This window comes from Onychostoma macrolepis, chromosome 06 (assembly GCF_012432095.1).
Source record: "Onychostoma macrolepis isolate SWU-2019 chromosome 06, ASM1243209v1, whole genome shotgun sequence".
Taxonomy (NCBI): Eukaryota; Metazoa; Chordata; class Actinopteri; order Cypriniformes; family Cyprinidae; genus Onychostoma; species Onychostoma macrolepis.
This window is the reverse complement of record NC_081160.1, coordinates 11,858,480-12,002,658: the sequence shown is the minus strand read 5'-3', so window position 1 is coordinate 12,002,658 and position 144,179 is coordinate 11,858,480. Positions and strand designations below refer to the sequence as shown.

Sequence of the window (144,179 nt, the reverse complement as noted above, 5' to 3'; positions counted from 1 at the left end):
CAAAAAACAAACAAACAAAAAATATATATATAAATTCAGTTAACAAAGGTTATTCAAGAACACCACAGTATTTAAATTTTCACTCCAAAGTCACAGATAATCACAGGTATTTTTATTTTTCCTTTTCACAAAGGTTCAGTTACTCATCTATTCCCTCAAGAGTTTCACAATCTCAAAACGATTTCAGACATAAAACTTAATGGAGTCAAATATTCACATTCCGCACATTTTCCAAAATTCACAGTCACAAAATTTCAAATAGTCATAACCAGTTTATTTAGTTCATGTCCCTGTTCGGGCACCATTTCTGTAACGGAGGTTGTCTTGCCACAAAAAAAAATAAAAAAAGGTTAAACACAACAAAAAAAAACACTATCTGGATCAGGAACCAAACTCGGGTCACCCATGTGATGACGCAGAGTCCTAACCGCAAGACCACGTTTTGCTGATAATGATGGATGCACTCAGGCTTTATTCGACTCTCACACCGAAAGCCTCAAAAGAGAAAAAAAACAATTAGTTATTGTTGTTCGGGCGCCAGACAAGAATATCCCTGCCACATTTTTACACTAATTTAATTCATCCCGGATAGCAATAGACAAACACCACCATCCGATACATACAAATAAAATGAAGACGGAACAAATACTACAAGAAGAGTTATAAGCACTTTCTTTATTTTTACTGAGGTAACATTATAATAATCTATACAAGTTTTTATTCTCGTTAATCCCCAAGCACCACAATTCCACTATAGAAAGAATCAAACAAAATCAAACCAAAAACAAAAACAAAACAGCACTTTTAAAGATGCAGAAATGAGTGCAATGAGTGTAGGTGTATCTGTGATTTGAGGAAACACTGACCAAGCTGGCAGTACGGGTGACTAGAGTGACTCGGGAACATCAGCAGCGGAAGCCAGTCTCGGCTCCTTCCTTTCCGACAACTCCCAATCACCGATTTTAGGAGTATGGTGCAAAACTCCAGCTCAAATCCCACATTAACAGACAGGCATTCACTGGCCAAGAGAAATGCCCGTTAGCAACAGGCTAAACAGGAAGCACCGAAGCACCATCTCCTCTCCACGATCCACACACTCCGGATCGAAAGATCCACCCGCAAGGACTGCCTCCAAAAGGTACGTAACTGGTCAGACCCCCCTCCAGTCTATGAACCTTGCACTATATAAACATTGACTCCTCCTCTTAATTAGTGCTTGCCTCCAAACGGATTACATTTCATTAGGAAGGAGGCGATAGAGGAAAATGAAAATAAACAAAGGGGTAGTACAGAAAATATCTGTAATGCCACACACCCCTGATGCCCCCCTGGGATCTCTCTATTGTCCTGGTTGGGCTTCAGAGGGGTCCCTTTGAGCCGCTGGACTCAGTTGAGCTTAAGTTCCTGTCTGCTAAGACAGCGCTCCTGACCGCGCTCACTTCCATCAAGAGGGTCGGGGACCTCCAAGCATTTTCGGTGAGCGAAGAGTGCCTTGTGTTCGGGCCGGTCTACTCTCACGTTGTCCTGAGACCCCGGCCTGGATACGTGCCTAAGGTTCCCACCACGCCCTTCCGCAATCAGGTGGTGAACCTGCAAGCACTGCCCTCGGAGGAGGCAGATCCAGCCTTGGCGTTGCTGTGTCCCGTAAGAGCGTTGCGCATATACGTGGACCGCACCCAGAGCTTTAGAAGCTCTGAGCAGCTCTTTGTCTGCCATGGAGGTCAGCAGAAAGGGAAGGCTGTCTCCAAGCAGAGGTTGGCCCACTGGATAGTGGATGCCATCGCCTTGGCATACCAATCCCAAAGCTCACTCAAGGCTGCCATCTGTGGCGAAGTCAAGGCCGCCGTTCGTGGGGAAATCCAAGCTGCCGTCCGCGGCTCTCTCAAGTCCGCCGTCCGCGGCTCACCCAAGCCCGTCATCCACGTGGAGATCCAGGCCGCCGTTCGCAGCTCACTCAAGCCCGCTGTCCGCGGGGAAGTCAAGCCTGCCGACGGACGCACATGTGCCCCTGGTATTACTGGTGGCATATGAGGGTATGAGTTGGAGCCGAGCTCCAGAGCTCACTCCTCGACAGCGCCCGCTTCTCGACAGTGCCCGCTTCTCGACAGCGCTCTCCAGAGCCCGCTCCATGACAGAACCCTCCAGTACTCGCTTCTCCAGGGCCCCTTCCAGTGCCTGCTCCTCCAGTGCCCGTTCCTCCGGGGCCCGTTTCTCAAGTGCCTGCTCCTCCAGAGCGCCCTTAAGTGCCCGTGCCTCCAGAGCGCCGTTCAGAATCCCGCTCCTCCAGAGCACCTCCCAGACTTCAGAATTTTCCCCAAGAAAATGGGGCGGGCATATGTCCATGGCCAAGATGGCTGAGGCCACAGAGGATCCGCCATGGCCTCCCTGCGTCACCCTGGAGGCCTCCCCTGTCTCCATCTTGGACCAGCCTCCAGGGCGCCCACCCCCCCTCCCTGGTGGATATGTTACGGCGCGGGACGCTCCTATTGGGAGGGGGGGATAATGTCAGGGTTCTGGACTCTTTGTACTTTGTTTTTCCCCTGTCCTTCCTGAGTTTCCTTATTTGGTTATTTTCCTGTTCTTGTTAAGTTGATTGATTATTCCTAGTACCTGTTTTAGTTCTCCTTGATTACGTTCTATGTGTTTATAAGTCCTGAGTTCTCCCTGAGTATTTGTCCGTTCACTCGTCAATTTACGTTGTGTTCTCCTGTTTGATGTTTTTTATTTGATTTATTAAAACGAGGAAAAAAGTATTTACCCCAAGTCTCCTGCATCCTTCCCGCCACACAACCTGTGACAGATGGCAATGATTCCTGTCATATAAACAATATCATAGCTATTAAACTAACTTGTTATGGTTTTAAATGTGTATTTAATCTCAGAACAATCTCAAAGTAAGTCTGATTTTGTGGTGGCTGTGCTTTAAAATTAAATTATTATAATCCTAATTCAAGTGATGAAGGATTTTGAAAGTCTGACAGTAATTAGTTGTTGAGTCCTACTGTAATGTTAAACCTGCCTGGTTTACATGTTTCAAAAAGATTAACAGTTGAAAACATTACATATTTAGAAAATTAATTTAAAAAAAAGTAATCAAATGTAATCAGTTACATTACTTTTTTAAAGTAATTGAAATAGTTACACTACTTATTTTAAATAGGTTAACTTGTAATCTATAACCTATTACATTTCCAGAAGTAACCTTCCCAACACTGTGTGTAAAATAATTCCATTAGGGTCTCAGCTACAGGTAAATGATAAAACAAACTTAAGGATGTTGTTGGGAGTTTGTGGGTGTCTGTGAAAGCTATGTGCGTGCGTGAGAGAGTTTGAAAGAAAAATGTTTTAGGTTAAAGATGTGATTTTACTACGAACTATAAGCATTCTATCTTAGAAACAAAACACTGTTTTTTTAATTCCAACAAACCGATTGTTGGACACATTTAAAAAGTCAAAACTCTTTATTTGCACTGAACAATTTACTTACACAAGCCTGTTTACATTTTCGCATGACATGGTAGCTCACTTCTTCTGAGCAAGGGTTAGGGTTAGGGTTAGGGTTAGGTACATTTATTATTTATTACATTTGTTTGCCTCTCTGTGCCCACATGTATTTAGATGCAGCTAAATTCTCAATAAAACTGTTTTCATTCATATATTTTACTATTTCTGTTGTCAGACAACGGAATGAAAATTAAATAGTGCCTGAAACGCGACTCATTAACACTAACCTGCTCTCCCTTATTCTGTACAAAAATCCTGATTTATAATCTAGCCGTCGTCTGAAATCAAGTAGGCTACACATAAGATAAAGACAATAGATGTGCTGTGATTTCGGCTATACTTGAAAGACAATAGATGTGCTGTGATTTCGGCTATACTTGCATGTAAAATTAGAGAAGCAACATAATATATGTTTTAACTGAAAGCGCTGCTCCTCTGCCGCTTGCTGAAGAGAGCAGATGCAGAGAGAGAGGTGCTTGCGGGGAAAGAGAGACCTCGCGCTCATGCGGCAGTACCGGTGAGTCTCAGAAACTAAATAAGGTTTGGGCAAACCCTAAGGATTTGTCACTAGGCGCTTTTTTGAAGAAAAAAAAAAAAAAAGAAGAAGAAAAAGTTGCTTAAGTGGTCTGAAAAGTCGCTAAATCTAGCAACAAAGTCACTATAGTTGGCGCCACCATAGTAACAACACTGGGCATCTCCATTTCTCCAACTACGTGTTCGGGTTCAAACAGAAAATGCATGCTGCGTTTATCCTGCATTAATAAAATGAGTGCTGTTAAAATGAATTTGCGTTAACGAATTATTAACGCCTTAATTTTGACAACCCTAATTTATACAATAATGTTTCATGTACTCACTGGTTACTGTATACATATACTGTATACTGTATACAAGAGAAATGCATAACCTCAGCTGTTTTAATCAATCTAAAGTTTTTAGTCTGTAATTACAAATATCTTAAAAGAAAGATATTTCATACATTCTATTTTCATTTGTCTCAGGACTCACAATCTACACAAAAATCAACTGAGCATGGTCGTGAATCCTATATGAAAGCTTAAAATATTACTTTTTCAGTTGTTTTTATTTTAATAAAATAAAACATTATAGCGTGAAAAATAAATATGTTGCATTTAAACAGCATGGTTAATGATATCATTTGTAAAGTGAGAAAGTCGGTTGTAAAGATTCTGAGACATTTGTTGCACCTTGTATAAGAAGTACTTTTGTTGCAAACAACCTTATAGCAACTAATTTTCAGTCTAATACAGGTCTAATTCATAAAGAAAAAATCTCTGTAAGTGTCTTGCATTCATCAGAGGATCATTTACCTGCTTCTAATCCTCATCATGGTTTTAGGTTTGAAAGATCTAAAAATCTACAAAACTTAACTTATTTGTTAAAATGAAAGTTACATAATTTTTTACCATACTCCTTTCCATCTGAGTATCATCAGCATAACAGTGAAAGCTAACACCATGTCTCCTGATAATATCTCCTAAGGGTAACATGTAAAGCGTGAAAAGTAACGGCCCTAGTACTGAGCCTTGAGGTACTCCATACTGCACTTGTGATCGATATGATACCTCTTCATTCACTGCTACGAACTGATGGCGGTCAGATATGTACGATTTGAACCATGCTAAGGCGCTTCCACTAATGCCAACAAAGTTTTGTAGTCTATTCAAAAGAATGTTGTGGTCGATAGTGTAGAATGCAGCGCTAAGATCCAGTAGAACTAATAAAGAGATACAACCACGATCAGATGATAGAAGCAGGTCATTTGTAACTCTAATGAGAGCAGTCTCAGTACTATGATACGATCTAAATCCTGACTGGAATTCCTTACAGATATCATTTTTCTCTAAGAAGGAATATAATTGTGAGAATACTACCTTTTTTAGTATCTTTGACAGAAAAGGGAGATTTGAGATCGGTCTGTAATTAACTAGATCTTTGGGGTCAAGTTGTGGTTTTTTAATGAGAGGCTTAAATACAGCCAATTTGAAGGTTTTGGGGACATATCCTAATGACAATGATGAATTAATAATAGCCAAAAGAGGATCTATGACTTCTGGAAGCAGCTCTTTTAGTAGTTTAGATGGAATCGGGTCTAACATACATGTTGTTGGTTTAGATGATTTAACAGGTTTATACAATTCTTCCTCTCCTACAGTAGAGAATGAATGGAATTGTTCCTCAGGGGATCTATAGTGCACTATCTGATGTGATACTGTAGCTGACGGCTGCAAGTATACAATTTTATCTCTGATAGTATCGATCTTGGAAGTGAAGTAGTTCATAAAGTCATTACTGCTATGCTCTTGGGAAATGCCAACACCTGTTGATGCTTTATTTTTCGTTAATTTAGTCACTGTATTGAATAAATACCGAGGGTTATGTTTGTTTTCTTCTAGAAGAGATGAAAAGTAATCAGATCTAGCAGTTTTTAATGCTTTTCTGTAGGATAGGGTACTTTCCCGCCAAGCTAAACGAAATACCTCTAATTTAGTTTTCCTCCAGCTGCGCTCCATTTTCCGGGCTGCTCTCTTTAGGGCGCGAGTGTGCTCATTATACCACGGTGTTGGACTCTTATCCTTAATCTTCCTTAAGCGTAAAGGAGCAACCGTATCTAAAGTGCTAGAAAAGAGAGAGTCCATAGTTCCTGTTACATCATCAAGTTGTTCTGAGCTATTAGACATGCTGAGGAACTGAGATAAATCAGGAAGATTATTTATAAAGCAGTCTTTTGTGGTAGAGGTAATGGTTCTACCATATTTGTAACAAGGAGTTGGCTTTACAGCTGTAGCTATATGGAATATACGGGAGACTAGATAATGATCTGAGATATCATCGCTCTGCTGCCAAATTTCAATGTCACTGACATCAATTCCATGTGACAGTATTAAATCTAGAGTATGATTTCGACAATGAGTAGGTCCTGACACATGTTGTTTAACACCAATTGAGTTTAGAATGTCTATAAGTGCTGATCCCAACGAATCTCTGTCATTATCAACATGGATATTAAAATCACCAACGTTTAGTACTTTATCTGCAGTCAGCACTAACTCCGATAGAAGATCAGAAAATTCTTTAATAAAGTCTGTATGGTGCCCTGGTGGCCTGTATACAGTAGCCAGTACAAACATCACAGGGGATTTATCATTAATACTTGTTTCTTTGGATAACGTTATATGAAGCACCATTACTTCGAACGAATTATACTTGAAACCCGACCTCTGAGAGATACTGAAAATATTGCTATAAATTGTAGCAACACCTCCCCTTTTACCTTTTGGACGCGGTTCATGTTTGTAACAGTAATCTTGTGGTGTAGACTCGTTTAAAGTAATGTAATCGTCTTGTTTTAGCCAGGTTTCTGTCAGACAAAGCACATCTAGTTTATGGTCAGTGAACATATCATTTACAAAAAGTGCTTTTGAAGAAAGGGATCTAATATTCAATAAGCCAAGCTTTATCATGCGTTTATCTGTATTATATCGTTTTTTTTATTTGTTGAACATCAATTAAATTGTTACTATTACTTTGGTTTGGATGTTTTCTGTATTTTCTAGTTCGGGGAACAGACACAGTCTCTATAGTGTGATATCTAGGTGAAAAGGTTTCTATGTGCTGAGAGTTAACTGACTTCTGTGACATGAGGCGGCTAGCAGACGATCGGTTTAGCCAGTCTGTCTGCTTCCTGACCTGGGCCCCAGTTAGTCAAGTACGAACTCTAAGACTATGTGCCATATTTCTAGAGAGAAGAGTGGCACCACCCCAGGAGGGATGAACACCATCTCTTTTCAACAGGTCAGGTCTGCCCCAAAAATTCTTCCAATTGTCTATAAAGCCTATGTTATTTATGTCAAAGCCCTCAACAGTGTCGCCGAACAGCCCAGCCTGGGAGATGGGGGTGTCGAGAAAGCGTACTTTATCGACATCCTTCATCTCTGTCAGGTTGAGCCAGAGATGGCGTTCTTGGACCACCATGGCGGACATCGCTTCCTGAGGGACCGCACCACGACTTTTGTTGCCCGTAGAGCGAAGTCAGTAGCCGTGCGCAGCTCCTGCATCAACCTTGGGTCGGTACTACCCTCGTGCATTTGTTTAAGTGCCTTGGCTTGGTGTACCTGCAGCATAGCAATGGCATGCAGGGCAGAGGCTGCCTGGCCTGCCGCACTATAAGCTTTGGCCGCGAGCACGGCCGTCAGCTTACAGGCTTTGGACGGGAGACGCGGACGATTCCTCCAAGTGGCAGCGTTTCGTGGGCACAAGTGCACCGCGACCGCTCTCTCCACCTGGGGAATGCCCACGTACCCCCTGGCAGCCCCGCCATCGAGAGTAGTAAGGACGGAGGAGACGGACGAGCGGCTTCTGGCCGTAAAAGGGGCCATCCACGACTTCGTCAGCTCCTCATGCACCTCCGGGAAAAAAGGAAACGGAGTAGGCGACCACACCCGAGGGGGGCAGCCCCGCCGCACCTTCATCCTCAGAGGACGTAAGCCCATCTCCCGATGCTGCGATCGACATCGTATCTTCAGGCGGCGCACCGAATGAAATGCTGGGAGCCCCATGGGACGAACCAGTGAAATCACCCGGGAGCCGGATGGGACATTCGCTGGGGACGTACCCGGCGGAGAAGCTCTTACTGTGACCCTCAGATCTCCCAGATCGCCAGCCGGCGATCCTCTGCTCGAGCTAGCGAGATCGGGACGGGTGGCGGCAGAGGGTGCCAATCTTTTCAAAAAAGAAAGGCGAGTTGGCAGCGACGTCATGCTCATACAACAGGCGCATGAGTCATCCACGAACGCATCTTCAGCGTGCTGGAGGCCCAGACACTGAAGACAACGATCATGTCCATCATCCGCAGACAGGTAACGACCGTAACCAAGAAGACACGAACGGAACGCCATCTTGAAAAAGACGCGACCGTTTGTGATTTGCTGTTTTAGAATTTGCTCTTTCAGTTGAAGTGCCCAGGGGATTCGCTGCTGAGAGGGACTCCGCTGACTGCACCGTGACACCAACCAGGAACAAATAAAAGATGAAAGGCTTTTGTGGAGATCAGCACTCTTCTCATCCACTCGGCTCCGAAGCAAAAAGCTAATGAGTGGATGCACCTGCCGCCTATTTATACCCGTGTGCACGGGGAGTGGCGCAGGTATGCAAAATCCACTAGCCAATATTCATTGGAGTTTTCTCTTAAGTCAGAGATGATTGGGGCTCCCAAGTAAATCCCCTATGTCGTCACGACATAACTCGTAGTGACCGACAGATAGGGAACTATTTTTGCAGAATTCCATGTCTGAAATAAGCTTTTAATAAAATGTAGACATCAAAGTAGTCAAATCGCATTATAATGATAATATAATTCCAATTTTATAGCTGATATTAAACCAAGGTTAAGCATAGTCTGAAAAGCATACTATAAACACTGGGTGTGTTTGTATGTTTCTTTACAGCGCGCCTCCAATCTGCACGCACTTTTCTTCTGTGTTCCATATAATGCCGCACACTTAAAAATTAACAGTCATTTTGTTTTACTGATGTAACAGAGACGCTGGAGCTTGATTAGGATCCATGAGCGGAAGTTTATTAGAGGTCAAGGCTTTAAACAGAAGTCGGTAACACAGGCAAAGGGTCAAACCAGAGAAGCAAGCAGATCGTTCTTCATATACAGGGGCAAAATCAGAGAGAGTGGTGACGAGGCAGGCAGAGGTTCCAAACACAAACATCAGGCGTCAGAACAAAGGGGCAGAGTACAATTACCGTGAGTCAGGATATCAGGCAGGATCAATAAACGGGAAGGCAATCAGGAATAGTAGTCAGAATAACGCTTGGTAAGGCAGATTAACTGGCAATACTTCGCAACTAGCATGTGAACAGGTCTCAGCTTATATATGGGTCAAACAGGAAGTGACAGTAGAGGGAGTGGGCCAAGTTCAGTATTCGAGTGAGGGCTCCCTATGCTGGTTTGGCGTTACAACTGAATGACTAACACTCGTTTATTGATCTCTTTATTGAATAATTACTTATAATTAATAAATATTCGAGAGTAAATACTGTGATTTCAGAGAGATTTGACAAGTAATTGAAGAGAACATGATATTAACCGAGAAGTTTTTGTTTACGGACCAAAAGAGAGAAGCACATCATCGTTAATTCAGTGGTAAGAAATTAATGTAATATTAAAGTCAAATAAATGTTATTAATTTTTAATGTCTGTAAAAATAAAATTTGCATTCTTAAAACCCAATATTTTGTTGAAGTCATTGTTATTTGGTGCTTAAGAAACGTAATATCTGGGTTATTATATGGTACAGTTATAATAAATAATGGTAGTTATAATAAAGAAATCTTTATATTAACGGATAATTCAATCTCATTCAATGCTCCTTATGATGGTTAAATGTACTCTGATTATGTTTAATGATTAAACAAAAGTTTGAAACAAGACATGGTTTGTAGTACTGATTATTGAGGTCCATATCTGTCAGTCTTCCATGACGCTTATACTCTACTCGGGACGGGAGTGCTGGATGATTACTGACAGCAGCGGTATCAGAGTAAAGAGGTTAGGAGAACGTTCTGGGAACCTTCAAAGAAAGTTCTGGGAACCTTCTAGGAACGTAAATAGAACATTAAGGTTAGGAGAATGTTCTGGGAACTTTAACTATTTCCCCGCCAGCGTTTAAAAAAAAAAGTTGCCAGCCACCGCCAGCATTTTTGATGATTTTCACCTAAATTTGACGGCCCTCAGAATATTTTCATATTCAGAACATATTATATATCAAAATAAAGAACCAACTCTCTGCTTTTAAGCAAAAAAAAAAAACTATTTTATTCTATCTTCATGTGTTCATGTTTTATCACCATTTGAATGCAGGTGGGTACCATCAAAAATACAACATTTTGGACAAAAAACTGAGAAAAATGCATTTTTATCAAAGTAGTGCATTTTCATGCAAAATACATTCAGATGTCATATTCTTTCACCTGTAAATAATTATATGAATAATTTAAATTGCATTCAATAAACAGAACAAACAGACACACACACACACACACACACACACAAACATATACATACATATGATTATACACACACACACAGGCTACATACATACATATGCATACATATACTGTACATGCACACACACACACACACACACGTGCACACACACACGCACACACATACACCCCTATTCAGATCAACGGATCGGTTACAACTACAGATGTTTCTGTGTCAGTAAATGCATCTAGAACACGGATTGCCGTAAAAACTCGTCAATGGCGGGGAAGCATTGTCTCTTAATTGACGAGATATCTCGTCAATGGCGTTGAAAGAGTTAAGAGAACTTACTTTCTGGAAACTTTCTAGGAACATAAATAGTATGTTCCCTTTAGGTTAGGGGAACGTTCCGGGAACCTGCCGAGAACGTTGCCGGAAGGTTCTGGGAAAGCCCCAGCCCTCCGATGACCTGGAAACAGAGAAGGAGGAGCAAGAACGGTCCCGCCTTATCAGCCGCCTCTACTGAAGAGGCCGCAGGGCCCCCAGTGGATTCCGGAGAGGCTGCAACACCCCCAGATGCGGCTGAAGACGCTGCAGCACCCAGAGAGGTGGCCAAAGACATTGCAGCACCCCCAGAGGCTGAAATGCTACCGCCTTGCTCTCACTGGAGGAGGAGGAAGAGGAAGGCTGCCTCTGTCCCACAAGGCCTAGAGGCCATCCAGGAGCTTGCTGCCGACCTAGAGGCCATCCTAGAGCCTCTCGGGCTTCCTGTACTGCCAGCGTGACCCAAGCTCCTTGTCCTGCCAGCGCTGCCCAAGTGCCTTGCCCTACCGGCTCCCTACTTGATGCAGGCTCCGCCCATGCTGCCTGTCAAGCTCCTGTCTCCATTCTGGTCCCCTGCCGAGACTCCAGAAGCGCTAAAGCCAGCCTGGTCTGTCCCTCCGGCCCCACTCTGGCTGTCTTGCTGGGGTTCCTATTCGGCTGGAGTCTCCCTGGTCCATCCCTCCAGCCCTGTCCTGGCCGTTCGTTGGGGTTCCTGTTAAGCCGGAGCCTCCCTGGTCTGTCCCTCTGGCTCTGCCCTGGTGGTCTGCCGGGGTTCCTGTTAAGCCAGAGCCTCCCTGGTCTGTCCCTCCAGCTCCGCCCTGGTGGTCTGCCGGGGTTCCTGTTAGGCCTGAGCCTCCCTGGCTCAACCCTCCTGCTCCTCCCTGTTGTCTGTTGTTGTGTGTGTCTTATGTTGTCATGTTTGTGCTGGTCTTGTGTTGTCATGCCATGTTCCTGTCTTGTTTTTGGTGTTCCTTATTAGGAATTACTGGTAGCGTCCCTTTTGAGGGGGGTAGTGTCATGGTTCTGTCACTTCAGTCTAGTTTTCTTGTGGTTTTGTGACAGAGCCCTGATGCTCCCATCATGTCTTGTTTTCATGTTGTCTGCGTGCCTTGTTTCTTGTTGGAGTGTGGTGTTTGAATCCCGGCACTCATGTCTTATTGAGTTTCTGTTTCATATCAGTGTTCGGACACTCGCGCTCCATGTTCTGTCTTGTTGTGGGAGCGTGCGGTCTCGAGTTCGCTTGGGCCATGCGCTCTTCTGTCTGCGTTTGTTGTGGTGTTTTGTGTTGCACGTGGTTCGTGTTTGGCCGCATGCTTTCTTGTAATCTTGTGTCGTTGCACGCAGTTTGTGTTTTTATCGGCTGCGTGCATTCATGTTATGTTTTGTGCTGTGTAGCATGCAGCTTCTGTTTTTCATTGGCTGTGTGCTTTCATGTTGTGATATCCTGTGTGAACACGCGGCTTATGAGTATTCTCATTAGCTGCGTGTCCGTGTCTTGTTTTGCACATGGCTGGTGATTTATTTTGCTGGACATTTGCTTGTGTTTTCGTTTTGTGTGAGCGCATGGCTTTTGTCGTGTTTGTTTCCATGTTGCCATGTGCTCTCAGGTCTATTGTCTTGACCCCGCTCATCTTGTTACCTGATTATTGGTTCATTTGCCCAACCTGTCTTCCCTTGTTACCCTCCTTGTTTGGTCCCTATTTATTCTCCTTGTGTTTGCAGTCCTGTGCCAGTTCGTCGTATCAACCCTGGTTGTGTCCTGCCCTGCCCTGCCTTGTCCTGTCCAGCCTTGCCAAGCCTTGTTGCCTGCTTGTTTTTCCCCCATGGGGTAGTTTTGGTTTGTCTTGTTTAATTTTATCATTAATAAAAGCCCATTCTCTCTGCACTATTGAGTCCTCACTCCAATTCTCTGAATTAATTGGTTATAATGTGCAGTGCTTTAAAACGTGTGTCTCTGGCTCAGTGCCAGCCAGCGAACGCAGATTTGAATTTAACAGCAGTTTTTCTTTTTATATAGTTTACAGGACAAACTGCGCATTTCACCCAAAATTGTTTGGTGTGATATGATTCCAAATGTAGGGGGGCCAAAGGGGGGGCCAAGCTTGTTGACAGGGGCGCACTGGCCCCCCATGCCCCCCCTCCAGAACCGCCCCTGGGTAAGTTATCGCATGGCACTGGAGTGGTGGTGGGGTTCCTATCGGAAGCTGATTTCTTACAAAACACACTCACAAAACAATTCACTACACAGACAAAACCTCTATGATATTTATTGCATTTATTAATATTGCATTTTCATACTACTACTATTACTACTGCTGATAACATTTATGAAAGGGTCACAACTCAATGTAATTGTGTATGACTGTTCGTTAGTTACTTTATAGTTATTTTTCTTGAAACTTAACTAGTAGATAATTAATAGTAGTTCTTCAGGAGGAATGACATAATACATTAGTTATTGATTAGCGAACTGTTACTTAACACAATCATAAAATTGTATTACATACTGACTAGTGGGGGGGGGGGGATAAAAATCTTTAAATGTTATTCACGATTACGTATTGCTGCCAAGGTAAGCTATCTAGTCTTTACAGTGATTTGCTTCATGGAGCTGTTTGGTAGATCGCGATCTATCTAATTTGTTTGTCTACACCGCAATTTAAATGCGGCAGACTTTACTGGACAGTTAAAAAAAAAAAGGCAGAACACCATATAACTCCAAGCTGGCACTGTAACTTCATTTTGACGTGCAGTTAAACAAAGTCAGAACGCTGTAACTCAATTTGAGCGTTCCAAACAAAGTGAAAGAGCCGTAACTGGTGTTATATGGTGTTCTGCCTTGGTTTCTCAGGGGCTTTTCGAAGTTACGGTTGAGACCACCCATTATTTTCTCAGAAAAACAACGAGGCTGAAACAACTTTCAGCCTGTGTGTTTATTGGCAAGACAGTTTGGCCATAATAGTTTTAAGTTATTCGTCAGTGGGTGAAAAACATGAGCAAATTAAACAAAATCTTAAATTTGTTCTTAAACAAGTTACTCAATATTAAGCTTTTCAAAAGAATTTGGTTTAACTGTATAAGCTGTGTATGGAGTTGCTTTGTTTTCTGAACTGGTGTAATAAATTTTTTAAAACTTTTATTATCTGTTGCCTGTGTTGTTACTGTTGTCATATTGTGTGTGATTTTAATTTACAAACCTATTTTAGGTTCATTTAACCCAGCAGCAGGCCTATAGTAAATTTCGAACAATATTTGAATTAAATAAAACAGCTCACCATGTTTGTTATATTACCTTGTATACAATGTATGTATGACCTACTGTATAAACAACAATCGTTTTAGAGCAATTTTTTGTAGCCACTTACACTGTATCTACATTAGGGGTGTCGAAATTAATCGTTTCTATGATGCATCGCGATGCAGACGAGGACGATTCAGTATCGGTTCAGTAATAGTAAACGTACTGCTTTTCTGACATCATTTGTTGCATACGTGCTTTGTTGCGGTAACATACAATGGTGGAGGGAGGCGAGACGCGAGTGCAAATGTTGTACTTACTCTGTATCTACATGGAACAAGTTAGACAAATACAGAACAAGTGTATATTTGAACAGTTATTACAGAGAAAAAATATTGCACTAGTTTTAATTTAATTGTTTGATGACCAAATTAAACCTTCTACTTTTTTTTTTTTTTTTGCTATAAAAACATCACAGTATACATCCACCGAAACACAAGTGTTGTATCATGTTGTATTTTTTCTGCAAACAGCTGGAAAGAGGTAAGCATTGGACTGCATTAAGCTGCATTGAACCTTGATGGTACAGTATATCATGCAAAGTTATTTGGTGATAGTGGTGTTGGGAAGTTGCTGGTGTGACTCAGCTGAGATCGATGAATACATTTTCATAAGGTAAGTAGACTGGTGAATTATAATTATGAATTATAATTATATCATGATATCTAAATGATATTCATATACTGTATATATATATATATATATATATATACATACACACACACACACACACACACACACAGACACAGACACATATACCTACATATGTACATAGTTATTTTGCTATATAAAAATAAAGAAGCAAATAACAAACCATAAGACAAATATGATATACAAGTTAAATATTAAATTAAAAAAAATTCTCTAATACTGTAGGTTTATTTAACATATATACATTTATTTAACATATTTTGTTGTTTGATTAACATTAATAGACATTCAGGTATTTAATTAGGCTGCTGTCCCTTTAAGACCGAATAAATGTAATATACTGACACATATCTGGTATTCACCCACCTGTTTACATTATTCATAAGCCATAACAGACACTGTATTTACGTGAGATACTCCACACAATGGACATTTTGACAGCAATGTGTGTATTTGACAATAGTGCAAGGAGAACTGATCGCAGAACTGGGATTGCGCAGGTGCGCATCTGAGAGAGCACTTCTGGTGTCTGTCATTCAGTGTGATTCCGCCTGTCTATCCCACCTTCACTTACTGAAAGTTAAGTGATTATGAATTGTGACTGTATTGTGATCGAATTGTGATCACGATTGTGATTGGATGGTAATTTTGTTCTACGACAAACATAGTTACCTTTGATTAGGCTGTTCTCGCATGACAGAACACTACTACTACTTGCTCAGATCACCCAGACGTAAAGAAGTGTTGAAATACTGGACAAAACATGATTTTTTCAAATTGAGTCGGGACACTAAAAATAGAGCTGAAATACGGAACTGTCCCGGGAAAAATGGGATGTCTGGTCACCCTATGTAAATTGCAAGCTGTAATTATTATGCGTTACCCAATAATCACTTTAGAATCCATACAACTGTAACAGTGGATGACTATTATGTTGTTGCGCAGAACTGAGAAAGAACTTATGATGGCACAGGTTTTTCTAACCTAAATGTAAAAAATGAAAAATCAAGCCGAATTCTTGTTTTATTTTTTGTTTATTTATTCAATAATTGAAAAAGGCATTGTTTTATTATTTTTCTGCTTTCAGTATTAAAAAACAAACAAACAAATTAACACAACATGGACCCCAATAGCATACGTAAGACATAAGTTTAGTAGTTTACTTGCTGTTGCTTCTTGTCTCAGATGAATCACTGATCATTTTGCAACCTTTTCACAACCCTAAGAGTACATGATAATACAGGGCTTCATGTTTTCATCTCATCACAAGTAGTCTGGACACTTCATGCTACATTAATGAAGTACCAATTACTCAAAGTACTGACCTGGGCTGCCCTTCCTAGAACATGATGTTCCTAGGTGCCAGAGCTAATCTGTGCAACATAATTAGCATTCTCAATAAACAACTCATTCTTTAAAAGCTGAATTGCTCAGGCCCTTTTTCAGAAAGAGAAAACACAACACTTTCATTCTTTCACCTCTTTGACACCTCTGGAATTGTTGGGCTCACTCTGATTTTGTGAGGCTGTGCAATTATCCTGGGGTCACTGTTCCTGTTTTCCCCCTGTGGAGGCTGAGTGGTCTTGGGTTTAGCTCTGCCCTGTGATTCTGCATCAGCAGAGCTTTTAATTACCTGATTACTTTTACAGGGATTAAACACTGACACTGAATTATTTATGTCCTTAATCCTTCTGTGTGTAAGAGAGAAAGATGGGGACAACTGCCAGTGTTATCTATCTATCTATCTATCTATCTATCTATTTGCCATAAGAACCTTTTTTCTCATTATTAATTACCTCCTGGGTGCAGAGTCCTGTTGAAAGCAGAAACAGGCCTGTTAATGACCAAGGAAAATAACAACAAGGACAACAAAAATTGGATAGTTAATTTATCTAATCAGCTTTGCTCTTTGCACACCAAAACAAACCTTTTATTTTATCCAGTCCTGTAAAAAAAGAGAGATGCTTGAGACATTTCGGCCCTTTATCTGTCTAATTACAGGAGAACACAGGACTCACACTTGGCTCCAGCAATTCCATAGCCCAGGTTTTACATTCATTACTGTTCACTGTACTATCAAACATTATGGTGATATAATGTTTAGTACGGTGGCAGCCTGGACTGCAAGATAGCATCCCTAGTAATTGTCCCTCTTTGTAACTGAGTGCGCTTCATGTTTACCAGATTCTCAACATGGCAATAGAGCTTCATTTCCACAGTAACAACTGGTGCAGTCCTCAAATGGAGACAAACATATGCGGCCTCATCACCATGACAATACTGGGAAAATAACAACAAGGACAACAAAAATTGGATAGTTAATTTATCTAATCAGGGAGGAAGCCTCCAGCAGGATCTCATTTGTGCAGTGCTGAAATTGTTCAGAGCAGAATGATAAACTCCCGGGCTTAGCTAAACAACAGCATTAGTGAGGAAACCATGGCTCCCTTTACATAAGTTTGTGTGGATTCATTTTAGAATTTTAAGTCTTTTTTTGTGATATAACCCTGTATTTGTGTTGCTATAAATTGACCTGGTGATGCTGTATATTATTGTTTCTGTGTTCATCTCTCACCAAGTAATGAAAGTGACGAAGCATCAGTTTGCACAAACCACTCATAATTTTCAGGCATCTCCAACTTGATTTAACAAGATGACTCAGTAATACACTTACTGACAAGCAACAGTGTTCCATTGTAAACTTATTTGTCAGGATTTTCTCAAGAGATTTTAGCATCCCATCTCTGCTGGTATCGCCTAGTTTACCATATTATGAAAGCAGGAACCCATTAGCAGACTAAAAGTCACATTTGATTATCACTAAATGCTCTACAGCCTTTGGTCTCCCATAAGAGATTGTGACAGATGGGAATGTTAAAGCCAGATTCGAAGACAGTCTGGTTTTGGTCAGTGAAGAAGATTTAGGTGAGTCATCCCACTTTTGCCTGAAGTTTATCTCCAGAGACACACTCTGCAAATTACATAAAATAAATTAATGGATTATGGAAGCAAACTATATTTAAAAGTCATGCTTAGAGAATTTTTAAGCATACTAATTCATGTTTCATAGAGGGGAATAGCACATGCCAATTTAAATAAATGCAACTGAAAAGGGACTTTCCAGTGTCTACAAATTAGAGGAGGGACAAATAATTTAATGACCCAATAGATCCTTAAATGTGATTTAAATGTGAAACACAGTTACTGTCTCTAATCTGATGAAATGAGTGTATACATTTTCTAAGAAATCTCCAAAACAAACAAATTAATTACCAGCTATCTGGCCACTGAATTCAGGACACCGTTTGTATCTAAAACCGAGAGAGAGAGAGAGAGAGAGAGAGATGGAAACAGAGCTGCACTTCCTAACAGAATGCTCCAAATATACAGACAGTGTTCTATGATAAAATACAGCAGATCCATCCGACATTTAAAACTCTTTCAGACCAGGAGAAACTGCCGTATCTGTTAGGAGAACACAAGAACTGCTGTGTGTTTGCTGCTCAATATGTGTCTGCCTGTCACCATAGAAGAGAAAACACTCAGTCTGCCCTGATCTGATGTTTCCAGCACATCTAGATTTATATTACACCATTTTACTCTGCTATATTACTTAGATGTACATTTTGCTTCTGTAAATCTGTCTAATCCCTGATCTTATTTTTATTTATTTATTTTTTCTAGTTTATATGCTTACTTACATTAGAAATTCATTTTGCACTACATGCTTAATACTTTTTATATATTATTATTACTATTATTCTTTTTCTTTCTTTCTTTGTTAATACATATATGCACTATTTGCCCAGCTGCAATTGCTTTGGCAATACAAATGTATAGTTTTTGTCATGCCAATAAAGCACCCTTGAATTGAATTGAACTGAATTGAGAGAGAGAGAGAGAGAGAGAGAGAGAGAGAGTAGCAGTGTGTTGAGCATGTTAGTGATTCAAGGAGAGACACATGGGCATAAATTATACAGGGCAGGGGTGCAAAACACTTCCTGGAAGGCCACAGCCCTCAAATAAGCCTGAAGGATTTGATTAGCTGCATCAAGTGTGTTTGATTACAGTTGAATCTAAACTCTTCAGGCCTGTGGCCCTCCAGGAACATAGTTTTTCACCCTTTATTTAGGGTGAAACGGAAAAGGCAAGAGTGTTTCTTTCCTACTAAATCAAATTTCTAAAACCATAAAATGTTAAACATGCTATTATTTCTCAGTTGATTCATTTGATAATAATAATAATTAAAAAAAATGCTGCATATAGCCTCCATATCAAAATTATTCAAAAAGTGACTTTAGAAGTCTGTAACTCGTCACTTAGTAAAACGTTACTATAACATTGTATCATATTTCCCATGACAAAGATACAACACTCATGCTAAAAAGCAAACATTTAAGCTAAAACCACTAAGCAGAACAGGGAAGCATCCATATACATACATACTGTTAGGATCCTGTCACTGGGGTCTGTCGTGTTTGGTGACAGGATCATGACACCCGTGTTCCATGTTTGTTTGTTTGTTTGTTTTTGTTTCTGGCTGTTCACACAGCTTCAGGGTTTTTCTCCTTGGCAGTGCACTTTCTACCTATTGTGCTTGGAGCATGGGGTCTGGATCCTGTCGCTTCTGTCTAGTTTATTTTTGGTTCAATGTTTGTATCTCGATACTCATGCTCCATGTCATGTCTTTCATTGTGAGCAAATCATGGGGCTTATTTGTTCCTGTGCCATGCTTCTTGTCTTCTGTCGAGCACATGGACTATTGTTGTGTTTGTTTGCCATGTGCTCTTGCTGTGTTATGTTTATTTTTAGCATAGGCATAGCTTCTGTCATATTTGTGTGTGCCATGTGCTCTCATGTGTAATGTCTTGAATCTGCCCCATTGTTTTCTCATTATTGTTTCACTCACCCCATATGCTCTCCCTTGTAACATCTTCATTTCCTTCCCTAATTATTCTCTCTGTGCTCTATACTGTCAGAATTTCACCAATGAGGCATGAGTATAGAGTTATATGTGTTTGGACTCAAAAATGAGACGCTCTGCTGTCACCACACCTGGTCCTGACACCTAGTTACAGATTCCAAAGCTCACAAATCACCATGGAAACACAACAGATAATGGGAGAGGCATCAATGCCTCAGCCTGTGAATATATTCATTGGCAAGTGTGAGATGTGTGTGTCCAGGATGATGGGAACCTATAATGGTACACGCCACTGAGACTATAATAAGTATATTTGTATATTTAGATTTGAGCTGTAATAAGTATATTTGTAATTGACATATGACAGAGCATTACATTTTTAAAACACACAGAAAACATTTATATTGTTTAACACGTTTTAAGGAAATATGATCCACAATACCTTATTTATTTGGCTGTAGATGCTATGGATTATTCTGTTCCTTCTGTGTTTGTGTGTGTGTGTGCGTGCCATCTCGCTGAGCTCATCTGGATGACTGGTTGAGGGGGGATGAATGTTGATGGGCAGAGACAGAGAGACAGACAGAACAAAGAGAGAAGGGTGTCATCACAGATTAGTGTACTGATGGTAAATGAGCCGCAGGAATCTAATGACTCTTTTTCTCTGCATTGCAAATCAGGGCGATTCTGACATGACTCAAGATGGAGGGCCTCCCTGACACCCCTGAGGGATAATGACTCTTATGGTTCCAGGATATCTGATTCTGCACTAGATTATATAACCACAAGACATGCGGAAATTAAGGAAACTTCAGTTATTTTCACACATTAGATGTACTTCTTAAATGAAATACTAAAATGACTTTAATGTTTAATGTTTTAACCTGTACAGTATTTTACCTGTATTTTTTGTATTGTTTTGTTTTGTTTTGTTTAGGCAGCTACAATTTTAGTGGTTTCACATTTCCGGCAAACACCATTATTGGCTAATTTATGAGTCCATTGGAAGAGCGATATTTCAGCTCAGAGTGGCAAACGTCAAGAGAGAAAATTTAATTACCTTTTTTTAAAATGACTTTAAATTGTAATGCATATACACATCCACAAAGAGGAGAAATTGCAGTTTATTTTTAATTATTTAATTATGCTTTATTTATTTGTTTATTTATTTTAAGGATATATGTAAGGACTGCATAATTACCCAATCCCATACCACCATGTGTGGAACCACTGTGTGTCTAATCCTCAGAGCTCAAGGGTGACAAAATGTCTCTCTATTTTTGAGTATTGATTTAAGTGAATCTTCCGAGTTTAAGTGATTTTGATGTCAACTGCTGAGAAGAAGTTTTAACAGCTTTGTGAGTGTTTGAGTGCAGCTTTATTAAACGAGCCATTGACAAGGAGGAACCTCTCTTGTGGTTAATATGCTTATTTTTTATTTTTTAAATGTAGAATTTTATATATTTTTTTAAATGTATTTTATTTATTATTTTATTACCACATAAACAAAGGTAGTGTGAGTTCTCTGGCCGGTGTTTAGTTGAAATGCTCTGAAATGCAAACTGGTATCTCCACATACAAAAAAGGCTTTTGATGTTAATCTGTTAGAGGGCTGGCTGCACATTCCCAGAATTTCATCAAAAATGCAAGAGACATGCTGAGAGGCTGCTCCCTGTCTGTCAGTAATAAGAATTTCATCCCAGCTGGGAGAACTCTGGATGTGGAGATGACAGCTTTTGAACATAATCTTGATTTGTGCTTATAATGTGGCCTCTCTGGCTGTGAGTATGAATATTCACCAACCCTTTTGTTTCTTCCTGCCCTGAGATGGGTTAACACTACAGTTAGCAACTGCACCTATTGTATAACTGTGACAGCAATTCATGGGAATCTTATTCATGTGCGATTTTATTAGAATCAACAACAACAACAAAACAACCTCATGCTTCTTTCAGGATGACACTAATGTTCAATAGTTATGCGGTCATTTTTAATGTTTTGAATTGAAGCTCCTTATGCTCACCAATGCTGCATTTAATTGATTAAACACACTATAAGAACAGTAATAGTGTGAATTATTACAATTCAAAATTGCTTTTCTATTATAATAATCTAATTTAATCTATGTGTGTGATGGCAAAGCTGAATCTAGCCATTACTTCGGTCTTCAGTGTTGCAAAATCTTTCAGAAATAATTCTAATATGCTGATTTGTTGCTCAAGGAACATCTCTTATTATTATCAACTTTGAAATCAGTTCAAAGTGGAAAATCTGTTTGAAATATATTCTGTTTTTCCCCCTTTTTTCGTAAAAATGTAAAAGTCTTTACTTTCACTATTGATCAATTTAATGCACCCTTGCTGAATAATGTATTCATGTCTTAACAACAACAACAACAACAACAACAATAATAATAATAATAATAAAATCATACTGAACCCAAACTTTTTAATGGTAGTGTACATGAAAGACAATTTGTAATCCCAATTAATTTTATTTATTTATTTAGTTAGTTAGTTAGTTAAGTTAGGTTAGTTTAGTTTAGTTTGTGCTATCATATGTACCCCATGATTAAAAATACCTTCAGTAGGCCTATAATATAATACTAATATAATAAATATTATTATAATATAATATAATTATTATAAAAAGTGTATCTTCTTACTAAATCACTCCCAAACATAAGTTTGTTGTTTAGCATAGGTCATTAATATTAGAATAGTATCAAAATACTTTTACAAGATAAATGATTTGTAATTTCTTTTCAGGTTGTTACCCCTTTATTCCCCAAACTTTGCATATTATTACCAGCTGAACAGGTACACTATAATTACAAAAAAGTTATGCTGTAAATTCTGTTTACATAAGCATGGGTTTTGAAAAGCTATAACTTAGGGTTAAGAACCATGTGAAAAATTGAAAAGAGTTGGCAGAACTTGGCAAATATAGTTCCTGCCCCATGACCAACTAAAAAGTTTTAGCATAACAAACCATCACTGTACCACTGTACCATCTATGTACCAGGATACAAATCCTGGTACATAGATGACCTGGGGCCTGTTGGTAGATGAACAAATTCAGAGTTACAGGATAAGTTTTGAGTTGACAAAACCAAACCACTCCAATCTGGCTTTGTTGGTACCATGAAGCTGATCATCAACTTTCTCTGTCAACTCAGGCTTGATCCTGAGTTAATTTTTTTTAATTAATTTTTTTTATTAATGCTTGAACAGACAGTACAAGAAGAACATAGCCAAGGGATCACATACAAATCCAAAAAATAATGACCAACAGTTATAAATTAAACATAAGTGACAAACACACACATACACATACACATTAATAATAAAATAAAAATTGTTACAAAAAAAAAAAAAAAAACCCAAAAAAAACTATCAGAAGTGAATGACATTACAATGACATTGCAAAGATATACAAACAATCGTACATAAGGAAAGCATCTAAATACAAGGATTTTCTTTAAATACCTCTGTATAATATTTCAGGAATCTTAGGTTTTTTTTATTCTTTATAAGATGAAGAGATTTTAGAAGTGAGTTTACTTCAATTTTAAAAGGGGATAGGATGGGTAACTATTTGCAATTTTTTGTTTGTGAATGAAAAATTAACCATATAAAAGGAAAAAATTAATAGTATGTTCCAGGGATTTATTTTTAGTATTATCATAATAAAAAATAATGTCTTTTAAACTAAAAGAATGTACAGCATTGGCAGAATCAAATATATGAGAACCTAGGTCAGACCAAAATTGCTTGGATATAGGGCATTCAAAAAACAGATGTACTAATGTCTCCTCTGCTTGTTTGCAAAAAGAACATGAGCTGTCAATGTCCAGATACTTAGAAATATTAAAATTAACAGGATATATTTTATGTAAAATTTTAAAACGTGTTTCCTTTGCCTTATTAGAAATACAATATTTCCCAGGTAAAAGCCAGGATCTTTTCCAGTCTATATCATCAACCAAAGACCTCCAGTAGAACTTTCCTCTTGAAGAGATTTTCCTATTAAACTGAAAAATTTGGCGCACATGCCTATTATTACATTTCTTATCTAACAGATCAACACCTTCCAACAGCAAAGTAGATTGAGTAACAACTGAAATCCTTGGATTAAATAAAGAGTGACTTTTAACAAGGTGAAGTAATCCAGGTGAAATTGCTTTAACCACTTTATTAAATTCTTTTGGAGGAGTCGGGAAACTATGGTATCTCATAAATCGCTCATAGGAGAGAATATTTCCCGAGTCATCAAATAAGCAAAGGATACAATTAATATTATTTTTAAACCACCTGGGGAAAAATAATGATTTATTTCTTATAGTAATATCCCTGTTATTCCATAAACATTTCCTATGGGGTGAAAAACAGTGAACATAGCAAAGCTTCCAAGCAAGGAGACACTGCTGATGAAATTTGGACAAAGCTATAGGTAGCTTAGAAGGTCAAGTCAAGTCAAGTCACCTTTATTTATATAGCGCTTTTACAATACAGATTGTGTCAAAGCACTTAACAGTATCAAATTGGAGGATAGAGTGTCAGTAATGTATAATGATAAAATTAAACACTCAATTTTCAATTTTCAGTTAAAGGCATTTAATTATTGAATTCAGAGATGTCATTGTCTAGCTCAGTTTAGTTTAAATAGTATCTGTGCAATCAAATCGGCGATAATCGCTAGAAATTAAGTGTCCCCAACTGAGCAAGCCAGAGGCGACAGCGGCAAGGAACCAAAACTCCCTCTGTGACAGAATGGAAAAAAAAAACCTTGGGAGAATCCAGGCTCAGTCGGGGGGCCAGTTCTCCTCTGACCAGACGAAACCCGCAGTTCAAAAGTTTATATTTCTATTTTAATTTTGTTGCAATTTCTAATAATAGTAGTATTATGTAGTTAGGTGTTTTATTATATTTTAGTTATTTTGTTATTTTTGGTTGATATATCTGGGGATATATCTCTGGGGGTCATCTGGGTGTCCTGGTCTCCGCTGACGGTCAGAGCTGTAGACATCATCTCTTGGTGCTGATCCACCATCTGATCGGATACGGACTGAGAAACAGACTAGGAAAGAAACAGACAAATATTAGCGTAGATGCCATTCAACTTACGATGTAACGAGTACATCGTGTGTTATGGGGAGTGTTCCCGGTTCCGGTTAATCTAATTAATGCAGCCTAACAATCCTTTAACGGATTTGAATAATAGAAGCGTATTAATGTGTTATGTGTAAGCCAGGCTAAAGAGATGGGTCTTTAATCTAGATTTAAACTGACAGAGTGTGTCTGCCTCCCGAACAGTGTTAGGTAGACTGTTCCAGAGTTTGGGTGCTAAATAGGAATAGGATCTGCCGCCCGCAGTCGATTTTGATATTCTAGGTATTATCAAACAGCCAGAGTTTTGAGAACGCAGCGGACGTGGAGGACTATAATGCGATAAGAGCTCGCTCAAGTACTGAGGAGCAAAACCATTCAGGGCTTTATAAGTAATTAACAAGATTTTAAAATCTATCCAATGCTTGATAGGGAGCCAGTGCAGCGTTGACAGAACCGGGCTAATATGGTCATATTTCCTGGTTCTAGTAAGGACTCTAGCTGCTGCATTTTGGACTAACTGTAGTTTGTTGATCAAGCGTGCAGAACAACCACCCAATAAAGCATTACAATAGTCTAACCTTGGGGTCATAAACGCATGAATTAACATTTCTGCATTTGACGTTGAGAGCATTGGTCGCAATTTAGATATGCTTTTGAGATGAAAAAATGCAGTTTTACAGATGCTAGAAACATGGCTTTCAAATGACAGATTGCTATCGAACAGCACACCTAGGTTCCTGACTGATGAAGAAGAATTGACAGAGCAACTGTCAAGTGTTAGATAATGTTCTAGATTATTACATGTGGGGTTTTTAGGTCCGATAATTAACACCTCTGTTTTTTCAGAATTTAGCAGTAAAAAATTACTCGTCATCCAGTTTTTTATATCGACTATGCATTCCGTTAGTTTCTCAATTTGGTGTGTTTCACCGGGCCGCGAAGAAATATAGAACTGAGTATCATCAGCATAACAGTGAAAGCTAACACCATGTCTCCTGATAATATCTCCCAAGGGTAACATATAGAGCGTGAAAAGTAACGGCCCTAGTACTGAGCCTTGAGGTACTCCATACTGCACTTGTGATACTGCTACGAACTGATGGTGGTCAGATAAGTATGATTTGAACTATGCTAAGGCACTTCCACTAATGCCAACAAAGTTTTGTAGTCTATTCAAAAGAATGTTGTGGTCGATAGTGTCAAACGCAGCGCTAAGATCCAGTAGAACTAATAAAGAGATACAACCACGATCAGATGATAGAAGCAGGTCATTTGTAACTCTAATGAGAGCAGTTTCAGTACTATGATATGATCTAAATCCTGACTGGAATTCCTCACATATATCATTTTTCTCTAGGAAGGAATATAATTGTGAGGATACTAAAGGGGGATTTGAATTATCTATTAATTAGTAATTAACTAGATCTTTGGGGTCAAGTTGTGGTTTTTTAATGAGAGGCTTAATAACAGCCAATTTGAAGGTTTTGGGGACATATCCTAATGACAATGATGAATTAATAATAGCCAAAAGAGGATCTATGACTTCTGGAAGCAGCTCTTTTAGTAGTTTAGATGGAATCGGGTCTAACATACATGTTGTTGGTTTAGATGATTTAACAAGTTTATACAATTCTTCCTCTCCCACAGTAGAGAATGAGTGGAATTGTTCCTCAGGGGGTCTATAGTGCGCTATCTGATGCGATACTGTAGCTGACGGCTGCAGGGATACAATTTTATCTCTGATAGTATCGATCTTGGAAGTGAAGTAGTTCATAAAGTCATTACTGCTATGCTCTTGGGAAATGCCAACACCTGTTGATGCTTGATTTTTCGTTAATTTAGTTACTGTATTGAATAAATACCGGGGTTATGTTTGTTTTCTTCTAGAAGAGACGAAAAGTAATCAGATCTAGCAGTTTTAATGCTTTTCTGTAGGATAGGGTACTTTCCGCCAAGCTAAACGAAATACCTCTAATTTAGTTTTCCTCCAGCTGCGCTCCATTTTCCGGGCTGCTCTCTTTAGGGCGCGAGTGTGCTCATTATACCACGGTGTTGGACTCTTATCCTTAATCTTCCTTAAGCGTAAAAGAGCAACCGCATCTAAAGTGCTAGAAAAGAGAGAGTCCATAGTTCCTGTTACATCATCAAGTTGTTCTGAGCTATTAGACATGCTGAGGAACTGAGATAAATCAGGAAGATTATTTATAAAGCAGTCTTTTGTGGTAGAGGTAATGGTTCTACCATATTTGTAACAAGAAGTTGGCTTTACAGCTTTAGCTATATGGAATATACAGGAGACTAGATAATGATCTCAGATATCATCGCTCTGCTGCAAAATTTCAACGCCACTGACATCAATTCCATGTGACAGTATTAAATCTAGAGTATGATTTCGACAATGAGTAGGTCCTGACACGTGTTGTTTAACACCAATTGAGTTTAGAATGTCTATAAATGCTGATCCCAACGAATCTCTGTCATTATCAACATGGATATTAAAATCACCAACGATTAGGACTTTATCTGCAGTCAGCACTAACTCCGATAGAAGATCAGAAAATTCTTTAATAAAGTCTGTATGGTGCCCTGGTGGCCTGTATACAGTAGCCAGTACAAACATCACAGGGATTTATCATTAACACTTGTTTCTTTGGATAACGTTATATGAAGCACCATTACTTGAACGAATTATACTTGAAACCCAACCTCTGAGAGATACTGAAAATATTTCTATAAATTGTAGCAACACCTCCCCCTTTACCTTTTGGACGCGGTTCATGTTTGTAACAGTAATCTTGGGATGTAGACTCGTTTAAAGTAATGTAATCATCTTGTTTTAGCCAGGTTTCTGTCAGACAAAGCACATCTAGTTTATGGTCAGTGAACATATCATTTACAAAAAGTGCTTTTGAAGAAAGGGATCTAATATTTAATAAGCCAAGCTTTATCATGTGTTTATCTGTATTATATCGTTTTTTTTATTTGTTGAACATCAATTAAATTGTTACTATTACTTTGGTTTGGATGTTTTCTGTATTTTCTAGTTCGGGGAACAGACACAGTCTCTATAGAGTGATATCTAGGTGAAAAAGTTTCTATGTGCTGAGAGTTAACTGACTTCTGTGACGTGAGGTGGCTAGCAGACGATCGGTTTAGCCAGTCTGTCTGCTTCCTGACCTGGGCCCCAGTTAGTCAAGTACAAACTCTAAGACTATGTGCCATATTTCTAGAGAGAAGAGCGGCACCACCCCAGGAGGGATGAACACCATCTCTTTTCAACAGGTCAGGTCTGCCCCAAACATTCTTCCAATTGTCTATAAAGCCTATGTTATTTTGCGGGCACCACTTAGACACTTAAGGTAGATAGTTACATTTCAAAATGAAGGAAAGGCTACCAATTTTATCAAAAATATGGTTGGGGATAAAATACCAAATGGATTTAGGATTAGCTAGACATCTTTTAAGACAATTAATTTTAAAAATATTTACTGTGTCAGAAAAATCAAAAAAATCAATACCCCCATCTGCTCTACTATTGGAAAGCAAGTCAAGTCAAGTCAAGTCACCTTTATTTATATAGCGCTTTTACAATACAGATTGTGTCAAAGCACTTAACAGTATCAAATTGGAGGATAGAGTGTCAGTAATGTATAATGATAAGATTAAACACTCAATTTTCAGTTAAAGGCATTTCATTATTGAATTCAGAGATGTCATTGTCTAGCTCAGTTTAGTTTAAATAGTATCTGTGCAATCAAATCGGCGATAATCGCTAGAAATTAAGTGTCCCCAACTGAGCAAGCCAGAGGCGACAGCGGCAAGGAACCAAAACTCCTCTGAGACATAATGGAGAAAAACCTTGGGAGAAACCAGGCTCAGTCGGGGGCCAGTTCTCCTCTGACCAGACGAAACCCGCAGTTCAAAAGTTTCTATTTCTATTTTAATTTTGTTGCAATTTCTAACAATAGTAGTATTATGTAGTTAGGTATTTTATCATATTTTAGTTATTTTGTTATTTTTGGTTGATATATCTGGGGATATATCTCTGGGGGTCATCCGGGCGTCCTGGTCTCCGCCCGACGATCAGGGCCGCAGAGCGTCACCTCCGGCGCCGACCCACCATCTGATCGGACACGGACCGAGAAACAGACTAGGAAAAAACAGACAAACATTAGCGCAGATGCCATTCAACTTACGATGTAACGAGTACATCGTGTGTTATGGGGAGTGTTCCCGGTTCCGGTTGATCTAATTAATGCAGCCTAACAATCCTTTAACGGATTTGAATAATAGAAGCGTATTAATGTGTTATGTGTAAGCCAGGCTAAAGAGATGGGTCTTTAATCTAGATTTAAACTGACAGAGTGTGTCTGCCTCCCGAACAGTGTTAGGTAGACTGTTCCAGAGTTTGGGTGCTAAATAGGAAAAGGATCTGCCGCCCGCAGTCGATTTTGATATTCTAGGTATTATCAAACGGCCAGAGTTTTGAGAACGCAGCGGACGTGGAGGACTATAATGCGATAAGAGCTCGCTCAAGTACTGAGGAGCTAAACCATTCAGGGCTTTATAAGTAATTAACAAGATTTTAAAATCTATCCGATGCTTGATAGGGAGCCAGTGCAGTGTTGACAGAACCGGGCTAATATGGTCATATTTCCTGGTTCTAGTAAGGACTCTAGCTGCTGCATTTTGGACCAACTGTAGTTTGTTGATCAAGCGTGCAGAACAACCACCCAATAAAGCATTACAATAGTCTAACCTTGAGGTCATAAACGCATGAATTAACATTTCTGCATTTGACGTTGAGAGCATTGGTCGCAATTTAGATATGCTTTTGAGATGAAAAATGCAGTTTTACAGATGCTAGAAACATGGCTTTCAAATGACAGATTGCTATCGAACAGCACACCTAGGTTCCTGACTGATGAAGAAGAATTGACAGAGCAGCCGTCAAGTGTTAGATAATGTTCTAGGTTACATGTGGGGTTTTAGGTCCGATAATTAACACCTCTGTTTTTCAGAATTTAGCAGTAAAAATTACTCGTCATCCAGTTTTTATATCGACTATGCATTCCGTTAGTTTCTCAATTTGGTGTGTTTCACCGGGCCGCGAAGAAATATAGAGCTGAGTATCATCAGCATAACAGTGAAAGCTAACACCATGTCTCCTGATAATATCTCCCAAGGGTAACATATAGAGCGTGAAAAGTAACGGCCCTAGTACTGAGCCTTGAGGTACTCCATACTGCACTTGTGATCGATATGATACCTCTTCATTCACTGCTACGAACTGATGGCGGTCAGATAAGTACGATTTGAACCATGCTAAGGCACTTCCACTAATGCCAACAAAGTTTTGTAGTCTATTCAAAAGAATGTCGTGGTCGATAGTGTCGAAAGCACTTCCTTTTTTAATTTATGAGGTTTATTTTTCCAAAGAAATTTTAAGAAGATATTGTTAATTTCTTTGGCCACTTTATTCTCAACAAATAAAGATAGAGATGGATATACAAAATGAGAAATACCCTCAGCCTTGGACAATAGCACTCTTCCATATAAAGATAGGTCCCGTTGTAGCCAGGAATTAAGAATGTTTTTAGACTTGACGATCCTGGACGAAAAGTCCAAGTGCTGTCTTGCCAGAATATTTTTGGTGATATAAATGCCTAAATATTTAACCGTGGATTTAATAGGAATATTTTCTATGGAGTTATTATTCAAATCATGAATAGGCAATATCTCACATTTTGAGATATTCAATTTTAGACCAGAAGCACAAGAAAAATTGTATATTAAGTCTAGAGCCTTTGACACTTGCGATTCATCCTTTAGAAACAATGTGGTGTCGTCCGCCAATTGCGAAATCTTAATTTCCCTCCCTAAAACAGAAATTCCTTTTAATTCTTGATTTTGAACAATACTTAGGGATAATAGCTCTGTAACTAAGAAAAATAAAAAAGGAGAAATTGGGCAGCCCTGCCTAACACCACACAGTATATCAAATCTATTAGAGGAATTAAAATTTATGACAACAGAACTATTGATTCCATTATAAAACATAGCAATAGTGTCAACAAAGGCATCCCCAAATCCGAACAATTTAAGAGATTTTAAAAGAAACTGGTGCTCAATAGTATCAAAGGCTTTGTAAAAATCGAGAAAAAGAATAAGACTATTTGAGTGCATAGAATCAGCATAATCAAGCAAATCCAAAACTAATCTTATATTATTGGATATATGGCGGCCCTTTAAAAAAGCAGATTGAGTTTCAGAAATAATAGAATCAAGATTCGTTTTTAATCTATTGGCATACACCAAAGCCAGGACTTTATAATCTACAGTTAAGAGCGTAATGGGGCACCAATTATCAATTGAAAGAATATCTTTGTTAGCTTTAGGGATAAGAGAAATTATCCCTTGTTTCATGGTCACTGTCATCTCTCCTTGAATGATGCATTCTTTATACATTGTTACTAAAGGGCTTTTTAAAGTATCCCAAAAGTGAGTGTAAAATTCAACAGAAAGGCCGTCGATGCCCGGAGATTTTCCTTTTTTCATCAATTGAAGTGCCTTCCATACTTCCATACCAACTCCGACTCACAATATGATTTATAATCCTCATCAATAGCAGGGATACAACCCTGTATTTTATCAAGAAAGCTATCACAACTATTAATATCAAATTTAGAAGAGTAAAGGTTACTATAAAAATTTGTAACGAAATTAGAAATCTGAACTAGATCTTTACAAACTGCTCCATCAATATTAAGAGCTGAGAAAGATTTTCTCTTTCCATTTCTCTTTTCAAGCGCAAAGAAATAGCTAGAGTTTGATCCTGAGTTAATGGGGCGCGTACACATGAATGTGTGACATCAGCGGCGAACAGCCAGTCACAACCAGTGATGGGAATAACGGCGTTATAAATAAACGGCGTTACTAACAGCGTTGTTTTTTTTTCCAGTAACGAGTAATCAAACGAATTACTGTTTCCCCCGTTACAACGCCGTTACCGTTACTGACAATAAAATGTGGCGTTACTATATTATATTATTAGAATTAAAATTTTCAGTTCATCTGAATGGATGCGCAGTGTAGCTGTATTTGACGTACCATAAACTCTAGTGTGAAGGCGCACGGCTCGCCGTTGCTTTCTCTCACATACACGCACGCAAAGAAAGATACAGAGCAAGAGAGTATTTCATAACATGCAGAATTGACGCGCTACATATAAACGATGTTCTTTGTTGTATTTTCCTGTCAAAATAACGGCGTTCCTGTGGAATTCTTCAGCTTTTAAGAACTGCCGGGTTCTGGTAGTAGGCGGGGCTAATGCGCAAACCACAATCTCATTGGCTGGCAAATTTGGCTTTCAGCAAATCAATTCGAGGAACGCAGACAACGTGATTAATATTCATGAACCCAGCAGCTCATTAATCCTTAGTGCGTTTTATATTGATGACAAATATGCATTCAAGTGTGATTCACTTCTCGCGAGAGAGCCAGCGAGATTCAAAACTCTTTTGTTGAAGGTTAAGAGATTAAAGAATATGAGGAATTTAAGCGCATTTCCACTGACATACTTGTCCATGAAAGAGGACAAATAAAGGAAATTATCTTGCTCTATCAGTGCAGTCACAAGTGAAACTTGTGAAGTTAGTTTATATAGTTGATAATATATAGCGATACAGACTCGAACATGTAAGGTCACATGTAGCCATTTTAAAAGTGTTATCCATTGATTCTACCACTTATTTATATTACATATGATCTGTATATATTAATATTCATTTAAAATAAATGCTTTATAATAATTGTTAAACTAAAAGTGCTTGTGTGTAATGGAGTAATAATAATATAAATCAAATTATAATTATAAAAATCACATGTAAATTGTAATTATCATTAAAGCCAGACAATATTGTTGTATATATTTTTTTTTTGTGACCTTTTTGTGTGACGTGTCACTTTGCTCACATCTGATTTCAGTTTGAGATCTCTAACCCAGAACATAACCTGCCCTGGAATAGGTTAGCTGTGGATTGTAAGTTACTATGGCAATGAATCCAGCTAAAAGCCAAGCTACTTTCATGGTACCTAAAACCCAGGATAGGTGCAAACTAAACTGTAACTTACCTGGCTAGCCAGCTAAACTGGCTTCATGGTACAGGCCCCAGCTATCTTCTTATGAATATTGTCTTCGTTTATCTCGTTTATCTCATTCATCTCAGTACTTTAGACTCTTCATTTCATGGCTGGACTGCTGCTACTCACTGTTTGACAGCTTTTTGTATCTTCCACACATCTCTTCAAGCATATCAAAAATATTCAGATACTCCCATGTTACATATAGGGTTCTCACTCAGCTCCACAAATGTAACCGTCTTTGCCCATCCACATTTCTTCAAGATTCAATAGCTTACCTCCACAATTCCCTTGTGAAATCTACAATGTTAGTATTTACTAGAATTGGGCAAAGGCCAGCTTAAGACATTAGTTTCTTATTATTTAATTTATTCGAAAATCAAGTATGTGTGTTTGTTACTTAACACCTTTGTTTTGTAAACACAAGAATGCATATTCTCTTCAGATAAAATGTTTGGAATATTTTCGTGAAACAAATTCTGAAGATCCCCTTGCAGTCTTTTCAGTGTCCGAGTAAAAATAATATTTTTGTATGAAAAGGTTACACAACAGTCAGTTAATCCTAATAAGAAGTGCCTCTCATTGTTTAAATTCTCTAAAACCTGAGGGGTAAGCAAAATGTCTGCTGTAGGTTTCCATATTCCGTGATTTGTTTGTGTCAGTTCTCAGCAGATGATTTCCCTTGCTGGTCTAAAAACACTTTATATAGCAGGGGTCCTTTTCCTGTTCCTGGAGATTTACCTTCCAACAAAGTTCAGCTCCAACCCTGATCAAACACACCTGAACCATCTACCTCTTCAGAAGCACTTGATAATTACACACAAGTGTGCTGGAGCAGGGCTGAAACTGAACTCTGCAGATAGGTAGAATTCAGAATCAGAATAAGAATTGGTTTTATTGCCAGGTATGTTTACACATACGAGGAATTTGTTTTAGTGACAGAAGCTCCACAGTACGACAGAATGACAGTGACAAGACAAGACACAGATAATAAAGATAATAATATACAATATACAAAATAGACAATTTAGTATGTACAGGTATGTTAGGTGCAAATTTGAAATGTAATAAGTACGTGTGTTAAATAAATAAATAAATGTACGATAGTGTTGTGTGTTTCATGTTTATTGTTACAGTTTTTCTCGATTGCTAACACATTATAACTGATTTCATTTGGCCCAATTTCCCAAACCATTCATACAGTTCTCGAAACAAAGACACGTTTCTCAAAACTTTTAACACATTTCACCTGTTTTCACACATGCTCCAATTTGCTCAATGTTTTCTGCAAAACTCTACACAAGAACATAATTTTGCACAGGTTTAACCATGTTCTCATTTAGAAAACACAAATACACAATATAACTACCTCAAGAATCACAAAATGAACACAAATAGCACCTATGCACACAAAAAAATCACCTAATGTCCGTGTTTGAACATTTAGTAGCAAAACTGATGACACGGCAGTCAGAATCTCAGAATGATATGAACAAGAGCACAGGTGATTATGTGTTTTGGAAAATGAATCTTGGTAGTGGGAGACAAAGAGGAATAGGAGGAGAAAATAAAAATTATGAAATATAAAGCACTATAGTTGACCATCTTCTTTTGCATGGAATGAGCATAAGGAAAGCTGGCCTGCAGGATCATCTACAGGGTTTTACATTACTTACACATTACAGTTACAGTACATAGTAGCAGTACTTCAGATGAGATAACTTTCACTGTTCTTTGTACTGTAAATACTGTAGCACATACCCTAAAACTCGTAACTGTTGAATTGATTTGTAGCCAAGTACTTTTTACATACTTTGTGCAGAACTGAGAGTCGACTGTCTAGGGGAGGCAGAGAAAGTCTTTTCTCAGAAGACTACAGTTTTCTGGATTGCTAACATGCAATTCATGAAACAATTCACCATTTTCTCACAAGTATAAACCCAATCTCAAAACTACACACCAATTTGTTCAAACTTCAGACTTTCAGGTCAAAGTCAAACATTTTAATCAAAAACATATTCTCTTTTGTCAGAATCTAATCTTTGGCCTCAGATGACACACAAAGCTGTCAAATACACAGACTATTTTCCTGACTAGAGAACACTAGTGAGATCAATTCACAAAAGGTTACAAAAACCTCCTTTTAGGAAACAGGAATCCTGCAATGACTGTTACTGTATGCAGCATAAACAGAGCGGTGCAGATACAGTGAAATTCAGCAATAAACTGTAAGAAAATTTTACTTTCATTACACTATTGTAAAGTGATCCTACAGTAGATGAAAAGCACTAGAAGAGAAAAGTTCAAAGACCAAACAACTGAATATACAGTAAACACACATTGGAATGTACTGTCAGTTACTGTACATAAATAAATAAATAAATTCAGCATCCTCTGCCAAGTTGCATTACAATATTGGTAATATCCTTATTTGTTATACTATAACAGTTTCTTCTGAGAAAAGACTTTTATTCAATTAGACCAATTAGTCAAGCTGATGCTGTTCTAAAGCCATATTAAGCTACCTTATTTTTTTCGAATAACAAAAGAAGACATATTTTAAAAAATGCTTGCACTTGTCCATTTAATGAATTGTAAACTTCTTCAATCCTTTTCCAAAAAGGATTAAAATGTCATAAAAATTATCCCATGCAACTCGTTCCGTTTTCCAAGTGTTCTTAAGGAATACTATAGGGTTTGCCAAGAAAATGTAATCTATTAAGCGAAAATCTCCAGTCATTGCATTTGTGCATTTATATGCGTTTTTAGTTTACTGTATAGTTCATTTGCATTTATCGTTCGCTAGCGCGCCCAGGAAGAGCACACAAGAGAGTCATTTTGAGGATGGATTCAATGATGGTGGAGTAGAACTGTTTCAGCAGCTCCTAAGGCAGGTTGAACTTCCTCAGCTGGCGAAGGAAATACAACCTTTGTTATGCCTTTTTGACAATAGAGTCTATGTGAATGTTCCACTTCAGGTCCTGAGAGATGGTGCTGCACAGTAATCTGAATGACTCCACTGCAGCCACAGTGCTGTTCATGATGGTGAGTGAGGGGAGTGCAGGGGGTTTTCTCCTGAAGTCCACGATCATCTCCACTGTTTTGAGTGTGTTCAGCTCCAGGTTGTTAAGACTGCACCAGACAGCCAGCTCTTTAACCTTCTGTCTGTGAGCAGACTCGTCACCGTCCTGAATGAGGCCGATGACTATGGTGTCATCTGCAAACTTCAAGAGCTTCCAGAAACAGGATTGGGCACCCCTGCTATAAAGTGTTTTTAGACCAGCAAGGGAAGTTTTGCATAACTGAGATTTTGAGTAAGTTACAAATGTTTACACAAACACAATTGTAAGCATTATTGTCTCTGTGTAAACCACAAAAACGCAAGTTAATAAAAAATTTGTGGCGACGTCACATGCTTGCGTTCAGTCTATGGAACGTGCACAAGCGCATTGGGTTTCTTTACAAAATTACTTTGCCAACTACAATAATACTATAATAGTATATATCCAGGGCTTGACATTAACACCCGCCAACCCGTCAAATGCAGGTGGATTTTAGTTGTAGCGGGTAACACAGTCACTCCCACTAGCCACTTTGGCAGGTTGAATATTATATGCAGTAACAGAGCTCAACATTATTGCTTGTCTGGGACAAGCAGATTTTTTGAAGGGGCAAGTGAAAGAGAATTTTACTTGCCCAACCTGATAACAAATGTGATTAAAACATCTATTTAGGGAATCACCAAAATTTAAGTGAGAATGATTCTGATTTTATTACATTTGGTGCAAATGGCAATTTATTGTGGATAATGTACTGACAGTGACAGGGTGGCACGATGGCTCAGTGGGAATGTACTGACAAGTGACAAGGTCGTGCAAAGCTGTGTGTGAAAGGATCTTGTGAAGAAATAAAAAAAAATGAACAACTGCACACTGAAACGTACTGTGGTAAAAATGTAGTTTTTATATTTATAACAATAATAGCCTAGGTGTCATGAATCTCGTTGCGAAATGGCTGACATATGCTTTATGCTATGACATATGGATTATGCTTTGTTGACTATTGGCTCTTTGTTTACTGAAATGGCGGCTGCCCCGGAGCACGTTCACAAAATGTTGGCCATTACAACACCCAGTCAAGTTACAGCTGATCTTCGTGAGTCCAGTCGAGTCACAGCTGATCTTCGTGAGTCCAGTCAAGTCACAGCTGATTTTTGTGAGTCCAGTCAAGTCCCAGCTGATCTTCGTACATCTAGTCAAGTCACAGCTGATCGTCGTGAGTCAAGTCACAGCTGACCTCCCAGAGTCTCGTCATGTCTCAGCTGACCTCCCGGAGTCTTGTCACGTCTCAGCTGACCTCCCAGAGGCTCGTCACATCTCTGCTGATCTCCCAGAGTCTCGTCATGTCCTAGTTGACCTTCCTGGGTCTCGCCTCGTCACTGTTGATCGTCCAGAGTCTGGTTACTTCCTGTCTGCTACACCCAGATCTTCAAGGTCAGTCTTTTGGTATCTCAGTCTGGTATCTAGTGTGAGGGACGCTCCGCTGGTGTCTGCACACACAGCTGGTATCCCCAAATCCACTTACTCTAACTCACCTGTTCCTGAACTAACTCCCTTGTCTGAAGCACTTCCCTTGATGGGGATTGTTTTATGTTGCGTTTGGGCTGTGTACACCACCGCAGAACTGCTTGAGTTGGCAGCGTCCAATGTGATGTATCCAGAGGTGGTGGCGCCCAGCAACAATTTCTCTCTGTTACCCTATAAGACTGCTGTAGAACCTCCAGAGGTGACGGCATCTGCTGCAGAACCTCCAGAGGTGTCAGTGGTGCTCAATTATGAACTCCCAGTGTGTCCTGTCACAGTCAAGGAGACTGTCGCCTGTCCTGTCACAGCCAGAAGGGCTGTCCCTTAACTCTAGTCTAGTCCAGAACCGGCCATGGAGGCTGATTGTGAACTATTGTCCTGTCTCGATCTAGCCAAAGAGGTTGTCTTTGAATTAGCAGTCTTGTCTGTCATTGCCAAAAAGGCCACTAATGAACTGTCTGTTTGTACAGTCACAACCAATCAGACTGAGAATCAGCAGTCTGCCAACCCAGTTTAAGCCAAGGAGTTTCCCTTTGAACTATCTGTCTGTCTTGTTCCCACTGAATCTGACTGTGAATTATCTGTGTAATATAACCCTCTGAAATGTTTTTCAGTCCAGCCTCAGTCAGTGCTCCTGGTTTTGATCTGTCAGCCGGTCCCCTGCTCCCAAGTGTGTCTAATACTGAACCATTTGTCTTACCAGTCTCAGTCTGTGAACTTAATCATGAATTCACTGTATGTTCTGTTCCAGTCCATGAGTCTAATATTGAACTGCCTGTTTTGAGCCCGGAAACTATAAATGCACCCCATGTCTGTCCCGTTAACCTTGTCACTACAATAGAGGCCATTTATGAACTGTCTACCTATCTGGTTTCAGTTAACAAACCTGATTTTGAGCCTTGTGTCAGTCCTGATTCAGTCAGTAGGTCGAATGTTAAACCTTTTGTCTGTCCAGTTTCTGTTAGTGGGTCTGAATATGAACCGTCTATCTACCTAGCTTCGATCACTGAACTGTCTACCAATCCAGTGTCAGTCAATGCATCAAATTGTGAACTGTCTGTTGGTTTATACTCTGCAGCTAAATCTGATTCAGAACTGTCTTCCTGTCCAATTCCTGTCAAGGAGTTAAATTTTGAACTGTTTTCCTGTACAGTTTTAATCAGTGAGCTTGCTCATGAACTGTCTGCCCGCTCAGTTGACACCAGGGAAAATATTGATGGACTTGTGTTCTCTGCCCCGGTCCTTGAGACCGTATATGCTCTCTCTGTTTTTTGTATTTCAGTTTCTCCTAGGCTCCAATCTTTGCTGTGGATTTCTGATCAGCCTGTTCAGTCGTGGTGCTCTCCTGATCCGTCGTGGTGCTCTTCTGTTCTGCCCTGATGGGCTCCTGCTCTGTCTGCTCTGCCGTGGAGGTCTTCTGCCCTGTCTGCTCCGCACTGGTGGGCTCCTGCTCCATCTGCTCCGCTGTGGGGGTCTTCTGCTCTGTCTGCTCCGCCCTGGTGTGCTCCTGCTCTGTCTGCTCCGCCCTGGTGGGCTCCTGCTCCGTCTTCTCCGCCCTGGAGGGCTTCTGCTCTGTCTGCTCCGCCGTGGTGGTCTGCTGCTCCGTCTGCTCTGTTGTGGTGGTCTTCAGTTCCACCTATACTGCCAGATCTGTCCTGGGATCCTGCTCTGCTGGCTTTGCCTCAGTCCCCTGTCCCTCCACTTGCACATGGACCTGGCCCTCCGTCCCTCCCCCTGTTCCGCCTCCGCTCCACCACCCTCCAGTACTGTACTATCTGGTACGCTACATAGACTGTTACCTATCACACGGGACTACATTTCCCAGCAGCCATTTCACTAATCACAGGCACACACCTGAGACTTATCACACAATCACACACCCTACATAAACCATGGACTTCCTTGTTCAGATCGCCAAGTATTGTTCTGCGCATAGCACTCTTCAAGTGTTAGCTGCCTTACCGAGCCATTCTGTGTTCCTGTTTAGCTCCGAGTATTGTGCTGCATTTATCACTCTCCTAGTGGTGGCTGCTTTACCGAGCCATTCTGTGTTTGTTTAGTCTCTAGTATTGTTCTGCGTTTATCACTCTCCTTGTGATAGCTGCTTTACTGTGTCTAGTTTCCAGTTCTAGTTAGTCTAGTCTTTTCGTGTTGCCTTGTTTCCTGTTTCCTGATTCCTGCCTGTGTATCTCGGATTAAACCTTGTCTCGCCGTTCGGACTCTGTTTGTAACTCGTTTGGACTATTGCTCATGTTATTGCACTACCCCTCTGGATATTGTTTGCCGATCAAAGACCCACGCTTGCCTGAAGATTACTCTTTGTCTTGCCTGTGTTATACCTGTTTGCTGATGTTTTGACCCTGCCTGTGTTTTTGACCACGTCTTGGAATAAAGCTTGCAAATGGATCCGCACGTCTCATGTCTCGTTCGCCCCGTTACACTAGGTAAGCAACATGACACGACCAAAAGAGTGCAGTTTACCTTGAAAACCAGTATGACTGCAAATTTGACATTGATGCAAGAGTTCAAACAAGTAGTTAATATTAAGTGATTTACATTTTAGACACAGTCAATGCTTACTGTTTGTGCTCGATTTAACGAAAATAGTTCCAAACAAAGATCACAGCATTAGTCACACATATCTGAGCAACACAGGAAGGGTTTCCTTACCAAATGATTCAGTGTATCGAACGAATCAATGATTCAATAACCCATTAATAAATACAGGCACTTGGTTCATTCTTGAATGAATCAGCAGTCCGAACGAATCGTTTGAATGAATGACTGTCAACAAGCCACCTGCTGGTGGTTTACTTTCATATTTAAAAGTATTTCATATTTGTATATTAAAAAAAATGTTTAATTTAAAATTGTAATTTAAAAATATAACATTATTTATGCAGTTATAATTTTGCACCGTAAATGCATCCATGGCATTCATGGCATGCTACATTGGAGCATCATTTCATTTGTCTATGTAAAAATGCGTCTAATGGCTCATTTCCACCGATCTGTACGGGTCAGTACAGTACAGTAGGGTACGATTTGGGACCGAACACCCTGATCCAGCTTGCGTTTCCACCACCAACATTACCCTTACTTTATAGGCGTGCCGGAAAGTAGCGATCGATGATAAAGCGCGACAATAAGCATAACTCTGCCTCTTTTTGTTAAATATCAGTTTTAATGAACAATAATAGCCATTATAAAAGTATAAGTATAAGAGGCTTATATAAGAGGAAATAAAGACAAAAGCAAACAATTCAGTCAAACGTATGCTACAAAGTCAGCGCTGTATTATGGTAAAGTTCAAAATAAATTTATAAAGATAAAACATAACTTTGTGTGCTCAGTCAAAACGATATGACCAGGAACAAATAATAGATTCATGAGACCAAGAATGCCTGTTAAATATACCCAAAACGAATTGTATCTCATGTTTAATCACTACAGACAGAGACATCAGAGCCCGCGGCAAATGTCGGAAGGACTAGCCGAGCTAAGGCTGCTCTAGGCGGATACATGGAGCTCCGAAATCGGCAGAGCAAATTTTCAAATAGGCATCTTTATGAATAAACAACAGATTTGAGTTTTAAACAACTATATTATCGCCTGAAAAACTCTTAAAACTACATTTCATGACACAATAACAGTAATGTTTCGAAAATTATGCGGGTTTTTGGGAAATGACGTTTCACAAGTCCACAAGAACAGAAAATAACGCATATTGAGAAACGGCTATTGTCTGTGTGAAAATATAAAATTATAAAATACACTATTATATTTTTTGGGGTTTGCACACTCATAGACAGCAGAGCGGAACGAGTGAAGTAGAAGCTTTATCCCCTTGTATCACGCAAAAGTGACGATTCTAGTCAACCAATCAATGTACTGCAGTGAGTTTAGCTCCACCTTTTTGGTACCCGTTGCTGTGCTAGGTACCCCAACAAAAGGGTACCAAAAAAGTGGTACGGTACAGTTCGCAATTTTGGTACTATTCACAACTTCTGACAATGGAAACGGACATAATACCGTACCATACTGTACTGAACCGTACCGCTCAGTGGAAACGAGCCATAAATGCCAATTCAGCTGCTTAACTTTATTCTGCAGTGGGAAGATCTGTTTTGTTGATTCTGATTTCATTTGATTGGTAACAGTCCTATAGTGTCTCATTATATTAACTGTAATTATTAGTAAAATGTAAGTATTTGATATGAAAAATTATTAGTAAATGGACTGCCTTTTAGGCAAAAATTACCTGGAAATCAATTTAAGTAAATTTAGTATGCAGTTGTGAACTTTAATCATATAAAATGTTTTTTTCCCAGCAACAAAATTATGGCCGGTGAAAATGCTGAGTTGCTAGTAATTATGGAAAACCACTAGCCACAGTGGCTGGTGAGCAAAAAAGTTAATGTCATGCCCTGTATATAACACTAAGTGTTTTTAGTCATTTTCATGTATCCATGTAAATTGGGGTCATTTTGACAAAATTGTCATATGTACACACAACTTTTCAAAAATACAAAGGAAATACAGGCGCAAACAAATAAAGAAACGTGCTGCAAATGCTCACAACACAACCAAATAAACAAATTTATTTGCAGCGTGTTTCTTTGTTTGGCTGTGTTGTGAGCATTTGCAGTGCATTTCTTTATTTGGTTGTGTTGTGAGCATTTGCAGCACGTGTGTTGTCAAATTGATGAAGTTGTTTTCTTAATATGCTGGTGTTTTTTTCTATTTGCAGTGCGTTTCTTCATTTGATTGTGTTGTGAGCATTTGCAACGCGTGTTGTCAAATTGATGAAGTTGTTTTCTTAATTTGCAGGTGTTTTTTCTATTTGCAGTGCGTTGAACTCTCTCGGCCACCGTATAATAGAGCTAGTTTTAATCTCTAAAGTATATAAACTCTATGAAAATGTTGTGTCAGCAAAGATATGGGACTATACCTGTAAGTAAAGACCACAAGACAGGTAACTCATAACGTGGCAGTGGTCAACGAAAAAGAAAGACTTTAGTATTTATTATATTCATATTCATATCTTAATTTTATTTTATATTCATTAAGTAGCATGACCCTTCCAAGATTAGCATCATGAACCAAAAGAAAAACAAAAATAATAATCATACAGTCTTTTGATATTGATACACCATAATAAACTCAGATACAGAAATTGTAATATTTAGAAAAATAAAAGTTTACCACAGAATATCCATGTTCATGTTTGTTGGTTGTTACTTTAATTAGCATTTTGGGAAATAATGTCAGTACTATGTTGAGCACAAACCCAGAAAAACTGGTTTTGAGACAGTCTGCAGTCAAGTCTTAGTAAATCGTAAAACATTTGTCAGAAAAATACAGCTGGACCATTGTTTGTGTGTATGTGTGGATGTGTGTGATTCAAGGGAAACCTGGCACAGGCCATTGCACAGACAAAGGCTCACTGCCAGCAGGTGGAATTAGATAGATAATGGAAAAATATGTCATGGAAATACAGAAAGAGAGGAAAAAGACAAAGAGTGAAGGCAAAGAAGAGGAAGAGGAAAGTGATGGAAAATCTGGTAAAGAGAAGGAGCCCATTTTAGAAAGAAAAAGCTGATTGTTTTGCTGGAGATGGAGTGAAGTATGCAGGGAATGATATATACGTGGAAGGATTGATGCTAGATAAATCTAATCAAAATAATAATAAAAAATAAATCCACAATTACACAACGTATAATAAAACATATTGTGTAGTTAAAGGACATATAATGCATGACTTTGGTGGAATAGACCACAATCAGTTATGTTTTTATGTATGTGTATTATTGCACCACTATTTGGAATGGTGTGTTTCTGAGTGTCTGAGAGCTCATTAGAATTTTTATCCTATTTGATCAGCAACAAATTCCTGATCATAATGAATTTTTTTTTTTTTTTTATTAACGAGTTACTTTAGTCATTGTGCTCTCTGGGATCTGATATACAGCATTAAACTGCAAATCTGAGAATAATGGGTCACCTCTTGAATATGCAATTTTATTAATTTATACCTCTCATTTATGAGAAGCAACAATAAGTTTATATTCAATACATATGATTAAAGTACTGAACAATCAAGACTTTTGTGTCGTTTTTATTTTGGAGAACATTATTGTCTTGATAAAACTGACAAATGAACAGCAGGTTTACGATATTCATTTTCATTGGTCTAGTAGGCATTGTAATTCAGGTGTAACATTATCATATACACATATATATATTATATATATATATATATATATATATATATATATATATATATATTGAAACACAAGCCTAAAAGATACACAAACACATTACACTACACAGCACAGACAGTATCTTAGAGGATGGTCAAAAGTTTATACACACCTTGCAGAATCTACAAAATGTTAATTATTTTACCAAAATAACAGGGATCATACAAAATGCTTGATGTTTTATTTAGTATGTTTACATATAGTCCACAACAGAAAATCATAGTTGAATTTATAAAATGATTCAAAAATTTACATACGCTTAGATTCATAGATTCTTAATACTGTGTTGTTACCTGAATAATCCACAGCTGTTTGAAAACTTTTTGAATTTGAAGATCAGGGTAAATTTAACTTATTGTGTCTTCTGGGAAACATGTAAGTATCTTCTGTAGCTTCTGAAGGGCAGTACTAAATAAAAAAAAATAAAAAAAATAAAATAATAAAAAAAAAGACATTTAATAAGAAAAATGTGACCCGTGTTGGCAAAATGAGTTGGAATGTGCACAGTCTAATTTTGACCTCTGGACGACTGCTGCTGCTTCTCACCACATGTTGTAGGTCTATTGTTGCAAAGTGCAGAATTCCAGCTTTGTGAATATTTATGTTGAATTCTCAATGGCATGTGTCCAAACCAGTGAAATATGATTTTTAAACCCATGTTGATGTAAGCAAAACGATCGTGCTGACTGACATTTGCAAAGCACGTGCATAAGAAGCGCTTCTCAGAGAGCGTGCAATCTCCCTAAAGTATATTATTGCAAAATATACCTTGGTGAGATTCACACAGACATAATCTTATGATAATGTCTTACATGAACGTTTAGTTAATGGTTGGGGAAAAATCTGATGTGTAACATTATATTAGATTTACGCATTACAATAGCTTTTAATAAAGATCTGTATTTTAATCAAACATTAAAAGAAAAGGCGGAATCACTTGCTCCTCTTGATTAAACTACTGTTTATTTGCATCTTTGTTATTTTTAATAACAAAGATAAAATAATAAAAAAAAGCTATATTGTGATTAATAACAGAAATTATTATTAAGAAAAAAAAATTGGAGGAAAATATGGAATGTTGCTTGGTGATTTTGCTTTGGAATCTTCAGAAAACTTTAACTTGATTTTTCTCAAAATCAACTCTGCTGACTCTATCACATTCAAACAGCTGTAGCTCAGTCCGATACCAACAAGTCATATAACATTTTTAAGGTATTTTAATGGAGAATGTGAAAATAAAGATAACAAATTTTTTAAAATTTACTCATTCCGACTCATTTTGCCAGCACGGGTCACAAATGTACCCATCTTCATTCTGTTCAAAAGTTTACACCCCTAGCTCTTAAAGGGTTAGTTCACCCAAAAATTTAAATTAGCCTGTGTTTGACTTACCCTCAAAGCATCCTAGGTGTATATGACTTTCTTCTTTCAGAAGAATCCAATCTTAAAAATTGTCCTGGCCCCTCCAAACTTTACAATGGAGATAAGCGGGTGCTTTTTGTCAACAGTCCAGAAGACATGAAATAAAGTGCGCGCATCCGTAATAAAACGTGCCTCACACGGCTCCGGGGGGTGAATAAAGGCCTCCTGTAGCGAATCCATTCACTTTTGTAAGAAAAATATCCATATTTCAAACATAATAAACACTTTTTTTCTCACTTCTGCTGACTATGGTACAGGGAAGTTGTTCCGGCAGATGACATAGGATGTCGGCATTACGTGATTAGTGACGAACACGGAGAAAATTAAAAGCAAAAAAAACGAGGATTTGTAAAGAAAACATTTGGAGGATTTCCATATGAGCCAAGAGGAGACTGGTTTTCCTTTGCTAAAGTAAGGAAAATTTACTTCCTTTGCTCCTGTATACAAACTCGCAAGACTAGCATATCTCTGGCTCGCGCGACACATACGTCCTATGTCATCCACCGGAACGGCTTGCACGTAAGACAGTCAGTGGAAGTGTGAAAAATAAATGTATATTACATTTTAAATATGGATATTTTTCTTACAAAAACACATGGATTCGCAACAGGAGGCCTTTATTCACATCCCGGAGCAGTGTGAGGCACGGATTGTTACGGATATGCGTACTTTATTTCACATCTTTTGGACTGTTGACAAAAAGCACCCGCTTATCCCCATTGTAATGCTTGGAGGGGCCAGGACAATTTTTAATATAACTCTGATTGGATTTGTCTGAAAGAAGAAAGTCATATACACCTAGGATGCTTTGAGGGCGAGTAAAACACAAGCTGATTTTCATTTTTGGGTGAACTAACACTTTAAAGCATCGTTTTTCCTTCTGGAGCATCAGTGAGCGTTTGAACCTTCTGTAACAGTTGCATATAAGTCCCACAGTTGTCCTCAATGTGAAAAGATGGATCTCAAAATCATACAGTCATTGTTGGAAAGGGTTCAAACACAGAAAAAAATGCTGAAAAACCAAAGAATTTGTGGGACCTGAAGGATTTTTCTGAAGAACAGCGGGCAGTTTAACTGTTCAGGACAAACAAGGGACTCATGAACAGCCATCACTAAAAAAACAACAACAACAAAAAAAAACAGCTGTGGATCATTCAGGTAACAACACAGTATAAAGAATCAAGCATATGTAAACTTTTAAATGGGGTCATTTTTATAAATTCAAATATTATTTTCTCTTGTGGATTATGTATAAATGTCTTTTATGTGAAATATCTTACATAGGTCAGTACTAAACAAAACAAACAAAAAAAAAACATTCATTTTGTATGATCCCTCTATTTTTGGTAACACAATTAATATTTTGCAGATTCTGTAAGGTATATGTAAACTTTTGACCACAGCTGTATACTAAAAATGTATCAAACAAGGTGAAAGAGAATGATGCATATGATGGAAAACAACTTTCTAATTCTGTTCTATTTATCTTTTTTCCTCTTAAGTCAGTCCTTTGGCTATTCAAACTGATGGGTTACAACCAGTGTTCATGTGCAGTGGAAATGAATTCCTAATCTCAGACCGCTGAGCTGGAGAGTTTGAGCCACCCCACCTCAGTATAGGCCCCTGTGATATACCAGTACAATGCTGCCATTAGTTTGGTCCAGGATGTCTGCACTTCTGGTGTAAAGCACTCTCCAAAATCCTCTGCAAGTATCTCCAGAATAACCCCACTTAAGATCTGTTAAAAGAAAAAAATATCTTCTGTCAAAGGAAATAAAGAAAAATGTTTAAAAAAAAAAGAAGAAAAAAAAAGGTTAACATAACAAAGACAGCACAAATAATTCATTAGCTGGCTTTACAAAGGGATCAGTAACTTTCCTCTGGCTAACAGGGTGTTATATTTGCAGGATTTAGAATGAATGCCAGACCAGCAGGTGAATGAATTACATATCTTAATAACTCATAACGCATTCATTCACGAACTCTCCATTCTTTTTACGTATATATATATATATATATATATATATATATATATATATATACACACACACACACATACATATATATATATATATATATATATATATATAATTTGTAATCATTATGTGTACTCTTTTATTTACTTGGCTATTCAACCAAACTGGTGGTTTCCACAGTTTAGTTTAGAACAACGTACGTTGTTTGGTTCCGGTTGCAGAGCCCCCACAGCAGGGCATTTGGGTGACTGTGAGGCACCAGCCACCATAGTCCAATGTTGCAAAAGCCATGCCGTCATTGCAGCTCGTGCAGGACCACACTGCATGCTGACAATGGCCACTCAGAGTGTGTTTCCTGTCTGGGTAAACCCCACGCCGAAGCTGCTCTGACTGAGATGGAATGTTCACACTGGATGAACATGAGTCTCGCCTCTCTGCATGCTCAGATCGTTTTCTTTTCAACAGCGGGGCAGAGGGACTCAGCGCTCGGCTGCAAGTGAGCTCACACCGGCTCAGACACTGCGTGCCTTCCTCTCGCCATGCAGAGATCACTCTCCCATCCTCTTTGAATGCCCGGACCTGCGTCCCTCGGCTGATGCGAGCGACATGGTTTCATTCGGTGCGATCGAGGACGAGCTGTATGTCTCTAGCAGCATCGACCTCGCCCCTTTGCCGTCTACGGATCCCAGTGACGCCAAAACAGGGATGGATGCCAAGCTTTTCCGCGTCCTCTCTAGAGCAGTGGAGGAGCTGGGATTGGAGTGGTCCATGCCGGAGGAGCCCACTCGTAGCCGTATGGACAAATGGTTCCTGCTGGGGCGCCGCCACACCCCTCATCAGTGAACCGTGCCTTTTTGTCCGGAGGTCCATGACGAGCTCACAAAATCGTGACAGGCTCCCTACTCGGCTCGCCTTCGTACGTCTGCTTCATCTGAAGAAAAGGGCTATGAAAAACTGCCTCCTCTGGATGAGTCAGTGGGCGCGCACCTCTGCCCGCCGACTGCCATTGGACAGAAAGCGAAGGTCGCTCACCCCTCCAAACCGTGCAGGACTACGTCTGCCCTCGCTGGATGAGCTTACTCCTCTGCCGGGCAGGCAGCCTCAGCTCTCCACTCCATGGCCGTGCTCCAGGTCTTTCAGGCCAAACTCCTCCAAGCAATGGACGAGTCCGGACCCAATCCTGCAGCTTTCAGAGAGCTGCGCAGTGCAACAAACCTGGCCCTTCGAGCTACAAAGGCGACAGCACAGGCCATCAGGAGGTCAATGGCCAGCTTAGTGGTGCTGGAGCGCCACCTGTGGCTAAACCTCACTGAGATCAAGGAGGCTGACAAGGTCCCGTTTCTTGACTCTCCGGTCTCCCTCGCAGGGCTGTTTGGACCTGCCATCGAGGGTTTTGCAGAGCACTTTACTGCTTGCGCAGAATTTGTCCCAGGCAATGCGGCACTTCTTGCCTAAGCGCTCCAGCTCTGCAAATGCCACCAGTCGCCCCAAATCTGCACCAACGCAGCAGCCAGTGAAACCCACGCCATCACCTGCTCAGCCTACTCAAAAGCCTGAGCCTCGACAGCGCTCTCGCTCGGCCAGACACTATCCATTTCCGAAGCGCCAAGGACCCCGGCCCAAGCTGACGCTGGATCCTGCGCCGCAGGTGTCGTCCTGATTCACTGGACAGGAAGAGGAGGGGACAAAGTCTTGCCATCGCCGGACCACCCCCCAAATGGCCTCTGTTATGCCCCCCAGCACCCCGTTCTGTTCCGGGTGCCGGTGGCAGTGTGTTTGCTATAAAATCCGTTGTGAATACTGGGCCCGTTCTAAAAGCACCCACACAAACAACCACTGTTACAGCGAGAAAAATAAAACAAACATTTTCAAAAAGAGAGTAAATTTTCTCTTCCACTTATGACGAGTGTCAGGTCCCCTCACGGCGATCTACCACTCAAACCAATCCAACCCCTCGCCACACAGGCCAAGGCCTGGCAGGCCATCCCCGGAGTGTCAGATTGGGTTTTGGGGATTATAAAACGAGGTTACTCACTTCAGTTCGCTCGAAGACGCCCCCGATTCAGTGGCGTGGTTCCCACCTCAGTGCAGAGCAAGGTTATTTTCGTAAACGAAAACTGAAACTAAGACTAAAACTATTAGTCAAAAAACATTTTCGTAAACTGAAATAAAACTACAATTTCTAAGTAAATGAAAAACTAAAACTAAACGAAAATAACAACAGTAACTGAAAAACTAGCGAAAATAAAATAATAATTAGCAGAAATAAATAATCGTGTTCGTGATTTAATAAGCTCTAGTTCTGTTCCAGAAAATCGGTTGTTTAGGAAAATAGATGCACGTGAGCTGCGTCCTAAGCGGCTATTCACAGAGAATGCGTTTTTGCATTTAAAAACAAGAAGCGGCCGGGCTATGAAATGGGAAATAACAATAAAATATGAAATGGGAAATAACAATAATGCACATACAGCACAAGAACGTTTAAAAGCGTGCTTGACGTGCAAGAACAACATGAGAGTGAGTTAACAGACACAGAATTAAAAGTTTTGGATGAGCTGACTTTAATGAATAGTCATTTTGTCAAGCTTTGCGATTACTATGGTAACGTCAGCCTCCAGTCCATGATACGTGCAGGGGCGGACTTAACCAATAAGCGAAGTAAGCGGCCGCTTAGGGCCCCGGGGAATCAGGGGGCCCCATTTGATATTGGCGAAACATATTTGCAGCGTTGAACACTGTAGCCGTTCACAGACATGTGCGCCGATTTCTTGAACGCAGTGACCAGAAGTGTTTAAGTTAGAATCCACTTACCGATCAAAATGCCGAGTTTTTGTCAAGTGCTGAGTTCTGCAAGGTCGGGGATCATCTTATTATAACAAAGTGTAGATACGATGTAAATAAGAGATTCATTGTGCAGTGTAGAGCTTGTTAACGGAACGTTGTGAGATCGCAATGAATTGAAGTGAGAGACAGCTATAATGATTATGAGGGAGCGCTCTTTGCGCTCATGCTAGGCTGTCTGACGGTCTCAGAGCAGAGATATTCACCTCAGTAAAGAAAGTATTGTGTTTCAAGTCACAATTTTATTTATCTTGATGTTTCAAAATGACTCTCTTGTGTGCTTCTCCTAGGCGCACCGGCGCGAACTGCCGCGTACTTGTATAAATGCACGAATGCAATGACTGGAGATTTTCCCTTAATAATAGGTTTCATTTTCGATTTGTTTCTCGGCAAAGCCTAAAGTATGCCTTCAGAACACTTGGAATATATAATTAATTGCCTGGGATAATTTTATGTTTGTAAAAAGATTGGAAAGGTTTACAATTTATTAAATGGACAAGTGCAAGTTTTTTTTTTTTTTTTTTTTTGGATAATGTCTTCATTTGTAATCTCAAAAAATAAGGTAGACAAATTTGGCTTTAGAACAGCATCAGGTTGACAAATTACTGGTTGTGACGGTACAAATAAACTATAAACTAGAGCGAGCAAGCAAAATGAGGGTTATAAACACTTGGAATATGGAATGAGTTGCATGGGATAGTTTTATGTTTGTAAAAAGATTGAACATTTTTGCAATTTATTAAATGGACAAGTGCACGCATTTTTCTTTTATTTATTTATTTATTGATAATGTCTTCCTTTTGTGATCCGGAAAAAAAAAAGGTAGCCTAATTTGGCTTTAGAACAGCAGCAAGTTGACTAATTACTGGTTTTGAAGGGATAAATAAACTAAAAACTTGAGCGAGTGAGCAAAATAGGGGTTAAGCATAAAAGGACACATAGTTATTGTATGGGGGCCCCATACCTGGAATTTGCTTAGGGCCCCCAAATTGCTAAGTCCGCCCCTGGATACGTGCACCGCCTTGACTGTATAAAACGCATCCAAAATGAGAGAAAGCGACAGCCGCGCTGTGTTTTCACCGCTTGCCGTGCTGTGTAAAAGGGGCTTTAGAACTGGGATTGATTGCGTTGCTCATCTGAAGCGTGTGCGCGCTGGAGCGGCTCCTCAAAGTAAAGTGCAAACATTTAAATCACCATATCGCATTTATTTTTGAGTAGTATGAGGTTTCAAAGCATTTTAGATTGTTTCTTCTTATTGTGCACGTTCATTGAGGGAGACGGGACATACAGTGTGCACCGGTGGCTGGTATGTGCAAAAAATCCAACAAATGAATGCATTGAAAACGCAGATGGACAAAAATAAAGTTTACAGAGTTTCAATGACGATTGCAAAGAACAAGCCTGCGTCCCAATGTGCACACTGTCCATGCTAAACTCTATGTGATATTAGTCATTTTTAATACTATTTAGGGCAGATAGGGTGGATAGTATGCACATTGAGACGCAGGGCATGTTTCCTCAAATCCAGCACTGGAGGGCCATTGTCCTGCAGAATTTAGCTCCAACCCTGATACAAACTCAACTGCCTGATGCTGTCTAACTCTGAAAACCTTGATTAGCTTGTTGTTTGTAAACTATTGGCATATTAACAAGATTACATCTTTAATATGAATGAATATGAACATGAATATGAATTAATAAATTGTATAGGCCTACATATAAGCTGCATATTTTTGGTTTTTGTTGAATTTTAAAGAATTATTTTATTGTCATTATTAAGAGATTTACACAATAGTTAACTGTAAACTGCAAACATTCAACTTTGCTCAAATTAAATGTCTTGTTTGGTCTAATCTGGAAGTGTTCAACTCTGTTAAACTATAATTAGGCCTACTAAAACTAAAACTGAAACTAAAATATATAAAAACTAAATAGAAATGTGTTCACGAAATAAAAACTAAACAAAACCATTGATGAAACTAACTAAAACTAAACTGAAATTATAGGAAATTTGAAAACGATATTAAAATAAAAACTAATTTAAAAATTCAAAACTATAATATCCTTGGTGCAGAGCAAGGACGCTCATGTCCAAAAAGGATGGTGGCCTCCAGCCCATCCTCGAACTCAAGCACCTGAACCGCGCTCTCATGATACGGCCATTCACGATGACTACTTTGAAACAGATCCTCTTGCAAATACACCCAGGGGACTGGTTCTTTTCTCTGGATCTGAAAGATGCTTACTTTCACATCCAGGTAGCACCCCATCACAGATGATTCTTGAGATTTGCCTTCGAGGAGGTAGCATATCAATACACAGTCCTGCTCTTCGGACTGTCCCTGGCTCCTCGCACTTTTATGAAGTGCTTAGATGCTCCTCTTTCCCCTCTGAGACAGATGGGAATCCGCATTCTGAATTACCTCGATGACTGGCTCATCTTAGCCCAGTCAGAGACAGAGCTGGTATCGCACAGATCCCTCCTCCTCAGCCACTTGGAGTGCCTAGGACTCAGGGTCAATTTTGCCAAGAGCTCACTGTCTCCCAGCCAACGAACCTCGTTCCTGGGAGCAGTCTTCGACTCAGCCCACATGAAGGCAGTAGTTGTGCCAGAACGTGCACTGGCCATACAGCAGCTCACAGCTTCCTTCAAGGTTGGAGCCTCTCGCCCCCTCAAAGCATTTCAAAGGCTAGGTCTCATGGCCTCCACATCGCCGGTGCTACAGCTGGGCCTGCTTCACACGAGACCCCTTCAGTACTGGCTGAAACCGCAAGTTCCGCCCCATGCATGGCATCACAGATGCTCTGGCCCCTTGGAAAGACCCCCATTGGTTTAAGCAGGGCAGGACCATGGGCATTATTTACAGAAGGATGATGGTCTCGACGGATGCTTCCAACACAGGTTGGGGAGCTCTGTGAGAGGGAAAACCGGCTTTCGGCTCTTGGTCGGACACAGAAGGTCAGCTACACATGAACTGCCTAGTATGTCGAGACCTTCAGACCTTCTTACCGGACCTGAAGGGACACCATGTGCTAGTCTGCTCAGACAGCATGACAGTGGTATCTTGTATAAATCGGCAAAGCGGGCTCACCTCGAAACGGCTTTTCGAGATGGTAAAACGCCTCTTGGAGTGGGCGCATGTGCCTGGCGTATTGAACCAAGGAGCAGACATGCTATCTCGGAGCAACGTCCCCTCAGAGGAGTGACAGTTCAGACAGCGCCACCCACAGACAGTTCAGAAAATCTGGGAGATCTTTGGTAAGGCAGAGGTCAACCTCTTTGCCTCAAAAGACAACTCTCACTGCCCAATTTACTTTTCAAATAGCGGGGATGCATTGGCCCATGATTGGCCCAACCTCCTCCTGTATGATTTTCCCCCGATCGTTCTGATCCCTCAGGTAATCAGACGAATCAGGAATCACAAACACCAGAACTCCTAGTGGCCCCGCTCTGGAGGAACCAGCTTTGGTTCTGTCTCAGCTGCTGACAACAGCCCTGTGGTCCATTCCTCTGAGGCAGGACCTCCTCTCTCAGGCGAACAGGACGATCTGGCACCCCTAACCCGAGTTGTGGGCTCTGCACCTCTGGGCTCTCGAAGGGGAATCAATAGATCTTCCCGAGAGTGTCATAAATACTATATCACAGGCTAGAGCCCCATCCACGAGACACTTCCATGCCCTTAAATGGTCGGTCTTCTCCACCTGGTGCACAACCCGCTGCGAAGACTCAACTTCCTGTGACATATCGGTGATATTGTCCTTCCTACAAGAGCTGTTGGATAAGGGCCGTTCCCCTTTCACGCTCAAAATCTATGTGGCAGCTATAGCAGCTTTCCAACCTAGTTGTTCGTTTCCTGAGGGGGTCCAGGAGGCTCTGTCCATCTCGGCCCCTTACAGTCCCTACATGGGACCTACCCACGGTCCTGAGAGCCCTCAATGGTTCCCCCTTCAAGCCACTACAGTCTGTGGATCTAAAACCACCCTGCTACTGGCGTTAGCATTGGTATAAATGAGTAGGTGACTTGCAGGCACTCTCGGTGAGCCCTGCCTGCTTTGAATTTGAGCCTAATGACTCCAAGGTCGTCTTAAAGCCAAGGCAAGGATACGTTCCTAAAGTGCTCTACACCCCATTTAGAGCACAGGTTATCACTCTCTCTGTGCTTCCTCCTTCAGTGGAAGACCAGGAGTTAAACCTTCTCTGCCCTGTCAGGGCACTGAGAATTTACATCAAGTGTTCTGCCCCGTTCACGCAGTCGGAACAACACTTTGTATGCTTTGGCGGCCTCACCAAAGGGTCCCCGGTCACAAAGCAGAGAATTTCTCGATGGTTAGTTGACGCTATTGCGCTAGCATACTCTTCTCTGGGCCTGCAAAGCCCCATAAGAGTTAGAGTCCATTCCACTCTGGGCGTTGCCTCGTCTTGGGCATGGTCTAGCGGTGTGTCCAGGGTAGACATTTGTGTGGCGGCCGGCTGGGCCTCGCCATCCACATTCGCCAGGTTCTATAACTTGGACGTTCCGGCCTTACAGGCTCGGATCCTTTCTGCTTAAAGGGGCACGTGCCCGCTTAAGGCGAGTATATTCCTTGTACGCTCATGGCCCTTTCAGAAGTGCTGAGGCTGTACAGAATTATATGCAACGATTATCAGAGGCTGCGCTGACCTCGGTGAGTTCAGCCCTCTTGCCTCCTGCGGGGCTCACCCTGCTTATACTTGGTCCTTCTGAGCCTTAATTGCTCAAGGCCATTTCATGCCAGTCGTTCCTCTTTCATGGCACGGCGTGATTTTATTGGTTCCCCATAAACGTGTAGCGACGCAGTACGAGTGTAGTATCAAAAGGGAATGTACTCGGTTACTAACGTAACCTCGGTTCCCTGAGATACGGGAACGAGTACTGCGTTGCTGGACGTGCCATGACGCTGCACAACGCTGTCGTCGCTTCAGTCGAAATTGACCTGAGATCCTATGAGCTCCACTGCCGAGCCATTGGTTCGTTTTTAATTCATTGCATGAACCAATGGCCGTGCAGTTTCACTGCGTGATTGTAAAGGCTTCAGTTATTGGAGAAAAATTTGTTTTCCCCATAAGCGTCTAGCGACGCAGTACTCGTTCCCGCATCGCAGGGAACCGAGGTTACGTTAGTAACCGAGTACGTTTCTCTATCTCCTTAGGCTGTGTGAACTTTGCACTTCCTTTTTGAACATGTGTTGGTTTGATCTGATGAATTGACACTCACTGTCTGACTTCATAATCCAGAGTATTACTGGAAGGAGGTGTGAACACTGTATGTTTTGGTTTTCATTTTCCATGAGACCATATAACAGTTAAAATGGTAGTAGAATGGTGGGTTTGCAAAAATCCAAAACTGACTGCTTCCATGGTTGCTTTTGTAGAATTATCATTTATACACAGTCCTTAAGAACCTAAATTAATCTTTCCACAGCCCCTTTGGCTGCAGGATAATACACTGAAGTTCTGGTGTGCACTATATTTAATTCATCCAGAAAGGCAGCAAAGAGTGAGGAGGTAAGTTGCAGTTCGTTCTCTTTTACCAGGCATTCAGGGTTTCCATGTTGGTTAAAAACAGACTTCAGAAAAATCTTCAGAAAAAGGTCTGGCGGAGTTAGAGACCACCACAGTGAAGCAGAAGACCACCACAGCAGAGCGGATGGGGCGAAAGATCCCCACAGTGGAGAAGACCACCACAGCAGAGAAGACAAGACTGAAGATGGTGGAACACATAGAGTTGAAGTCCACCGTTACGCAGTAGGCACAGCTGGAAACCACCACGGGAGAGGGACAGCTTTCATGGATGTGACAGGACAGGCAGAGTGTTTGGGAGGACCTGGAGTGGATGGAGGATCAGGATCAGACAGATGAGCATGATGAGCAGATGAGCAGTGTGCAGCTTTTAAACACACAGGATGGCGGAGGCCATTACTGAGAGCACTGCAGATGGAGGAAGGACCTCCAAGACCACCAGACATGGGACCACCAGACCGGGATCTGCTGGAACGGCTGAGCTTGAGTGTACTGAGGTCATGGGCAACATCTTCCTTGTGGCACTGACTGATAGCACTGGGGGATCTGTCGCCCAGATTCCTGCCATATGCATCGGGACAGTCCTTGTAGATTCTTGCATGGTGGCCCTGGCAGTGAGGAAGTTCTGCAAAATAATATACTTCCAAATGAAGGAATTATCAAGGGTACAGAACCACTCTGCGTTGTTCTCAGTAGTCTTACTCCCCTGGCAGAGGAACAAGATTCTCTCTACTGGATTGTGGTCTATTCTTCTGTTATACTTGGTGAAACTCACAGACGAACACGAAAGGATCCAAATGCAGATGAGTTTTAATAATGGAATAAACAAGAACCAAAACAAGAGAAACCATGAACAAATCAAAACACAAAACAGCCATCAAAAGACAAAACTAAACAAAGAACATGGGCAAACACCAAGGTATATATACACAAGTTGCTAAGTGCAAATATTAAGAGGAGCACAGAACATTTTTCCCATCAGAATGGGAAGATTTTTTGTTTTTGTTTTTTGTTAAACAAATGGAAAATAATTCTGCTTGACATGCCAGACAAATGTTGTCACATTTTAAGGCTTCAAATCTTGAGTGCAATTTCACCTCACTCCATTCTACCATGGCCTGAGAATTTCCCAAAGGCAGTGAACTTCGCAAGCATAAGGTAAACACTCTGAAACATTAGTCAGAGAAGCAAACTCAGCTTTTTCAGAAATTTACCACGTATTCAGAGACAGTGATATTAGCTAGCATGGAACATTGCTAGTGAAAAAAAAAAAAACACCTTAAAGGGGAATTTGTTAAAAAGTGCCTTGCTGATGTTGTTGCGATTATTTGTCCCAAAAATGAAAAATGTAAAAGTTCAGTAAGTGATCTTTAACTTTCAAGACACAATGTTGAACTGAGAATATTGGACATTAACAACTTAGTAGAAACAAATTCATATTCAGATCTTCAGGAGTGCCAAAATTCTGAATTTCAGCATTGTGTTGGATGAGTTTTGCGATGTTCAAGATAAGCCATAGTTGCCAATATTTGGACAGTTTGTGTCAGAAGACTGCACAATCAACGAAGAGCTGCTTGACATTGTGCCGCTGAAAGACAGAATCCATTGCATCGATCTGAAAGAGGCACTGATGACTGTTATTGAGAAAGCAAATCTGCAGTTATCAAAACTAACCATAGCAATAGCCACGGACGGAGCTCCAGCCATGTTGATCTAAGAAAGGCCCTTGTTGGGCTACGTAAAACTGATGACCTTTTTCCAGAATTCTGGACATTTCACTGTATCTTAAAGCTGAACTTAGACCACACCATGAAACCTGTGCTGGCAACTGAAAATTTTATATGCACACGTGCTCTTAATCACAGACAGTTCAAAAATCTTATTGTTGAACTGAATGAAGATCTTCCATCTGATCTGCTTCTTCACTGCACTGTGAAATGGCTTTTTAAGAGGTAATGTACTTTCTTGTTTTTTTCAATGAATCTGTTCTTCTCAGTGAAAAGACTATCCTGAGCTACATGATCCCCAGTGGATTTCAGATTTGGCTTTTTTGGTAGACTAAATGTGGATCTGCAAGGGAAGTTAAAGATGTTGCCTGACCCAGTGCAGTGTTTTCACATTTGTCAACAAACTCAAGCTGTTAAAGACACATCTAAAAAAGAAAGAGTTCACATATTTACCATCCTTGTTGAAGGCAAGTGGACAAACAGCAGAGGTTGTAAAAGGGAGTACTGCATGGTATGCAACACTGCCAGGTGTCCCACTGAGTCATGTAAAAGGAGGTAGATTGATTAGGGAAACTATTATGTATAATGTAATTAGGTGTATAAGTTATTGTGAGACACAGTTGTTTACACATCTGTTGTGCAACATTTTGTAGTGATAAGTTTTTTGACGAATAGGTTCATCAACCCTGAACTAATGCAACCGCCATTTGGTCTTCTTTTGCTCTGATGATTTTTGTGTGCTAGTGACCATGGTTCTGCACAATAGGGCCTTTCGCACCGCAGGAACTCCGTTTGGAGGAACTAAATTAGCTCCTACTTCAGAGTAGGGTCTAAAACAGTTCTAGGAACTATCCGTGACGTAAGTGTATGCTGACTGGCTAAATGCATACGAAAAAACACCATGTAAACATATACTGTGTAAACATTGTATTATACTGAAAGCATTTATAAACGACATTTACCTGAAGACTTCATCTACGGCGTTTTGTGCTTCTATTAGCCTCAATGAAATGTAGAACTGCAAGTTGTAGTTGGAGATTCGACGTCCTCCTTTCCGTTCTTTCAATCACTTGACGCATACGTAGAAATTCCATGTCCATTATTGTGAAACCCACGAGACATAACAAAAACACAGCTCCGATCACAGTATCTTCCATCCTCCTGTTGTTAACGTTGTTCTTCTTTGTTTATGTTGTTGAACGCTGCGTACAAATGACGTCGCTATCGACCGGCTTATGTCACTTCTTAGTACCCACTGTCGGTGCGAATGCAACCTTTTAAATGGTACTGGGAAATAGTTCGCGCAAAATCGTCCCAGTACTTTAGTACTGTACTTTTAGTTCTGGAACTAAAGTAGTGCGAAAGGCCCTAATGTCATTGGCACCACCAAACATGAACCCTGAAACACTAAAATTGCCCATCACTCAAAAATGGCAGCAGGGGATTTAGAGGTTTTACTGAAGAAGGTCAACCCTTTTCAATCTCAAGGCAGAAAGCTCAAAGCAGGCCCTTGAAAACAGACTCAAACTCATTAGAAGTAAACAGCATCAGCATCAAGTTGACAGCAACGCCACAAGCTAGGGTTTCTTGTTAGGTTCCACAGCTGTGATAGTTGTGGCAATATGGAAAGGCAGTAAACTGTATAATTCAATGAACCTGCATATAATGTCATCAAGGTAGTTCTGCACATTTGGTACACCCTTGAGTATGCACTCCATCATCTTTTGGAAAACCAACGGTGCTGAAACCAAAACATGAGAGACTCTGTAAAACCTGAACAATCCTTAATTTGTAATGCATGCTGTTAGACCACAGCTCTCTGGATGCAAAGGCACTTGATACATGCTCTCAAGATCAACTGTGGAGAAAACCGTTGATCCAGGTAAAGCAGTCAGTAATGCCTCCATATGAGGAATCGGTTCTCTGAAGTCCACACACATTCTTATGCCATCTGTCGTCTTCTGTGTCACCATGTTGAAACCAGTGGAGAAGCATTGATTCATTCTGTGATCCCAGTAGAGAGTAATCTGTTCAACTCAGGAGATACAGCTGTTCTCACTGAGAAAGGAAGAATCCTTTTTTTTTTTTGTCGCACTGATATGACCGAATTTGATACTTTGACTTTATGCATAAATCCTGTAACATATCCTACTGAAAATGACTCCTCTGGTTTCTGAAGAGCAAGATGCACAGATTGTAGCAGACTAAAGCAGAATTGTATCTCAGAATTGTAATACACAGTTTAAGAGCTTTAATGAGATTCATGCTCAATAATGCAGTTTTTTGTCCACTACATAGAAGTTCACAGGGCATTTGCATCCATCTTTTACCACCATTGCATTGCATACAGCTGATCGCATTTATCTGAGTTCAAAAGTAATTGACTAGATGCAATGTAAGTGTACTTGGTAGCTGCAAGGGTGCTTTCCCAAAGTAATAAGTATGCTCTTAGGCAAAACTGAAATAGAAGCGTCCATTGTCAGTTTAACAGGTCTCTGAATTTCACCAACCAAAATGTAACAGAAGAGCTTTTTTTCCTGGCTTCAAACTATTCCTGTCCTGCAACACTGATCACTAGAATATAATTCACGGGCTCACCCAAGGCAGCTAAGAAATGGTGCAAATGATGCCATTGTTTGCAGTTGTTTGCCTCATTGCCAATTTGTTATATTTGGAGGTTTCAAGATGAAAAAGAAAAAAAAAAAAAAGGCTTGTTCATATTTTCACAGCAATTACAGTAATTGTAAAAGAAAGAAAGTTCAAAAATAAATGAAGTAATTCATTAAAAAAGTGGCATGAAAGGAATAATTGCAGGTCTATCTTGGCTACTAGCAGACATGCAGTATCCAGAGAAACTTGCAGGACACTCGGGAATGTTGGAGTGCCATGCTCAGTTGTGATGAAAAAGGGGAATGATATTTACTCCTTTAGTAATTTATGAGTCATCATGTATCAAAATAAAATTATTTTTTAGCATCATAAATCTTTAATCACTTGGCTACTGCTGTCATAACACTTTATACCAGTGTGCAAAATCCTTATCTTAATCTTATCTTTCTTACTTTGAAGTACATTGGCTCCACTTTGTATTTGAGTGCATGTGCTTTTCCCACTAGTCCCAGAACAGAAGAAACCTTCTCTGGGTCATGAAGATTCTCCACAACTGTGTTGATTGCGTTCATGACACGGCGGGCATGTTTCCTCAGCTGAGAGCTCTTCTCCATCTCTTCTGGATCTTCCATGTCCTGGAACTGACTGAAGTACTGCTTTGCTGAGGGGAAGTTCACAAAGAATCTGAGGAACACAGAAAAAGAAAACAGGGTAACACTTTAGAATACTGTTCCATCATTAATGAATAACTAGACAAGAACACATGAGTGACACAATAAAAGGACTCTAGTAGCTACTAGTATCTAACAAGAAACTGATTAATGAATTAGTGAGTAATTGTCACAAATCCGGTCCATAGACTTCCATCCGATTGCCACCAGAGGTCGCCCTTCCATCATATTGGCTGTTTCTCAATTTCAAGAACGCAAAGAACGGACTTGTGTTCTCATGGAGCTTCCTCGGAAGAACGAACACAGAATGCACCTTTATGAGAACTGAGATGTGCTGCGTTCTTGCTTAACTGACCGCATAGTCACAGCATAAGCAGCGGCCAATGAACAATAAATATAACATAACATAACAAACAAATGTCATAACTTATTAAAACATTTCTATTATAGATATTATTTTCATATAATTGTATATCGTTTTATTTTACAACGTAAGTGTTTAACTATGACTATGTTAAGATTCATTTTAATATGCCAATAAAAAAATACTACAGACTTTCTCCGGGTCTTATATCTTTATTAAAATTAAGCAAAACAAAACAATAAATGTTTACTTTCAAGAACCGTCAAGTATTTGCGAGAGCGAGTTTAAAGCTTACAGGCTTCCGTACACCGGCCGCCCGCATCGTCTTCTGAGATTTCTAACGGTTGAGAGAACACATCCTCGATATCAAGAACACATCCGGGCACTTTCATGTATCCTCTGTTCTTGTGTTCTTGAGAACTGGAACTTAACTTCGACGGTTAATGATGACAGAGCGAGAACACAAGGACGCAAGATGAACGCATATTGAGAAACAGCCATTGACTCTTCCACAGACTGTTGCATTTCCCATCATCCATTACACTGAGTACACACAGCTGTAACCAATCACACGCTCACCTCCAATTCACACATACCATAAATAGGAAGTTCCAACCTCTATTCAGTGCCGACTATTGTTTAGAGATAGCTACTCTACGGAGCCAGTTCTAACTGCCATAGTTTAGTCATAGTCTTGCCTTGCCTGTTTTCCCGTGTTCTGATTCTCGCCTGTGTATTTCGGATTTCCCCTTTCGTCTTGTCGTTCGGAATCTGTTTGCTCCTGCCTGGACCATTGCTTGTGTACCTGGATTATCTCTCTTTGTTTTACCACCTGGATTACGTTTTCCGCCGATCGACCCCATTCATTCACTGGACTATTCTTGTGTCTTGCCCACGATATACCTGTTTGCCATTGTTTGATCCTTTGCCTTTTTTGTGACCACGTTTCCAAATAAAAGCTCTGCATATGGATCCGCACGTCTCACATCTCGTTCGCCTCGTAACAATAATAGTGCTTAGTTGAATGTTGAAGTCTTCAGAAGGAATTACTAATTATTTGGATCAGTATTCTAAAGTCAAGCTCATGATAACTCCCTAGTAATACTGAAATCATTGTAAACTTTTGAGGTTTTTTTAAGGTTCTGGTTAACAATTAATTTTGCTAGATTTGGCAACACTTAAATAATTACTAGTGGGTTACCGTGATCATCACTTTAGAATACTGATCCAAATAATCCGTAATTTATTCAGAAGGATGTAGAAACACTTAAGTCATTACTATCCAAAACCTTACATATATCTCAAAAGCTTAAAATGACATCAGCCAATATTAGGGAGTTGTCATGCTTTTCACTTTACTGATCCAAATAATCAGTAGTTCCTTAAGAAGGAATTGGTAATACTTGAGTCATTACTAGTCGGTTACCATGATCTTCACTTTAGAATTAAGTATACATTATGCATAATTCACATTAATTATGAACATGCATACAGTAGTTCTTAGTAGTTCTCCAGGATATATGAAAAAAAAAAAAGTTATTGACTAGGTAATAGTAAACTAACAGTTTCAACTGAGTGCTATTACTTACTAAATCGTTAATCAGAGTTTCTTGTTAGATAATAGTAGTTACTAGAATGTTAATAGTGCATTAGTAATTTGTTCCAATTGTTCCATTTGCTCCATGTCATTTGTGTAGTTATTCATTAAAGGGGTGGTTGACAGGTTTTTTTCCTAGGCTTGATTGGGTTTATGGGGTGCAGTCTAACTTTAATAAAAAAATGCATTATTTTTCACATAAATTTACCTTTATTCCACACTACTCTGTCCCTTCTCCTCTAAACGCGCTGATCATTTTCTGCTTTTATGAAGCCTCTCCCTCAGAAATACGCAATGGGCTCAGATTGGTTAGCTGGTCCAGTGTGTTGAGATTGGCTAAACCGCCTCTAGTGCGTGTCTGAATGTCTCACCCCTCAGCTCAGCGGCATGTGCTCCGGTTGTATTGTACAATTGTATTGTAAACAATGGCGTCATCTATATTGCTTATCAATTTGAGCCCGATTGAGACCCAGAGAATATTAGTGAAGAGGATCGCGCAGAACCTGTGCAAGCACGGCTCTTAATGGTGTTTTTTTGTTTGTTGTTGTCTCATACTGTCATGAATCCGGTCTGTGAACCTCCAGAGGTGGCGGCACATGCTGCAGAACCTTCAGAAGCAGTGGGGCTGGCCTCAGCCCCTTGTATGGTGGTAGCGCACAGCAATGTGCTCTCAGTCTGTCGTGTCACGGTCAAGGAGTCTGGTACCACTGTAGAACCTCCAGAGGTGGCAGCAACTGCTGCAGAACCTTCGGAGGTGTCAGTGGTATCCACTCACCAACTCTTTGTCTGTCCTGTCACAGCCAAAAGAGCTGATCCTGAACTCCCGTCCTGTCCTGTCACGGCTATGGAGGCCGTCTGCGAATCCTCGTCCGGTCCTGTCACGGCTACGGAGGACGCCTGTGAACTCTTTGCCTGTCCTGTCACAGCCAGAAGGGCTGTCCCTGAACTCTCATCCTGTCCAGTCATGGCTATGGAAGCCGTCTGTGAACTCTCATCCTGCCCTGTCACGGCCACAGAGGCTGCTCTTGAACTTTTGTCCCACTCTGAACCGGCCGAGGAGGCCATCTCTGAACTCTCACCCCGTTCTGTACCAGCCATGGTGGCTGATTGTGAACTGTCTGTTTTGTCCGTCTCTGTCAAGGAATCTAACCCTGAACTGTCTTGAGGCCAGAAACTATAAATTCACCCCATATCTGTCCTATTAACCCTATCACTGCCTTTGAAGCCTTAAATGAACATTCTGTATGCTCTGTTAACCCTGTCATTGCCAAACAGTCCATTATTGAACAGTCTGTCTGTCCCCTTCCAGCCATTGCATTTCATTATAAACCGTCTGTCTATCCAGCTTCAAACACTGAATGATCTGCCAATCCCATTCCCACCAATGCTCTTAATTATGGACTGTCTGCCCTCTCCGTTGCCACCAGGGAATATATTGATGGGCTTCTTCTTGTGTTCCCTGCCCCGGTCCTTGAGACCGTATATGCTCTCTCTGGTTTTTGTGTCTCAGCTTCTCACAGGCTCCAATCTCTGCTGTGGGTTCCTGATCAGCCTGTTCAGTCGTGGTGGTCTTCTGCCCTGTCTGCTCCGCACTGGTGGGCTCCAGTCCCGTCTGCTCCGCCCTGGTGGGCTCCAGTCCCGTCTGCTCCACCCTGGTGGGCTCCTGTTCCGTCAACTCCGCCCTGGCTTCCTGCCCTGCCGGCTCTACCTCGGTCCCCGGCCACTCCACTTCCATGTGGACCTGGCCCTCTTTCCTCCCCCTGTTCTGTTCCGCCTCCGCTCCACCGCCCTCCTGGATTGTATAAGAGTGTCTGGAAGCCGCTCTTTGGGGTACTTGCACTACACTAACTGTTGCACGTCACCTCCGGACTACAGTTCCCATCATCCATTGCACTAACAACATGCACACAGCTGATTGCACTGATCACACACAGCTGATTCCTATTTGCACACCTTACTTAAGCCATGGACTTTCTCTCCCTCACTGCTGAGTATTGTACCTATTGCACCTATCGCTGCCCTAGCTTTAGCTACTCTACAGAGCCTTTGATAGTTTTCCTAGTCTTGCCTTGCCTTGCCTGTTTCGGATTGTGTTTTCCCCTGCCTGGACTTTTGCTTACGTTTTCAGATTACCTCTCTCGTCAAGCCTCTTTGGAAATTGTTCGCTGTCGACTTACCCAGGTGAAAAAGAAATATATTTAAATTGTGCTTTTTCAGACACACTTAATATATTTATATATAATATATTGAAATTGTGTTAAATTGGAACCACTTTAAGTATATTTAGTGCAATTTAAGTGTATTTTTAAAAATACATTTAAAATGTACTTTTAATACTTCATGAACTACAGGTAAGGTATATTTGAAGCATCGTTTTAATGTGCTTCAAGTACATTTCAATTGTATTTCAGCTTATTAGAAATGCATTAGCATTACACTACTAGTATATTATATTATATTTATTAGTATTATATTTTTCAATATATACACACACGTACACTTTGTATTTAGAAAACTTTAATGTATTATATATTGTGTACATTACAAATATTCATGAATTACATTAAAAAAAGTACAGCAGCATATATACTTTGGTGAAAAACAAAAAAACATACTATTAAATGTATTAAAAATTATTACTACAAACATACTCAAGTACATTTTAAAACATTATACAAAAAACAAATGAAAAAAAGACTGAAATGTTATGGAAGAGCCATCTTATCCATTTGTAGAACATTTCAGTTATACCTGTATTACTGAAAAGTAAAGAATTTTACAATTGAATGAATAAATAAAAATTACAATGCAATTTTCTGAAGAAAAAAAAACATGTAAAGTGAATAGATGTGTGTGCAAAGACTGAAGATGATAAAGTTCAAGCAACAGAATAGGGAGGGATGGAGGGGTTTTGGAGGTGGACAAGGAGATGGTGTAGGGATGGTGATGAGAGGATGACGATGATGCCCTGGCGGCTTAGATGGTGTTTGGCACATGGCACAGACCCAGAGCATCCCAGTGCTGACAACACACGGTGGAGTCGAGGGAGGGAGGAGCCAAGATGTAGATGGTGTGGCTGCCGACATCTGGGGGCCGACCGATGGAGACAGAGCTGGTGGATCCGAAGCCGCAGACTAAGGGCCAATGGAGCTGAGCGTCGTCGCAGGTTCCGGAGACCTGGGCACAGCCTAGTTAGTAGTGTCTTGCAGCTTTAGAAAAAAAACAAAACAGAAACAAAATTAGATAACAGATTTTTACATGAATGACTGAAAGGAAGCACAAATTAGCCACCTGGAATGGACACATTGCTAACGTTTTTCTTCCAAGATTGACCGAATCCCCCTCTATTAGGCCTGATTCAAAAATCTCTATAACAAGTCAAGTCACCTTAATTTATATAGCGCTTTTACAATACAGATTGTGTCAAAGCACTTAACAGTATCAAATTGGAGGATAGAGTGTCAGTAATGTATAATGATAAGATTAAACACTCAATTTTCAGTTAAAGGCATTTCATTATTGAATTCAGAGATGTCATTGTCTAGCTCGGTTTAGTTTAAATAGTATCTGTGCAATCAAATCGGCGATAATCGCTAGAAATTAATTATAACAGAGGTGATACGGCATTAAAATATACTTACTATTCCTTTGCTTGTCTCTGCACTCAGATTTCAGTTTGTCTTCTATAGCAGCTGATCTGAAAAACAACAAATGTTAATATTTCTCACACGCACACACACACAAAAAAGGCAAATGATGATTGATGATTTGTTTTCTATTTAAGAATGACAGAACAATGTACCTGGTCGGAAATATAGTCAAAAACCATACCAGTCTCAGCAGTTTCAGATGTACTGTATGCTTTTATAAGCAACCCTTCTTACAATTTAATCTTTGTTCTTATCTGTAATGAGAAATATATATATTAGAAAATAAAATCGATAAGTTTGTCAAGCTTGAACAAATATAGACACCAATCAACCAACACTACCACAGTTTGCTGATCAGCTCAAGACAAAGTAATTGTATGTTCATAATCATTGTTTTTCAAAGATCATTAACCTCATTACAATGAAGCCAAATTGTTCAGGAAATCAGAAATATATATACTTCATGTTGCAAATAAAAGAATGTTAATGTTAACATTTTATTTTATTTTTTTCTGCCAATGCATGTGTCAAAAACATGACTGGTACAGACAAATAACGTTAATTAAATACAAATCTTACCTGAAGTCACAGTGAGGTTCTGAAGCCAGACGTCATACACGCTTGCAGAAGCTGGTAAAAATAAAAACATACCGCTTTATGCCATGGTCTGTCTGAATACTGGATTCTGATTGGCTGGCAGGTGTTGATTAAATTTGTTGAACTGCACAGGCAGTTCCAGGTCAGTTTAATCACGTTCTATATTAATGCGCTTCCTATAAACATTGGTAACCATAGAAACATACAATTACAGTTGAATAGTAATACAGACGAAAATAACCGTCATTTTTATCGTTCCAGTCAAATATTGCAGCACAAATATTATTAACATCTTTAATATGTGAATGCTGGCAAATGACCATGGCATAAACGGAATAATCAACGGCTAGCTGTGCATTAAACGATTTGAACGCACTCCGCTGCGCGTCGGGTGGTTCTTCGCCTCCACGTTGTGCATTCAAATCGTTTAATGCACAGCTAGCCGTTGATTATCCCTTACACATTTTCTAATTAATTTCATAATTCCCCCAAAACAATTTGAATTCTGCCATCACTCACCCTTAAGATGCTCCAAACCATCTAAGACTTTCGTTCATCTTCGAAAGAAAAAGATATTTTAATGAAATCTGAGAGATGTATGTCCCTCCGATGAAAAGATTCATCAAAGATGTTCACGTTTCAAAATGTTCATCGCAAAAAACATCACCAAAGTAATCCATATGAATTGCGTGGTTTCCTCCAAGCGCCCTAAAGAGACATGATCGCTCTATAATACTGTTTAAATTTAGACTTATATTCACATTCAAGGGACATTTACACGCACATCATATTTGATTTACGAAGCTCTTTGCTGCTAGCTCATTATCATACGAACCAATCAGAGCCGTTCAATGGTTCTGGAACCAATCAGGTTTAGTCTGTGTTGTTTGAATTTAAACACAAATAAACCTTTTTTCTTTTCTTTTTTTCTAATTTCAGATATGATGTTGAAATCCTTGTGGGAATTTCAGAAATGTATATTAGAAAATAAAGGCGTCAAGCTTGAACAAGTTTATAAACACCTAGCTTATTACAATTAATGTATCATGTAATGAACAACAGCCTAATCAACCAAAGTAGCATAACCCATATTAAACAACATATTTTAAATAAGTTTGTACATTGTAAATGTAAAAAATGTTTTTCAAAATATCGTACTTTTCCAAATATTAATTATAAATACATAAATATTTAAAATATAACCATGTGTAGGCCTACTGCAATATAAAGTACATTAAAAACCTACTAAAAGCGTAATCATTTTGTTATGTTCTTACACAAAGTACACATAAAATATATTTTAAGTAAGAGTAACATAAGTGTTTTTTTGTAAATACACTAATACGTCACTAAAAGTATGCTTGTGTTTAGTATATTCCTTAAAAGTGTAACTAAGAATATATTTATTAACATAGTATTTCTACTATACTTTTTAGAAATATAGTAATAGTGTGCTTGTGTTTAGCATATTCCTTAAAAGTGAAATTAAGCATATATTTATTACCGAAGTATTTCTAGTATACTTTTTATAAACACATTAAAAGTATGCTTCTGTTTAGCATATTTCTTAGAAGTATAACTAAGCATATATTTAATACCACAGTACTTCTAGTATACTTTTTAGAAATATATTAAAATGCAATTCAGTATATTTTTAATGCACTTCAAATAAGCATGTTGGGAACACAAATGTATTATAAACATACTACTTGAATTTCAAGTATATTTTTAATACATTTAATACTACGTCTTTTTCACCTGGGTACTCATGCCCGTTTTTGATGACTCTTTGCCTTGCCTGTGATATTCCTGTTTGCCACTGTTTGACCCATGCTTGTTTCCTGACCATGCCTCTGTAATAAAGCTCGCACATGGATCCGCATGTCTCTCGTCTTGTTGGCTCCGTTACACATACTTTTTGATATGCTGTTATTTGTAAATGCTACTGCTTCTGTTAGCTTTTAACATACGGTTTTATCCTGATAAAAACAGTACGGCAACCGCACACAAATCCATGTATAACGCTTCTCATAGCTGTGTGAACATAAGTGTATAAATGGAACATTTCATTGTTGGAGCTTAGCTGAAGATCTGAATGAAAGAGAGAGAGAGAGAGAGAGAGAGATGCAGAGCAGAGTGTGTGCAGAGCAGGGCGACGCGAGGAACAGGATTGAGAACCGCTGCTTTAAAACATTGATTTTGAAACTTTTGAATCCATTAGAATGGCGATTCATATATGAATATATAGGGGGGCGGGGTTTATCTGGGTTCGTGACGTAACGGACCCAGGAAGTAGCTTGTTGTAGTCCCTACGAGCCGTTTTTGTAGGCATTAAACTGCTAGAAGTTTAAAAGACGACATCTCCGTTTGCATTGAACTTTCAGCGTCGTAACTCTGCAGATGTTGTTTATGGTCAGACTGCAACATTACACACTAACCAGTCAGTGTCCAGAAATCAGCACAAAAGCCATCTCTCCACCTTGCAACCTACAACCCAGTTGCGCTGTTGATTTCTGCGCAGGTAGTAGACGCGGGAAGTTGAATCTAGCATCAGTGATATGGAAGGAGAAGAGTCAGGTGGTGCTCCGGCGATGAAAAAAAAAATGTGTGTAAATTTAACAACAGCTGGATGGAAGAATTTAATTTCTTGTCTCAAAGCCATGTAAACAACGCCCACGCCTTTTGCAAAGTGTGTCACACTGATTTAAATATCAGACACGGTGGGAAAAATGACATATCTCAGCATATTAAATCACAGCGCCACATTTGCGCAGCCGAGGCACAGAATGGCAACACATACTGTCAACACACAATGTTAATGTTATGTACAATTACGTTACAATGTAATGTAATATAATTTGTTCCATGGGGTTTAACTGCTGTGCAGTGTTTCTGTTTAATTTGTAAAAAAAAAAAAAAATAAAATGTAATAGTAATAATAACAATAAAAAAGAAACATGAGTAAGTCACGTTATTATTCTTTTTTGAGTAATAGTTGATAGTTGATTTTCTATCAGAGTTAGTGCTGGCTGCAGATAAAGTCTTAATTGCTGGTGATTTTAATATCCATGTTGATAATGAAAAATATGCATTAGGATCAGCATTCATAGACATTCTGAACTCTATTGGGGTTAGACAACAAGTACCCTACCTACTCATTATCGAAATCATACTCTAGATTTTATACTGTCACATGGAATTGATGTTAATGGTGTTGAAATTCTGCAGCAAAGTGATGATATCTCAGATCATTATCTAGTCTTGTGTAAACTCCATATAGCTAAAACTGTAAATTCTACTCCTTGTTACAAGTATGGTAGAACCATCACTTCTACCAAAAAAGACTGCTTTGTAAGTAATCTTCCTGATTTATGTAAATTCCTCAGCATATCAAACAGCGCAGAAAAACTTGAAGATGTAACAGAAACTATGGACTCTCTCTTTTCTAGCATTTTAGATACGGTTGCTCCTTTACGCTTAAGGAAGATTAAGGAAAAGAGTCTAACACCGTGGTATAATGAGCACACTCACGCCCTAAAGAGAGCAGCCTGGAAAATGGAGTGCAGCTGGAGGAAAACAAAACTAGAGGTATTTTGTATTGCTTGGCGGGAAAGTACCCTATCCTACAGAGAAGCATTAAAAACTGCTAGATCTGATTACTTTTCAGGTATTTTCAGGTATTTATTCAATACAGTGGCTATATTAACAAAAAATAAAGCATCAGCAGGTGTTGACATTTCCCAACAGCACAGCAGTAATGACTTTATGAACTATTTTACTTCCAAGATTGATACTATAAGAGATAAAATTGTAACCATGCAGCCGTCATCTACAGTATTGCATCAGATAGTGCACTATAGATTCCCTGAGGAACAATTCCACTCATTTTCTACTATAGGAGAGGAAGAATTGTTTAAATTTGTTAAATCATCTAAACCAACAACATGTATGTTAGACCCTATTCCATCTAAACAATTAAAAGTGGTGCTTCCAGAATTCATAGATCCTTGGTTATTACAAATTTGTCATTGTCATTAGGATATGTCCCCAAAACCTTTAGATTGGCTGTTATTAAGCCTCTCATTAAAAATCCACAACTTGACCAAAAAAAGATCTAGTTAATTACAGACCGATCTCGAATCTCCCTTTTCTGTCAAAGATACTAGAAAAGGTAGTATCCTCACAATTATATTCCTTCTTCGAGAAAAATGGTATCTGTGACGATTTCCCGTCAGGATTTAGACCGTTTCTTAGTACTGAGACTGCTCTCATTAGAGTTACAAATTACCTGCTCTTTTCATCTGATCGTGGTTGTAAATCTCTTTTAGTGCTACAGGATCTTAGTGCTGTGTTCGACACTATCGACCACAACATTCTTTTGAATAGACTAGAAAACTTTGTTGGAATTAGTGGAAGTGCATTAGCATGGTTCAAATCTTATTTATCTGACTGCCATCAATTCGTAGCAGTGAATGAAGAGATAGCATATCGATCACATGTTACATGCTTTACATGTTACCCTTCGGAAATATCATCAGGAAACACGGTCTTAGGTTTCACTGTTATGTTGATGATACTCAGCTCTATATTTCTTTGCAGCCCGGAAAAACACACCAAATTGAGAAACTAACGGAATGCATAGTCGATATAAAAACTGGATGAAGAGTAATTTCTTACTGCTAAATTCTGAAAAAACAGAGGTGTTAATTATCGGACCTAAAACCCCCACATGTAATAACTTAGAACACTATCTAACACTTGATGGCTGCTCTGTAAATTCTTCGTCATCAGTTAGGAACCTAGGTGTGCTATTTGATAGCAATCTTTCCTTTGACAGCCACGTTTCTAGCATTTGTAAAACTGCATTTTTTCATCTTAAAAATATATCTAAATTGAGACCTATACTCTCAAAGTCAAATGCAGAAATGTTAATTCATGCATTTATGACCTTAAGGTTAGTGTCACCTGCTTCTGCTACCCCTTACCATCTGTACAATAAACCTGTTTGAATCTGTTTGATTCCAACCTGTCTGTGTCTTGAGTCTGACTACACGTTACAGAAGATCAGACCAAACCACCATGAATCAAACAGACGTGGACCCATTCCAGGAGCTGGTGGATTCACTTCGCCGTGTGCTCATGCCTCCTGTCACCACCACACCACCCGAACCTGTTTCCTCACCAGTCACTTCTTCACCCGGAACGATCTATCCTGCCAGTCCCATGGTCAATCCAGCGCCCTACTCTGGTTTGGTGGACAATTGCAACGGGTTTCTCCTGCAGTGTTCACTTGCCCTTGAGATACAACCGCATCGTTTTCCAACTGAGAGGGCTAAAATCTAATTGATTCCGTCGTTATTGACAGGTCGAGCGCTCCAGTGGGCAGAATCATTGTGGCAGTAGAATGGACCGGTCACTCAAACCTTGAATGCCTTCCTTACTCACTTCCGTGAAGTTTACGGTCAGCCAATAGCAGATGCTTCAGTCGGTGAGCAACTGTTTCATCTAAAGCAAGGCAAATCCGCCGAGCAAGATTATTCTCTCCGTTTCCGCACTCTTGCAGCCTCAAGTGGTTGGAAAGAGCGCTCCTTGTTAACGAACTATCGCCAAGTAGAGCCCTCTCTGCGGTTGCATCTCTCCGCTTATGATGACACCATTCTCGGCTGTATGGAGGAACATCGATGCCAAAATCCACCAGTTTCATTCCACCAACCAGAGTTTCCCAGCCCTCCAGAACCACCTTGCGAACCGCCTGTCGACAACACCCGCCTGTCCTCGGTCGAACGTCAACGTCGGCTGACCCAGAGATTATGTCTACACTGTGGCCAGAGTGGACATGTAATACGGACCTGTCCCGTCCGTCCCCCACATCCCGTGGTGAGTGTGGTTTCCTCTTCATCCGTTAATGTGCATCCACTGTCTACTGCTGTGCAACTCACTACTTCTCTCCACTGTGTTACAGTCCATGCCGTCCTCGACTCTGGGTCAGCCGGCAAATTCATCTCCGCTGACTTATGCCACCACCTACAGCTCAAGAAAAGTCTCAATGACATCCCGTACAAAATTCAATCAATAACTGGAAGTCCCTTCAGCAGAGGACAGGTCCAACACTGTGTGGGTCCCATTCAGCTGCGGATCTGACAGTTACACTCGGAAAACATCTGCCCGTTGGTTTTCATTTCCCACAATCCCTCCATCTCATGGTCAACGGGAGAAGTCCTGAAGTGGGGCAAGGAATGCTTTCCTGGATGTTTCCCAAATCTTCCAAGACCCATCTCGTCGGTTCCAACAATCCCAGTCAACTCCACGTCCATAGAAAGTCCCCTTGAGAGTCATTCCATCGACATCACGCTGGAATATACCCACTTCAGTGACATTTTCTGCCTGAAACGAGCCTCCAAGTTACCACCTCACAGACCGTGAGGACTGTGCAATCGATCTCCTACCCAATGAATCAGTGCCCAGAGGTAAAATCTACTCCATTTCCATCCCTGAACAGAAGGCCATGGAGGAGTACATTAAGGAGGCATTACAGCAAGGCTATATCCGTCCGTCTACCTCCCCTGCTGCTTCTAGCTTCTTCTCCGTGGACAAGAAGGACAGAGGCTTGCGGCCCTGCATAGATTACCGGGCTCTTAACAAGATCACAGTCAAGTATAGCTATCCACTTCCACTTGTCCCATCTGCACTAGAACAGCTCCGCAGAGCCAGGATCTTCACCAAGCTGGACCTAAGAAGTGCGTATAACCTCATCCGGATACAAGATGGGGGACGAATGGAAGACTGCCTTTGTGACACCTACTGGCCATTATGAATATCTCATCATGCCGTATGGATTAGTCAATGCCCCCTCTGTATTCCAGGGTTATATGAATGAGGTATTCCGGGAGTACCTATATCGCTTCGTGCTGGTTTACATTTATGACATCCTTGTGTACTCCCGGAATGAGGCTGAAAATCGCCTGCACATCTCTGAGGTCCTCCAACGGCTCCTAGAACACCAGTTGTATCTAAAAGCTGAGAAATACACGTTCCACCAGACTTCAATTCAGTTCCTCTGAAATCAGATCAGCTCCCAAGGGATCAAGATGGACGAGGGGAAGGTTGAAGCCATCAAGTCCTGGCCTAGATCCACTACTATCAAAGAACTCCAGCGATTCCTAGGTTTTTCACATTTCTACAGACACTTCATTCACAACTACAGTTCCATCACTGCACCGTTGACCAACCTCCTGAAAGGCAAGCCCAAGTCTCTGTCCTGGACGCCCGAAGCAACCTCTGCCATGAAGACCTTCCAAAAAATCTTTACGTCGGCTCCACTCCTGGTCCATCCCGATCCCGAGTGAAAATAAATCTGTATCATTAATCCTTTTGATCTTTTATTTATTATTATTATTATTATTATTATTATTATTTTTAATCTAACCTTTCATTGGAGAATAAGAATTTAAAATGGGAGAAATCTCATTATGAAATAAATGTTTTTCTCTAATACACATTGGCCACACTTAATCATACCCTTTTATTCAATACATTTTGCAACCTTCTTTTGCCAAGATAACAACTCTAAATCTTCACCTATAATGACTGATAAGTTTGGAGAACTCTGACAAGAGATCAGAGAACATTCTTTCATCCAGAATCACTCCAGACCCTTCAGATTCACAGCTCCATGTTGGTGCTTCTTCTCTTCAGTTCACCCCACTCATTTTCTATAGTATTCAGGTCAGAGGACTGGGACGGCCATGGCAGAAGCTTGGTTTTGTTCTCAGTGACCCATTTTTGTTTTGGTTTTGATGTTTGTTTGTGGATCATTGTCCTGTTGGAAGATCCAACCACAGCTCATTATAAGATTTCTAGCATGGACAGTAAATTTTTAAGTTTTTATATGTTGGTATTTAATTATCCCTGTGTGCACCAAACCCATCTTGAGTGTTTTCTGCTAAAAAGAATTTAATACAAAGGTATAGAAGATTCCACACCATGCAGAGAATGAGGCAACTGTGCAAGTCGGGAGGAAGACAGCCCTTCCCACATGATTGACCTCACTGGATTTACACTCCCTAAGCCTGGTTTCACAACCTATGTCACCACTCACTCCTTCAACCCAATTGGCTGAAGTGAAGAAGCAGAGGAAAGCACAATTGGTTTCATTTCACTATCACAAGGTTATGAACCCAACAGTCTGCTGCAATTGTCTGATGAGGAACAATGTGAATCTGCATCAGACTCCCAGTATCTCCTCTCAGTATTGCAGTAAAACAGTTCCTACTTCTACTTTATGCCAGAAGGATCTCATAGATAGGAGGACAAAGGTACTGACTACCAGAGACAGCAAACTCTCTGTATTGGGTCTTCTATGACCCTGCCAGTCACTACCAAATGCCACATCAGTCACAGATTTCGTCTCCTTCTCTTAAACAAGAACAAATGTAAATAGGTCCTACCCAAATAATCACAATAATTACTTAATATATGCCAATCTAAGAGAGCTTTTGAGACTTAAATTTACACTGGAAAACACTCTTCCCGCTCATGATACTGAAAGGTTCAAATTCCAGATATTCAGGGTTGGGCAAAGAAACATCAAAATGTATTTTAAAATAAAATACAAAATATCTTAATTTGACCAAATACCAAAATAAACTACAATATACAGCAGCCACATGTAATAAATTACTGTATTTTTGTATTTCGTCTAAATACTAAAAAAAATACTTCTACAAGGGAGCGTGAAATTTTTTCACAAACCTTCCATCAATTGGCCTATTTGATCTATCCCTTCACTATTACACTGACTCAGTTGATTAAAGGGGTCCTATTATGCTCTTTTACAAAAACTTGATTTTGTTTTGGGGGTGTACTAGAACATGCTCTCATGCTTGGTGGTTCGAAAAACGCATTATTTTTCACATCATTTAAATTATTACAATACCTTTCTCCCCAGCCTGACACAAACATCTTGATTAGTTCTGGGTTTGATGAAGGCCCACCTTCCAAAAAATGAAATGTGTTGTAATTGGTTAGCTGTCCCAGTGCATTGTGATTGGAGAACAGCTTAGACGGTGTTTCAGTACTGAATGAATGAATGAATGAGGCATTTATATAGCGCTTCAATGTGTATTGCAATACACCCAAAGCGCTTTACAATCATGTGGGGGGGGTCTCTCCTCAACCACCACCAGTGTGCAGCATCCACTTGGATGATGCGACGGCAGCCACAGGACAACGGCGCCAGTGCGCTCACCACACACCAGCTACAGGTGGAGAGGAGAGAGTGTCATAGAGCCAATCAAGTGGATGGGGATTATTGGGAAGCCATGATAGACAAGGGCCAGTGGAGGGAATTTGGCCAGGACACCGGGGTTACACCCCTACTCTTTACGATGAGTGTCATGGGATTTTTAATGACCACAGAGAGTCAGGACCTCGGTTTAACGTCTCATCCGAAAGACGGTGCTTTTTTTACAGTATAGTGTCCCCATCACTATACTGGGGCATTAGGACCCACACAGACTGCAGGGTGAGCACCCCCTGCTGGCCTCACTAACACCTCTTCCAACAGCAACCTAGTTTTCCCAGGAGGTCTCCCATCCAGGTACTGACCAGGCTCAGCCCTGCTTAGCTTCCATGGGCAACCGATCTTGGGCTGCAGGGTGATATGGCTGTGGCTTGCCCCCCTTGCCAAAGCAGCAAGTTCTGGATGGCGTCAATAGGCCCTTATCACACTTCCGCATTCGAAAAGCGGAAGATTAAAATAGTAGCATAAAAGAACTTCCGCTGCAGCCTCTGTCAATGGCTGTGCCCATAGCACGGCATTGTTGCGGATTCTTTATGTAGAATTCAGCACATATACATCTTCTAAAGACACCAATCTCAGTTTACAACAATTAATTAAGTATCATGAAATGAAGGAATATGTTGTCACTATCACATGTTGACCCAGTTTCCTTAGTTCTCCTCGTTAGTTTATTAGCTCCTCACCTGTTTCTGTTTCCCCTTGATTACGCTTTGTATTTAAAGCCTGTGTTCAGCCTTGCTGTTTTGTCTGCTATTATATTTGTTCTAAGTGTTTTGCTACCCCTCGCTCCTGGATTGTCTCCGTTTCTGTTTGGAATTTATTAAAAAGACTCTGTTTTGATTTACTCTCCTTCATTGTGCGTTTATTAGCAACACAACGTAACAGTCACGCTATCCCGATGCGTGACTTAAACAGGAGCGCGCGAGGCATACTGTATGTGTATAGGCAATTCTTCACAGTCTAATCAACTTATTTCATTACAGAACAACCAGAAAACTATACAAACAACATATCACATTAATAAGCATTAGAATTAGCCAAAGCTTAAAACATTAATTATGACTAAAGGCTGTATAAAGGCTAAAGGCTCATGGATTAAATTAAAGGTTTAGGGCAAACTTGTTGTATTAAACATAATGCTCACATTTTTTGACGCTCTCACTTTATGATGCAATCCTCTATAATTGCAGTTGTTCAAATAAAGAAATATTTCCAGCCCATAGACGATAATTAAAGGGGTCCTATTATACTTTCACTTTTTTAATTTTAGTCAGTGTGAAGTGTGTGTGTTTGGGCATAAAAAATATCTACAAAGTTACAAATCTCAAAGTCCACTCCAAAGGGAGTCAAGTCAAGTCACCTTTATTTATATAGCGCTTTTAACAATACAGATTGTGTCAAAACAACTTTACAATATCAAAATAGGAAAATACTGTGTCAATAATGTAAAATGACAAGATTAAACACTCAATTTTAAGTTAAAGGCATTTCATTATTGAATTCAGTGATGTCATCGTCAAGCTCAGTTCAGTTTAAATAGTATCTGTGCAATCAAGTCAACGATGTCGCTGGAAATGAAGTGTCCCCAACTAAGCAAGCCACAGGCGACAGCGGCAAGGAACCAAAACTCCATCTGTGACAGAATGGAGAAAAAAAACCTTGGGAGAAACCAGGCTCGGTCGGGGCAGTTCTCCTCTGGCCAGATGAAGCCAGCAGTTCAATTCCAACTGCAGCAAAGTCAGATTGTGTAAAGGACTCATCTGTTATCTGGCTCTCCTTGGATCTGTCTCTGGGGATCTGTCTCTGGGGCTCATCTAGGTGTCCTGGTCTCCACTGACGTTCAGGGCTGTAGAGGTTATCTCTAGGTGCTGATCCAACATCTGATCTGGATACGGACTGGATCCAGGTGACTGCAGTGACCATCTGGGCTGTATACGGACTGGATCAAGTGGCTATGGTGACCTCGGAATAAGAAAGAAACAGACTACGATGTTTAATAGGGAGCCAGTGCAGTGTTGACAGAACTGGGCTAATATGGTCATAGTTCCTGGTTCTAGTAAGAACTCTAGCTGCTGCATTTTGAACCATCTGGAGTTTGTTTATTAAGCGTGCAGAACAACCACCCAATAAAGCATTACAATAATCTAACCTTGAGGTCATAAACTCATGAATTTGACATTGAGAGCATAGGTCTCAATTTAGATATATTTTTAAGATGAAAAAATGCAGTTTTACAAATGCTAGAAACATGTCTGTCAAAGGAAAGCTTGCCATCAAATACCACACCTAGGTTCCTGACTGATGATGAAGAATTGACAGAGCAGTTATCAAGTATTAGACAGTGTTCTAGGTTATTACATGTGGGGGTTTTAGGTCTGATAATTAACACCTCTGTTTTTTTTTTTCAGAATTTAGCAGTAAGAAATTACTTGTCATCCAGCTTTTTATATCGACTATGCATTCCATTAGTTTCTCAATTTGGTGTGTTTCACTGGGCCACGAAGAAATATAGAGCTGAGTATCATCAGCATAGCAGTGAAAGCTAACACTATTTTTCCTGATGATATTTCCCAAGGGTAACATGTAAAGCGTGAACAGTAATGGCCCTCTTGAAGTACTCCAATACTGCACTTGTGATCGATATGATACCTCTTCATTCACTGCTATGAATTGATGGCGGTCAGATAAGTAAATTTTGAACCATGCTAATGCACTTCCACTAATGCCAACAAAGTTTTCTAGTCTATTCAAAAGAATGTTGTGGTCGCTAGAGTCGAACGCAGCGCTAAGATCCAGTAGCACTAATAGAGAGATACAACCACGATCAGACGATAAGAGCAGGTCATTTGTAACTCAAATGAGAGCAGCCTCAGAACTATGAAACGGTCTAAATCCTGACTGGAAATTCTCACAGATACCATTTTTCTCTAAGAAGGAATATAATTGTGAGGATACTACCTTTTCTAGTATCTTTGACAGAAAAGGGAGATTCGAGATCAGTCTGTAATTAACTAGATCTTTGGGGTCAAGTTGTGGCTTTTTAATGAGGCGCTTAATAACAGCCAATTTGAAGGTTTTGTGGACATATCCTAATGACAATGACGAATTAATAATAGCCAAAAGAGGATCTATGACTTCTGGAAGCACCTCTTTTAGTAGTTTAGATGGAATAGGGTCTAACATACATGTTTATTGGTTTAGATGATTTAACAAGTTTTGTAGAAGAGTTTTATTAATCAAAATATAAATTAATCGAGTATAATCAATGTGAATATAGCCATATATGTATCAAGTTATTCTACTATTATAAACGTGTTTCTGCCTGTGTGTAGAGGCCAGCATGAGAAGAGGATATGCAGACATACATTTTGTGCTGAAACTGCACATCCTGTTGTGACATTAGACAAAAACTATACGATGGTGCCTCTTCTTTAACGCATATGGAGGCCTCCTGTCCGCTTCCTGAAAGCAGACTAGAGGCACATCCAAAAAGGTAAACAATAAGATATAGGAAATGTATTGAACACGCCTGATTGAAAAATCTGTATATAAGAGGTTGCAAACCCAGATTCACGAGATTCTCTGCAGAGACTCTCGACTGCATTATCACCGATAATAAAGTCTATACTCTGGCATCAAAACCCTGAGACAAAAAAAATAATAATATGGCAGCCACTCCGGTGGAAATATTAGAATTAAAATGTCCATTGTGTAAAGAACTGATACACGAGTTGTTTTCTAAACCACCCCCATATCTGCCCAAAGAGGGACAGTTCCCAATACTTAAGTCTATTGTAGAAGTATCTGGAGAAATGAAAATGGAAGGACAAGTAGAATTTGAAGAAAAACAAAAAGAACCAGATGTAAGACCAAAAAGGCAACAAAATAAAAAAAGGTGAGGGATATTTACCTTTAGATTGTTATAACATATTGCATTAGAAATGATGAAAGCAAACTATGAAGGAAAAACAGGAAATGAGGAAACGTTAGAGCAGATGAGGAGAGAAGAGAAGGAGATTGAAGCACAAGCAGTGGAAGCAGAAATAGGAAGGAAAATTAAACAAACAGAAAAATTAATTGAAGATGCACATAAAATGGTGAACGATAGAAGTAAACTATTAGAAAGCAGAGAGGAAGTAAGTGAAGGGGAGGAGTCATCATTTGACAGAGGAACATGGGAATAAGGAAGAGAAAAAGGAAGACTTAGACCACTGGCTGCACAACTCCCAATTTTAATTAAGGGTACACAGGGACAATATGTCCCCTGGGCCAGACAGGATCTTGAGGGGCTGATCACTCACCATCCCAGTGTACGAAGAAGAAACTATGGGCAAACTTTTAGCTGTGGGGGACATTAAAGCACTTCTGGCAAAGATTACGGGAGGAGCAAAGATGGAAGAATGTAGACATGTAGCGCATCAATTCCGAATGGTATGTGAACTATATTCTTTGTTTTATTTTCCTGTCAAAATAACGGAGTTCCTTTGGAATTCTTCAGCTTAACTGCCGGGTTGTCCGGTAGTAGGCAGAGCTAATGTGCAAACGACAATCTCGTTGGCTGGCACTCACCTATTATCGTCCCTGTTTTGATTTCAGCAAATCAGTTGGGGCCAATGCAGACAACGTGATTAATATTAATGAATCCAGCAGCTCGTTAATCCTTAGTGTGTTTATATTGTTCTTAGTAGAATTTGTAGTATGATTATTATTATCTTATCAGTATTATTGATAGTTTTTCCCCATTTTTACAGAAACACTGAATGAACAAAAAAGCACCACCACCAGTCCTAAATTCAGTTAAAATGACTAATATGCATTCATACATGGTTACCAAGTTTTAATTGTAAATGCTAAAGTTCTATCATTAAATAATACTTGATTATCATAATATATTTATAATGCTTGACTGACTGATGTTAAGATATTTATGGTGAAGCACACCATAAAATAATTGTATCAATTCATACAGGGCTAGGAAGTAGTACATACGGCTGTATAACCAGATACACACCCAGGTATCGGATCAGTACTCCGTATCGGCCGATACCCTGAGCCTAGGTATCGGAATCGGTATCGGGAAGGGAAAAAGGGTAGCAGAACATCTCTATTTACAGGAAACAAGAAAAGAGCCCTGTGAGGAAACAGAGTCGGAATGTCCAATTGTTCCAGGTGACCAAGTATATCTGAGGGTATTCCGGAGAAATTGGAATGAGCCCAGGAGAGAGGGACACTACAAAGTGGTGAGAGCTACTCCAACTGCAGTCCAAGTGGAGGGAAGTACAACTTGGTATCATCTAAACCACTGTACTAGAGTTCCCAATGTACGGACGGAAAGAGAACAAAACAGACAAGCAGATAATTCAGGAGAAAGTGACGAGGAAAGACCAGTGACACAAGATGAAATACAAACTGATGAAAGCTCAAAAACAGATGTACAAGGAGCTCACATTCTCCTGTCAGACAAACAACAAGTCTGACAACATATCTGATGATCATTACATGCCTAATGCATCTAATTTGGCAAACTCAAGCTATAACCAACAGCACCCAGACTTCCCCAGAAATTACTTTTCAATCCTCAGGTGAACAACCGGAGTGGCTAGCAGTGGCTTTGACTTAATCCAAAAAGAACAAGAACTAGATGAGGAGGGAAAACTATCTAGACAAAATAGACACATTGTAGATGACAATCATAATATCACTTTTAAGAACATGGGCAATTCAGATATATTATGGGAAAAGGCAGAAGACAATAATTGGTATAAATGGGTAAATTACACAGCAGAAAAGGAGAAATGGGAAAACTGCATAGTTTGCTTTGAAGCAAGACCAATTCTATATATTGTACCAATACCTATACACAGTTCTAGTTGTCGAATATTTCATGATGAATGCTTTAAGAAATGTCCAGGACTATCTAATGCAATGGGATTAGATGTAGTGAGATTGGGAGGTAAATGCTTTATAGAAAGAGGCAGAGAGATAAATGTCTTTAGAAACTGTACCCAAAAAATGACATTTTGTCCATATTGGTGCCAGTTTCTCCAATCTACAACAAACTACAGAGAAGCAACTGAATTACAGTGCATATGTACCCGTAAATGGCCAATAGTACGGAAAAAAATATTACAAAAGCCACAAGGAAAAATACAATTAAATGGCAGATCAGGAATTTGAATGTTATGAGAAGAAAGGACATATTGACGTAGGAAGATTTGAAGGGAAATGCAGCAAAATATGGAAAATACCACGATGTAAAGATAACTATTTAGTGATAAAAGGCCCACACCTATATTTGATGAAATTGATATTGCATTGGCAGACATATGGTGGATGTGTGGATTAAAATATGGCCTCTTGACAACAATAACATGGTCAGGATTATATACTAGGGTTATGCTGACACATAAAATGAGCCACATCTCTCTAGAAGAGGAAGCAACAAATGAAGAAAAATCCAGATCTAAAAGAGCCTATGAAAGCACTGCGCATTATAACCAATCACATACGATTCTGTTGAGCGTATGAATGCAAGGACCAATCAGAAGCGTTCAGATGAGTCATTGCCTAAGCGAATACGTATCTCCTTAGCCCAGGTAAGACGCCTCTTGCATTGTCTGTGGTTCAGGAGACGACAACTGTAGCCAAATTCCTTGACACGTCTGTGTGTGGTGGCTCTTGATGCCTTGACCCCAGCCTCAGTCCATTCCTTGTGACATTCACCCAAATTCTTGAATCGATTTTGCTTGACAATCCTCATAAGGCTGCGGTTCTCTCGGTTGGTTGTGCATCTTTTTCTTCCACAATTTTTCCTTCCACTCAACTTTCTGTTAACATGCTTGGATACAACACTCTGTGAAAAGCCAGCTTCTTTGGCAATGAATGTTTGTGGCTTACCCTCCTTTTGAAGGGTGTCAATGATTGTCTTCTGGACATCTGTTAGATCAGCAGTCTTCCCCATGATTGTGTAGCCTAGTGAACCAAACTGAGAGACCATTTTGAAGGCTCAGCAAACCTTTGCAGGTGTTTTGAGTTGATTAGCTGATTGGCATGTCACCATATTCTAATTTGTTGAGATAGTGAATTGGTGGGTTTTTGTTAAATGTGAGCCAAAATCATCACAATTAAAAGAACCAAAGACTTAAACTACTTCAGTCTGTGTGCATTTAATTTATTTAATACACGAGTTTCACAATTTGAGTTAACTTTTCCACGACATTCTAATTTATTGAGATGCACCTGTATGTATCAAGTTATTCTACTGTTATAAACATGTTTCTGCCTGTGTGTAGAGGCCAGCATGAGAAGAGGATGTGCAGACATACATTTTGTGCTGAAACTGCACATCCTGTTGTGACATTAGACAAAAACTATACGATGGTGCCTCTTCTTTAACGTATATGGAGGCCTCCTGTCCGCTTCCTGAAAGCAGACTGGAGGCACATCCAAAAAAGGTAAACAATAAGATATAGGAAATGTATTGAACATGCCTTAGGAGAAAAATCTGTTTATAAGAGGTTGCAAACCCAGATTCAGGAGATTCTCTGCAGAGACTCTCGACTGCATTATTGCCGATAATAAAGTCTATACTCTGGCATCAAAACCCTGAGACTTCAAGAGTGATTCTTCATCCACAGTTTATACAATTCATCCTCTCCTATTGTCACAAATTCAGCCTCTGTGGCTCCCTCCAATCACCACCAGAGGGAACTATCACCAGAGTATTAACCGATTCATTAAGACTTCATTTCCCACGTACCCCATGCCAGAGACTGATCACCTGCACAGGTGTTCCTCATTGCTTGGTCTATTTAAACTGTGCCGCCCTTGCTCTCCTTGCGAAGTCTTGTTTTGCTATGCAGTCATTTCTGAGCTTTTTCCCTGTGTTTGCGTACCTGTTGATGACCTGGATTGTTTACCCGTTTCTGAAGTATTGCTGCCTGCCTCTTCTGACCCTGCCTGCCTTGCTGAGTATATCTATTGTCTGTCTGCCGCCTGCCTCGACCCTCAGCACGAACTCTGTTTATGATTTGGCCCTGCCTCCGTTATATCTGACGCCAGTTACTGATTTATGCCTGTTTGACTTCTCTTGTGTTTCAATAAAACTGCACATGGATCCTAACGCCACTGCGTCCTCATTACAGAAGACTTTGCCAGAAACTGATCCAGCAGTTTTCTACCACTTTGCCACAGAGGTATCTGCCCAATCCTCAATGCTCGCCACACACCAACAACAACTAGACCGGCTTACTGAAGAAATGGTAAAGGCTTTGCAAGGCCTTCGTCTGCAAGCACCCGAAGCTCAAGCTCCTCCTCTGAGCCCACTGTCTCAAGCTCCGGCTTCAGCTGCATTCACCGCCAGTCCTCGTTTGGCATTTCCAGAGAAATTCGATGGCTCACCGATAAAGTGTAAGGGTTTTCTACTCCAATGTTCCATGTTCGTTAACCAACAACCCATGCTGTATCAAACAGATGATAGTCGCATCGCATTTGTCTGTTCGCTTCTCACTGGCAGGGCGTTAGAATGGGCTACCGCGGTGTGGAGTGAGGATCATTCTGTTTTCCCTTCCTTCTCCGCTTTTATCCTACGGTTTAAGGAAGTCTTCGAACATCCCGCTGGTTGAAAGGAGGCGGGTGAGCAGCTGTTATCTCTACGCCAAGGAAGAGGGTCAGCGGCTGATTATGCTCTCTCCTTCTGTACGCTCGCAGCTCAAACAGGATGGCCAGATGACCCACTAAGACTACACTTTCGCAGAGGTTTGAGCCCGGAATTACAGTCTGAACTAGCCTGTCGGGACGAGGGGAGATCCCTGGATCAATTCATTGAGCTGGCCATTCGGATTGATAACCTTCTTCGCTCTCGTCGTCAGACTCGTTTTCCCTCGGCTCCAGTCGGAACCACATTACCACCTCCTGACACCGAACCCATGCAGATGGGTTTCACTCATCTCAGCGGAGAGGAGAGAGACGCATTCGCCTAAATCTGTGCTTGTATTGTGGACTATCTGGACACATGAGAGCTTCCTGTCCTACTCGCCCACCTCGCAATCCTCCTGCGGTGAGTTCAAATCTTAATCCTTCCACTGTATTAGAGATTTCAGTTACTCTAAAAATAAATGGGCAGATCACGGAGACTAGAGTTCTAATCGATTCGGGGGCGGCAGGAAATTTCATTGATGCTAGTTTTGCAAAGACTCATGATGTTCCTCTTGTTCCTTGTGTATCTCATCTGGCAGTGGCAGCTCTAGATGGCCGTCCGCTGGGCTCCGGCCGAGTTCAATTCATCACCAAGGACATTAAATTATACATTGGAGCTCTTCACACCGAAACTATCCGCTTCTTCATATTCCAATCTCCACAAACACCAATCATCCTGGGACTTCCTCGGTTAGAGAAACACAACCCCTCTATTTCATGGTCTGAAAGACAAATTACTCAATGGTCTGAATCCTGCCATCAGAATTGCCTCAACATTACTCCAGTCAGGAAGGAGAAGGCGCACACCCTTATATCACAACTCCCTGCCGAATACCACGAACTCGCCGAGGCCTTCAGTAAGATTAAAGTTTCCCAGCTACCTCCACACAGAACAAACGATTGTGCCATTGATCTCCAACCTGGTTCCCATCCTCCCAAAGGAAGAGTCTTCCCTTTATCACAACCAGAAGCAGAGGCTATGAAATTATATATAGAAGAGGAACTCTCTAAAGGTTTCATCAGACCATCCACATCACCTGCCTCTGCTGGGTTCTTCGTCAAAAAGAAGGATGGAGGACTTCGTCCCTGCATCGATTACCGAGGCCTCAACGACATAACCATCAAATTTCGCTATCCCTTACCTCTAGTTCCTGCAGCTCTGGAACAGCTCCGAAATGCAAGGTATTTCACCAAGCTAGATCTGCGACGTGCTTACAATCCCATTCGTATCCGCGAGGGCGACGAATAGAAAACTGCCTTCTCTACCACAACCGGGCACTACGAATATCTTGTTATGCCGTTCGGGCTTGCCAACAGTCCTTCGGTGTTCCAATCCTTCATCAACGATGTGTTCAGAGACATGTTAAATCACTGGGTCATCGTCTATATTGACGACATCTTGATTTACTCCGAGTCATACGAAGATCATGTCAAACATGTTCGGGCAGTCTTACAACGTCTCATCAACCATCAGCTATACGCCAAAGCAGAAAAGTGAGTTTCACCAAGAGTCAGTGTCATTCCTTGGGTATGTAATCAGTTCTGGAGGGGTAGCCATGGATGACAAGATTCGAGCAGTGGTCAACTGGCCTCAACCTGCCACTTTAAAGGAACTGCAACGCTTTTTAGGGTTTGCCAACTTCTACCGGAGATTCATTCGCAACTTCAGCACCGTAGCGGCTCCCATGACTTCGATGACTAAGAAAGGTAGTCAACGCCTCACTTGGTCTCCGGCAGCCCATTTGGCCTTCCAGACACTCAAAGACAGATTTACAACCGCACCTATCTTGTACCATCCCGATCCTGAACAAGAATTCATAGTGGAGGTGGATGCATCCAGCACAGGCATTGGAGCGGTCCTTTCTCAACGTCGTGGTAATCCACCGAAACTACATCCCTGTGCCTTCTACTCTCGCAAGCTCAGTAGCACTGTCAATTCTTCTTCATCAGTTAGGAACGTCTCGGTTACGTATGTAACCCTCGTTCCCCGAAGGAGGGAACGGAGACGTCACGTCGGATGACCAACGAATTGGGATCTCGCCAGAGAGACCAATCCACTTTGAGTGTAACTAAACGAGCCAATGGACATTGGCATGCGGTAATTTGCATCCAGCTGCCGCTGATAACAGCATGAGTATAAGAAGCAGCAGGTGCACCGCATTAATTCATGCTTTCGCTGAGGAGCCGAGCCGGTGACCCGGCCGCTCAGCGGTGGTACAGCAACTGTGGCGACGGGATGTGACGTCTCCGGTCTCGTCGGTCACTCCGACGTGATTCGGAGTGACCGACTGAAAGGGAACGTCTCGGTTACGTATGTCAGTCGGTCACTCCGAATCACGTCGGATGACCGACGAATTGGGATCCCTACCAAAGCGCCACAGGAGCTGCCCCTTACAGCCTGATACAGTCTTGAGGCAGTTCAGCACCGACTGAGTATGTTCCTGGGTGAGGCGTGCTGTCTGGTTGACCGAATCCAACTCCATGCCGAGAAAAGAGATCCTCTGCGTTGGCACGAGTTTGCTCTTTTCCCAGTTGACCCAAAGACCCAACTGGCTGAGGTGCCTGAGCACCAGGTCCCTGTGTGTGTACAACTGCTCGCGAGACTGTGCAAGTATGAGCCAGTCATCGAGTTAGTTGAGGATGCGCACACCCCATTCTCTCAGGGGAACAAGGGCCGCCTCCGCGACATTGGTGAAGACGCGAGGCGACAGGGACAGCCCGAAGGGCAGGACCTTGTACTGAAATGCCCGATCCTGAAACGCGAATCGCAGGAATGGCCTGTGTCGTGGGAAGATCGAGACATGAAAGTGCGTGTCCTGCACTGAAAAATGCGTTTCTGTGTCAACATCTTGAACGGCAGCTTGTGAAGTGCGCGGTTCAAAACTCGCAGATCCAAGATCGGTCGTAACCCACCGCTTTTCTTGGGCACAATGAAGTAAGGGCTGTAAAACCCTGACCTCATATCGGCTGGAGGGACCGGCTCTATCGCATCCTTCGCCAGCAGGACTGTGATTTCCGCACATAAGACAGGGGCATCGACAGCCTTGACTGAAGTGAACCGAATGCCCCTGAACTTGGGGGGACGCCGGGAGAACTGAATCGCGTAGCTGAGTCTGATGGTCCGCAGGAGCCACCATGACGGACCGGGAGCGCTAGCCAGGCTCCGAGAGACCGTGCCAGTGGGAGCAACGGGGCCACCGACGTACCCGCGGTGGAGCAGTGAGGTGGAACACAGGGACCCAGCCCGGGGCCTGTGACGGCCTGGCCTGTGACGGCAGTGGGCGGGGTCTGGGTGTGCAGTGTAACACTCACCTGATTCCTCCTCGTGTGGGAGGAAACACAGGAACCCAGCTTGAGGCTTGTGACAGCCCGGCGTGTGACAACTTGAAGCGGGGACTCGAGTGCTACCGCCCTTACCTGGTTCCACGAATGGGCAGGAAGGGTGCTCTTGGGCAACCACCCACTGCCTGCTGGCGAGAGAGGAGGAAAGTGATCCCGTGATGCACGGTTCATCACTCTCCTCCTCTTGAGACCCAGAGATTGAGGAAACCGCTTTTTTATTGATGTTTTGGGGAACAAAAACAAAACGAAACAAAGGATTCTCCACCCAGCCCTCCTCCGGGGGAGGGAGTGGTGCAGTCACCATCTCCCAACAAGCAGTCTCCTCCATCTCTGGGTCGCCCGTCTCAGGGCATCTTGCAGTTGCGCTTGCTGCCAGGATTGGCAGGGGCCTGGACGGGCTGGGCGTCCTGCCTGCGACCGGCTCCACAACACTGCCTGGTGGAAGGCTGCTGCGGCTGCGCGGGAGCGGGGGCGGCCACAGGGGGGTGCCCACGGCGAGTGGAAGCAGCAGGTCTCCTCCGGCGCATGATGTGTTTGATTGCCTCAGTCTGCTTCTGGGCTGCCAACAACTGCTGGGCAATGCTCTCGACAGCGCTGCCGAAAAGGCCGGTCTGCGACACGGGAGCATTCAGGAACTGTACCTTCTCTTGCTCCTTCATGTCAGTGAGACACAGCCAGAGATGGTGCTCCTGGACCACTAGCATGGACATCGCACGACCCAGAGACTGTGCAATCACCTTCGTCGCTCAAAGCGCGATGTCCGTCGCAGCACGCAGCTCATGTAGAACCGCCAGGTCGTGACTACCCTCGTACAGGTCTTTCAGGGCTTTGGTCTGGTGGACCTGCAGTAACGCCATGGCGTGGAGGGCAGAAGCCGCCTCCCCACAGGCTCTTTAAGCACTGCCAGTTAGACCTGACGAATACTTACAGGCCCGTGAGGGGAGATATGGGTCACCCCACAGAGTGGCAGTGGCTGTTGGACACAGTTGCATGGCCACAGACCGCTCCACCAGGGGGATGCCCGCATACCCCAAGGCAGCCCCACCATCGAGAGTGGTGAGAGTGGTGGAGCCACAAGATTTGTTTCGGGGCAGTGAAAGGTGCCTTCCATGATCTTGTAAGCACCTCATGCACTTCAGGAAAGAATGGCACCGGAGGGGGGTGCTGAGAACCAGTGCGACCCCCACCGAGAAACCACTCGTCCAGCCTCGAAGAATCGGGACGTGGTGGAGGATTCCACACGTCGTCAGAGGGGGCACCGAAAGAAAGAGAAATTGCTCTTTTAGAGAAATGCTCTCTTAGTGCTGAAGCACGCAGGGGAGCTTCCCACCGCACACTCTTAGTGTGGCTGCGCCGTAATGCCCGCACTCGTTCTCGTTGAACACTCTCTTGTAGAAAGGGAGAGCAGTAGCTTCAACCACTACCGCTCGGCTCCGAGGCGAAAGGATGAATTAATGCGGTGCACTTACTACTTCTTATACTCACGCTGTGATCAGCGGCAGCTGGATGCAAATTACCGCATGCCAATGTCCATTGGCTCGTTTAGTTACACTCGAAGTGGCTTGATCTCTCTGGCGAGATCCCAATTCGTCAGTCATCCGACATGACTCAGAGTAACTGACTGAAAGGGAACCTAGGTGTGCTGTTTTATAGCAATCTTTCATTTGAAAGCCATGTTTCTAGCATCTGTAAAACTGCGTTTTTCCATTTCAAAAATATATCTAAATTGCGACCTATGCTCTCAACGTCAAATGCAGAAATGCTAATTCATGCGTTTATGACCTCAAAGTTAGACTATTGTAATGCTTTATTGGGTGGTTGTTCTGCATACTTGGTCAAAAATGCAGCAGCTAGAGTCCTTACTAGGACCAGGAAGTATGACTATATTAGCCCGGTTCTGTCAACACTGCACTGGCTCCCTATCAAACATCGGATAAATTTTAAAATCTTGTTAATTACTTATAAAGCCCTGAATGGCTTAGCTCCTCAGTACTTGAGCGAGCTCATATCACATTATAGTCCTCCACGTCCGCTGTTCTCAAAACTCTGGCCATTATGATAATACCTAAAATATCAAAATCGACTGCGGGCGGCAGATCCTTTTCCTATTTAGCACCCAAACTCTGGAACAATCTACCTGACACTGTCAGTTTAAATCTAGATTAAAGACCCATCTCTTTAACCTGGCTCACACATAACACACTAATACGCTTCTATTATTCAAATCCGTTAATGGATTGTTAGGCTGCATTAAATAGATCAACCGGAACTGGGAACACTCCCCATAACACACGTTGTACTCGTTACATCGTAAGAAGAATGGCATCTACGCTAATATTTGTCTGTTTCTTTCTTATAATGTTTCTCAGTCCGTATCCGATCAGATGGTGGATCAGCACCGGAAGATGATGTCTACAGTCCTGATCGTCAGCGGAGACCAGGACACCTAGATGAGCCCCAGAGACATATCCCCAGTGAAGACCTTGACTAAAATGCAATAAAACTAAAATATAACAAAATAACTAAAAATATAATAAATAAATAAATAAAATATATATAATAAAAAACCTAACTACATAATACTATCATTATTAGAAATTGCAACAATATAAAAATATAAATATAATACATTTATACATTTAAAAAAAAAAACAATAATATACAAATATGAAAAATGTATAAATACATTATTTTTAGGTTTTTTTAAATTATTTTTTAAATAATAAATTATTAAGCCCTTTACACAATCTGACATGGCTGCGGTGGGAATTGAACTGCAGGTTTCGTCTGGTCAGAGAAGAACTGGCCCCCCAACTGAGTCTGGTTTCTCCCAAGGTTTTTTTTCCCTCCATTCTGTCACAGAGGGAGTTTTGGTTCCTTGCCGCTGTCGCCTCTGGCTTGCTCAGTTGGGGACACTTAATTAATTTCTAGCGATTATCGTCGATTTGATTGCACAGATACTATTTAAACTAAACTGAGCTAGACAATGACATCTCTGAATTAAATAATGAAATGCCTTTAACTGGAAATTGAGGGTTTAATCTTATCATTATACATCACTGACACACTATCCTCCAATTTGATACTGTTAAGTGCTTTGACACAATCTGTATTGTTAAAACCGCTATATAAATAAAAGTGACTTGACACTGTGCGATTTTGGCCACGATTTGGTTGTCTGAGACAAATTTTGAAAATCTTAAAAGATTCCTATAATCCTAGTCTAAAATCTGTAGTCTTTGATCGCTGGTTTGACATGTTCACCGACAGCCGATTAATGGCTGTTGCGATCAAATTTAATCTCTGATGAAATTCTGGCAGTGTCAGAAGATTTGGCACACAGTCCTGCAGTGTGACTACCCCTACGATGAATGTCAAACTGTCTGTTTTTCAAGACAAGCTATGAGCAGAATTAATGCTAGAGATTTCTTCCATCCGCCATAAACTCGGAATTCATCTGAAATGTTGCCTTTTCTATATAAACACTGGTTGCGCAGTGTAGAGATGCCTACAGTACACTAATCTTCTTAAATACGCCGGTATTGCCGCCATTCATATACTTTTCATGATAGCCAACATTGACTGGCGAAGTCAAACATCATTAGCGCCGACGTAGAAAACAATCTTACTGAATTTATGTTTAGCATTAGCCAGTACTTTTAAATTTGCCAAGATGTTAGGCGCTCTGGATCTCGGTAAACATTGGACTATGGTGGCTGGTGTCTCTATTTTCACGTTCCGTACAATAGAATCACCAATAACTAGAGCACTTTCATCAGGTTTCTCAGTGGGTGTGTCACTGAGTGGGGAGAACCTGATTGATGTTTTGATCGGAATGGAAAAGCGGTGTTTTGACCCGCAACTATGCCGCCTCACAGTCACAAAGTTGCCCTGCTGCGGAGGCTTTGTTACCGGAACCGAACAATGTACAGGACTCCCTGAGCTAGTCGCATCCAAAGCCGTATCTACAGCCCTCACATTCTTACAATTAAAGTTTGGATGCGTGTCTCTAGTTCTAAAATCTTCTCTGTCAGCCTAATTATTTCCCTTCATTTATCACATGTGAATCCCTCATCGCCGACAGAGAGAGATAAACTGTACATGTGGCAAGCGTTGCAAACAACAATAGCAGGAGAAGAAGCCATTACTCACCGTGATTGATGACTGATTCTGACTTACCACTGTTTTTTGATGAACTCGTATAAAATGGAGCGAGAGAGAAATGAAACGGAGCGAGAAAAAAGAAAACAGTAATAGACGCAAATAGAAACGCAAATGGAAACATGAATGACAAGCTAACCACCTATCAAATGCTAACACACTGCACTCGCAGTTTTAGATTAAAAGCGAACGATCAAGTTAGTCAGGTTAGTTTGATAGATAATATCAGAAATATGGTGGGAATTAAGTTATATTTTATCACTTTAAACAACAGAGAGTAAAAGTAAGATAGAGATTCAACAGAAAAGCAGAGCTACACAGAGCTACAATCGCAAACCTCTCAGCAGCATGGCAGACAGGAACCGGAAGCAGACACCTCCAGGATCCAATACCTAAATCCAGGATCCAATAGATATTTCGGGAGTTTTTTAAAATCCCTTTTCAAGAACTACAATGAACGGATTGTTTGGACTACAGCGTTGTTTTCCGGTGTTAGTTAATGTTAATGTTAAAGAGGTGTGTGAACTTGCAAGTACGATGTCAGACACTGTAATATGCTCTGGTCCGCTCCCTGCTTACCGTGGCAATGAGATTCATAGCAGACTGTCGTCACTCAATGGCTGGATGTCTAAGTGGTGCCCGCAAAATAACATAGGCTTTATAGACAATTGGAAAATTTGGGGGCAGACCTGACCTGTTGAAAAGAGATGGTGTTCATCCCTCCTGGGGTGGTGCCGCTCTTCTCTCTAGAAATATGGCACATAGTCTTAGAGTTCGTATTTGACTAACTGGAGCCCAGGTCAGGAAGCAGACAGACTGGCTAAACCGACCATCTGCTAGCCGCCTCACGTCACAGAAGTCATTTAATTTTCAGCACATAGAGACTCTTTCACCTAGATATCACACTATAGAGACTGTGTCTGTTCCCCGAACTAGAAAATACAGAAAACATCCAAACCAAAGTAATAGTAACAATTTAATTGATGTTTAACAAATAAAAAACAGATATAATACAGATAAACACATGATAAAGCTTGGCTTATTGAATATCAGATCCCTTTCTACAAAAGCACTTTTTGTAAATGATATGATCACTGACCATAAACTAGATGTGCTTTGTTTGACAGAAACCTGGCTAAAACCAGATGATTACATTACTTTAAACGAGTCTACACCCCAAGATTACTGTTACAAACATGAACCGCATCCAAAAGGTAAAGGGGGAGGTGTTGCTACAATTTATAACAATATTTTCAGTATTTCTCAGAGGTCGGGTTTCAAGTATAATTTGTTCGAAGTAATGGTGCTTCATATAACGTTATCCAAAGAAACAAGTGTTAATGATAAATCCCCTGTGATGTTTGTACTGGCTACTGTATACAGGCCACCAAGGCACCATACAGACTTTATTAAAGAATTTGCTGATTTTCTATCGGAGTTAGTGCTGGCTGCAGATAAAGTCCTAATTGTTGGTGATTTTAATATTCATGTTGATAATGAAAAAGATTTGTTGGGTTCAGCATTTATAGACATTCTAAACCCTATTGGTGTTAAACAACACGTGTCAGGACCTACTCATTGTCGAAATCATACTCTAGATTTAATACTGTCACATGGAATTGATGTCAGTGGCGTTGAAATTTTGCAGCAGAGCGATGATATTTCAGATCATTATCTAGTTTCCTGTATATTCCATATAGCTAAAGCTGTAAAGCCAACTCCTTGTTACAAATATAGTAGAACCATCACTTCTACCACAAAAGAGTGCTTTATAAATAATCTTCCTGACTTATCTCAGTTCCTCAGCATATCCAATAGCTCAGAACAACTTGATGATGTAACTGAAACTGTTGACTCTCTCTTCTCTAGCACTTTAGATACGGTTGCTCCTTTACGCTTAAGAAAGATTAAGGATAAGAGTCCAACACCGTGGTATAATGAGCACACTCATGCCCTAAAGAGAGCAGCCCGGAAAATGGAGCGCAGCTGGAGGAAAACAAAATTAGAGGTATTTCGCATAGCTTGGCGGGAAAGTACCCTATCCCACAGAAAAGCATTAAAAACTGCTAGATCCGATTACTTTTCGTCTCTTCTAGAAGAAAACAAACATAACCCCTGGTATTTATTAAATACAGTGACTAAATTAACGAAAAATAAAGCATCAACAGGTGTTGGCATTTCCCAACAGCACAGCAGTAACGACTTTATGAACTACTTTACTTCCAAGATCGATACTATCAGAGATAAAATTGTAACCATGCAGCCGTCAGCTACAGTATCGCATCAGATAGTGCACTATAGATCCCCTGAGGAACAATTCCACTCATTCTCTACTGTAGGAGAGGACGAATTGTATAAACTTGTTAAATCATCTAAACCAACAACATGTATGTTAGACCCTATTCCATCTAAACTACTAAAAGAGCTGCTTCCAGAAGTCATAGATCCTCTTTTGGCTATTATTAATTCATCATTGTCATTAGGATATGTCCCCAAAACCTTCAAATTGGAAGTTATTAAACCTCTCATTAAAAAAAACACAACTTGACAATAAAAAGATCTAGTTAATTACAAACCGATCTCAATGCTCTCAACGTCAAATGCAGAAATACTAATTCATGCGTTTATGACCTCAAGGTTAGACTATTGTAATGCTTTATTGGGTGGTTGTTCTGCACGCTTGGTCAACAAACTACAGTTGGTCCAAAATGCAGCAGCTAGAGTCCTTACTAGAACCAGGAAGTATGACCATATTAGCCCGGTTCTGTCAACACTGCACTGCACTGCACTCCCTATCAAACATCGGATAGATTTTAAAATCTTGTTAATTACCTATAAAGCCCTGAATGGTTTAGCTCCTCAGTACTTGAGCGAGCTCTTATCACATTATAGTCCTCCACGTCCGCTGCGTTCTCAAAATTCTGGCCGTTTGATAATACCTAGAATATCAAAATCGACTGCGGGCGGCAGATCCTTTTCCTATTTAGTGCCCAAACTCTGGAACAACCTACCTAACACTGTTCGGGAGGCAGACACACTCTGTCAGTTTAAATCTAGATTAAAGACACATCTCTTTATCCTGGCGTGCACATAGCACACTAATACGCTTCTATTATTCAAATCCGTTGAAGGCTTGTTAGGCTGCATTAAATAGATCAACCGGAACCGGGAACACTCCAATGGCATCTACGCTAATATTTGTCTGTATCTTTTTTATTCTGTTTCTCAGTCCGTATCCAATCAGATGGTGGATCAGCATCAAGAGATGATGTCTGCAACCCTGATCGTCAGCGGAGAGCCCCGGAGACATAAATTTAAATTATAATAAACAAACAAATATATATTATAAAAATACACAGAGAAACATATTCAAATAATGAATACAACACAAATATAACAAATACATTAAATATATATTAATTACATTATATATATACATTATATATAAATTAAAATGCTCCATCGGGACAAGACCACGGGAAGCAGATAAGCCCTTTACACAATCTGACATGGCTGCGGTTGGAATTGAACTGCGGGTTTCATCTGGCCAGAGGAGAACTGGCCCCCCGACTGAGCCTGGTTTCTCCCAAGGGTTTTTTCTCCATTCTGTCACAGAGGGAGTTTTGGTTCCTTGCCGCTGTCGCCTCTGGCTTGCTCAGTTGGGGACACTTAATTTCTATCGATTATCGCCAATTTGATTGCACAGATACTATTTAAACTAAACTGAGGTAGACAATGACATGTCTGAATTCAATAATGAAATGCCTTTAACTGAAAATTGAGAAAATTGAGTGTTTAATCTTATCATTGTACATTACTGAGACTCTATCCTCCAATTTGATACTGTTAAGTGCTTTGACACAATCTGTATAAAGCGCTATATAAATAAAGATGACTTGACTTGTTAGTGATTAGAATATCATTCAATTAAATCCGCCTATGGAAATTCGAATGGTTGGGGGGTGGGGAGGGGGTGGATGTGGTTAGAACGTTTGGCTGAGTGCATCAGACAAGGTGACGACGAAGATGAAGTGCTGCTGTAGTGTCAAGTTTTTGCAAGTTATTACACATGCACCTGAATAATTATGTATGTAAATTAGGGATGTGCTCTCGACTAATTTGACTGTAGTTTAAACGGAAGTTTTGTATCCGACTAGTCGACTAGTCTAAAAGCTAGAAACCCAAAAAAAATGGCAAAAGAAAAAAAACTGTGCGTGTATAACAGCCTACACTTGAAATACTTAATCTTTGCATCACACTGTCAAATCCTCGATGAAATCTGCTAAAAATAGGTCACGATTATGGCGTATGCTTGCCTCATGTTATCATCATTTAATTTTAGGCAGTCGTTAAACAGAAAATAACCCAGCAAACAATGACCTGGCGGTCCACCAGCGTTTTTTGGGCAGCACAAATTCAGCGGCTTAATACGGTCGGACCACCGGCACTCCATCGGCGAGCCGACCAGTCTAAAAACGCTGTCAGTCAGCCAGCGTTTTTTGGGTGGCACACAACCAGCAGTTTGCCGCGGCTGGGCCTCCGTCGGTGCACCAGTGGCAAGCCGAGGTTCTGTGTTTCTACTGAGCTCTTACATTGTTGGTGATTTTAATATTCATGTTGATAATGAAAAAGATTTGTTGGGTTCAGCATTTATAGACATTCTAAACCCTATTGGTGTTAAACAACACGTGTCAGGACCTACTCATTGTCGAAATCATACTCTAGATTTAATACTGTCACATGGAATTGATGTCAGTGGCGTTGAAATTTTGCAGCAGAGCGATGATATTTCAGATCATTATCTAGTTTCCTGTATATTCCATATAGCTAAAGCTGTAAAGCCAACTCCTTGTTACAAATATAGTAGAACCATCACTTCTACCACAAAAGAGTGCTTTATAAATAATCTTCCTGACTTATCTCAGTTCCTCAGCATATCCAATAGCTCAGAACAACTTGATGATGTAACTGAAACTGTTGACTCTCTCTTCTCTAGCACTTTAGATACGGTTGCTCCTTTACGCTTAAGAAAGATTAAGGATAAGAGTCCAACACCGTGGTATAATGAGCACACTCATGCCCTAAAGAGAGCAGCCGGAAAATGGAGCGCAGCTGGAGGAAAACAAAATTAGAGGTATTTCGCATAGCTTGGCGGGAAAGTACCCTATCCCACAGAAAAGCATTAAAAACTGCTAGATCCGATTACTTTTCGTCTCTTCTAGAAGAAAACAAACATAACCCCTGGTATTTATTAAATACAGTGACTAAATTAACGAAAAATAAAGCATCAACAGGTGTTGGCATTTCCCAACAGCACAGCAGTAACGACTTTATGAACTACTTTACTTCCAAGATCGATACTATCAGAGATAAAATTGTAACCATGCAGCCGTCAGCTACAGTATCGCATCAGATAGTGCACTATAGATCCCCTGAGGAACAATTCCACTCATTCTCTACTGTAGGAGAGGACGAATTGTATAAACTTGTTAAATCATCTAAACCAACAACATGTATGTTAGACCCTATTCCATCTAAACTACTAAAAGAGCTGCTTCCAGAAGTCATAGATCCTCTTTTGGCTATTATTAATTCATCATTGTCATTAGGATATGTCCCCAAAACCTTCAAATTGGAAGTTATTAAACCTCTCATTAAAAAAAACACAACTTGACAATAAAAAGATCTAGTTAATTACAAACCGATCTCAATGCTCTCAACGTCAAATGCAGAAATACTAATTCATGCGTTTATGACCTCAAGGTTAGACTATTGTAATGCTTTATTGGGTGGTTGTTCTGCACGCTTGGTCAACAAACTACAGTTGGTCCAAAATGCAGCAGCTAGAGTCCTTACTAGAACCAGGAAGTATGACCATATTAGCCCGGTTCTGTCAACACTGCACTGCACTGCACTCCCTATCAAACATCGGATAGATTTTAAAATCTTGTTAATTACCTATAAAGCCCTGAATGGTTTAGCTCCTCAGTACTTGAGCGAGCTCTTATCACATTATAGTCCTCCACGTCCGCTGCGTTCTCAAAATTCTGGCCGTTTGATAATACCTAGAATATCAAAATCGACTGCGGGCGGCAGATCCTTTTCCTATTTAGTGCCCAAACTCTGGAACAACCTACCTAACACTGTTCGGGAGGCAGACACACTCTGTCAGTTTAAATCTAGATTAAAGACACATCTCTTTATCCTGGCGTGCACATAGCACACTAATACGCTTCTATTATTCAAATCCGTTGAAGGCTTGTTAGGCTGCATTAAATAGATCAACCGGAACCGGGAACACTCCAATGGCATCTACGCTAATATTTGTCTGTATCTTTTTTATTCTGTTTCTCAGTCCGTATCCAATCAGATGGTGGATCAGCATCAAGAGATGATGTCTGCAACCCTGATCGCCAGCGGAGAGCCCGGAGACATAAATTTAAATTATAATAAACAAACAAATATATATTATAAAAATACACAGAGAAACATATTCAAATAATGAATACAACACAAATATAACAAATACATTAAATATATATTAATTACATTATATATATACATTATATATAAATTAAAATGCTCCATCGGGACAAGACCACAGGAAGCAGATAAGCCCTTTACACAATCTGACATGGCTGCGGTTGGAATTGAACTGCGGGTTTCATCTGGCCAGAGGAGAACTGGCCCCGACTGAGCCTGGTTTCTCCCAAGGGTTTTTCTCCATTCTGTCACAGAGGAGTTTTGGTTCCTTGCCGCTGTCGCCTCTGGCTTGCTCAGTTGGGGACACTTAATTTCTATCGATTATCGCCAATTTGATTGCACAGATACTATTTAAACTAAACTGAGGTAGACAATGACATCTCTGAATTCAATAATGAAATGCCTTTAACTGAAAATTGAGAAAATTGAGTGTTTAATCTTATCATTGTACATTACTGAGACTCTATCCTCCAATTTGATACTGTTAAGTGCTTTGACACAATCTGTATAAAGCGCTATATAAATAAAGATGACTTGACTTGTTAGTGATTAGAATATCATTCAATTAAATCCCGCCTATGGAAATTCGAATGGTTGGGGGGTGGGGAGGGGGGTGGATGTGGTTAGAACGTTTGGCTGAGTGCATCAGACAAGGTGACGACGAAGATGAAGTGCTGCTGTAGTGTCAAGTTTTTGCAAGTTATTACACATGCACCTGAATAATTATGTATGTAAATTAGGGATGTGCTCTACGACTAATTTGACTGTAGTTTAAACGGAAGTTTTGTATCCGACTAGTCGACTAGTCTAAAAGCTAGAAACCCAAAAAAAATGGCAAAAGAAAAAAAACTGTGCGTGTATAACAGCCTACACTTGAAATACTTAATCTTTGCATCACACTGTCAAATCCCTCGATGAAATCTGCTAAAAATAGGTCACGATTATGGCGTATGCTTGCCTCATGTTATCATCATTTAATTTTAGGCAGTCGTTAAACAGAAAATAACCCAGCAAACAATGACCTGGCGGTCCACCAGCGTTTTTTGGGCAGCACAAATTCAGCGGCTTAATACGGTCGGACCACCGGCACTCCATCGGCGAGCCGACCAGTCTAAAAACGCTGTCAGTCAGCCAGCGTTTTTTGGGTGGCACACAACCAGCAGTTTGCCGCGGCTGGGCCTCCGTCGGTGCACCAGTGGCAAGCCGAGGTTCTGTGTTTCTACTGAGCTCTTACATGACATCTTTTTTGTATAAATTATTTATACATTACATTTTTACAGTTAAAAGGAATCTGAAGCACTGAATAAAAATAGTGAGAGTTATAATTAACAAAAGTATAGTATAAAAAACTGCAAGCACATTTTTAAATTAAAGAAATACTTTGAATGATCGTAAAAACAACAATACAAAATCTAGTAAAAAATAACAAAAAAAAAATCTATAAAAATTAAATAAAAATAAAAGTGCTACTTTGTCCCTCTATCACTTGCTGGTTGCAGTTTACACCTATGTATGAATGGGTCATATAACTGCAAAATGATTAAAATTCAAAATTAAATATTTTTTTGTTGTTGTTTATGTTCTATATTATGTTTATTTAAATGGTGCGTGACTGTGAGGTGTTTTGATGGACACGTGTTTTGATGGACACGCACACTGTCACTTTGAGTCATTCAAACGCTGCAGCGAGGGAGTTACCATGGAAACGGGGCAGCAATTCTCCAACTGACAGCTGCAACACGTCTCTCGCTGCTGTTTTCACCGTTTTCAGGTGAGTTTAGTCCCTAAAATCACACAAATATTACATACAACTGTTCCTGACACTTTTCTTTCTTGTAATTGATACGCTTCTGTTGAATATTTACTTCATAAAGACGGTTTAGTGTCTTCGAAAAAGTCCATTAGCATCTCAACTGTTTTCAGACAATGTATGCTAACTCTGTATATTGAGCTCTGATTTATCAAAGTATTGACTTTTCATCACATATATGTGTAGTTGGGAGATTTTAATAGCTTTGTAAAGGTTTTGTCAATGGGTTATTGGAATTAGACGAATTTGTTTAGCCTAAAATTTGTGCTGTAACTTTACTGTTAATCGGTGACGTCACTTAAAGGAGCATGTATTAACTGAATCTAGTTAAAACGTAATTTGATATTTAATGGCAAACAATTATTGATAAAAATTGTTCTGTGGTTTCAGGAGTAACACTTCTACAACAGAAGATAAGCTCCAAGATATCTAAGTTTCTGAAGGAAGCTGCTGACAGAGATGTGGGAAACATAGGTAAGCTGCATGAGAAAGCTCATTACATCACTTCATATATGCAAATATGTAGTGAAAAAATGCATATCACCATGCATCTTTTACAATTCTTTATTAAAGCTATTTTAAGGTTTTGACATCCAAACATGAGTGAGTGATGTTAAAATGTATTTTATTTCTGTGATCAAAGATTAATTTTCAGCATCATTACTCTTCAGTTTTACATGATGATTATTCAGAAATCATTCTAATATCCTGATTTGCTGCTCAGGAAATATTCCTGATTCGTATTTTGTTTTGTGTGTATTATTCTATTTGCATGCTTAGAATGTATCATACATACTGTATGTATCATAAATACTGCCCATCCCTGCAGATATTTATGGACCATCTGAAATTAGAGGATGTATTACTTATTGCAGATTCATGCAACTATTTACAACACCCTTTCACAAGGAAAATGGCTGCATTAGATCAGCAATATGGCCAACCTCACTAGCTCGTTCCACAAAGCATTCAGACTGTTTGGTCTCAAATTCCGCTCTCTGGTTGGCATGTTAGAGCAATTGCACAAGTAACTTTTGTAATTTTTGAGTTACAGTGTGGGTTTGAAGTCTCTTAGCTGCTAGGGAAAATGCCACATGGCCTGAGATCATAGTTTTCGGAGTTTGCACATCCACATAGTTTGCCTATCCCTAAATTTATGGATTTTTGGAATGGCTGGAGTTTGAAATCCAGGTTCAGGAGGACATTACAAGGTTTGCAATAATCAATGTAGAGGGCCAGTGACACAAAAAACGCCATATAAGACATAAAAGACAAATATAGCTGCAAGCAGCGATTACCGGGGTTCAAGCACTTAAGGTGGTCTTGGCCAACCTGGATGTATGGCTGACAGATAAACACATCCAAAATGGAGAATAGGCTCACATACACACAACATTGAAATTAAATGATTAAACTAGTTTATTAATACTCTATAAGCATATTTACACACACACACACAAATAGAAATGAAATGGTTAAACTATCATATTCAGTACCGTTTCTAGGCATAGGCAAGCTAGGCGGTCGCCTAGAGCGCCACCAGCTGGAGGGGGCGCCAATGAGTGCACGTGCTGCCGCTACATTTTAACACGGACACTGAAATATGATTGCCGCCCCCACTGGATCCCCCAACATCATTGGGCTAGAGGACTGTCATTCTGACTATGTATGCCATTGGATCAGAGCGCTGTCAATTGCTGCCTCTGATTGTTGCATGCAAAGTTTGCATTTGGATTTGGAGCGCTCAATGCCATTAGATCAATGGGTTCTGTCAGTGTAAGGCTTTTTTTTTTTCTTTTTTTTTTGCCGTGCAAGTTCAAAGGCCAATTTAAAATATCGGTGGGCTACATAAAAAGTGCACTAAAAGTGTAATATTCCCATATAAAACTTTTACAGCCACTTAAAATCAATACAATTAAGATCAATACATGGGCTACTTTATTAAACCGCTTTGTCAAATTTAACGCATCCTTGTGGAAGTGTCGAAATGCTGAATCAATTAATTCGCTTCCAAAAAAACAAAACAAAAAAAAATCATTCGCTTCCAACAGCTTTTAAAAGGAGTAGCGTCATACATATAGAGGACAGAGCGTCACGTTATTTAAAGGGGAAGTTCACGCATCAGTGAGTAATAAAAGAATAAGTAGTTGCATTCTGATTACTTTTATATCACTGATCAGGCTTTTATAGTCATATAACAAAAGGTTTTATAGGTTTGACTGAAATAATGCAATAACTGACACAACAACAACAAAACAATTGAACAAAAAAACAAACAAACAAACAGATAAAGTCAAAAAATAGCTATTGATAATCCAGATGTAATAAAATTAATTTATGTGTGATGACTTCTTAGCAACTAGGGATTGTCACACGTTGTCGGCAGCCATGTCACCCTGTAGCCCAAGGCTGGTTACTCACTGAAGTTAAGCAGGGTTCAGCCTGGTCAGTACCTGGATGGGAGACCCCATTGGCCTCTGACCATCATGGCCTCCTAACAATCACCATATCTGCTGATTGGCTTCATCACTCTGTCTCCTCTCCAAATGAGCTGGTGTGTGTTCTGGCGCACTATGGCTGCCGTTGCATCATCCAGGTGGATGCTACAGAAAAGTGCCTAGAAAAGCGCTATAAAAATGTAAGGAATTATTATTATAATTATTATTACATAGAGCTACAGGCATCCAGTGGCTATAATGGTGTCACAGATAACAAACTGTGCAAAATGTTTTATCTTAACAGTCAATTTACAAATAGGCCTAATGCTTTCAGATTTGAGGAACTCACAATGCGCTGAATTTCCACAAATTAGTGTTGTTACTATGGCAACCAATTTAAATGTGACATGAAACTGATGTCTGAAAAATAAATTATATATAACCTATAGCCTATAGGCCTACAAATATAATTTGTAAATGTATCAGTGTTGTTATTTAAGATTTGAGTGTTTACATGATCAGTTTTATGTTATTTTGTATGTAATATTAATTATCTTGTTTGGGTGTGGGAGTTGGATGGGGGGGGCTAACAGGGATTTCGCCTAGGGCGTCAAAATGGCTAGAAACGGCCCTGATCATATTAATTATCATTAAGCCTCCTTACACACAGGCACACACTCATACACGGACATACATGCACACACATTTTGTTGCAGATATAGATATTTGAAATAAATGATAGGTGACAATACTTTTTGCAAGTCTTCTCTTTTTAAGAGTTTATATTTCTCTGTGACCATAATATTGTATATACACGGGTGGACACTCACATTGGACTTATCAACACTGGGATTCTTGGACTGTTTTAGGGTATGGACAAACAAACTGTATTCTTTTAGCAGATTGAGTTTACCTGGTTTTATCGTGTTGTTTTAAAGTCTTTTATGTGAACACTGTAAATACACCTATCCTATTTAAACCGATCTCCTTTTATGTCTCATTCCTTTAACAACTACATTTACATTTTACATTTAGTCATTTTGCAGATGCTTTTATCCAAAGCGACTTACAATTGGGGAATACATAAAGCAATTCATCTTGAAGAGGCAATCAGACAGACGAAGTGCTTGCAACACCAAGTCTCAGGCATTGTTCAAATAAATACAAACTACCAAAGGAAGGAATAAGTAAAGAGAATTTTTTTTTTTTTTTTTTTTTAAGTTTAGGATGAAGTCAAGTGCCGTCGAAAGAGATGAGTTTTCAGTTGTTGCTTAAAGATTGACAGGGATCCAGCATTCCGGATAGGGGTGGGAAGATCATTCCACCAGCCAGGAATGATGAACGAGAATGTTCTGGAGAGTGATTTTGAGCCTCTCTGTGATGGTACCACGAGGCGTCGCTCACTAGCAGATCTCAGATTTCTGGAGGGATGTAGTTTGTTAATAGAGTGCAAGTAAACGGGTGCTGAGCCAGTGGTTGTTCTATATGCAAGCATCAGTGTCTTGAACTTGATGCGAGCCGCGACTGGTAGCCAGTGCAGGGAGATAAAGAGAGGTGTAACATGGGCTCTTTTGGGCTCGTTGAAGACCAGTCGTGCCGCTGCATTCTGAATCATTTGTAGAGGTTTGACTGTGTTTGACGGAAGTCCAGCCAGAAGAGCATTGCAATAGTCCAGCCTAGAAATGACAAGGGCCTGGACAAGAAGTTGTGCAGCATGCTCTGTCAGAAAGGGCCTGATCTTTCTGATGTTGTATAGTGCGAACCTGCAAGATCAAGCAGTCTTTGCAATGTGGTCTTTGAAGGTCAGCTGATCATCAAAGATTACACCAAGATTTCTGACCGAAGTTGATGGGGTTATTGTTGATGAACCTAACTGGATCGTGAATTCATGCTGTAGAGTCGGAGTGGCAGGGAGGACAAGCAGCTCAGTCTTTGCCAGGTTGAGCTGCAGGTGATGTTCTTTCATCCATGCCGAGATGTCCGCCAGGCAGCCTGAGATCCGCGCAGCTACCGTTGGATCATCTGGTTGAAAAGAGAGATAAAGCTGTGTGTCATCAGCGTAGCAATGGTATGAGAATCCATGTGCCTGGATGATGGGACCCAGTGATGTAGTGTATGTGGAGAAGAGGAGGGGTCCAAGAACTGATCCTTGAGGAACCCCAGTGACCAGTTGATGTGCTTTGGATACCTCCCCTCCCCAGGCCACCCTGAAAGACCTACCAGTGAGATAGGATTCAAACCAGCGAAGTGGAATGCCAGTGGACGAATCCAGGTCTCAGTCAAGCCCAAGATGCTGAGCGTGGATTTTAAAGAAAAAGCAGAAATGAAGTCAGCTTTGTTGACAGCTGACTGACAATTCCAGAGACCCACAGAGAAGGAAAGAGGTGTAGTGGAGGAGGTAGAGATAAGGCGCAGGTTAGCAGGGTTACGTTGCCGTCTGCGTGTGACGTTAGAGCGTGGTTGAGAGAGAACCGGAATGGTTTGGAAACACATGATAGAGGTGGCAGGAAAGTGGATAGAAACGGAGAGTGTATAAGGGAAGGGGGGAAAAAAGGATACTTAAGTGTGTCGCTCGGTGTCGTTGCTCGGTTAAAGTCGCGCAGGAAAAGTCGATGGTCTTTACCCTCGTCGGTCTTCACACGAGGAGGCTGAACGCTTCCGCTGATGCTTCCGTGTCAGCGCTCGGACCTCTGATAAATACAGCCTAACACACTACAGTGAAAACAGCTGTGGCTGGCTTCTGATTGGCCCAGCCAATAGCCAAGTGCAAATAGCTCAAGACGAAACTAACACTTCGACTAACACTAGTCATCTCTCACAGTTAAATCTGACCACCATTTTACTCTTGTAAAATGCACTCTTGCTGATAAGGCCGAGCATTACAATATCTCCATGAGAAAACCTATGAACAGTACTGTTTGAGAGTTTAATAAGCCCATTAGTGGTCTTCCGCTGCCATCTAGTGGTTATAAGTAGCAATTTCTCATACAGCACTGTGTTTTTAACCTTTATAACTATTATAGTGTTATTTTTTGCCAAATAACACATACACTGAAAAAACAAACTTTGAGGTATAGTAAAATATACTAAATTTATTGTCATAATTTTTACATTGTATTATTACAATTCACTGAGAACTAGAATTTCTAAGTAAAACTTTAAATAAATACACAATTAATTCATGTATAAAATGAACTGTGTGGGAATAGTAAATTGTATTATACATTTTCTGATATTATTTAACTGTTTTAAAGTCATTGCACATAAACCTAAAAATACTGAGTAAATTTTAATCTAAAATTTTAGCATGTTCGCATCCACGTGACTGAATCACATGCCCGCATTTTGGATCCAAGACAGACGGTTGCGATTGCCACACGTGCGATTGGGATTATCACATGTGGATGCAAAGTTATTGTGTACGGTAAGTTATTGCCTTTTTTTGTAGTAATTTATGACAATGTATAGGTCCATGAGAATTTTAAAAGTCCGATTGACTTTGTTGTGTAACTCTAGTAATGTTAACTCGAGGTTACATTAACCTAGGCCTGCATTTTCCACTGCAGTCCATGAATCAATAGTCTCATACAGAAGTCAGTTTAAAACCAAATAAATTTGTGTTAGTCAGTGAATTATGTTAAAACACGCTGATTTGAACATTTGCATTAGGAAAAGTTCAGACATAATTTGCCACCTCCCTCATTTAAATGCGACCAGGTTACACTTACCACGACTTTCAAAACATTACTAATCGTGCTGAGTGACACGGAAAAAAATTGTGTGAAAACAAATCAATAAACTATACATTTCGTGTCTATAGCACGATTTGCCTTGAGATTATTGGACTAACCAAAATTGCCCTAAACGCATAATGTTACAAGGAGCTGCGTTTTATTTCTGGATGAAAAGCACAATAACGTTTATACCTTCTACAGTTTACGTTAATCTTTGTGGATTACACAAGCTTTTTTTCTCAGATATATTACAAAACTGAGAATAAAAAAAGACACAAGATTTGGTTAAACAATGTTAAAAAAATATTGGTGATATCATTACAAATAGTAATAGTGTACAAATACTTCGACATTTAGCAGCATCATTTTAATCATAATAAGCCATCTAAGATTTAGAATCTACATAACTGGAGATTTAACTTTTTTTGTACTTTATCATAAACTACTGAAATAAATTGATAAATTTGTTCAGTCCAGAAAGTGTCTGAAAAGCTCTGATATTGACTTACGTGTTTAAATGAACTTATTTAATTGATACCTGGACATTATGATTGTTAACGAGCATCACATCAGAATACAACTCCTGCTTGTATTTCAGCTTCTGTTTATTAATTAGTTCTCATGTAATTTAATTAATGTTCTACCTTAAATGTATTTTTATTAATTCTGTTGTTTTAATATAACTAATTGTGTTTGTTCATTTACAGGTTGACTGCATTTAGGAAATCTCCCAGAGTCAGACGCATGGTTTTCAACCCTGGTGTGTCATCAAGGATAAACAGTACACTTCTATCTTATGTCTTGGCCATGCAAATATTGCAAATTTGAGACATCAAAACATTTAGAGCTGTAAAAGCATTACAGATTGAAACATCCTCATACCGGTCAGGGCTGGTCAGTGCCTTGCTTGCACTTAAATTGTCCTTGTTCGTTTAAAGGTTGGGGGGCTCTTAGAGCACATTTGTCTAGAGACCATGCACAACCACAACAGTTAAGTCAAACTGTGTCCTTTTCATGCCTTGTGTGCAATTCATTTAATTGTCATACAGAGAGGCAATTCTTGGAAGACATTGGAGTTCATCTGAAAAAGCACGAAACTGTTCATTGTGTTTTTAAAGACTGTGACTACAGTACCAATATATATTCAACTTTTGCTTCACATAGAAGCAGGAAGCACACTCCTCACTGCCTTGAAGATTTTAAGGATACTGTATTCCAGACGTATTCAGATCAGCCAACTGAAGATAGTTTTGTAGAAGAAAGTGAAATTGTTGCTTCTGAAGAAACTCTTGTAAAAGAGGGTGAAGATTTGTGTGAAGTCATCGTTGATCAACTTGGTTCCTTATTGCTTAAATTAGGTTGCATTTTTAATGTGCCTAGTAAATGCATTGATGAAATTGTAGATGAGATTACTTGTACAGCATCTGAACCCGCAATCAAAGACATTGTCGTTTAAAAAACTTAGGTTTTGCTTTATGTAACTTTAAAAACAAATGTTGATTGTATCTACGCTGTGTGGTTTATTAAAATGCAGACAATTATTATATTTGTAGTAATATTTAATTACATATTTAATAAATTAATGGAAATGCAGGAGACAGATTTTCATGATTTAGAGATTTTTGTGCAGAGAAAGTTATGTTAGAGCTCCAGTGCACAGAATCATTTGTTTGGAGCTTCTGAGAACACTAAATGATGTGTTAGTGCAATTAAGCAAATGAAGAGAATTCAAGGCTACAGATGCTGAAAAGCTTCTTTCTCAGTGAGAGAAAGTTGCTTATTGCAATTTTAAGAGTAAAGCTCAAGTACATGAAAGTTGTTTCTATCTCATGAAATGACATGTAATTTGCAAGGCAGGAGACAGATTTTCATGATTTAGAGATTTTTTGCAGAGAAAGTTATGTTGGAGCTTCAATGCACAGAATCATTTGTTTGGAGCTTCTGAGAACACTAAATGCTGTGTTAGTGCAAATAAGCAAATGAAGAGAATCCAAGGCCACATATGCTGAAAAGCTTTTTTCTCAGTGAGAGAAAGTTGCTTATTGCAATTTTAAGAGGAAAGCTCAAGTACATGAAAAATGTTGCTTTCTCATGAAATGACATGTAATTTGCAATGCAGGAGACAGATTTTCATGATATAGAGATTTTTGTGCAGAGAAAGTTATGTTAGAGATTCAATGCACAGAATCACTTGTTTGGAGCTTCTGAGAACACTAAATGCGGTGTTAGTGCAACTAAGCAAATGAAGATAATTCAAGGCCACATATGCTGAAAAGCTTTTTTCTCAGTGAGAGAAAGTTGCTTATTGCAATTTTAAGAGTAAAGCTGAAGTACATGAAAGATGTTTCTTAATCATGAAATGACACGTAATTTGCAATGCAGGAGACAGATTTTCATGATTTAGAGATTTTTTGCAGAGAAAGTTATGTTAGAGCTCCAGTACACAGAATCACTTGTTTGGAGCTTCTGAGAACAATAAATGCTATGTTAGTGCAAATAAGCAAATGAAGAGAATTCAAGGCTTCAGATGCTGAAAAGCTTCTTTCTCAGTGAGAGAAAGTTGCTTATTGCAATTTTAAGAGGAAAGCTCAAGTACATGAAATATATTTCTTAATCATGAAATGACATGTAAATTGCAATGCAGGAGACAGATTTTCATGATTTAGAGATTTTTTGCAGAGAAAGTTATGTTAGAGCTCCAGTGCACAGAATCACATGTTTGGAGCTTCTGAGAACACTAAATGCTGTGTTAGTACAACTAAGCAAATGAAGAGAATTCAAGGCTACAGATGCTGAAAAGCTTCTTTCTCAGTGACAGAAAGTTGCTTATTGCAATTTTAATAAGCCCATTAGTGGTCTTCCGCTGCCATCTAGTGGTTATAAATAGCCATTTCTCATACAACACTGTGTTTTGAACCTTTATAACTATTACAGTGGTATTTTTTGCCAAATAACACATACTCACAAACATGAAAAGGTTAAACTGTTATATTAATCCTCAATAAGCATGCTTACAGAAACAGACACACACATACAAAGACATAAATGTACACGCATTTTGTTGCAGATATAGATATCTGAAATAAATGATAGGTGACAATAGTTTTTTCAAGTCTTCTTTTTTTAAGAGTCTATATTTCTCTGTGATCATCATAATATGGCAAAATTGTAAAAACTGACATTACAAAATGGTAAACTTTGACTTGATGTGATTTTAAATGTTATAACAGTGATTTTATAATATCTCCATGAGAAAAGCTATGAACAGTTCTGTTTGAGAGTTTAATAAGCCCATTAGTGGTCTTCCGCTGCCATCTAGTGGTTATAAATAGCCATTTCTCATACAACACTGTGTTTTGAACCTTTATAACTATTATATTGGTATTTTTTTGACAGCTAACCAAGTGACAACATTCAACATTTTTTATAATTATTGATCTAGAGAGTCCAGAGAGTATTACTGCAGTGGTTTGATAAAGACTGAGCGAAAAACCTAGGACTAGTTCACAAAAGTAGGTTTTTAACATAATTGTGAATAATTAATGAACGATTTGATTCACAGCAATGGTTCATGAGGCAAAGTTGTTCAGAATGAGGGGATCTATCACATGATATGAAGATCTAGTGTTTGTGTGAATATATGAACATGTTCTACAGTTTGAGGTCATTTTCCATAGAAATCTTGTGTTTTTGAGGCCTTTTTGACTGTTATAGTGCCACCTATGATACGATCTCCATGAAACTTTGCATACTTGTTAAGAGTCATATGACACATGTTTTCAACAAGTTTTGTAACGTTTTCTCTTTTCGTTTATGTTTTATAGGCTTTTGGGTATATTTGGCCAGGCCCCTTTACTAAATGACCCCGTTAAAGCTAACCGAAGGACAAAATTCAACATTTTTTCGATAATTTTTGATCTAGAAAGTCCAAAGAATATTACTGCAGTGGTTTGATCGAGATTGAGCGAAAAACCTAGGACTAGTTCGCAAAAGTAGGTTTTTAACATCATTGAGATTATTTAATGAACTATTTGATTGACAGCAATAGTACCTGAGGTAAAGTTGCTCATTATGAGGAGATCTATTGAATGATATGTATATTGTGTGGATTTGTGAAACACCACGTGGTTACAGAGCCAAAAAATGTTGTTAGCGCCAACTAGTGGCCGATTTTTTTCAAAATTCTTACAGACCTTTAGGGCTGTGAGTCGAACATGTCCATCGAGCTTTGTTCCGATCAACCTCCGTTAACCTTGTCAAATAGGTGCTTAAATTTCATTGGCAGATGGCGGCCATGTTTTTTGAGATACGTGAATTTCCTCGTAGATATTTGAGCCACTCCAAAGACACTGCATACCAAATTTCAAGTCGATCGGACTAACAGTTTCCCAGTTATAGTTTTTTCGACATTATAGCGCCACCAGGTGGCGGATCATCGCTTTTTTTTTATTTGTCCAAAGTTTGTGCTCATACATACGTGTACCGAGTTTGGTGAAGATATGCCATTTCGTTCACAAGATACAGCCTGTTTCGTAAAATTGGCCCGCGACTTTTAAACGTTTTGGGGCCCCATTGTGAAATTGAGTTGAAATTTAAACTTTTTTTTTGATAATTATTGATTTTCAATGTCCAGAGAACATTTCTGCAGTGGTTTGGTTCCGATTGGGTGAAAAACCTAGAACTAGTTCGCAAAAGTAGGTTTTGAACATAATTGAGAATATTTAAATAACACTTCGATTGATAGCAGTGCTCCTAGAGGCAAAGTTGTTCAAAATGAGGAGATCTATCATATGATATAAATAACTAATGGATGTGTGAATATATGAACGATTTGTTATGATTTAGTTTCGTGTACAATTGAAATATTGTGTTTTTGATGGCTTTTTTTACTGTTATAGCGCCACCTATGCTCCGAACTCCATGAAACTTTTCGCTCAACTTTTCATGAAACTTTTCATCTGACACATGTTTTCACCAACTTTCGTAAAATTTAAAGTTTTTGTTTAGGTTTTATAGGCTTTTGGGTATGTGTGGCCACGCCCCCTTTTTTAAATGAGCCAATTATAGCTAACCAAAGGACAAAATTCACATGTGTTTCAAGTTTGGTGAAAATATCTCATTTCGTTCAGGAGTTATAGCCTTTTTCGTAAAATTGGTCCTCGGCTTTCGAACGTTTTGGTCCCCCATTGCGACAGTGAGTTGTAGTATTTCTGCAGTGGTTTGGTTCCGAACGGGCGAAAAACCTAGGACTAGTTCGCAAAAGTAGGTTTTGGATTTCGCTCAATTTTGCGGAAAAACGGGACCTCGTAGACCCCAAAACACATTGACCGTATGGAATTGACCCGGACCCAAGGATTCCAAAAATGTTAAATTTTTAAGTCTACAACAGGCGTTTTAGGAGTTATGAGCACTTTTGCGTTTTTAATTGCTGTAGCGCCACCTATTGGCCGATTGGGCTGAGAATTTGATACGTTCTCCCCAAATTGAGGTCTACCATCTGATCAAGTTTCAAGTCTCTACGACTTACGGTTTGGGCTGCATGATTCGTTTTACGGTGGAATAATAATAATAATAAAAATCCTAACAATTACAATAGGGTTTCAGCACTGCGTGCTCGAACCCCTAATGAATAAACTTTTTTGGGGGAAAACGCAACTTTGCTACCTCAACATGCTTCCTCAGATTTGACGGTGAACTTTTGAACCCAGACATTTACCTGATGAAAGTCATAACTGAAGTAGAACTGTGTGTGTGCTTGATGCGTGAAAACAATGATCATTGGTTCTCATGACAAGCACGCAAGTTTGAGCTTCCGTTTCCCATATTTACTGTGTATAAGATAACATAAAAATGTAATGTACTTTTTAAGTTGAAATAAAATTGTAAGGAGTAAAAAGTACAGTTTTTTATTCAGAAATATAATCAATTACAAGTAGTCAGTTTAAATTGTACTTGAATAAAGTAAAAATCCCCCAAAATAATACTTAAGTACAGTAATCAAGTAAAATTACTCAAGTATTTTACATCTCTGCATAGCGCCACCTATGGTCCGATCTCCATGAAACTTTTCATGTTTTTTTCATCTTATAGCACCACCAAGTAGCAGATCTGGACAATATTTTTTTATTTGACCAAAGATTGAGCTCCTACACATTTGTACAGAGTTTGGTGAAGATATCTCATTCCGTTCAGGAGTTATAGCCATTTTAGTAAAAATGGCCCCGAGCCTTTTTTATATTTTTTATATTTTGGCGTCCCTATGCGACGGTGAGTCGAAATTTCAAAAAATTTTGATAATTATTGATATTCACTGTCCAGAGAACATTTCTGCAGTTTGGTTCCAATCGGCCAAAAAACCTAGGACTAGTTTGCAAAAGTAGGTTTTGGACATAGCTCAATTTTGCGGAAAAACCGGACCTCGCAGGACGAATCTAATTTCCAAAAATGTAATTTTTTTGACTCTACGACAAGCAGATTAGGAGTTATGAGCACTTTTGCATTTTTGAGCGCTGTAACGCCCCCTATTGGCCGATTGGGCTGAGACTTTGATAGGTTCTCCGCAAATTGAGATCTATCTTTTGACCAAGTTTCAAGTCTCTAGGCCTTACGGTTTGATCTGCACGATCAGTTTTATGGTGGAAAAATAATTTTAAAAATCCTTAAAATTACAATAGGGTTTCAGCACTGCCTGCTTGAACCCCTAAAAATCCTAACAGTTACAATAGGGTTTCAGAACTACGTGCTTGAACCCCTAATAACAGTTGCTGGTGCTGTGGTAGAACTCAGAAGTCATCAGAGTCCAACCTAAAAATGCACTGCAGATAGTGCAGCAGCTGACTACTCATAGCCCTCATCATTGTCATAGCACAACATCATTGTCAGGAGTCCAGAGAGTCCAAAGTCTGCTCAACACCATGAATGAGATTCTCCTGGAAACCAAAACAGTAAGGGCTAAGTTTAGTGTTGAGAAAAAATGCACTCCTCATTTGTGTGTCCAGAACATGGCAGAAGTCAGAGAACCTAAAGAGGCATTCTTATTGCAGCTGACAGCCACAAAAAGGAGACTGACCAAAACCCCACAGTAAGCTTATACTGCAGAGATTTTAAAACAACTGAGCAAACTATGTTAGGAAACTGCAACAGAATTTTGAGACAGACCTTCCTATCCCTGGTACATCCAACACCACATGGTGCAGCACAATTGGAAAAACAGGATAGTTTTCAATTGCTTCCTCTAATATTGAGAAACAAAAATACCAAAATCCGAATTAGCTTCTCCTCCCTGGACCAGTGTTGGGGCCATCTCTACTTTCAACTGCTGTCAGCAGTGACATCAAAGGAATGTTCTACCAATTAAGATTGCTCCCAGAAAACAGACTGGTAGGCTTCCTCTGAAAAGATCTCCAAATACAAGAACCTAGTGAGTTCTTCCATCCAGCACCACATAATGCTGCATCATTTTTGCACTACAGAAACATGTCCTGATAATAGCCAGCCTACGGATGATGTCTGCCATTCTGTACTGAGATTGTTTTATGTGGACAATAGCCTACAAACCTTCACTTCAACAAAAGAGGCAAAACCTGTTGTTGACAGGCTCAGGAAGCTACTGGCAGACGAAGGCTTTGAGCTAAGGGAGTGTCTAGCAACACAGTCTCAGTCATCTGCCCCAAAAGGCAATGTCAGACAGTGCAGAACTCTGGGCTCCTCTGGAATCATCGGACCAACACAATCTCCTAATACCATGTCGCGGAAAGTACTGAAGATACCATGTGTAATTGCGTATCATACAGTATACAGAATTCAGAAACTGTTAGGTTATCTCATTCCTTAGTATGGGACAAGAAATGGGACTAGGATGATCCACACTTGCCCAATGAATTACTACAAACCTAGACATACCTTCCACCAGGGCTCGACATTAACGCTTGTCCGCTTGTCTGGGACAAGTGAATGTTTTGGACGGGCAAGTGAAAGAGAAATTTAATTGCCCAATCAGACAAGTAACTTGAAAAAGTCAATAACAAAAACAATAATAACTGCCTTTATTTGTGATATAGGCTTTGTTATAGGGGTGTGCGATTATATATTGTTTGCGATAATTTTGTAATTGCTGTTTTAACGAGTATATTGCAAGAATCAAACAAAACACACCTACAGAGTGCACGCATAATTACGTAGTCGTCTAGGTTAGACTAGCTCACGTGTGTACTTTCACTGCATGATTCAGTATTACAATGCATGAAGAATGATCAGAAAATTCAAGATATGGGGGAGGAAAATGTATGTATTTATATCATTTAATATAGTTAATATCACACGAGGATCGAACGCCGTTTTTTTTTTTTGCTTCAAAAATATCATGATTACAAATGTGATAACAGTTCTATAAACAAGAAGTTAACATTAAGAGACTTACGTTTTAGACACCATATTGCCTGTTTTTGCTCTATTTCACCAACAAAAATAACTCCAAACATAGCCACAGCGCTGTTTTGCGTCTCTGAGGAACATGACGGTGTTTCATGCCTGAATGAATCAACCGTTTAAATGATTCGGTTCAGTCGCAATGACTCGCTTATTAACAGTGACTTGATGCCACCTACTGGTGGTTTTAATTTCACATTTACAGCATTTTTTATTTTTTTTAATAATTTCAAATATCAGTATTCAACATTTTATGTATCAAAACATTATTTATTCATTTGTAACTGCAGGTTAAAGCATTCCATGTCCCTCAGAGCTGCATTAACAGTGTGTAAATATATATATTCCACTCCAGATGCAGCTTCTGTGTTTCTGCTGCATTGCAAAGATGAATTTTGTTGATACTAATTTAATTTGTTTGGTAACAGCCCAAATGTCTTATTATACTAATTGACTGATTAAATTTAACTTAATTAAATTTTTTAAATCTAAGTTTGAAAATGATGAAAATTCATTTATATATATATATATATATATATATATATATATATATAAAAGTAAATATTAGTATTTTATTAAGTTTACTATAAAATAATTGTATTTGTATTTAATTCTAACTTTTATTTTAAAATATAATAGTATTATCACACTTTATTATTTTGTTCATTATTTCATTTAAAAAGAAAATTCTAAATGAACTAAATGTGTTTTGTATAACTACAATAAATAATTATATTTATAACTCAATTTAACTTAATTTTTTCTCTCCGGGCAAGTAACTTTTATACTCGGACAAGTAAATGACAAATTTACTTGTCCGAAGGACAACCACATGAGACTGCTTAATGTCAAGCCCTGCCTTCCACAAGTAACCCAGCTGATGACATAGGCTAATACGAGGAAGGAGTATATGGGATCTTACTGAAGTCACTGGTGCCAGGGACCCCCTTTTCTTGTAAGATCAGCTTTTCGAGCCATTCAGCGCGAATCTCCGAGAGTGTCTGCAAGACAGAAAACGAAGCAGTTGGTGTTACGGCGCATCAGCGGAGGTTGCTGTCCAGTGCTGCTGCTTCTGACGGCGTGCTGCAGCTCTTCAGTCTGCGGTCGTGCAGCGACCTCTCCTGGGCGCTTCAGCGCTTCTCTAAAAGAGCATTTCTAAAAGAGCAATATCTAAAAGACCTCCACGAGCGACGGGCGTCTTTTTAAAGATGGCTTCCCGCTCGTGTGCTTCTGGATGTGGTCATTTCCTGGCTTCATCTGATGGTCACGATCGCTGTGTCTCGTGCTTGGGCTTTCAGCACACTGAAGCAGCGCTCGTGGATGAGTCATGTTCTCACTGTGGGAACATGACCATCGCGATGCTGCGCTCCAGATACCTCCTCATCAAACGGGGGGGTATCCCCCTTGCCATGCCCCGTTCTAGCTCCTCCGGTTCTCGGAGGGCTACTTCAGCTCATGTTCAGGGTGACCTGAGGATCAATGTTAGAGCTTCCCCGTTGAGTGCATCTCCGCGGGCCTCTCACTCCTCCAGCGCATCGCACCATCTGGTGTTCCCGGACGAGCCCTTGGGATCCCCGGTCAGGGCGGGGCCCAGCATCTCGTTCGGAGCACCAGCGGATGACAGGATGTCAATCGCTGCATCGGAGGGCGAGCTAGGCTCTGGAGATGATGATTCGGCTGCGCTGCCTCCGTCAGGAAGAGTGGCGTTGTCCGAGTCAGATCCAGAGCTGACTGCTATGCTTTCCCGGGCCGCTGAGAGCGTTGGGCTGCACTGGAGGCCGCCTCCTTCTCCCGAACGCTCGAGGCTGTTCCTGGGGGCGCAGGCCGATCGCCGGCAGCCGCCTCCGGTTCCATTCTTCCTGGAGGTGCATCAGGAGGTGACTAGGTCTTGGAGGGCACTTTTTTCTGCCGGAAACAGGCCTGGCTCCTCCTCCGCCCTCACCACCCCAAGGGTATGTGGAGATCCCCCCATTCGAGCGCGCTATTGCCATGCAGCTCTGCCCGCAAAGCGCCGCCGCCTGGAGGGGTAATCCACGCCTTCCGTCCAGGGCCTGTAAGTTCTCGTCCGCTCTGACGGCCAAGGCTTACAGTGCTGCTGGACAGGCTGCTTCCGCCCTGCACGCCATGGCCCTCCTGCAAGTCCACCAAGCCAAGGCGTTGAAGCATTTACACGAGGGTGGTGCTGACCCAGGTGTGCTGCAGGAACTGCGCACAGCGATGGACCTCGCCCTAAGGGCGACGAAAGTCACGGCACGGGCCCTGGGTCAGACGATGTCCACATTGGTGGTCCAGGAGAGCCATCTATGGCTGACCTTGGCAGATATGAGGGAGTCTGACAAGCATCGCTTCTTGGACTCCCCGATCTCCCAGGCCGGCCTATTCGGCGAAGCGGTGGAGGGCTTTGCCCAACAGTTCTCCGCCGCACAGAAGCAGACGGAGGCATTTCGTCATATCCTGCCCCGGCGGTCTGCTGCTGTCTCCACCCAGCCGCCGGCTGCAGCCCCTCCGTCTGCTCATCACCGAGGGCGCCCTCCTGCAGCCTCCACCTCCGCTCCAGCTCGGCCCCAGCAGCAGCCTTCACAACGGCCGCAGCATGGAGCTGGCCACGGGAAAGCGGCGCAGCCCGTCTCCGCCCCAGCCAAGCCCGTGAGGCGCCAGGGCAAGCGGCGTCCCTGAGACGGGCGACCTGGAGTCTGGATCCTGCTCTTCAGGAGATGGTGACCGCACCACTCCTTCCCCCGGAGGAGGGCCGGGTGGAGAATCTTTTGTTCCCTTTTTATTTTGTTCCGCCACTGGCTCCCCAGCCAGTGGTACCCAAAACCTCAAGAAAAAAGCAGTTTCCCTTTTCTCTGGGTCCCAAGAGGGCCAGGATGGTGGTGCACAAGAGACAGTCTCTACACCCCCATCCCCCTCCCCTTTCGCCAGCGGGCAGCAGGGTCCGGTCCGAGGACGCAATGCCTTCTCCCGCGCCCCCTGCCCAACCGTGGAGCCAGGTAAATGTTGCACCGCGCACTCAGACCCCACTCTGGGACGCACTGCCTTCCGAGTCGGGTCCCTGTGCTCCACTTCGCTGCCCCACTGCGGGTACGTTGGTGGCTCCCCTGGTCCTGCTTGTGCGGTCTCTGGGGGCCTGGCTAGCGCTCCCCAGGCCGTCTCGCTGGCTCCTGAGAACCATCAGACTCGGCTACGCGATTCAGTTCGCCCGGCGTCCTCCCAAGTTCAGGGGCGTTCGGTTCACCTCTGTGTTGAACAAAGATGCTCCTGTTTTGCGTGCAGAAGTCGCAGTCCTGCTGGCGAAGGACGCGATAGAGCCGGTCCTTCCAGCCGAGATGAAGTCAGGGTTTTACAGCCCCTACTTCATCGTACCCAAGTAAGGCGGTGGGTTACGACCAATCTTGGACCTGCGTGTTCTGAACCGGGCCCTTCACAAGCTCCCGTTCAGGATGTTGACGCAGAAATGCATTTCTTAATGCATCTGTCCACTCGATTGGGTTGCAGCAATCGAACTGATTCGGGCATTCTCGGCATGGAGTTGGACTCAGTCAACCTCACAGCACGTCTCTCAGTAGAGCGTGCTCAGTCGATGCTGAATTGCCTGGAGTCTTTCCAGCACAAGAGGGCGGTTGCACTGAAACAGTTTCAGAGGCTCCTGGGGCATATGGCATCCGCAGCCGCTGTCACGCCGCTCGGGTTGCTTCATATGAGACCGCTTCATCGTTGGCTTCACGACCGGGTCCCAAGATGGGCATGGCGAGGCGGCACGTACCGGGTCTCTGTCACCCCGTCCTGCCGTCAGACCTTCAGCCCGTGGTCGGACCTTGCCTTTCTTCGGGCAGTAGTGCCCCTAGTGCTAGTGTCCAGGCATGTTGTTGTATCAACAGATGCCTCTGCCATGGGCTGGGGTGCCATGTGCAACGGGCACGCAGCTGCGGGGCTCTGGACAGCGCCCCGACTGCAGTGGCATATCAACTGCCTCGAGTTGCTAGCAGTATGGCTTGCTCTGTGCCGCTTCAAAATGCTGCTACACGACAAGCATGTACTGGTCCATACGGACAACACTCCGACTGTTGCGTACATCAACCACCAGGGCGGTCTACGCTCCCGTCGCATGTCGCAACTCGCCCGCCATCTCCTCCTTTGGAGTCAGAAGCATCTGAGGTCGCTTCGCGCCGTTCATGTCCCAGGCGAGCTCAATCGTGCAGCCGACGAGCTTTCACGTCAGCCCGCCCTTCCGGGAGAATGGCGACTCCACCCCGAGACAGTCCAGCTGATTTGGAGACGCTTTTGGGACGCTCAGGTAGACCTGTTTGCCTCCCCAGACACGTCCCATTGCCAGCTGTTTTACTCCCTGTCCGAGGGGATCCTCGGCACGGACACGCTGGCATACAGCTGGCCTCAGGGCCTACGCAAATATGCGTTTCCCCCAGTGAGCCTTCTCGCACAGACACTGTGCAAGGTCAGGGAGGACGAGGAGCAGGTCCTCTTGGTGGCGCCTTACTGGCCCAATCGGACTTGGTTCCCCGAACTGATGCTCCTCGCAACAGCCCCTCCTTTCTCAGAGAGGGGGCACCCTCTGGCACCCGTGTCCAGACTTGTGGAATCTCCACGTGTGGTCCCTGGACGGGACGCGGAGGTTCTAGGTGGGCTACCTCCAGCGGTAGTAAACACCATCACTTCAGCTAGAGCCCCGTCTACAAGACACACTTATAGGCTGAAGTGGAACCTGTTTGTCGATTTGTGCTCTTCCCGCCGGGAAGAACCCCGGAGATGCCCGATCAGGGTCGTGCTATCCTTCCTGCAAGATGGGTTAGAGCGAAGGCTGTCTCCCTCCATCCTCAAAGTGTATGTTGCCGCACATCACGATGCAGTAGACAGTAAGTCTGTCGGGAAGCACGACTTGGTCATCAGGTTCCTCAGAGGGGCGAGGAGGTTAAATCCTCCGCGCCCTCATCTGGTACCCTCCTGGGATCTCCCCTCGGTCCTGACGGCCTTGAAGGAGGAGCCCTTCGAGCCTCTGCAGTCAGTAGAGCTTAAGTTTCTGTCATTGAAGACAGTGCTCCTCACAGCATTGGCCTCGGTCAAGTGGGTAGGGGACCTGCAGGCATTTTCGATCGACGATTCGTGCCTAGAATAACTCTCACGTTGTCCTGAGACCCTGGCCTGGATATGTGCCCAAAGTTCCTACCACGCCCTTTAGGGATCAGGTGGTGAACTTGCAAGCGCTGCCCCGGGAGGAGGCAGACCCAGCCATTGCTCTGCTCTGTCCCGTCCGCACCTTGCGCGTTTACGTGGACCGCACGCAGAGCTTTAGGACCTCAGACCAGCTCTTTGTCTGCTTCGGAAGACAGCAGAAGGGAAAGGTTGTCTCCAAACAAAGACTCGCCCGATGGATAGTGGAGGCTATAGTCTTAGCTTATCAGGCTCAACGCTTGCCGTGCCCCTTCGGAGTAAGAGCACATTCTACGAGAGGTGTTGCTTCTTCCTGGGCATTGGCACGGGGCGCCTCGATAGCAGACATCTGTAGAGCTGCCGGCTGGGCGACACCTAACATGTTTGCGAGATTCTATATTCTCCGTGTAGAGCCTGTGTCCTCCCGTGTAATCACCTCAGGTGGCCACTAACACAGGACCCGCTCTGTGTCCATCACGCTTGCTGCGCCATTCCCCTCTACGGACCGGATACATGCGCTTTTACTGCTTCTCAGTTCAGTTCCCCATGGCGAACCCTGTTGAAGTTCCTCCCGCACCCTCGGCAGTCAGGCGTGGCGGAGCGCCAGACGCCAGGTCCAGCACTCGTGTGTTTGCCCAAGGTCAGCCCTTGTGCTGGGCTAGGTGCCCGTGTAGTAATTCCCCTTTGGGTGATTCCACATGTGTATTTTCCACGGTATGGCTCCCCTCACGGTGAGCCCGTGTCTTTCCCTGGCAGAGACCTTCTGCCGTCTCTGCTGTGTATTGATCTCACCCCAGGCTGGCTGAGTCTACCTCAGAGACTTCCATATGTAGTACTGCCTAGGCCAGTCCATATGTGTAATCTCCACATGGTACCTACGGTACGCAGGATGTGGCTTACGTAGCGTTCCCCTACTTGGAGTACGCTTTCCCAGTGTTATCCATATCCACTGTAGGGAACAGCAGTGGCTGTCATCTCTGCCTAAGCCCTGTCCTATCTTCCGTCCCAACTGGTGTGGGGGGACTTGCCGGCTTCCACAGGGCACTGGAAGGGGTCAGCAATAGTGCCGTTTTCCAAGGGATCCCATTAGTCAGTCACACTGACGTTACGTCGAACGTGACTGACTGATAGGGAACGTCTTGGTTACGTATGTAACCCTCGTTCCCTGAAGGAGGGAACGGAGACGTAACATCCCGTCGCCACAGTTGCTGTACCACCACTGTACGGCCGGGGCACACAGTCTCGGCTCCTCAGCGAAAAACTGATGTGCGTTTGTTTTGTTAACACTCGAAGGTGATTGGGCTCTCGGGCGAGATCCCATTAGTCAGTCACACTGACGTTACGTCTCTGTTCCCTCCTTCAGGGAACGAGGGTTACATACGTAACCGAGACGTTATTATGCTTTATATCTACTAGATATATTACCTTTCATAACTAATTAAATAACTAAGACATTATATAATAAATACATAAATCTATTTCATATTAAGCATAGATTAATCCTTTTAACATAATTAATTTTACTCGAGACAAAATAGTATCCGGGTGTTTTCCAAAAACCGCGCACATTTTTCCGTCAGTCAAATCCGCTCAGACCGCTCATCCCCAACTTGGCAGCTCACTTAGTCACGGGACCACTGCCTGACGGCTCGCGACGTGGACACGGAAAATAACAGGTAAGTATTCGAACTTCTTTATGTAAGGGATAATCAACGGCTAGCTGTGCATTAAACGATTTGAATGCATTTAGCGGAGGGAACCAGGAGGTTCTTCGCCTCCACGTTGTGCATTCAAATCGTTTAATGCACAGCTAGTCGTTGAATATCCCATTTATGCCATGGCCATTTGCCAGCATTCACATATTAAAGATGTTAATAATATTTGCGCTGCAATATTTGACCGGAACGATAAAAATTACGGTCATTTTCTTCTGTAACTGTATGTTACTATGGTTACCAATGTTTTTAGGAAGTGCATTACAGTTTTTCTCGATTGCTAACACACTATAACTCATTCATTTGGCCCATTTTTCCAAACCATTCATACAGTTCTCAAAACAAAGGCATGTTTCTCAAAACACATTAACACATTCCACCTGTTTGCACACATGTTCCAATTTGCTCAGTGTTTTCTGCAAAACTCTACACAAAAACGCCATCATTTTGCACAGGTTTAACCATGTTCTCAAACACTCAAACACACAATATAATTAACTCAAGCATCAAAAAATGAACACAAACAGCACATGTTTATCCATATGTGAAAATTCAGTAGCAAAACTGATGACACACAGGTCAGAATCTCAGGATTATATGCACAGGAGCACAAGTGATTATGTGTTTTGGAAAATGAATACTGGTAGTGGGAGACAAAGAGGAATAGGAGGAGAAAATAAAAAAATAAGGGGATGAGGTCATAGGTCGTTTGTTCCTGATGAAATACAAAGCACTATAGTTGACCACGTTCTTCTGCATGGACTGACCGTGAGGGAAGATGGCCTACAGGCTCATCTACAAGGTTTCAATACTACTGACACATACAATATAATTACAGTACATAGCAGCAGTACTTCAGATGAGAGAACTTTCATTATTCTATGTACAGTAAATATAGTTTTTCTCGATTGCTAACACTCAATTCATGAAACAATTCACCATTTTCTCACAACTATAAACACAATCTCAAAATTACACACCAACTTGTGCAAACTTCAAACTTCCAGGTCAAAATCAAATAGTTTAGTCAAAAACATGTTCTCTTTTGTCAGACTCAAACTTTGGCCTCAGATGACACCCAAACCTGTCAAATACTCAGACTACTTTCCAGTCTAGAGAACACTAGTGGGATCAATTCAGAACACTGTTACAAAAACCTCCTTTTGGGAAACAGGAATCCTTTTGCTAGTCAATGACTGTTACAGTATAAGGCATAAATAGAGGGGTGCAGATATAGTAAAATTCAGAAATAAACTTTAAGAAAAGTTTACTTTCATTATACTTCTGTAAAGAGATCTTATAGTAGATGAAAAGCACTAGAAGAGAAAAGTTCAAAGACCAAACAACTGAATACACAGTAAACACACACTGGAACATACTGTCAGTGTGGTGAAGGGTCAGAAACGTCTGGATCCATTTGCGATAAAACTTTAATGGTGCAAGATGGGCAGGGTCAAAACAACAGCGTAGAGAATCACAAAACACAATCCAAAATCAGTAACAGATACCAGGCTATGGTCGGGGCAGGCAGCAGAGAATCAAAGACGGAGAAGCAAGCTCAAAGGTCCAAAGGCAACAGGCAGGCAATCAGAGAAAAGTAAACAGTCCTAGCTCAATACACGGGGAATCAAAGAGTCAGAAGAAACGCTCAGAAATTGTGGCCGGGGCTAACAATACTTCGCAATGGTTGATGAGAAGAACACAGCTTAAATAGGTAATGGAAATGACAAACACCTGGGGTAGGTAATCAGGCCAAGGCACGGGGCATGTGGGTAATGTGGTCCATAATGGTATTAGTACTCTGGCGAGGGTGCCCTCCGGTGGCGATCGGAGAGAGTCACAGAGGTGCGGTTTGTGATAGAGCCCCCCTCCTGCGAGCGGCTCCAGAAGCGAGGTCCATCTTGACGCCGAGGTCTGCCACGGGGCCTGGGAGCTGGTCTTTCCGGATGATCCCGATGGAAGTCAGAGATGAGCGTGGGGTCCAAGATATCCTGTGAACTGACCCAGGATCTTTCCTCAGGACCGTATCCCTCCCAGTCAATTAAGTATTGCAGCTCCCTGGCTCTGCGTCGTGAATCGAGTATCTCACGTACTCGGTAGGCCACCTCGCCGTCGATGATCAAGGGAGGGGTGTTGCTCTCCGCAGCCTCGTCCTGGTCCCTCTCTCCTCTCGGACCACCGGCGGGCTTGAGCAGGGACACATGAAATGTGGGAGAGATGCGATAGTTAGTGGGTAAAGCCAAACGGTAAGAAACAGGGGTTATTTGTCTGAGTATCTTGAATGGACCCACATATCTTGGACTCAGCTTTTTACTGGGAAGCCGCAAGCGAAGATCTCGGGATGACAGCCAGACCCATTGCCCAGGTCTATACTCGGGGGCCCCTCTCCTGTGACGATCAGCTTGTGCTCGGTTTCTTCGTACCACCCGTTGTAGGTGCACGTGAGCGGCGTTCCATACCTCTTCACTTCTCTGAAGCCAAGTGTTGACTGCAGGCAACTCCGAGGGTTCACCGGACCACGGAAACATGGGTGGTTGATATCCCAGGACACATTGGAAGGGTGTGAGACGCAGGGAATTTTGTGCATATTCGGCCCAGATGAGAAACTGGCTCCAGTCCTGCTGATTCTGGTGACAGTATGAGCGGAGGAAGCGAGTGAGCTCCTGATTCAGACGTTCTGCCTGTCCATTAGATTGGGGGTGGTATCCTGAAGTCAGACTGACGTTGATGTTAAGATTGTTACAAAAGGCCTGCCATACCCGAGAGGTGAATTGTGGACCCCGATCTGACACGATGTCTTCAGGTAAACCATAGAACCGGAAGACTTGTTCCATTAAGACTTCTGCGGTCTGCCATGCTGTGGGGAGCTTGGGTAGAGGTACGAACCGGCATGCTTTAGAGAATCGATCAATCACGGTCAGAATAGTCGTGAAATTACGGGAAGCGGGTAGATCTGTGACAAAGTCTATGGCAATGTGTGACCAGGGGCGTTGAGGTATGGGCAGTGGCTGCAACAGACCGGCTGGTCGTTGATGGGAAGATTTAGAGATGTTACAGGTGGGGCATTGTTGAATGAAATGGATGACATCAGCTTGTAGTGTGGGACACCAGAAACAATTGGTAGTGAGGTGAGTGGTCGCTGTGATCCCAGGGTGGCCAGAACTAGGAGTGTCATGGATCCAATGTAGCACACGGTCACGTAGGTGCTGGGGTACATATGTGCGATCGGCTGGGCAGGTTGGTGGAGTGGGTTCGGTATTCTGAGCCTCCATAATCTCAGTCATAATGTCCCATTGTACAGGAGCTATGATCAGAGTGGAAGGGAGTATGGGGTCGTGGCTGGGGTTCCCTTGGGATTGATCAAATTGTCTGGATAAGGCGTCTGCCTTGCCATTCTTGGAGCCTGGCCGGTAGGTGACTTTGAAATCGAAGCGAGCAAAGAACAGTGACCATCGAGCCTGCCTTGAGTTTAAACGTTTAGCCGTCTGGATGTACTCCAGGTTGCGATGATCTGTGAGCACTACAAATGGTCATTTCGCCCCCTCCAACCAGTGTCGCCATTCCTCGAGAGCGGCCTTCATGGCTAAGAGCTCTCTGTCCCCGACATCGTAGCTCTGCTGCATTCAGTTTTCGAGAGAAGTAGGCGCAGGGAAATAGTTTGGCTGGGTTACCTTGACGTTGCGATAGTACAGCGCCTACCCCTGTGTTGGAAGCGTCAACCTCTACGATGAATTCCTTCTCTGGGTCAGGGTGGTGGAGAATGGGTGCAGTGGTGAATTTTTCCTTGAGGAGTTGGAAAGCTCTGACACTCTCTGGGGTCCACTGTAAGCGTTTGGTGGTCTTCTTGACAAGAGATGTGAGGGGAGCGGCAGTGATACTGAAATTTCTAATAAACCGTCGATAGAAATTGGCAAACCCCAGAAAGCGTTGTAGTTCCTTCACTGTAGTGGGTTGTGGCCAACTGACGACAGACTGAACCTTACGATCGTCCATGGTTACCCCCTCAGAACTGATGATGTAGCCCAGGAAGGCCACCCGAGTTTGATGAAACTCACATTTCTGCAGTTTGGCATATAGCTGGTGTTCAATAAGGCGTTGAAGGACAGCTCTGACCTGTTGGACATGGGAATCGTAAGACTCCGAGTAAATCAGGATGTCGTCAATGTAGACAATGAGAAATTGATGCAACATGTCCCGGAATACCTCATTTATGAACGCCTGGAACACTGAAGGACTGTTGGCAAGCCCGAACAGCATGACGAGATATTCATAGTGCCCAGTGGTAGTGGAGAAGGCCGTCTTCTATTCATCCCCCTCTCTGATTCGGATCAGATTATAGGCATTGCGGAGATCCAATTTGGTGAAATATTTAGCTTTGCGCAGCTGTTCAAGTGCTGCTGGAACCAGGGGAAGAGGATAACGGTATTTTATGGTGATATCATTAAGGCTTCGGTAGTCGATACACGGACGGAGCCCCCCATCCTTCTTTTTGACGAAGAAGAAACCCGCAGAGGCGGGTCGAATGAATCCCTTGGATAGTTCCTCCTTAATGTAGGCATTCATGGCTTCGGATTCGGGTTGAGATAAGGGAAATATTCGAGCCCTGGTGGGCATGGCTCCCGGAACCAGATCTATGGCACAGTCATGGGCTCGATGAGGAGGCAACTGTGTGGCGTTCTTCTCACTGAAGATGAGGAGGCAACTGTGTGGCGTTCTTCTCACTGAAGGCGATGACTAAGTCTTGGTATTCAACAGGCAAGCCCGATTGTTTGGGTTCAACGGGCTGGGTAGTCAATGGAGAGGTCTTGGCGAGGGGTTTCAGACACTGTTGTTGACAGTTGGGAGACCACTGCGTTATTTGTCGGTCTGTCCAGGAGATAGTGGGGTTGTGCTTCTCCAGCCAAGGGAGCCCGAGAATTATGGGATGATGGGGGACTCAATGACGAACAGTCGGATGGTTTCAGAATGTAGAGTGCTGGTTTGCAGGGTTAAATCCTGGGTGATGAGAGTTACGTTCCCAGGTCCTAAAGGACATCCATCTAATGCTGCCACTGCCACCCGAGGTTCACATGTAAGGAGAGGAAGATCATGCAGTTTAGCAAACGATTCATCTATGAAGTTACCCGCTGCACCTGAATCAATAATGGCTTCGGTCTCAACCCATCTCTCCTTAATCTTTAAACAAACAATTATTTTCAAAGATTCCCCAGAAGGTAAAGAACTCACCGAAGCAGGATTTTGGCGAACTGGTCTGGTGGGACAGGAAGCGCGGAGGTGTCCAGGTTGTCCACAGTACAAGCAAAGATGGTTCCGGATTCTTCTCTCTCTCTCTTCAGGGTGAAGGTGAGTTAAGCCGATCTGCATGGGTTCGGGGTCAGAGCTGAAAGAGGGTGACACGCTGGGGCGAGTGGAATAAGCACCTCGTCGGGCTCGCATCAAATTGTCTATGCGAATGGCAGTCTCCATGAACTGCTCCAGAGTCTTGCCCTCATCACGACATGCCAGCTCCGATTGTAGATCAGCAGTGAGTCCCTTTCGGTAGAGTAATTTAAGCGGATCCTCCTCCCAGCCTGTCTGTGCTGCCAGCGTGCGGAAAGTTAATGTGTACTCAACGGCGGTGTCTTTACCCTGACATAGACTGAGTAGATGCTCACCAGGCTCTTTCCCTCCCGCAGAATGCTCAAACACGTCTCGAAATTGGCGGAGGAAGTTTGCGTATGAGGGAAAGGTCATGCGCCTTCCTTCCCATATGGCGGTAGCCCAGTCCAACGCCTTACCAGTCAGTAGTGAACATAGAAATGAGACCTTGCTGTCGTCTGTGGAGTACAGATGGGGTTGTTGATTCATAAACAGAGAACACTGAAGCAAAAATCCTTTACACTTGGTGGTGGTTCCGTCAAATTTTTCAGGAAGGCTGAGACGTGGATTAACGTTGGACAGATTTAGACTAGAATCTGGGTGAGCAGATGCTGCGGCTGGAGGGGCTGATGTAGCAGAAGGTGGTGTGAGTGCTCGCATGCTTCTTACCAACTCCTCTGTGAGTGAGGTGAGCTTGAGGAGTTGTTGTTGGTGGGCAGCTAGCATGGAAGCTTGAGAGGAAACTTCGGTGACCAGATGGTACAGAGTCGCTGGATCCTGTTGTGGCGAAGTATTCTGTGGTGAAGGGTCAGAAACGTCTGGATCCATTTGCGATAAAACTTTAATGGTGCAAGATGGGCAGGGTCAAAACAACAGCGTAGAGAATCACAAAACACAATCCAAAATCAGTAACAGATATCAGGCTATAGTCGGGGCAGGCAGCAGAGAATCAAAGACGGAGAAGCAAGCTCAAAGGTCCAAAGGCAACAGGCAGGCAATCAGAGAAAAGTAAACAGTCCTAGGTCAATACACGGGGAATCAAAGAGTCAGAAGAAACGCTCAGAAATTGTGGCCGGGGCTAACAATACTTCGCAATGGTTGATGAGAACAACACAGCTTAAATAGGGAATGGAATTGACAAACACCTGGGGTAGGTAATCAGGCCAAGGCACGGGGCATGTGGGTAATGTGGTCCATAATGGTATTAGTACTCTGGTGAGGGTGCCCTCCGGTGGCGATCGGAGAGAGCCACAGAGGTGCGGTTTGTGACAGTCAGTTACTGTAAATAAATTCATTCATTCATTCATTCATTTAGCATCCTCAGCCAAATTGCATTACAGTATTGGTAGTATCCTTATTTGTTATAGCGGTTTCTTAGTCTTCTGAAAAAAGACTTCTCTGCCTTCCCTGCACAGTCGTCTTATCAGTTCTGCAAAAATAGAGTAAGGACTACTTGGCTACAATTCATTTCAACAGTAATGAGTTTGAGGGTGTACAACATGTGCTACATTATTTACTGTACATAGAATAATGAAAGTTGTCTCATCTGAAGTACTGCTGCTATGTACTGTAATTATATTGTATGTGTCAGTAGTATTGAAACCTTGTAGATGAGCCTGTATGCCATCTACCCTCATGGTCAGTCCATGCAGAAGAACGCGGTCAACTATAGTGCTTTGTATTTCATCAGGAACAAATGACCTTTGACCTCATCCCCTTAATTTTTTCTTTTCTCCTCCTATTCCTCTTTGTCTCCCAACACCATTATTCATTTTCCAAAACACATAATCACTTGTGCTCCTGTGCATATCATCCTGAGATTCTGACCTGTGTGTCATCAGTTTTGCTACTGAATGTTCACACGTGGATAAACATGTGCTGTTTTTGTTCATTTTTTGATGCTTGAGTTAATTATATTGTGTGTTTGTGTTTTCTAAATGAGAACATGGTTAAACCTGTGCAAAATGATGGCGTTTTTGTGTAAAGTTTTGCAGAAAACACTGAGCAAATTGGAACGTGTGTGCAAACAGGTGAAATGTGATAAAAGTTTTGAGAAACATGTCTTTGTTTTGAGAACTGTGTGTATGGTTTTGAAAAATGGGCCAAATGAATCAGTTATAGTGTGTTAGCAATCGAGAAAAACTGTAATGTAGCACATGTTGTACACCCTCAAACTCATTACTGTTGAAATGATTTGTAGCCAAGTAGTCCTTACATCTACTCTATTTTTGCAAAACTGAGAGACGACTGTCCAGGGAAGGCAGAGAAGTCTTTTTTCAGAAGACTAAGAAACCGCTAATAAGGATACTACCAATACTGTAATGCAATTTGGCTGAGGATGCTGAATGAATGAATGAATTAATTAATTAATTTATTTATTTATTTATTCATTCACAGTAACTGACAGTATAGTCCAGTGTGTGTTTACTGTATATTCAGTTGTTTAGTCTTTGAACTTTTCTCTTCTAGTGTTTTTCATCTACTGTAAGATATCTTTACAGTCGTGTAATGAAAGTAAACTTTCCTTAAAGTTTATTGCTGAATTTTACTGTATCTGCACCCCTTTATTTATGCTGTATACTGTAACAGACTAGCAAAAGGATTCCTATTTCCCAAAAGGAGGTTTTTGTAACAGTGTTTTGAATTGATCTCACTAGTGTTCTCTAGACAGGAATGTAGTCTGAGTATTTGACAGGTTTGTGTATCATCTGAGGCCAAAGTTTGAGTCTGACAAAAGAGAATATGTTTTTGACAAAACTATTTGATTTTGACCTGGAAGTTTGAAGTTTGCACAAGTTGGTGTGTAATTTTGAGATTGTGTTTATAGTTGTGAGAAAATGGTGAATTGTTTCATGAATTGTGTGTTAGCAATCGAGAAAAACTGTAATATAGAACGTGATTAAACTGACCTGGAACTACCTGTGCAGTTAAACGAATTTAATAAACACCTGCCAGCCAATCAGAATCGAGTATTCAGACAGACCATGGCATAATCCTGTTTAAAGCACTTTTGAACGTTTTGTGTTTTGTCAACTTTATCTGAAGATTAACCAGCTCAGTTACCATAATGCGTGTAATGTTAGCTAGCAAAGAAGCAGGAGCTAACGCGCCATTACGTCAAAGTTATCAACGGCAAGTGTTATATATGCAGTGTTATACACAACAGTTTGTCAGTGGTGGTAAATTAAGAATTTTTTTGTGGTTTCTCACAGCTGGACACAGACAAACCCGCAAATTATATCTTCCTCATCTCTAACCGTCACTCGCCACAGATTTGAAACAAGGCAAAGCAAACACACATTCCCTGTATTACAATACGTTTAAACTTTTTGATAATCGTTATTTATTATCCACTTTGTCAGTTTCATCTAGAATATCCATGTGATGCTGATCAAGTTTACTAAATCCGCCGAAGCCCCGGTGAACAAAGGGGCTGAGGAGCTTTATAATGGCTGTTTTGTTAACCTTAGTTAACATTTTACACTGTTATTTGCTCTTCACGTTGTCTTATTTAAAATTCATACTAACAAATTTTTGTCATGCTTTTGAAATAAATCTTTTCAGAGCAAAGGCAACGAGGGGTGGTGTGATGTCATTGGCAACAGGACGGCTGCAAAACTAATATGAGCCTAAAATGAAGTAAGTAGAATTCAGTAGAATGTTGGAAAAATGCAAGGTCTTCCCTGAAATAGACGACGTCTGGATGGGAGCATATGTTGTTCTAGAACTTGGATATACCTTTCAGCATTGATGGTGCCTTTCCAGATGTGTAAGCTGCCCATGCCACACGCACTCATGCAACCCCATACCATCAGAGATGCAGGCTTCTGAACTGAGTGCTGATAACAACTTGGGTTGTCCTTGTCCTCTTTAGTCCGGATGACATGGCGTCCCAGTTTTCCAAAAAGAACTTCAAATTTTGATTCGTCTGACCACAGAACAGTTTTCCACTTTGCCACAGTCCATTTTAAATGAGCCTTGGCCCAGAGAAAACGTCTGCACTTCTGGATCATGTTTAGATATGGCTTCTTTTTTGACCTATAGAGTTTTAGCCGGCAACAGCGAATGACACGGTGGATTGTGTTCACCGACAATGTTTTCTGGAAGTATTCCTGAGCCCATATTGTGATTTCCATTACAGTAGCATTCCTGTATGTGATGCAGTGCTGACTAAGGGCCCGAAGATCACGGGCATCCATTATGGTTTTCCGGCCTTGACCCTTACGCACAGAGATTGTTCCAGATTCTCTGAATCTTTGGATGATATTATGCACTGTAGATGATGATAACTTCAAACTCTTTGCAGTTTTTCTCTGAGAAACTCCTTTCTGATATTGCTTCATTATTTTTCACCGCAGCATTGGGGGAATTGGTGATCCTCTTCCCATCTTGACTTCTGAGAGACACTGCCACTCTGAGAGGCTCTTTTTATACCCAATCATGTTGCCAATTGACCTAATCAGTTGCAAATTGGTCCTCCAGCTGTTCCTTATATGTACATTTAACTTTTCCAGCCTCTTATTGCTACCTGTCCCAACTTTTTGGAATGTGTAGCTCTCATGAAATCCAAAATGAGCCAATATTTGGCATGACATTTCAAAATTTCTCACTTTCAACATTTGATATGTTATCTATATTCTATTGTGAATAAAATATAAGTTTATGAGATTTGTAAATTATTGCATTCCTTTTTTATTCAGAATTTGTACAGTGTCCCAACTTTTTTGGAATCGGGTTTGTAGATGGAAAAATGATTTTTTTATATTTGTACTTGCACTTATTCTAAAGTTGCTTTGGTTTTTCATAAAGATGTCAGGTAATTGCCAATGCGAAGTTTGTAGTGGTTGAAAGTTGTCTTATTATGATTCATAAAAATAAGCTGTCCATAAATGTTGCTTAATTGTGAGTTAAATTTCTCTCATTTTGTGTTTTGTCTTCATGGTCAATAATGGCATCAGTCATTAAAGCTATGATCCTGGCAGATCTACTACTATCTGAAAAGAAGATTCGGCTGTTTTTTTTCTAGACACACAAGGTAGGACACAGGACAGGACAACTTTATATTTACTTGGCAACATTTTAACCTTTTAGATCAGCAGAAATTACTGAATAGTTGAACATTTGAGTTGTCTTAAATGGATAGTCCACAAAAAAAAAAAAAAAAAAAAAATTAATAAATTCTGTCATAGTTTACTCACACTCATGTTGTTCCAAACCAGTTTTGAATTAATTTTATTCATCTTCAAACAAAAGTATATATTTTTGATATTCTTTCATTGTTTTTGTCTATCCATTGGAAGTCTAGGCAGTCTTTATTTTCAAGCTTCAAAAAGTTTTTAGTTTAGGCTTTGACACATAATAAAAAACCCTTAGCTCAAGCCTTTCAGTTAATGTTTGTGTCTTCTTTAGAAGACTTGAATGAAACCACTTTATTCATATAGATAAACTTGTCTTTAAGCTTAATATTGATTGCCTAGACTTTCAATGGATTGACAAAATGGTGAGAGAGTTTTAAAAATATCTTAATTTTTGTTCCATAGATGAACATGCATGACATGATAGTGGGTAAATGATGGTAATTTTCATTTTGAAGTGAACTGTCCCTTTAAAGGGATAGTTCACCCAAAAAATTAGAATTCTGTCATTAATTACTCACCCTCATGTTGTTCCGAACCTGTAAGACCTTCGTTCATCTTCAACACAAATTAAGATATTTTTGATGAAATCCGAGAGCTCTCTGACTCTCTATAGACAGCAATGCAACTGAAATGTTCCCAGACCCAGAAACGTAGTAAGGACATCGGTAAAATAATCCTTGTGACATCACTGGTTCAACCTCAATTTTACGAAGCTACGAGAATACTTTTTGTGTGCAAAGAAAACAAAAATAACGACTTGATTCAACAATTCTTCTTCTCCAAATCACACCTTCCACCATTATCAAGAGTACCTTTGCATATAATCAGCGCATGCACTGAGGCTTATTTAAATGCAGAGAAACGCACATGCATGCGTTGTGATACTCTCCATAATGGCGCACTAGGGTGACGCGAAGGAGAATAATTGTTGAATAACGTCATTAGGGGCCAAGCACCGGCGGTGCCGCCATTGTGTCTATGGCAGCCCATAGAACCGCTTGCGGGAAAGTTGTGAAATTTGGCACACTGATAGAGGACAGTCTCAATACTAACCACAGCTAATTTGAAGTCTCAAACTCTCTAGCACCACCACTAAATGTCTAAAGTTTCACTCATGTTTATGCTAATAACTTTTGAACCGTAAGGCACAAAATTAAAATTATTTTTTGCTCTGAATCCTTGGCTCAAGCCAAGTCGAACATTTAAAAATCGTAAGGTTTATTTTTTTTGCTATTTTTAATTGTTCGTCTTTCTGTTTTGTAATAAAGATCCTTAGGTTGTCAAATTAAATAGTAATGTAAATTAACAAATTCAATTCAAGCTCTAAAACATTCAGCTTATACTGTATTCAGCCCTGAAAATCCTGCTGATAAACAACTCTGGAAGTCATGATGTGAAAAAGTACTACAGGGTTTTAAATGGGCACATACTTTATTGAATAAACACTTCCCCGATCTTTCACACCTTTATTGTCATTTATGAAAATTAAAATATGATGTCCTCTTTGTTTAAATATGATGATATTTGGTGACATACACTAACAAAATTCTTTTTTGCTCTGAATCCTTGGCTCAAGCCGAGTTGAACAAATTCCAAAATGTAAAAATCGTAAGGTTTAGTTTTTTTGCTATTTTTAATTTTTCGTAAAACCTACTTTTTCGAACTCGTCCTAGACAGTTCGTCCGATTTTCACCAAAATTGGCTCAGATCATCTTCAGACCATGCTGGCAAAAAGTTATGGAATTCAAGTTGATTCGTCCAACCGTTCTCGAATAGCACGCGAACGAATTCTACGAAAAGCACGCAAAGATGGATGTGAGACTATATCTCCGCAATGGTTTGGCGTATTGAGACTAAACTTGGTGTGTCTTGCATGGCCTGAGACTATCTGCAGTGTTTCGTATTTTTTGTATAGCGCCACAACAAATTTGAGGCATAATGCCAGATTATGTCTGAGGCTGTATCTCTGCATAACTTTGACATAATGGCACCAAACTTTGTGTGTGCCATTGTCACTTCACACAGAACACCCCAAAATTATTTGATTACAGCACCACCTATTGGTCAAAAGTGATAAGCCATTTAATCATATTACTTGAGGTTGTATTTATGATTTTTCAGCCATTTCAATTACAATCATCCTAAAATTGCTTTTATTACTCGTTGCATTTGGTCTGATGCTCCATGCCATGCTTAGCTCCTCATTTTACCTTTGGAGTGCTTGGCCCCGTAATTGCTGCTTGCAGCTATATTTATTTTTGTTTTCTTTGCGCACAAAAAGTATTCTAATAGCTTCATAAAAATTGCGGTTGAACATGGACTGTTTTAACAATGTCCTTACTGCATTTCTGGACCTGGGAACATTTCAGTTGCGTTGCTGTCTATGGAGGGTCAAAGAGAATGAATGAATGAATGAATGAGGCATTTATATAGCGCTTTATTGTGTATTGCAATACACCCAAAGCGCTTTACAATCATGTGGGGAGGGTCTCTCCTCAACCACCACCAGTATGCAGCATCCACTTGGATGATGCAACGGCAGCCACAGGACAACGGCGCCAGTGCGCTCACCACACACCAGCTACAGGTGGAGAGGAGAGAGTGTCATAGAGCCAATCAAGTGGATGGGGATTATAGGGAAGTCATGATTGACAAGGGCCAGTGGAGGGAATTTGGCCAGGACACCGGGGTTACACCCCTACTCTCTACACCCTTTTCAAAGAGCTCTTAGATTTCATCAAAAATACCTTAATTTGTGTTCTGAAGATGAACGAAGGTCTTACGGGGTTGGAACGACATGGGGGTGAGTAATTAATGACAGAATTTTCATGTTTAGGTGAACTATCACTTTAAGCACCGTAGGGCTGTCAAAACCAATTCAAATTTTGAATATTCGTTGAATTTAAAATAAAAATCCACATTCGAATGTAAAAACGAATTTAAAATGCGTGTCAGGCAGCCTTATATGTAGCACACAAGATGCGATGTAGGTGTTGTTGCATTTTAAAGCTTTTTTTAGTCTATCCAGTTGAACCCACTGGATGCGGCGCTGCTCATTCAAAATATAGCGGCAAAAGAGAACATCAGTGCGGAGAAGATGTATGAACTATGAACTCTATGAACTAAGCCGTTTATAGAGAACTCATATTATCGCATTTTCTATAGGGACATCTATCACCGTTGCACTCGCGTCTTGCATAAGAGAGCGGCATGTTTAGAAAGCCATGTAAAATTAATGTAAATTCAACTTTTAAAAAACATGTCTCGAGACTTTATGGCGTTTTTTCTGCATCTCATGTTTTTAAATGAAAAAAATAGGCTACTCTTTGTGATTGGTTTTCGGTATTAAACTATACATACATGATGCTTGTTGTTTCTAATTTTTTAAGCAACGTAATTAATTATACATGGTTTATAAACATTATTTTAAACATTATACACTTTTTTCAAAGATAGTCTTGTTTTTTTATTGTTTTGAAGAAACGTGCATTAGTACGTAAATTTTTTAGTTTTAGTTTTTAGTTTTTAGAATTTAGTTTTTCAGCCAATTTGACAGCTCTAAAGCACCGTTTTTCTTTCTGTTTTGTAATAAAGATCCTTAGGTTGTCAAATTAAATAGTAATGTAAATTAACAAATTCAATTCAAGCTCTAAAACATTCAGCTTATATTCAGCCCTGAAAATCCTGCTGACAAACAACTCTGGAAGTCATGATGTGAATTTTATTTACACGTACTTCATTGAATAAACACTTCCCCGATCTTTCACACCTTTATTGTAATTTATGAAAATTAAAATATGATGTCCTCTTTGTTTAAATATGATGATATTTGGTGACATACACTAACAAAACTTTTTACTGCATTTACAAAAAGGGAGCCTGATCAGGTACAGAAGGCAGCTGTCACCATCTTTGCTGTTGGGAACATTGTTTTTAAACAATTGGATGTTTTGTTTGTGTTTGAAGATGATTACTGCCAAGTCTTGGGTCAGTGTACTGGTGCTTTTTAATTTTTTTTAACTAAAGTATTCCTGTAGTTACATTATACAAACTATTTAAAGTTTTTTTGTTTTTTTTACAGAAAAATTGTCCACTTTGTTTCTGTTACATGGGTGTGTGGTTGTGGCATGAACGCAAGTAAATATAAAAGAAGGATGAGAGAACAAGTAGCTTCAACTCACTTTTCCATTTAATTAACGTAAATCACGGACAAACATACAGGGAGAACTGAGGACATTTATAGGAGGGAGAACAAGAAGAGCAAACAAGGTAATTAAACTCAAGTGGGGACAATCACAGATAATTAACAAGAAACGGAAACTAACCAAATACGGAAAACGGGGATTCAGACAGGCAGACATGTAACAGTATCTCCCCCTCCCGGTAGGCGCGTCCCGCGCCGTAACAGTACCAATGGGGAGGGGGGGTGGGCGCCCTGGATGCCGGTGCAGGACGGAGGTACCGGATACTGAGGAGGCATCCAGGGCGGGTCAGGGGACTCCGAGGGCCAAGGAGGAACAGGGAGCTTGGGAGGCCTAGGTGGAGCAGGGAGCTTGGGCGCCCATGGAGGATCCAGGAGCTTGGGCGCCCAAGACTGAGCAGGACACGTGGGGGAATAGCCCCCCCAAAAAAATGTTAAGGCTGAAATTAGGGGCTTTCAATCTTTGTTTGGACTCTTGGGGGCGCTCGGACAGCACGGACTCTTGGGGGCGCTCGGACAGCGCGGACTCCTGGGGGCGCTCGGAACGCGCAGACTTCTGGGGGCGCCTTCTTGGCGCAGGCACAGGGGGGCGCTCAGACAGCGCGGACTCTTGGGGGCGCTCGGACAGCGCGGACTCTTGGGGGCGCCTTCTTGGCGCAGGCACAGGGGGGAGCTCTTGAAGCGCGGACTCTTGAATGCGCTCGGGCGGCGCGGAGCTAGGGAGGCGTCTTCTTGGTGCAGGCACAGGGTGGCGCTCTTGAAGTGCGGACTCTTGAATGCGCTTGGGCGGCGCGGAGCTGAACGGAACCAGCGGAGTCGAAGGTGAGCTGGACGGGGCCAGCGGAGGCGAAGGTGAGCTGGACGGGACCGGCGGAGGCGAAGGTGAGCTGGACGGGACCAGCGGAGGTGAAGGTGAGCTGGACAGGACCAGCGGAGGCACAGGTGAGCTGGACAGGACCAGCGGGCTTGCCATACTTTCAGGCGGGCTTGTCGGCTTACTCTTTGTTGGCGGGATGGCCCCACTCTCTGTCGGCGGGTTGGCCGCACTCTCACTACGGGTTTGCCGTAGCCGCGAACAGCGGCGGGAATTCGTGGATCGCAGATGGTGGCTGGTGAGGAAGAGTCGGGGATGATGGTTGGCGTGGGGGAGCTGCGGCAGGCGCGTTAGTTCCGGCTCGGGCCCGTACGACTCCCAGACACCGAAGAATGGCCTCTCTCCAACACAATCCCGTGGTGTCTGGGAGGTCCACGGGACGGTGGAAAGTGGCAAATTAAAACTAAGTAAAATTAGTTACCTGAATTCAAACTGACTGAGTGGAATAAACTTAAAATGTTTAAGTTCAGTTTACTCTAATAATTGACTAAGGCAACACAAAAAAAAAAAAAAAAGTTAATTTAACTCAATGTAAATGAGTTATAGTACTCATATTTATTAGTTTTAAAACTTAAATGGTTTAAGGCAATCGGTTTCCTCAAACAGTTTGAGTTACCGTAACTTGTTGGGTTTTACAATTGTTAGTATTTGTAGTAGTGACAGAATGTTTAAATTCATACTACCCTCAGCAAGACACTAAAAATTTCCTATGGCCCATGATAACCAAACCCATCACTCTTTGTTAACATTTTGCCCATGGGTACCTTTCGCAGCTGAGTAGAAATAGAATATTTATGCCTTTGAAATCCAGAGAGCACAAGCTGCATAAATTACATAGACACAAGCCAATAAATGCAAATCATGAAAAATGATAAACTGGAAGACTAGGATGAAGGAATTAAGATAGCTGAAAGGAGAGAGAGAGAGATATTTTGGGAAATGAATGGCAGTGTGGTGTATGACTGCAGTGCAGAGCTTAAGTGGCTCTGATGAGAAGGATGTCATTAAGTCACAGCAGGGAAAATGAGAAGCAGGTGCACAGACAGAGAGGAAGAGAGTTCAACCATAACCAGAGCTTCAGCTCTTTTGGTTTAAAAGCCTCAGCACTGATAATGAGCATGCTCTAATAATCAGAGTGCAATTCTGACATAAATGACGGACTGCTGCTCTGTTTCTGTTTTCAGTTCCACAGCAGGCACTAAAATTGTCAGCTTTTGTGCCTGGCAGTATCCTGTTATAATGGCAGTATACTTTATGAGGATCACCTTTATGAGGTTTGAATACATATCAATGATCAAGGCTGTTTAAACAGGCATTGGTAACAATACTTAAAAATGCTTGATTTTTGTGTATATGCTTTGAAATGATTTGTCGTGCTGAGAAATCATAAAATTTTATAGTGGTGTACATCTAATGTTATTCCTTATACAGTTTAGTGGAAACCATAGTCTTGGTGTGATGAATATATTATTAACACCAACAGCATTACTTTATTGGACTTAATTATGTATTCCCCATGGTTGTCCTAGTAACCAGTTTTAATGACAGTTTTAAGATCAGCTCCTCTAGCTTTCTCTTAAAGTTGATGTTGATTGCAGGAGATTTTAACCTAGAAACACACATCACTGCATAGCATCACTGTGTATGTGATGTGATTTTAACTTGGTTTAACTGATGAGGTTGTTATGAGTCCTCTGCTGACAACTGATGTTTTTCCTGTGAATAAATCTATTAATCTAATATTCATTTTCTCAGAATCCCACAATATACTGCTCTCTTCATATTGACTTTGTTTCACTTATCTGGATGCTCTTTTGTGCCACTAAGACAAACTAGAGACATTATTAGCTTTAGCCTTTGGCCAATACACTAAAGTGCATCCTAGATCCCATCACTGGAGATGAAAATCTGTGAAAGCTCATAGCTGGCCATGCGTAACCTCCACAGCTGTCACTTCACTCTCTTAGAAACAGACATTGAGCACAACAGTGCGCTCAAGAGTATAAAAAATGCTGCACTGTTTAGTGAGATTTAACATGGTTCATGCAAGCTACGCATTTATCCTAAAAGATATGTTCACAAACTGTGCTACCATGTCAGAATACTGAAAGATGTAACTGTTAAACCCAATTTTTGGGCCCTTCTTGAGTAGTAGGTAGCACTTTGTATACTTGACAGCCCTTAAGTGTGCAGCTGGAGGATAACACCTTATGCTTGTGTAACTCTCCCTCCTGAATCTGAATGAATTCATAAGAACGGTTATCTAAAGGCTCATTAACATAATCCATATAAGGACATAATCTCAATGTGATAAATGCCTCTTGTGTTTTGACTTTAAAGGGGTCATCGGAAGGCCCATTTTCCACAAGTTGATATGATTCTTTAGGGTCTTAATGTAAAGTCTATAACATACTTTGGTTAAAATTTCTCAATGGTAGTGTAAAAAACACTCTTTTTACCTTGTCAAAATCAGCTCTGTTTACAGCATTAGTCTCAAACTCAATTCCTGGAGGGCCACAGCTCTGCACAGTTTAGCTCCAACCCTAATCAAACACACCTTATCCAGCTAATCAAGGTCTTCAGGATTGCTAGAAACTTCCAAACAGGTGTGATTTGGAACTGGTTGGAGCTAAACTCTGCAATCCAACACTCTCCATTGACTTTTTATTGCGGGAAGCTGCCTCCTTGTCATTTCTGACTTATAACAAAAAACAGAACAATGCCTAAAAGCTGCTATGTAACAAGGTGTACAGCAAACAAGCTAATAAACCCAGAACAATATTTTTATAAGCTGTCTAAATTTAAGGACACAAATAGTTGTAGATGTCAGGGTATTTCACGTTAGGCCATTCAGTTGGATAATTTCTCAAACAAAAGGAAAATAAAGAAAAGGGGCACTGACATAGACCAATAAAATTTAGTTTCTCAATATATCTCCTCCTCTCAGGTTCACATAGGGTGGTGAAATAATTCTTTGACATGGTTAAAAATAAAGAATTGGTTCCTATCGCCAATTACATTTCACGTTAACATTTTAAATTAATGTTTTTAAGGGCTCATAAAGGGGTTCTTTAATGACTAACTGATATTATACTTTAATGACTAATAACTCATATCCAAATACATAAATTAATGATGGGCAGTTATAACTACATGAATAAAAGGGTGAATTTTACATAGTACTTAATACTTACCTAATCCCAAAGCTATGTTTAATTCATATGTTTTAAAATGTCTCCATGATATCTGAAGGTTCACAAGGGTTAAGATCTGAAAATGTCCAGGCCTAGTGCGTTACATCTCAATTTCTAATTGAGTGAAAAAAAAAATGAAAAAAAACTTAAACTATGAAAAATTACCACAATAACATGAGTTAAAAAAAAAATCATAACTGAAAGGTTTTGCATGTATTTGCATGTATAAACCAAATAAAATCATTTAAAGCTCCGTGCTGGATGCACAGTCATTTGTAGTATGGACTAGTACTAAACAATATGTCTAATGCTTCATGGTTTCATGGCTTTGCTTTGCAGCAATGATGTTCATAGATTATTGTTAGACAAGATTTTGGCCATATCTTAAGATTTTCAAGAAGAAAAAGAAACAAAATGTTTTGCCTTTGGGACATTTGGGACATACACTGCAGCAAAGTAAAGACAGTATTTTGCCTCACTTAGGTTCATAAATGATGATGGTGTAAAGTACATAATATTAATAAATGCATTCAAAAATGTTTGTAAAGGTATGTGAAAACTGCATGTTGTTACATAATTACACATGACATTTTAAAATAGGCACTAATTAATTTTTATTGTCAAATGCTTCCAGGAAGAATTGTCTTGAGAGACTGAAGGAATATAGCCTTAGAACAGTCTAAATATTGAGGGTCAAATGAATAAAATCAGCTACAAGTGCATTAATGTTAATCATAAATGTATTTCATTTAAAATAGGGTGTTAAAATTCTCAGTGTAATCTAAAATGTTTCTTGTATTATAGTTGTTCAAATTTAAACATTTAAATCAGATCTGGTGCATATGTTTGAACAGTTCATAGACAACTCAGACAGGACACAGTCTACAGTTTTTATAAAGTTAACATAGAGGGAGCTGAATGATGCATGCCGAAGGTGCCAAAGAAAACAATTTCTATGTGGCCAAAAGGAGAGTGAGAGACATTAAAGAGTGCCAACAGTGGTTACTGAAATCCACAGATAACACGCACACACACACACACACACACACACACACAGTCTAATAACCTAAAATCACAAAATTATCCCTGACAGTTGTCCTGGCAACCTAAAGCATTCTATTTTGAGTCCTGTAGGCATTGTCTATTTAAAATTTATGTTTGCATAAGTATGTGCTAAGTTATATGTATTTATTAATTAGATGTTTTTTAATAGATATTTTTGTCAAATCTGCCACTGGAGTTTGTTCTAAACTGGCATGTACAGCATTCTGACATAATCTACAGAATTACCCCAGAAACCATACAACAGTATTGCAGGGTTTAGGAAATACTGTGCAAGGTGTATTTCCATACCTGCTATATTCAATTAAAAATAGAAGCTGTAAAGAAGGAAATATTTACTTGATGGTGTGGATGTTAGAGAAGCTCTCACAATGAGAAAAAGCATGCAGAAAAAGATGTCATGGAACATCTTCCTTTGCTATCCGTCCATTATCAGTCTAAATTTGGGAATGCCAGCTGCGATAGCAAAAAATGCAATATATATATTTATTTTTCTCCCCTTTCAAATAATATATTTAATGTAAAATCATGTTAATAATGATTTTTCCTATTTTTCCCCCATCTGTATGTATTTACTATGTATATATCTGTGTGTTTTTATGCCAGTGGCTTTTTCCTATATGCTAGAATATCCATCATGCACAATTAATCTGCTTGCCAAATAATCTTCTCTGCCCACTGTGCAGCTTCACATGCTGTATTTCCAAACGTACAAGAAACACATCTAATAACATAAAAAAAAAAAAAAAAACATCATTATAAAATGAGTATCCTATTGGTTGTTTTTTTTTGGGGAGGGGGGGGGGGGGTAAATTTACTGCACCTGATAAGAATAGTGACGCCCACATCCTCACAGCTCTCGTAAACACGCGCCCAGGTGTCCTGAATGATGCCCCGCTCCACATCCGTCAGCGGCTCCGGTCTCTCCCTCCCCTCCGTCTCTTCATCCTCCCTCTCTTTCTCCATGCCACAGACACACCACGGGGTACTTGCGCCTGAAGCAGGCACAGACGGTGGAATGAGCGGTTGTGGTGGTGGAGAGGAGCGACGAAGTTGGCGGAAGGGGCAACAAAAACGCAGGGCAAGAGAGTAGAGAGTGTGCATCCGCCCCCCTCTCACCCTGTGCCCCTCACTTCCTTGAGCAGGCAGGATGATTTCACTTCTGACAATCGTTCGATGAATATATCTGCCGTCACTGTTCTCTCTCTCTTTCCACTTGCTTTTCCTCTGCTTGTCTTCCGAGCTGCTCAGGTCTTTGTCTACCCTCTAACACAGATGTTCTCTATGCTTGGAACTTCTGGATTTGTAATGACCTCCGATATGGAATGTGGGGAAGAGAGGGAGGGAGCTGAAGGGAGGTGACAGGGAGAGACAGAGAGAGAGAGAGAGAGAGTGGGGGGGGGTAAGAAAGGGGATAATTTCCTGTTACCTATCAACCCTCTTAAAACTGTGCCTTTACACACAGAGATTTCAGATACATAAAATCACATATCCAGCCATCAACAATTTCTTTAAGAAAATATAATAATAAAAGGTAATATGAAGTCTACAACACAAAATAATATTTATTATTTCCAGTACTCTGTGATTACAATGTATTACTAATATCACCCCGCCCACTGTCACAAAGTCTCATGTCCTTTATAAATAAATAAAAAATAGATAGATAGATAGATAGATAGATAGATAGATAGATAGATAGATAGATAGATAGATAGATAGATAGAAAAATAGATAACCATAACCATAACCACAAATTTTATATGCCTTACCAATCCAAGCCTGATTCGGACCTGAGAATATTTACTAACAAGAGGATCATTCAGATTTTTTTTTCCAACAGTTGCTACAGTTTTCACTGTCAATCATAGCAATGACTCGCGGAGCAATTTAGTGGATTCACTCACATAATTGTTTACAATGCTGTTTGTCTCTCTTGAAACAGTAGGCTATACATGGACGTTCTGTCCTCTTAGATGATAGACAAAACTTTTATTCAAATTGTGAATGGATTATATAGAGAAAGCAAACAATGGTGCTCCGTTTATAGTCTAACTGTAGGTCACTCACATGAAAACTCCTGTTATAATCAATGACTACACTGTTAGACATTTCTGTAATTTCTGCAGTTATTTACTGTATATCACCCAGTGTAATACTGCAAATTCCCTTTACAGTAAATAACTGTAATACCCTTTGCGTCATGGGAATTTTCTGTGACGTCAGACCCCACATACAGAGACTTACTGTATTTTTTAAAATT

General features: G+C 40.9%; 1 protein-coding gene across 1 annotated transcript; it reads right to left on the bottom strand.

The window, feature by feature from the left end:
* Window positions 1-46,721: 46,721 nt before the first annotated feature.
* On the bottom strand, window positions 46,722-143,154 carry cygb2 (cytoglobin 2). Its single transcript, XM_058777871.1, has 3 exons — window positions 142,740-143,154; window positions 60,386-60,617; window positions 46,722-46,978 (listed from the first exon to the last, which is right to left on the bottom strand). Exons 1-3 carry the CDS (start codon window positions 143,018-143,020, stop codon window positions 46,814-46,816), a joined length of 678 nt encoding a protein of 225 aa, XP_058633854.1. The 5' UTR covers window positions 143,021-143,154; the 3' UTR covers window positions 46,722-46,813.
* Between the last annotated feature and the right edge of the window lie 1,025 nt (window positions 143,155-144,179).

Coding starts and splice junctions, on each gene's coding strand:
- cygb2 (XM_058777871.1), bottom strand. CDS start 143,020: ATGCACACTCTCTACTCTCTTGCCCTGCGTTTTTGTTGCCCCTTCCGC. Junction 60,618..142,739: donor GGCGTCACTATTCTTATCAG/GTGCAGTAAATT, acceptor TGTGTTCCTCAG/ATTCTTTGTGAACTTCCCCT. Junction 46,979..60,385: donor TGGAGCCAATGTACTTCAAA/GTAAGAAAGATA, acceptor TTCTTTTAACAG/ATCTTAAGTGGGGTTATTCT.